We start from the raw sequence: 138,664 nt of genomic DNA on the forward strand, positions 1-138,664 counted from the left end.
CGAGATATTTCAATTAAAGCACGAAGCACTCGGTACCGATTTCCTGCGTTTTGGATGGAGTTGCAGCTTTTTGTGTGTCACTATGCTGGGCAGGTTTGAATGGATGTCGGGAACGAAACAGCGCGCATTCGTTATATGTTTGTCGCTGTTGGCGCGTCCCATTTACGTCATAATCCGTCGAACAGTTTACTGCTGCGTAGCAATAATCTTAGACGAAGCAATTAGGTTAGAGCGTTATATTTTCGTATCGGTAATCGGTAACTCCTCGGTAGTGTATTTTGGGGTAGACAGCATATGACAAAAAAGCTTCATTGCAGTAACCAACTTCTGAGTAAAGCAACACCAGACCATCAGTCTTTCCAATTCCTGTGCTAAATTAAAGCAATCGATTTGAATGTCACTCTACTGTCATTTGTTTTAGGAATTTTCATTGAGCCATAATTCCATTGAGTCACTTTGGAAGATTTTCTTTCATGGGCACATCGTCCACTACGCCTAGAGCTTCAAGGGATCCTATAATATCTGAAAAACAGACCCTGAGACCTCAACAAGGGAAGAATCGAGAAAGGTTATTTCAGCAGTAAATGCAGAAGACACCAACAATACACGAAATACAGCATTTATATGACGTATTCTGACACATCTGGCAGCCCTCTATACTCATCAGTCTTGGACGATACGAGTTTGGTGGAGCAGACATTCTGATGGTGGTCACGAATGGAAGGATAATTCGGGCACGTGATGAGGATGCCGGGCTCTTGCCGTATCAGCAAGGTGCTCATCAGCGACCCGACTTCTCCGCACTATCCTGACGACTATGGCTGAATCAAATGGAGCTTGATCTGTTGGAGATTTGATGCAGCCGGAGATGGAAAGGAGCAGCGATGGACTTAGTTTCCTGGAAACTTCGAGAAGTTTGCCACTGCTACTGCCTATCAAATTTGGCGTTTGTCCTATCAAATTTGTCTGTGTCGTCGCTGTATTTGCTGCTGTTGTCGCAGCGAGATACGATTCACGTTTCAGCACAGGTACTGCTGATGTCCAAGAATAATGAGTTTTAGAAAAACATGGGAGAAAGTGGGTACTACACCTTTATTTCTAGATTCTCATGAAGCAAGAAACAGAAATCAGAAATTTTTGCAAATATTTTAGTTTAGAAATCTTTGCTCATACTCGATTTTGTTTCACAATAGGAAGGAAAGCTTGCTGAAACTTGAAAAGAGAATAGAAATGGTTCCATGATATAGTTTGAAGGAGCAAAAAATAATTGTACTGATTTCTGACTTGGAGGAAGACGTATCAGGCGTTTTGTAATGAATTTCCATTACAAGTACAGTCGCATAATTTCAGAATTATGAATCAGCAAAGCTGGGAATTGATAATGTAACTATATATTTATATATATTTGTATTTGTATAGCTTTAATTTGAATAGTTTGAATGGCCAGCTAAACCGCGTTCGAGAGAAAGATGCCCAGAAATATTTTTGCTATTTTTATATGTGTGGAAGGACAAAAGAATTGTTGATGCGTCGCAAGATAGACCGAGATTTGCGATTGGAAGCGAATGTCAGTGAGCGGTCTAGAGGTCCCCTGCAGCATGCCAATAGCGCGAAGCAGTTGTAGCGGCTCATAAGTAAGTATATGAATAACTTGAAATATCAAATAATTGAATATGATTCACACAACTATTAAGGTTATAAGGGTTTAATGATCCCAGATGTCCCAGAAAAGAGTAATATCGGATAGTTACTATTTCAAAATGAAAAGGAATGAAATGCATGTTAGTAACAAAATGGTTGAGGTAATCATGCAGTGTTTAGAAATTTAATAAAAGCACAAAATTAGTATTCTGTTATCCAACTAGCTTTCTTTACTACAGTCGCAGAATGGACTGCGCGAAATCGTTAAACCCATGCGTATCTTTTACAAACGCCTTCATCCCCTTCATTTACTGTCGCCTTCAACCTCGGCTAGTGGTAGTGTTTTGCCTCTTATTTCCTTTCCGAGCTACTTGCTACCTTTACTTGTTACTCCTTCCTTTACCATCCTTTCCTGTTTCTCTATCTTATTAATGTTTATGCTTCCGAACTGTCCAAACAAACAAACGACCGACACATTCGTGCCATTCCCGGTGTGACGGTCGATACGTTGAACTGATTGCGTTTTGCTCCACAAGATAACCATCAGCACGGTGGTGATCGTGAAAGTTTGACCGGACCAAGCGATATTAATGGAAGATGGCCATATGTATGAGCGACATTCTAGTGACTGATTGTAATCCTTTTTATCTGACTGATTTTGATACGAATTCCTTCGTCGGGAAAGGAATAATAGTTGCTGTTTTGCTACGTTTTTTTTTACCTCTATGACCGAGCACAGTTAATTAGGCGGCCCTTGACGGCGAGCTTAAATGAAAGTGAAAAGTGAAATGTTTGCTAAATTTGTTTCATAATGTTTCATTATGTTTTTATTCACCAGCTATGTCGGACTCATTTTAACTTGTATTTTTAATAATTGTGAATAGCAACTAAACTTATTGAACGGACAGAATTAATAAATGGAAAATCAACATAATAAATGGATCAGTTACAGAATTGATAGAAAGAATCAAAGATATCTGAACATGAGCTTTTGCTATAGCATAAACATTTGCAGTCTTAATGCGTGTTTTCCCCAAAAAGGTTACTCAGTGTCGCCCCTTCTCCCACACGGAAATGGACACAAATTAACTCAACTAATTGCCTGTCGTAAATAAGGGTATCAATGTATACGCGAACCAAGTCGTAAAACGGAACTGTGCAAAGCTCCCAAAATAATAGCCATAAAGTTTGCTGCCAGTTTAAATTCGTGCCCCAACAAATATGAAATTTTGGTACAACGCGGACTCTTATGCATCGCCAAGTCAATCATACGATTTTAGGCGCGAGCTATGTTTTCGTTTTTTTTCTGTTCCTCGTCACTCGTCACTGAAAATAGAGCTCGTCTGTTAGTCAAGACAACGTGAAGCAAATCACTTGGAAAAATAATACTGTCCACCCACACTGACATTTGCCGGCCGGTTGGTGAGCCGTTCCTATGCCACAATCGTCATAAATTAACTCAAAAATCCATCAGTTCCTTATTGAAGAGCGGAAACGAAGGAACCTATCGGCGTAGCAAAAGGTTGCCAATCAACGGCGCAGAAAGAGGGGAAAACATCAACGACCGAAAGTTCGTGCCCTTTGAAATGTGCACAAAGTGTAGGCATTAGGACGGTGTCATATCCGACCGATTGATGGAAGGAAAGAAAGTTAATGCCGTACGGAATATGGTTGAGCTATGGTATGACCTTTGCACAACCGAACAAGAAACATTGCTTTGTTGTGATACTTCCCCAAAGATGTAAGTGTTGAAGCTTTAATGTACTTGTGATAATGAAATTATGAATTTCGTAACGATGTAAAGGAGGAGTTCCGTCATGTAACTTTTTGTCGCTATCAGGAACTTTGAACTTAACTAAAAGGGGCAGGGTTCATTAATTGAGCTTCGTAACTTAATTGCTAACCAGAAGCACAACTCTGGTCTTAAGGATAGCTATTATTCAATCGCAAACGACCAGTGGCGGATCAATCTTTTTAGTGTCGCTGGGCGTGATGATAGTTAGGGATCCTTATCGTAAGTGCCAACCCGTTGGAAAGGGAGTGGGGAGGTTTGGGAGGAAGAGGGGGGGGGGGGGGGGGGGGGTTTGCTGCTCTTATCGGACTGCTATCGCGCTGCTATTGGGCTGCTGTCAGGCGTTTCTTATCGAGATGCTATAGAGCTTATCTTATCGGGCTTCTATCGGGCTGTTATCGGGCTGTTATCGGACTATTAACTATCAATTATCAGAAAGAATTAGGGTTGTTTTTCGGCTCCTTCATAGGTCTGGCTCTTTTCCATTGTTAGCCCTAGGCGTAATGCTAAGTGACGTTCTTTAGTTTGAACATATTCTTAAGAGGTGGATGGATGCTCACGTGGATATGAAAGATAATACATGTTGATTCGACACGACCAGTTGGGATACGGGAATTGGAAGACGATAGCACTTAACCGTTAGTAGCTTATAGGGCTCCTGCAACAGACCAAGAAAACAACAAGTGATCGTTTCGCCCGGTAAATAAGTAAGAAAACAAGAGCAAATTAGTGTTGAAATACACAAATAATATTTAAGACCATAAATTAGTAGTATCAATAATACAAATTAGTATTGCAACACTATATTTCTTCCTATAAAAACACATTGATATTGAAGCTTTACAAATATCATATTTACATACATATTTAAAAAAATAAAACTTTGATACCGACCGATTAAAAAGAAATTGATTTGAATATGGAAATAGAACTAAAAAAAACATGAACAGAAAGAAAGAACTTAATTCAACAATTCAATTTGATGTATTAGCTCTTAGGCAGTTGAGCTTCAGTTGGTTGTTTGATCAACTATTTACTGTAGTTAATAATCACTTACAAATCATCAATTAGATTGTTAGACGCTAATTAAAAAAAACGGTGACGCGAGCTTTTAAATCGATTTTATTCTTGAATTATATACTACAATACTTTATGAAAAGCTGTATCAAAGCTATATTAATTAGCTGTTGATTTTGCCAGCATAAATCTTCATATATACACCCGGATCATTAAGCACAAGACAAAATGTAAATATTCAATTCAAACACATCAAAAATTCTCTTTAATTAGAACTTTAGAAGGTCATTTAGAAGTAGTACCATAAATTTTACAAACTTTTTTGTGTATTCATTAGACATATTTTTCTGCACACCACAATTGAGTGCAGCCACTAGACGCAAGTTAAGCCAAAAATAAAAATAAAACAATTTCACACCCTCATTAATTCCATTCGCTGTGCTATAGCACTCTGGAGGCGAAAAACAATTTACCAGTAACGAGCAAAAACATCAAAATTCAGACAAATAACAACTGTTCTGTTTTCAAGTCGGGTGCAATTCGTGACGGATCACTTACCCGCAGTACGGAGTGAGTTCCACTTCCTGTGCAATTGAGCTAGCGCTGAAGTGTGTCCGTAACGATCGAAATCGTGATTGATTTGAGTGTTACTCAGATCAGGAAACTAGTGAACTTGATTTTGGATGGGTCTACGAGGCTTGGAAACTGTGCAGTACGGCTCTAGGCATACGACCTCTTTAGTTTTTGGCGCAGCGGGCAGTATCCGATCGCAATGTGTCGTGTGGTGCAGTCACTTACGCGATTTTAATGCTTAGTGACGCCCGGAACGTGGCCCGAATGGTTGGCTGATGCTGGTGTTGTTGTTCGATCGGTGTTTAACATACATCGTGATCAAACGATACCGAGCGTGGCATGCTACCGGCACGGACTCATTCTTCGGAATTTCCATCTAATGTAGGCAATCAGCGATGGATCAGCTCGGGGGCTCGTGTGTTGCAACCGGGCTCACCACTTACGACCTTTTGGGTCGTCGAGTGGCCCCTGTTTGGCCCTTGGCCAATGTTTAGCATGGCTGCAAAAGTACTTCCATAAAAAGGGTCCTACACACGTCGCATAAGCAGCAGCGAAAAGATAAGTGTGAAACATGTTTGGACGAAGGCGTTTGTAAATGATTTAATTATCGCTGGTGGTGAAGCTAAATGAGACACACAGCACAAGCTTAGCTAATTTGCTTAATTCATTTGGTTTGACTTCTTTATCACGAGCACGAGAATAAGAAATTGCCACAAAAATGTATGCCTTTGAGTGTATTACAAACGCCACGTTGCAGTGCTACGCCCTTATTGCACCAACCCCACTGAACAACGCCTAATGAAGCCCGAAAATTGTCGAACATACAAATGCCGCCCGCCGTGTACAGCACGCATCGTGACCTAGTGCGACATTGGCGACGGACCGTGCGACACATCAGTACCGATTTGCAAATATGATTTATAGCGCAACAGAGTCATCGCCTTTCGTGGCCCAAAGAATGGGTGCAACATGGACGGTTTATGCGTGCGTTGCCAATGGTTCGCATTCGCATTCTGGCCATATTCGACGCGTAGGTGTATCGAATTTCTTTTGCGCGACCAAGCTGCCGCGATTGACTGCCGTCGACGTTGGCGACAGACAGACCTCGGGGCTGGGCTAAGAGTCGTAAATTTTGTGCGAAAATTGCTTTCAAAGTGTGATTTAAAATTCCACCAACGGTTCGGTCACGCGTGAGGGATGTTGGTTTTTCATTCACTGGAATGGCCTTGGGTGGTAATGGCGCTCCTATCGGAGACTTATCGTTGGTGTTAGTATGACTGATTCCTGCTAGGGAGGCTACTCAGAACTAAGAGAGCTTAATTTTAAACGGTCTATGATATACTTGCGCTGTACGTTTGCAGAATCCGATACGCATGAAAGGAATTCATATCTATATACAAACGCCGAACATTTTTAAACGTCTTCTATTATTTTCTCGGAAAAGGTATAGTTTTCTATTGGTTTACTTCTCCGGTATCAATCGGCAAAATTTTCTCGAAGCCCGTTTCGTTCAAAACCGTTTGATTTCTATCGTGAACTTCTACTCACTGAACATTTTTTAATAACTCACCAGCGATCGATCCACAACGAACTGATCGATCTACTAACGTTTTATTTCATCTGACGAACTGAATTTTCACTGTAAAAAGCACACTCGAAAACACCATTATTTCTTTTTGCAGAACTACTATGATGGTTCCTTCACTGTTCTTCATAATGGTTTCTTACTTGATTTATTTGGATTTTTATAAAATGCTTTCGGTCAATAATTGTTATCGAATCTATGGATTTCAGAACAGTTTTGGTCTAACAACGTTGAAGTTTTTTTAACAGTTTCTTCTGGATTTACTCTCACCAGAAGTTTGAAATTTATCCAGGCATTTTTTAATTAATAATTTACTTTTTCTATTGATGTTAGGGAATCGAATACATCTCATGCAATATTGGAATAGTCGATATTCTGCAATCGATCCTTAAATGTCGCATTATAGAAGATAGATGCCCGTAGAGTAAAAGATAGTCTTATTCTAATGCCTTTTCCAAATGGCTGTATTTCAAGCGTTTCGCTCGTAGACCAACTCAAAACGACTATGGATAATCGCTATCCAGATGCCCTACTTGACTAGAGGCAATAATCTTCTTCTATTACGGGCCATTACTGGGTTATCGTGACAACAAACCAAATCGTAAAGACTTATATTTACCACATTTACCACGGATGGAACACCGTTGATGGAACCTTACAACGATGGAACGATCCAAAGGGGATTTTGCACCAGTTCTGTCGGTCCTGAATTGGACCGATGCCGCTACTAATCACACCAATGATATACGTGGTGCATCTTATACGTGTATTTAAAGATACATGGTTTTTGGAAATTTGACAGCTGTGTTCATTTATAGCACAACATGTAAGCATAAAAGTGAAAAATCGGTCGAAAATGTCTTCCTTTTTAATATAACACATTTATTTTTTTAATTTCTGCTTATGTTAATAATCAAAAAAATCACTTGAATTACTGAATGAATAAATTGTAGAGAAGGAAGTTGACTATGTAACATTGAAGTATAAACGATCTTGTACCAGGATTCGACATACGCGGCTTATAGCGGTCTGCAACAAAAGCGTATCTCGGCGACTCTCTGTACATGCAGTATATGATCACCATCGTAAGGTCTAGCTTCTATTCTAGCATCTAGCGTTAGGATGATTTTTAGCAAGGTGAAAAATATGAAAATTTTGGGGTTAAAAATCCCCTTTCCTAGAAAATTCCCTTCTTTGTTTAAGCAGTTACACTTCATAGTTATTACTATTTATTATAATTTAATCTCAAGCCGAGGAGCCGCTTTGACGAGCTTTACAAGCCGCATGGCGAACTTACTGCTCGTTTGGGCTGGTCACGTCATGAAAATGACACCGGTTCAAATAGTAAGTTCAAATTGAGCTGGAGTCATGGCGTTGATGCGTCCACCAGAAAGGCCGGGATCAGAGCTGACGATGGCGTTCGACCGTGAGCAGCGTTTTAAATTTTTTTTTTTCTTCATCGCTTTTCTTTTTTTATAGCTGAGCAAGGTTCGTCGTCTTATGTCGCATACAGTCTAGTGCTAATACGAGACAATCCAATTCGCTGTCGCGTTTGTATTTTGCAGCTCTACAGCATTTTAAACGACGGAAGCACAGTTGTACTAGTCAACATTGACAAACGCGTTTAAACTGATGCGTGGGCTATATTAGTTAATGCGTCTTTTTTCCTAATGAAAATGCGTCGCACCACACATTGCGTGCTGCGTGCGGACGGATGTGACAGCAAATGAAACGAGGGCAAAGGCGAAAGAGTGAAGAAATTATTAAAAATACACGCGCGTGAACGATTGATGGCGAGCAGGAAAAACAAACTCACCGGTTAAAAACAGCACGCTCCCGACGTGCGTAGCTAAGGCGGCAGCCAAACGGGTCAGCTCACCGACCACGGTACCCGTGAGGGAATAAGACCGTGCAGTAATAATAAGCAACGGAACGATTTCTTTAGGAAATGAGTCAATTTAGACCCGCATTTAGGTCTCGTTGGTCCTCTTCTACCGTCCGTCCACTGGCATGGGTAGATTGTTGGTTGATGTAATCTCGGATCATACGCTGATCGATCGACGCCCATGCCCGTGGCACCGGGAAGAGAGTTTGCATCTCTGGTGTGGATCGGTGACGAAATCGGTAGCACGGTAGCCAGGGCTCAGTAACGGCCAGCCAGAAGGCAGGAAATAGTGTAGAATTAGTTCGTAATTTGCATTCAATTGATTGTGAAACTGGGTGGACCGCGAGGTTACATCAAAATCTCGCACCTTTTCCTGTGTTACATGCGGCAGATACGATTAAGGGCGTTAGAAAAGCACGCCGAGGCCAACCTCGACATGATGTAAATGAGTTGTTTGAAAAAATCCTCTTTTTATAGTGTAAGTGTAAAGAAATGGTTAATCGAGATGCCAAGTGAAAAAATAAGAAACCTCCGGTAATTCTTTTGTACTAAGGTTGTAATGAAGTATCAGAAAAACAAACTACACCAAACCTAGTCAAATCGAAAGAAAATCGATAATCCGCTCAACGTAACGATTGATCGTGTGGCGCCAGCTCCCGTACCTTTCCACGATTCATGTTGCTACCCTCTGTTCGCCACCTCACGACCGGATTAGATGCGACTCGCGCATAAATCATAATTACTGTCCATTTGGAAGAGTTTTCAACTCAACAAGCGGCACCGTGCGTCGTCTGCATCCTCGGTCGATCTCCCGTTTCTGCGATCGCGTTCTACGCATTGGCATTGGCTTTTGGCTATCCTCTCTTTTACCAAGGGCTGGTATGTTCGACTGTAAGTGAGTGGATATTTTTCGGTTCACTTTCCAACCGATACACACCAGCAATGCCACACGATGTTTGCCCGATAGATAAAGCAAGGGAGCGGTGAGTATTGGTATTTTTTTTTGGTGTCGCTCTAACGGGAAGGACAGGTCACCCTAGCGAGGTGAATGGGCGCCCGACTCCTCCACACGAAGATCTGTAACTTTTACGTGCCCGTTTAGATCGGACACCAATCGAATCGGTTTACTTTTTGCGACCCCATTCCGATCGTGGCGCTAATGCGTTCGGTGTTTTGGTGCCGCGCTGGAAGCAGAGTCGCTGACTAATTGCAAGCCTGTGTTTAATTGCAGCCGTTTGCTTACCTGTAAGATATCGGCGCTGCCCTTAGCTGGCACGTACCATGGTTCGGCGAAGGCGAAGGAATCGAAATCCTGATTTATTTTCACGAATCATTTGATTAAAATCAATCAGTGGCTATTAAAATACACCGTAATGGAATAATGTGCATTGGTTTTATCGAACGCACCCTGCATCAATTGACCTGGCCAAAGAGGTACTAATCTATGATTTTGCAGGTCACTAAGATCGCACACGGGCTGTTGATTTTCTCGTGTAACGGTGAACAGTTTTTCTTCCATCCTTGAAAGGGAAGATTGATACATGTGATAGAGCTAGTTAAGTATTTTCTACGATAATGTGGTGCCATTTATTTAATGGTCCCTCTGCGGCCGTTGCGATTCTAATTGGTGCTAAATATGATATTAGTTTGTTGTTGCATAATTAATACAATTTAAATCATGTCGCAACTAAAACAAACATATTAAAGGGACATTAGGCGTGATAAAGTAGGTTGTTGTTTTAGACCAAGGATTTTTTTTTGTTTTGTTTGTTTATTTGAGTATATTTAATTATAATGATAGGTTAATTTTGACTCATTACTTGCATAGATGAATTAAAATTACACAGGCATTAACAAGGGCATACGATGCAGATGTAATGGTTCTTCAATCAATCAATCAAAAATCAAACATCTCAGCTTAGCTTAGCTTAGCTTAGTTGACATTCGAATCAAGGAAAATCCCGTAGTTTGTTTGAGTGCGCTCGTTACGAATAAGGTCGTTTGTCCGCAGAGCTCGAAGTGTATTGAAAACGGTAGCTATAGACTAACTTGTCCAAGTCTAATTCCACATCAGGAATTGGGGCCGTTTAAAGTTTCCTGCAAACGTTGAAAGCTGACCGATAACAACAAAACTCGCTCATTACTTTATTCACTATTCTTTACTTGTCAGGCGATATGATGATCAGTGTGTATCTAGTAACTCAAACACAGAAATAGACAAATATTACATAAAAGTTGATTAATGGTGACATTTGATGGTAAAAAACTTATTATCACCGTCATATTTACATTATCCTTCTCAACGAGTACCTACGGTGAGAAACAACCAATTCCAACTGCTGATGTTGTAACCGCTTACAATTAATTGTGCAAAACACGGTACAAACTTCCCAACCTTCGCAAGCCAATCCGTTCTTCTTTCATCTTTACGTTCCAATCTCCTGAAAAGGGGATGATTCGAATTGGAATTTCGCACACTCGCCGTATATTGCAGTTCGGTGCACTGTCATGATCGAGAAGGGATCGATTTCCCACAGCAACGAAGCAAATTCAGAAGGCGTGAGAAGAGTTAAGGTTTGCTCTTATAAATTCTCTCATCGCGAAACACGATCATCAATCGGTGCTCGTTGAGGTGCAGCGGCCCATAACACCCCAAACATTGTGATTTGGTTTAGTGTAAATAGTGATTTTCCATGTCGAAGTTCCTTTTTTTCTTTCCTTGGCATATTTGTGTGTTTACACGAGACCCAAATGATAGGCCAGTCGGGAATCGGAGTAATCTCGCTGAAAGTAGGTCGCCCTGTAACCGAATGATCGGGCCAGGATAAACAACCGGGAATCGGCAATGGTGTGGGGGACGAAAATCATTAGAAGAAATAAAAAAAAACCCTTGATGGGTTTATTTTCTTGTTTTATCCCACCGAGAAAACAACACCACTTCGAATGCCGTTTTATGTTTCTACTCCAAATCTTCCTAACCGTTCCCGCCGGTGCTCACCGCCGGCCATTTGCACGCCCACAAAAGCATAAACCGCAGAGCCGCCTAACGACGATCCGATGATGATCATCTCCACCGTCACATCTGCATTTCTTCTCGCGGAACTTTTCTTCGCCCGGGCAAGTGACATAACCTTCGACGGCTTTAGGGAGGGCACTCGAGGGACAGGAATTTAATGTACGGCGCCGTGACGCAATCCTCATCGCAATCCTCGATCCTTCGTCGACAATCACACGGAAGATCGAATTCCAGATCGATCCGTTGGTCAATTGAGCTAAAGCACGAGTCGAAAATGTGACTAAAACGAAGAAGTGTAGACAAATCAATTGCAGTTGCTTGGTTCCAGCGAATGGCAGCTGGATAGACAGTTTGCCTGTGTCGTAAGAACGTGATTAAATTGTGATTTCTGGATATTACTAGCCGAGTCCAATTGATGTGGTGAATGATAAACATAAAAGTAAATATAAAACTTCATTCTACGGACAAACCGCTAAACTAACTTTGACTAACTTGTTAGCTACTAACTAACTCTAAACTTGTTAACCTACAAGTTACTCCTGAGCATATTAAATGATAGTAATTTGTTGATCTCGATGTTGGATCTAACCGATCATCTGTACGGCGTGCTTTTTGGAATTTTTAGCTGCTTGTGCTCATGTACGAAATATAACATTTTCTAACATATTGGTTGCCGTGCAATTGTAATAATGAATAATGCTCATAATTTTTGTCGATATTAACTTAACAATATTGATAAAATCGTGTGGTAGAAAGTACTTAAATTAGGATAGGAAAAATCCACATTTTGACATTATTCATACATCAGCTAAACCTTTTAGTTTCTTCTTTAAAAAATCTTCAACCTCAAATAGTTCATTTTTGGTCTTCAGGTCTGTCATTTTTGGGATTCTTGATCCGGATGGGATTTTGGATCGATCGTGTGGATCCCTTAATTATCTTTTAATGTCGAGCACACTCGGAATCCGGTGCCTTTTCACTGTTCGAAGAGGGAAATGTCTAGAAACCATTATGGATGGAACCATAGATAAGAATCCCAAAAGCAACAAACAGTACATAAACATAAATAACGCAGTAATGGCAGTTTTTTAAATAATAAAACCATAACGTAGTTTTAAAAAGATCATCATTTTTTAAAACACAGCGCTCAATCTGCGGAGACAACAGAAAGGCACGAGCTGCTACAGTGCATCGTTTAGATGATCGGTAACGCCTGTGATTACCACCAAACTCAGAAAAATTCTCTCTTTAACTTTTTTTTTTAAAACCTTTTTATTCATAAATTTGTACAATGGTGCTACAAGATACAACCAATTTGAGGAGCCAAATATCGGTCAAAATGCTAAATATTGCGTGCCTTCCTCTTCCTATTTCATGCTTGTTTAAAGCTTTACAAACAACGACGACGTCCATCATCTTCAATCGATTATCGCGTGCGTGACTACGATTAGCATGATCTTCATCTCCGTGCCAGACATTCAATCTCGATCGTTATGATATGGGAACGTGTAAGAAAATCAAAACGGGGAACAAAAACGAAACGAACTCCAAAACTATTTCTTCCAACAAAAGAAAAAAAATCGCCCAACACGTGTTGCATTAGTAGGGTAAAAAGAAACAATGAACCCGACAAGCAAACGATAGGATAGTCCGTAAGATGTATGCCAATCGATGGCACAAGCGTGCTATAATTTCGTGGGAAGAAAATGACGACGCTGACGGAGGGAAGACATGCGGCGATGAAGGGTTCGAAACATAGAAAGAGGATCATGAATCGTTCGCTCAGACACCGCAAAGAGGGAGGTTTGGTTTTTCCTTCATCAAACAATATGTAATATTTTGTTGTTGTCGTCGAGATTCGTTCCGGCGCCGCGTAAAGTTAGGCTTAGGGAAATTATTCCCACCTTTCGCTTCGGACCGGGATTCTTCTCTGCTTTGTTTTGGCTCGAACAGTGGTTGATTATTTTGATTGTTGTTTTGTTTTCCTGTTTCGGGTTTCAGCGTTTTAACGCATAAACACAACATTGAGGTTGAGGAATGCTAGTCCCTACCACAAAATGCACGATTTCGTGTACCGACAAAGCTGGAAGGAAAAATAAAAAAATGGCCAAAACAAAACAGAGCACAATTCGATCATCGAAACGCAAGCAAGCGCCATTCCACCCTCAACCATGCGAGCATAACTGGGTCGTGTGGTTGGGGGGTTTTTTCGTAGAGGTTCCGCATTAGGATGTCCTGCACTGTTTACACCGTAGCAATCTCGTACTACTCAAAGGAATGGTGCGTAACGCGCCGAACAACGCCGTCCACTAAACCCCTCGACAGATCGTTATTAATCGGCAGAGAAAAATGTGCCTAATGCACCGAGCACCAGCAAATGTGGTTTGGGTTGGTTACTTTAACTTGTTTGCTGGCCGGCAGGAGGCAAAACATCGAAACAGCCGGGAGCAGTGTGGGAAATTCCTGATGCACATTCTTTTGCACTTTTGTTTTTCCTGTCCACGTAAAATGTAATCGTTTCCGTCGTTTAACGTCGACCCATTGCCTTCCCGCTGTACCGGTGTCCCGTGATGAAAGCATAAACCCCTTTAGGTATTGGATGGCAGCGGGTCTGGTTCCCTTGCTTAATGGTTCCAGTGCTGCATAATATGTTATTAATTTATAATTGTAATATGAAATAGGTACTGTGGCATGTGGTGTAAATGTAACGCATTCGAACCAATCAGTGTGAAGTGAACTTAAAGGGCACTAGAAAGGGATGGATTTACTGAGCGTATTTGTGTTGTTAAGCTCAAAATATTGAACCAAAACTCCTTAATTGCCGTTGTAAAATAAACACCCATTTTGACCGTAATTAAATGTTATGAAAGAAGTGGTTCTTAATTGTTATTAAATTATATTATTCCTGCCCAAAAAAGGGGACGCGCAAACACTTAAAATAAATCGCATTCGACAAGTGATTAAGAAATTATCAAAGGGGCTAGTATCATATTGCCACGCAACAGTTTAGCGATGATCGGTGTAATAAATTGTGCATAAAGTTCCCAACTTGCAAGGTACCAACAGCGATGCACGAAAGGTTGACAAATTGTTCGCAAAATATGATTCGCAAAAAATGTTTCGAAGAAAAAGAAATGGAAGCATGACTTGCCTCACTTCTCATTTTGTATGCAAAACATCGAACGAAGGTGCCAGGGAGGTGCATAAAATCAGTTCGACCTTAATTGCGTTGATGGATGCGTCCGGTGATGGGTAAAAAAGATGACTTGAACCCTGATGCTAAGCGAAAGAAAAAAAAACCAAAGCTGATGCACCCGAAAGAATGCAAGTAAAATATAGCGCACTTCACAATTGCCCAACCGTGCAGCTGAAACAACCCACAACTCCACACGTTGGAGCACACTTTAACGCTTTGCTTGCTGTTTGGATCGACTATCTTACCGCTTCGTTAGCTACACCACCATCTACAAAGGTCAATAGTGCATGAGTGCGTTTAATTATAGTGGCCAAAGTGGTAAAAGTCGGTCCAAACTTGCCAGCATGCGAAATGGAAACAGCGCAATGTAGCGAACCGCATCCCAACGCATCTCAAAACCAAAAGGACACCCGGTCCGGATGATACACATCCCGCCGAAATAGGCGAAATAAAACTTGACCTCACTCAACGCGCTGATGGCATGAGTGGCTCTTGGCGATTCTTCCTTGGAGTGTGTTGTTCTCCCCCCACCCCCCAACGGAGGGCCAACCAACAGAAAAGAAAAACCCAACCAACCTTAAAATAAAACTTCGTACCAGCTCCTGGTTGGGGAGCATTGAGATGCGGCACGTAAATAGGGTATCGTAAAACGAAAAGTAAATCCACGTCCAGCGACCTTTACGCGCGGCGTATAATATTCACCCCGAATTGGATAATGATCGAACTGTAGCGAGCATTAAAACTCGCCGATCGGTGGGATAATTTACGAAAGTATGTCAAAATCGACTACCCCGTGCGCCGGGATGCGTCGAAATCCTTGAAGGATGGGGAATACGCAACGGCAGAAGGAAGCAAGGGTTTCGGTGGGTAATAATATTTTTATGTTTTATTCAAATTGAACATGTTTTGGAAACATGGGTACGGGTTAATCTTGAGATTGACGATGTTTTACGAACACAATAAGAAAATAAAATTCATGGTGCTTCAAATCGTTGGACTGGAAAGAAAAGCATGAAATTAATCAAAGTTTAGTAATAACAAAAGAAAAACGAAGACGCACGAACTTATCTCAAGTATTTTAACTTCTTAGAAAAAGTATTTATGAGCGAAAATATATAAATAAACGAAGATTACATATTCCTGTTAACACACGTTTGTTGCATCTCATTTATTAACACAAGTAAATTCTTGTAGTAACTTGATTTTTTAGTTCAGTTTTATTAATATATACTAATGAATGAAATTATAAATAGTTTATATTTTTAATGTTTTTAGGTTATTACATTATTTAAACTTTATAGTATGCCTTGATTAGTCACCTAAATGATTTTTATTTTAGTTCACCAGGAATCCTGATGTTGACGCTCTTAGCAGTTGGTTGGCATTATTCCGACCATCCTTTTCTAACTTTTTGATTAGACATCGATGTAGGTTTATCTTTGCGTTTGGTAAATGATACAAAACCATACACAGTTATAAGTAAGTTCAAATTCGTTTTCAAAACATTATTCCATAAAACTAGGCACATTTTCCCACGCACGACTTGCATGGGAATTTTGTCCGAGCATTGAGAATTACCAACCGAACTAGTCCGAAGTGTTGATTTTGTTTTGTTTAGCATGGACATCATACAGAACCAAACAAAAAGTCGATAGGATTCGAATCGGGAAAGTTGGAAGTCCTCAAAGTTCTGAAAACCGCTTTGGACCAAATAGCCTTATGTTCTGGTGCACCGTTCTGTCTTAATCAATAGTAGTTATCTCCGTAGAGGTTTCAAAGGATTTTTCTGTAGGCAAAAACTTACAATAAAAACTAAGTGTAAAAGTACGCTGTTTTGGAGACTGTTTCTCAAACCGTCATCGACGATGCATTTGGAATGCTTGGCATCGTATTGGATTCAGGTATGTTGTCTCATTTTAGGTCGCCGAGGTAATTTTACACATCATGTGGCTGCTGCATCACCAACAGTTTCTCATCCGCAAAAATGAATTCTTGCTTCTCCTACCAAAAGAGATAACTGTATACTCGACCCAACTTATCTGTGCTGATCACTCCGAAAGAACAACAGCTCACCAGACAGACAACACCATGCACATTTTAAAGTGAATGTGTGAAAACTAACATCAATACACTATAAATACAAGGCGCATACTTCGTGATGCATAGTAAACGATTATCATATGCATTCGAACACGGTGTATATCTGATATCTGTATATAACACGAGGTTATATCTGCTATGACCCTTAACATATACTCCGGAGAAGATCTCTGAATTACAGATTTATTTTTACAAACGAAGATTTTAGATCTAACAAACGTCGACAACCAATCTTAGTGTAGCTAAGTGTTCCTTTAGTTTTTTAATCTTAGATCTTTAAGCAAGCAATGAAAAAACATGAGGTATGGAATCGTATTATTGAAAAAATATAATAAATACCGTTATGCCATATACACCAGGCCAATAATTGTAACAAAAAGTTATAACAGTTAACTAACCTTTTTGTAAATACTGTGTCTTTTGAATGTTGCATTCTTGCTGAAATTCTCAAAACTGTATAAAATTGAAATCACAGGGAAAATTGGAGAATGGCTTGAAGTGGTCTCTTTTTTCTCGCACATAAACTCTTGAACCGCATCAAACACAACGTCAAGACATGCCACAATTCGTTCATCTGTTCCAGCACCAGTTTCGTTCTCATCGTAACCACTTCATCTCTATTACTTCACCCACGTCACTTTCTACACCGTCCAATCTACATTGCCGCCGGTGTCGATTTCCAAACGCGTGCATATGCTTTTCATTCAGGTTTGTCTTTACCCGAAACCTGTAAACACAAGCCAACCGTGCCGATGTACTTTGAGCTGTGGGAATCTACCGACCAGCCAAGGCCGACCGATCAGCAAAACCAGCGAGCCCTTCCGAGCCGGGCGATGAGGAGTCTGCAAAATGAATCCGTCACGACGGCCGGAGCGGTTTGGGCACGATTGATAATGGTGCTACAAATGAGCTACCCTCGCTGTTTGTTCATCGAAAACCGTTGAGTAAATGTGGCAGGCTCATTATTGCATATTAATACGGTAGTTCCATGATAGAATTATTGGACAGTTTTTTGGGTGCAACTGTAGTAGCTATTCTAATAAACCTTGCGCATTCAATAGGTATTTAATCAATTGTTTTAGATATGTCACAAGGTGTCGATGTTTTCAATTTCATTTTGGGAAACGAGTTGTTTAATAACTTCATTTTTGAGATCAAATGATTGTGAAGTAACTTTCAAAGTCAATCAGCATCTTCTGTTTGAAAGACCGAAAATAAAAACTGTTCAAAAGAAATAACAAAACTGATACATCGATCATTGAAAGCTATATTTAGTTCATCCTGTTGTGGCGGCATTAAAGTACCACTCGTATTCAAGTCGATCGAGCAATCGATCAACAATCATAGAAACCGAGCGTTAAAAAGTGACGAATTCTTCTCGCATACGGACACACTAAAAACATTCAGTTTTTCCCCGCCTGATGCGGGACGATGATTCACGTCGAGTGGCCTTGGAATGTGAGTGTACGCATCGCGTTTTCCTTCTGGCAGGCGATGCGAAAGCAGAACCGAACTGACAGCTGTCAAGGATGGGGAGCTCTTATAGGGGAAGAAGCTCGCAAACTCGAGCGGAGTTTTGCTTTTAATTAAACGGCTCGAAGCAGAGCGAACCATCGCCGGGTGAGTGACATTGATACTTGGCGCGGTAATTGGGTGTTTCGGTGTGTCATTTTTGAAGATGCTGTTCACTTGCAGGCCCTCCACGAACTGAAGGCAATCATTTCGGTCCTAATGAGGCATGATGTTCTATGGTGATTGCTGCGGAAGCAGTGAACACGCAGGCGAAGCAATGCAGAACACTCTCGGACACCTTCGATAGATCAATCATTACAGCAAAAAAAAAACTCTAGGTGACCAGATCGAAGGTAAAGAACATGCAGATGTGCTGGAATTTCCGAAGAAGCTTAAATACTTCACACACAACCACCTTCTGCTAGGGTCAAACGTCACTCTGACAACTTTTCATTATTCTAATAACGGTCCTTCCAAATGCATGTCACACCGGCCATCAATAGAACCTCCAGTGGAACGTGTATCATCTTCGCCGTTGCTTGTCACGATCGGTTGCCGAGGAGTGTCGAAGGTGAACTCGTTCCGTTGCAGTTGCACAATTCTTGCAACACAAGTGCCTGTCAATACATCGATCCATCAAGCTGGGTGGGACGATCCGGTCGACAAGCGGATCATAATCACTCCTGTGCGGACAGTTTAAAGCGAACGGGCCGGTAAATAAACAGCAACAGTTTATTTGTTGCCATTGACTCACATCCCATGCAAAACGTAGGAAGCGTTTCCAATAGCAAGAATGTTTTGGATGAATGCATGTTGTGTTCCTAGCCAACAAAATAAAAGCACGCAGGAATATTTTTGCTTGCTGAAAGTAGCTGGAATCCCTGAGAAATCTTTAGAAAAACCCAACAAAATTTACGGAAAACCCCTGTATAGACTGTGATCAATCCCAAGGAAAACTTCTAAATTCCTTGTAGAATGTTACTGGAATACCTTGAATATTTTAATTACAAACGAATGATTCCCCAGGATATAGATAGCAATGGCTGATTTTCCTAAGATGTGTCATGTACTCCGTAGAAGTCAGAACAGTTTGTTATTGTCGAAGCATTTCAAGAAAGTCTAAAGTAACAACAATTGCAGGTCAGTAGACATTAGGTTGTGGAGTTCTAGAGCTGTCGAACCAGTTTGATGGAATCCTGAGCAGTCTCGAGACACTGGTGCAGTTATCCAGAAATCACGCCGGAGAACTCCACGAAGTTTGTAGTCCAATGGAGTAATTCTGAAACCGAATTTGAAACGTTTCAGTATAATAGTCGACATGGATTTGTCAGTTAATTCTAGATATTTTTCGGGGAATTCCGGTGATGGAGCTACGAGTACCGGTAATAAATTCATTCCGGACTATTCCTGTGTATGACTGGATGAATAGAACAGCTTCAAAACAAACAATTCCTTACTTACTGACTTAAATAAAATACAGCAGTTAAAGTAAACCATACTAATGAAGAATAAAATATTGTTAATGTGATCAATTACGATGTAAATCAGTAGAAATTAAACGCCTTGTTCTAAGCTTCAACAAACCTTCAACTTTTGCATTTGTTTGTACAATAAACACGACAGAAGAAAACCTTTCCCATGTATCTGAGCCAGTGTCCATCGGGCAAAGGTGGCACAAAACAATTACAACGAACAACGAACACAGCAAAGTTGGTGGCGCCTATCATATCCACAGCTGATCATCGTTGTACCCCAGAATCTTCAACACCCGATCGTCGAAACGAAAGCAAAAGTGAGGGAAAACGAAAAACCGTGCCAAACGTGCTCGAGGGGGATATGTATCCCTCTCCCCAGCATGACCAGCAACTCGATCGATGCACGAACTAAAAAGCTCACCACCTGAAAGCTCCGATCGAGTTCGACGATCGCGGCTTCCTTCGTGAATACGTGCATTTCGCTTTCGTTGCTGAGCCAACAACCGAACAACCGTGGGGAATGTTGATGGGGCTGCAGGCTGATGTCTTTCTTCGGCACGGTACGGATCGGTTTCAGTCGTTCGTTGTCTTTCGCTCGTTGCGGTCACTGGCGGTGGGTTTCAAAATACCGGGCCATATCCCCTATATCGCGGGTGCGTGCGTTGGTTCGCGTGTTTCTTGCACCGCACTGGTTTGGCGGCTGCAAATGGTACGCACGGCAGAAGGGTGCGTTTGCTGAGTGTTTGTGGCTGGTTGGTGTTGCTCGCTTGATTACTTTTCTTCGCCACTTTTCACGTGCAATTGGTGCTTTGTTTGTTTGGCGGTTAATGTGAGTGATTTTGAGAAAAAATGACGACCGCGTGAAGGATACGTTCCGAGTGCCTTAGAAACGGTAGCACGACAAGCACGGATGGTATGTGCGTGAACGGTTTCATGGACAAAGAAAGAGGCAGTGCCGCGCAAGTGTTTGCTTGACCTCGGACAACATTGGCGCGAGGGTTTTTGTGCGTGAATATGTGAAATGTAAAACTCGTTCAAGTTTATTAAAACAAGTTCATGTATTGAAAAATCGCATCAGTGATAGTTTTGTGGTGAAACGTACCTTGGCGAGCAAAATTCTGTAAAAATTGGGCCTTTTTGTCTCTGACGTTTTTGACACAGTTGTACATTCGTTAAACAATGTTTAATAATCATTAAAAACGTTAATGATGTTGTTATTATTTCATGTTGATTTATATTTGACTTGAAAATACATTTTTTATATTTATCTTATCAATTTGGCTTAAAATTCCACCATTTTTGTTAAAATCTCAATAAACGAAATAATGATTAATATGTCATCTAAAAAAAATTAACAATCAGAATTACGTTATGAGTTCCATCCTGTTTTGTCTTCCCATGATTTGCGCATTTCATTTCCTTGTTAAGTTAATGATCGTTTGAAGTATTTTGATTTAATTGAGCTTCCCCATAAATCGAAGCAATACGCTCGTTAAACCCACATTGATTCATTTCGCTTCTTCCCAACCTTACGGCCACTGTTTTGTGCCCGTGAATGTTCATTTAAACAAACAAAGCCATCGTAAAATGTCACAATATTGATCGTTTTTCTGCAATTTGTTCGCTTTCCCATTTGTGTTTTTATTTGTGCGTTGCGTTTATTAAGGCGATAAAAAGTATTTAGTGAAGAAAGTGAAACACAGCAACGTGAAACCTTCGCGGTATCGAACGGTGTCGTTATTGAGGAAGGAACGCAAAGCGGTAGTGAGCAGCGACTAGCTAATAAATACTTCCGAAAATAAAACACTTGCGACTAGAAAAAAAAACAACAACAACATACAAGCTGAAACAATGGTGAACAAACAATACAACGTGCATAATCCGAAGCTGCACAAATCGAAGCCTGGGTCGGGTGGTGGGGCCGGAAGTGGCAGCAGTGGACACAGCTCCCCGTCCCCGCTGCGCAGTTGCTATCCGATCATTTCCACGCGCCCGACCGGAGCCACCGACGAGGACGGCTTTTCCGTGGAAAGTGACAGCAACAATCTGTCCGATCATCAGTCGGCAACGAGCGGGGTTGGCACGGCCGGGTATGGTGTTGGTCACCCACGGCAGCTGCCACCGCCACCTCCTCCACCGACGCATCGACACCGAGGCACGCAAAGTACGCAGCCTCATCAACAGCAGCAGCAACCACAACACCAACCGCAGAACAATTTAAATGTAAGCCGCCGTTCGGCTTCCGCGGAGCTGGTGCGCGGACCGGAGGAGGACGACGATGGGCTGTACGGACGCAACATTCAGTTCTACAGCGAGGGCCGGGGAGTCGGCGAGACCGATGTGGTGGGTGAAAGTGGACATACTGGACGGTTCGGTCATGGACACGGCGGCAAGGAGCTAACCATCAGCGACATTGGCCGATTTCAGTACATATTGCAGATGGATCGAGAAGTGGTGAGTATTATTTAAATATTTCTTATAGCAAATAGGATGAAAGAACTGCATTTATTTGTTTTGTTAAGAATGTGCGTTTGTACGATAATAATTTTAAATTGAAAAATAATATTTGAAGAAAATAGTCAACAATTATTTTGTTAATGTTTATGATAGAGAATCAAGAATCTTCAGTAAAATGTCAGTTTTGATCACTAAACACTTATCTTCAATTATTCAGTTACACATACTTTTCAAGGTATGCTTTAGGATGATCAAAGCTCACAAGACTAATTGATACTAGAAGCATTAGATTTACCAAAAAGGTAAATCCAGGTAAAAAATAAAAAAGGTACACGTATTTGCCATGCAATACATCGGGTAATTGTTATTGATTTGGTTGATTCGATATCATCATTCTTCACAAAAAAAAGATTGTAAATTTACCCTGTGGTCTAAAGTCAATTGAGCAAACAATGACAAATCGCATGGAAATCGTTTCAACGATCAAACATATTCCTGACGATTAAGATAGTTATTGTTCGTTACGCGAACTTTGTGCGTTGTTTTTTTTTCGATAATTATCTGAATTGATTCATTGAATGAATCTGAGTATGTTGAACGGCTAGCTATATTTAGCAATCATAGCTACAATTACAACGAAATAGCATTTTCTTGAAAGTATTCTTGATCCGATATTAGCTGTATATGATTTGATTCAATAAATCCGATTCTATGATCGATTGTCTGAATTGGATAGTTAAGGCAAAAGTTACATGTGAGCTTAACCAAGATGTAATTTAAGAAATAAAGATTTTCATAAGATATTTATATTTAAAAAAGTTAGAAACTCATAAAACATGTTATTTTTCTTTCTGTACTAAAGAAACATGAGGGAAGCATAAAAATTTAGAAAACTAGTTCACCAAGAATTGTCCTATTTTTGACAAGAAATATAAAATAGAAATAAAAGTTTGAGCGTAATGGAGCGAGGAGCCTTTGTCGCATATATAATTTAATAAATAAAAAAAGTGCTTTTAAAATTACTGAACTGAATTACTAAAATGATTCGCAAAAAGTTTTAACACAGTATGCCAGAAAATCAGCTTAACTTGCTGGTAAACGGGTGCCTCGTTATCGAACCAAAATTAACACTTAACGTTGTTTTGAATATTAACTGAAAACATTGCCATATTCGGTAAATTGTATTTCCGAATCAAGCGTCAATTCATGCCAACCGTCCTCGTACAGTTGTATGATCGCAATAAAATGACGAATTAAGGAAGCATTGCTTTATTTGATTGTAGTAAACTAAGAAATCGTGACCACTCAAGGATCTGAGAATCGATAGAAAATTAGATGGCAAAAGATTCCAATCTCCCCACAACTCATAGTGCCCCGAAACCGGCGAGCCCATCATCAGCTCGTTCCAATCAACGTAACAGAACAGGAGATTAGTTTTGTGACATTTACGAGAGCAAAACGGCAAACACGAAGCTCGGCTTTGATTTGCCATCCACCGATGCCAGCCATTTGTTCACTGCAATCGAAGGAAATATCAAATCAAACCGTTCGACTTTCCCACCAACGCAGGCTCGGACCGTTCGCACGCAATATCACACCGATCGGTGAGTACTTCCGTTCCCAAAAAAAAAAGATACATGCGGCGTATTAAGACATCGAATCTCCAGCCACACTCGGTTGGGTAGTACGCAGGGCCATCGCAATGATGATTTGCGTGTATGGCCTCGATCTGTCCAAAATCTCATCACCGAATAAATGGGTAAAGTTGGTTGGTCCATTTTGGGGGCATTATTTTTTAACACACATAAACAGCGCTCGCCCCTGATAGTGTGTGTGTATGCATACCTTTGTTCGGCACTTGCAGTGGCGTGCAGCATAATGCGGTTCGTTTTCACACCGGCCAAATTTTTCGGCAGTAGCTAAGTTAAGGTAGTCGAAAAACCCCAAAAAAAAAGATCAACAACAATCCAACATCCCAACCCTCGTATCTGATGGGCAATCAATCAATGTGTCATGCAAAATTAGCTCTTGCTCTTGTTTTCCTTTGGGTGATGGGAAGGTAGTGCACGGGGACGCGTAATTGAACCAGTGGGACATTACTGATGTAATGTCTAGTGCCGGAGCGTCTGGGGACCGGTTTGGGGATGGGTTTGGGTGTGTTTCATGAGTTATTTCTTTTTTCGCACGAAAATGTCACAGACGAACGCTCAAAAGTAGGTGAAGATGGTGAAGTTCATTCACGGCGTCAGCCGTCGGTTCGGACAATGCGTTTCGTTGCAGATATGTTGCATCATCGGTTGTAGCGGCATGTTGCTGCTGTTGCATTTACAATTCTGTTGTAAACAAACCCGTATAACAATATGTCTTTCGTGTTAAACAGTGCTTAAAAATGTGTTGCGGAATGGTTTTTGATCATAAAAGTATAACCAGTAAGTATATGAAAAGAAATCAAACGCTTAAAGAAGGCTTAGCTAATATTTTAGATAAGAGATAATGAAATCTTTTAATAAAACCCAATAAATGAGAGTGAAATTCAAGACCAAACTAGAAAATCTTTCCATAAAATGATAAAAAAATGGAAAGAAAACATCAAACTAGTAAAAATAACATGTTTTGAAACAAAGAACATTAAAATAATGTAAATTCAATGTTCAATTCAAAACAAACAAACAAAGCTGAACAAAAAAAAATACTTGGAATATTATTATTTTATTTCTCACCACATGAACTAATACAACATAAAGTGTAAAATGTAATTTCAATTACCCGTTCCAGTTGCATTTTTTATAATTTATTGTTCAGTAAAAAGTCTTCTAACTTATACAGCATTTAAGTCACTTAGGATTCAAAACCATAATATTCTTAAAAGTTTACATATTTTAATGGTTAATTAGCTGTTTGATCACACTTTTTTCGTGACGATTATGCAATCAGTCTGGAATGCACCTTCATACAAGATTTCAATCAAACTCGAACTACACAACAGTGGAACTCATGCTTCGTAATCGATTATATTTTTTTTTTTCTACCAACAATTCCTTGTTCGGTTCGCCCGAACAGGAAGTATTTTCCACACCTCGTTATGACGCCAGCCTTCTGTGCCAGCCGGGTCAATGCGGGTCGGTTTCGGTGCCAAATTCAACAACTTCTTCAATTCTCCTAACGGCCGTATCCAGTGTCCAAAATCGCAACACAATACGTTCGACAACCATGGCAAGCTAATGCTCGCCCGTGCTCGCACTCGAAGTCATAAATGCTTCGACAGCCGTGTTAGGCTCCCGTACCGCTCCGGACGGCCGGATGACGGATCTTAGCGCCCTCAAAATCTTTAATTGGGCACGGGTCTGAAGCGTACGTATGTATGTGCTTGTGTGCCCATGCACGTCTGCAAGTACGTCGCGGGAAAGCAAATGGCACGGGAACCGGGATGACATGGAAAGTGGAATGGTGCCATTTGTTTGGCGAGAATGGGAAACCGCAGTGAATGATTTACATTGTTCACGGTGAGAGTCGAATCGTGCGATTTGGATTGGTGATTTACAATAAAAGGAAATTGGGTAATAGATTATTTAGGAGAAAATGGAAAAAGATTAGCGAAAGAAATATTATCTGTTGCGGACTTGCTAAATATGGCGATTTTTGAAGGCGCAAGTTTTCAAAGTTAGAAATGTCTTACAACATAAACTCTAATAAGGAAAGGGTGATGTATGTTTTTTTTCATGAATCATGTGATTGCTTTTTTATAATAGCAACAAGACGATTGGACGGAGTAATAAAAATTAGTTTAACAATTTGAAAGATTAAAGCAAACCATTTGGATTAACAAACTTCACCTACATAAAATGATTTCCATCATACAAAAAGCAACAGCATTTATATTAATATGGTAATGATGTCTTAATTTTAACCACTTTAATCACCAACTAAATGGTGTGCTCCTTTGACTGAACATTTAATATACTAATGAAACCTATTCAACGTTCCGCTTGTGCTGGCTATACTACCAGCAAAGGTCGCTTCATATCGCCACTGATTTACATAGCATTTTCCATGTAATCCGAGCCCTATTCGTTACATTTCCTACCCAACAGCTTCACCATTGCCAATCCCCTATGATGCGCATATTTCACAGGGCACAAGCATGCCGGTCGACATTACTCAAAACTGTGCCCAATTTTGTAATGTCAGTGGAGCACACCATGCGGCATGGCGTCTTCGGTGTTTTTCGTTTTATTTTTTCATTACGAACCGTTTACGTATCTTCCCCATCAATCTGTTTATGTTGGCAATCACTCGGCAGCTTACGTTTACGTGAGGGTGGCCACGAAAGAGGTAGAAAAAACAACACACACACACACACACACTCAACGTCAACCAATCTCGTGATCTAGCCTATTCTAGCGGGCAAGATTTGTTTTTTTACCGCTTCCCACGCTGAAAACCGAAGAAAATCTAGATTCCCAGCCGAAAACGACAACAAAACACACGCACTCCCATCAACCGAAAAACGTTGCGGATGAAACAAAAGACCAAAATAAAAAAAAAAAAAAACAGAGGTAAGAGGAAGAAAAAAAGGCAACAAATCAACCTTCTCGGTGCCGATGGAAATGCATCTACCCTTTTGTGCAATGGGCTCCCACTGTTACCACGCCGCTTTAACTGTTAATGCACATTTCTTGTGCCATACCCATGCTTTAATTCTCCCATGGTTGTCTAGAGCGGGTGGCAAAGATATACATAAAGGTCCGGAGGTTTTTGCCCCGGCATTACCGCTGCTGAAATGGTTTTTAAGTGATGTTGCCGGGGTGGTGTAATGTTGCTGGCAGGTTTAACTGCAACCATAAAACGTTTTATTAGTTCAGATGCTATACATGAGGCTGTATTTTTTTTTTCAAAAATTTCTTATTTATAATGTGCAAAATGCCTAGTACAAAGACGAACACTTTTATTCTAAAAATGATCAAATGAGCCATGTTTAATCGATCCAAAGACTTAAATGCTAGTCAAGACACAAACCCCGTCAAAGCTCGCGGCTGTGAAAGAAACGAAAGAAACCAATTTCTCAACGTAACTAAAGGAAGGGTCCGTGATCAATTTCAGTGCAGCACTTGATTCAACCGGTCGGTCTGCATCATCAGGTGGTTTGGTAAGCAAATACCGATCGGATGCATCTTCCCATCGGCTTTACCGTGCGCTTCGTGCCCGTCCGTTGTAATCGCGCAAAGGTCAGCCACAGTCGGTCGTGACTAAGCTTAACCGCGAACAAAGCTACACGCTACAGTAAAACCGACTGAATCTAAGGGAAGAATCCGGTTGAATTTTGTGTATGGAGCTTCCCTCATCACGCCTGCAGAACCGAATTTACCGCTCGTTAAATGTCATCCACGGAAACAACTTGTTTCACACAGAACCAATACTTCACGCTGTTGCAAATTAAACCTCCTCTTTGCTTGCCCCAATGAAACATTTAGTTTTATTTGCTTCCAAAACTGCAAACATTTTTTTTTTCACATGCGTTTCCCGTCTCATCCGTTTAGGGAAAGAATGTGAAGAATTTTACGGTCGATGACGGTCATGCGCATATGGAATGTTTTGTATATGGAAGTTTTGTGATCGTGCTAATTTTATCATGACCAGTGACATGGCATTGATGTAAGAAGAGTAAAGGAAAAAAGAAGTAATTGAAATATTATAGCTCTCAGGTAGATGTGTGAAAAAAGAAAGTGAAAGTAAAGCATTGGCAAACGTATAACTTACAGCAATATTAGTTCTTTATTTTTTGATAATCTCATAGGTGTTTGATTGTTTAAAGAATTCAGATGCAATTTTGGTTAAGATATTTTTAAAATAAATCCACTCACTTTTGTTTTTAAGGCATCCAGGCTAATATCAACAGAATCGAAATACATTTATCATCTTCAGAAAGAAAAAGGCGTAGAGACCTGATTGCTAAATAAGTAACAACGCTTAAATCCGCATTCACAACATGAAGGATCACCTAGCCGAAACATGATAGGAAGCGCACAACTTCAGCTTACCTTCGAAAGTTCAACCGCACGGCAGTGACCTTCGATACATTCCACTTGGTTCGGCCCGGTTTTGCCAGTTCATTCCAACGAGCCAACCGAACGATAGCAAAAGTTCTGCCACTCGGCGGTCGACCGTTTTCTTCGAGCTCGAACGAAACTGAAAGCTTGAACTTGAGCGCTTCAATACAACAACAAAAATAAATGCGTTCAAGAACCAGCTCGCTAGTGGCTCTTTCCTTCAGCAACATTTCTTTTCTTCTTCTGCGTATGGTATCCACCGCCTACCCGATTCCGTACCTTATCACGGAGCGTCGGATCGAGTTATGCAAAGCAGGAAGACTCCACCCGCTGCCGGGTGCCAAAAATAAATTCTAAACCTGCCAACGCGTCCGGCACTGTTTCGCTGGGCGCTGGGTATTTCGATACGAGCGAAAGATAGAAAAAAAATAACGCACATTAGCAACATTCAGCATAACAATCGACCGTCGTTTGAAGGACGGTTGGTGGAGAGAAATGTGCAAATGAAACAAAAACATCCTTCATCTGCATGTGAATTTGTCTTCGCTTGGGATGTTTTCTTGTTGCTGTTAGTGATTCCTCCATCTGCTCACACTAGCTCGGGACGAACGACGTTCAGGGCCCACCTAATGCATCATAATCGGTTCGGAATGCTGACTAAGTGGTTCAAGAGCACCGTGCGCTCGTCAAATTGATCTTCTCGAAGGCTTTCGAAGCGTTCGAAATGCGATCATTTCGCACAAATTGCGAAACATTATCTGTCGTATGGAAGAAGCTGAGTGGTCAACGCAAAAATTAAATCCGAAGAACTTTAGATGTGTCTGAAGCAGAGTTTTCAGCTCGGTTCTTTCACCTTCTTCCTAAATAATTTCAAGTGCCCACAGATTTTTGCATGCCGTTAAAGTTTATTTAAATGTATAAAAATTATCATTAATATTCATAATTTCATTTAAAATTCCAAAAGAAATAAAAGACAATTTAACAAATCTACTCACGAGCATTATTGTGCCTAAATGTGGAGTGCTACCCAACCCTTTCTTAGCGATTTCAAAACCTTTGATGAAACGAAGTTGTTGATGGACGATGAGATGTAGCTGAAGTGATAATTTAATACAACGCTTTAACCTTAAGCCTCCCTTGTATTTATCAACCGGAATATTACAAAAGGCGCACTTGACATTGAGCATTGAAGATCTGTTCGATTTAGAGCCAATTCCAACACCAACGATCGCTCCAATCATCACAAACTTGAGTTGAGTAGTCGTTGAAACGATTTCCACACTTTGAGGAGCAGCCGTATGCAACAATAAAAAAATGCAACACTTTGAATAGAAGCCCACGGCAACTTAGCATATTGTCTTCCATCTCAACCATTTCTTCACACCAGCCTAGTTAAGTTCCTTTTCGGGCGATGGTATCTTGGAGTGCCGGATGCAAATCACTCCCCGTTCCTAAACTTAACCATCAGCACCGGGTGAATTAAGCACCATCAGAAGGTGGAGATGTTTTGCAACGTTTCAGCGCAGCGATCCAGTTCGATCGCGCCGGATCGAAGCGAACTGTCATCGGCCAACTCTCGTCCATTTCGATCAACAGCAGCGAGCATTCAGTTTAATGGGTTGCTTGCTCGAAGCTCTCAGCTATGGCATTGGCACGGGTTCCACAAATGAACCCCCGTATGTCCTTCAACCGTGCGCATGTGTGCCATGCTCTAAACATGCGCTCTGGTCATCCTACCTCTGAATGCGATGGGTTTGACCGACGTACCTCGGCTACCAGCAGCCGGACGATCACAACTCTTCACGAAGTCAGAGTTCAAATTGATCGTTCTATGGCAAAAGATGCACGGAATGACCCGAACGATAACTATGCGTTGACATTGAAAGCGGTGGCAGAGCAGCGTGTTTAGGCCACAAAAGTCAGACGTGCTAACGATGGTGAGCTAAAAATATAAATGTATATTTATGAGCAGCGAGTTCCTCCTTTTCTTGTGCGTGTGTGCGCGCGTGCTGCCTCCAAAAATCGAACCCATCGCTTATTCGAGGATCGTTTGGAAGAAAAGTATTGCGATATGCTTAGGGAGTATATTTAGAGTGTGCGAGTGTTACAAAAAGTTATTCAGCTTTGTCGTTCACTGCTGATCAGCGTCGTTAAAATGACACAATTTTGGAGGCAAAACAAATGATCGGATGTCTGTGCAATAGATTTATTATTTTATCAAGCATATGAAGATTTGTGGATTTTTGGACAAATACTTTTTGTAGTTTAAGGCTTGTTTTTTAGACAATTACTTAGTTCAGCCCCTCAGAAAGTCACGTGTACATCATCCATCTAACTCCGCGGAGGTCTAGTAAACTTTCTCAGTGTTTGTAGACGGAGTAATCCAACTTTACAATTTCGGTTATTATGACATTACCACTGCCAATGTGGTTAGCATTCTTACAGACTAGAGATTTTTCTATACAGACTAGAGATTTTTGTACAGAGGATAATAAATGAGCAACGTTGATTTAACCCATTCCATTCCTGGGCATGGCATTGGATAAGCAAAAAAAAAGGGCCCAGCTTGTTTTTAATGGTCTCAGCTAATACCTTCTAAGGTTTGTGTTTAATGGAAGATAACTACAGAATGTTTATAGTGGCAGGAACACTTTGTGGGTTAATATTGTAAATTTATGTTCTGTTTTATAGTGTGCAAAGTTCGGGAAAATTGAGTGGAAAAAGTGAGCAATAAAAAATAAAAAAATAATACTATTTTAAAGGATACGATATTCTTAAAATTGATGATGGATAACCGAATAAATATGGTTTCAAACATAGTACGAAAAATAAAATATAATAAATTCGAATAGAGTGAATTGCATTTTTGTTCATTAGATATATAGAATGCTGAAGATGGCTAAAGGAAAATAATGTCCTAACCCTTCGTTTCAATATCGAAAAAAGGTATCGAACCTCCAGGATGTACTGGGTTAGTTTGGGTACATGCTAAAGGTGCATTTTAGATATATAAACGAAGATCGTACATACAAGCTTGTATTGCTATATAATAATTCTCTCGTAATGTTCGCTACAAGACTTAACCAAGCATATATTCAAAAACGAATATCCGGGTGAGGAAAATAATTATATTGAAACTCAATTACAGAGGACTACAAGGAGTTGTTCAAAGCTCGTGCCCGGAAGGTAGGTATTCAGATGTTTTAGTCAAAAATGCCTAGCTCGAATGGGGAAAGGGTGGGTGGAAACGGACACGACGGCAGGATTTAAAGAGGATAGTAAGAATAGATCCTAGACATTTTTGAGCTGAATCTAAGCAATGGCAAAATAAATCTCATATCCATATACAGGGGGTCAGAAACATCCACTGACAAACGACTTATAAGACCCAACTATTTGCGCTATTACAGTCAGGCTGCAGTCAAAAATACTTCACCCACAAAACTATAAAAAGCTCCCGGATATGTTGATCAAATGTCAGAATTTACGAGTCGTCATCGCCACGGGCTAAAATCACTATAGTCAAAGACATCTTTTAGAACGTCAGGAAATCCGAACTATCGCAAAATATCCCATCTGCAATCAAAACCACACGTTCAAGGACTCACTTCACCCGGTCGGCGATTGTGATTCATTCATAGGAAATACCCATCAGCGCAAGTGCGATTGCAATCATCGCTCGGATGTGGATAAATATCTGTCCTCGGCGAACTCAGGACCTTCCGAAGGTGCGCGCACATTCGCTACTCTATAGCCAGCGCAATGTGGCGCACGTGGGTAAACTTCGATGAAGGATAATGTTTTGCCACAGCACAGTTTCCATCAGATGGCGAAAGGCGAGCGGGTACTATTTATTACATCATAAAGTAGAGCTGATTTTATAACCGATCGCCCCAAGCGGATTGTTCGTGAAGATGATGAAGATGATCTTTAGCGCAACGGTTCTGGGGAGCTTTGCTTAATTCAATCGATGAACGTTTCTCGTTCATCTCGACGAGGGTGTGTTTGCCATTCTCTTTTCCGTGCGAAACTGGCCCCGTTTCTTAATCGTTCTCAGTTTGGCCTACCGTTCGGCTGATGGGTTGCTTTTTTGTTTGTTCGGCAGATCGAAACGGAAATGTACGATCGATATTAATATATTTTTTTACAAGCGACATGAATATCGAAGCGCCAATTCACACGGGGTACGATCGAGTGAACATATTTATGGTGCTTTATGGCAGACCGCAGGGATCCTCACTCGATACGTTAAAGGAATGTTATTCTGACTCGTTAAGGCTATGAGTTATAGGCATGGTTATTATGGCAGAGAAGTGTTATAAACTGTGAGGATCTTTTTAATGAGGTACCCATGCGTTTGAAATAACAATGCTTAATTAAAAACTATGCCCAAACGCGATGCATGACCCTACAAGTGCTTTTTTCCCATCCGTATGTTATATTCGTTACAAGTAAAAACAAAATATTGATTCCTCATTTCACCTTGTGTGCAAATCTCGCCACACTTTACCTGCCGCGCACATCAGCGCCATTGATTTATGATGATTTAAGTTGATGCTACGCTCAATTTCGTATGATTTACTGCACGGGAGCTACTGTGCTGTTAGTTTCTAATAACCGTGCTGCTGCCACCGACTGCAAGGACACCGACGATGAATACTAGTGTCGAGTTCATCCTCTTTGTCCCTTTTATTACAGAGGCCCATCGGGCAACCTTACAGATTGACATTGACCAGCTTTTAAGACGAATATATCCTTCAGTTACCGGCAAAATAGAAGAAAATGATTCATCTGTGCAAAAAAGCAAACCTCCGAAAGCTTTCAATTCATTTAATACCTTAGCAACAGAACAACATTACGCTACAGACACAATGTTTTGCCACGTATTGCTTCCGAAACACATATACGTTGAAGTAAGAGCGTAACCGACCCAAACCGGCGCGATCGTAAAACAGAGCAACACAAAGCAAAATGATCCTTTTAACCGCAACAGACACCAAATAGTTTTACCAGCTTCAGTGCGGTAGATAAATTGAGCTTCGCTCAACACACCAGGGTCGATGCAGTTTCAATCTCCTTCTCTATTAGTGCAGCCGCAGTGTGCAGTATCGTTAAAACTGAACCGAACAGGCCCCGAAGCAGCTGCATCTGTCACCCGCCGTAGCGACGCATCTTAAAATTCCATCCCACCGGACGGAAGATACTGAGCGCGCGAACCAAACCACCAGCACACGAACTGGTTTTCCTTGGATCAATGCCAACCGTTCGGCGGGGAGATGCCGCTACGATGGTAATTTCATTAGCATAACTCATTCGAACTCTGCTGCGGGTGAACCACGCAAGACCGGGAAGGCACCGTCGGTCTGATTAGGCAGTGCCCCAGCTCACCCAATCTCACAAACCCCTATCCTATAGACCGGTGTGCGGACGGTTCTGCATTTGAATAACTGGAACAAAATAGATGATCTGATCGAGCGCTCGCTCGTTCCCGTACGGCCGGATCGCCTTCGAAAACGGGCCTCGGGTTGCACGGGAGGTCATCCGAACTAGCAACCGGTATTTTGTTGCGGTTGGCTGTGTTGTTTTACCGCGCGATATCCGGCCCCAAAACCCCATAATCACCGATGGGGGAGTTTGGTGCTTGCCGGAGATAAGATGTGACAAGCGGTTCGTCGGTTACGGAAGCATTGAAGTCGTTCGCTTTTCATGTCGTGCGCTTTCGTTTGCATCGTGTTCGTAAACGATTTCCGATGAATGCCTTGCGGTGCAACGACGATTGGAAAACTTGTGTTTATAAGGCATTTGTAGTACTGCGTTCGATGTTTGTAAAGATAATGAGGGACGATTTTGGTGGATTTCCAATAAAATATCAGGTCGTAAATATCAATGCGACGAGCCCAATTCAGAACATTTACGAGTTTAACCTTACAAAGGTCGGGAGATAAGGTTCCAAAAACCTGCCAGAAAGTTGAAGAAAAACTAGTAGAAGAATATAAAAAAGAAGAAAAACAAGAAGAAAACAAGAATAAAACTAGTCACAGAAAGCGCCTGGAGCACAGTGAAGACAAGGAGCGCTGTTAATAAAAACCAATTCTTTGACACTTATGGTTGTAGTGTGTTAGGTAAAGAAGTTATTAATAAATTCTGAAATTAGAAAAAAAACAAGAAAACCGCAGTTCTTCCCAAAACAATCAAAGTAACATCGACTACCATTCGACACAAAGACTGGCAATGACTCACAATTCCACCCCACCTTCCGTTGCATTCGGAAACGCAGCAAGACAAATGACACACCATCGTACCGACGCATATGGTCTACCCCGTATCGCAAACTGTATATCGCCTTTATTACGTGACTAATCACACCATAATTCCACACCACAATGGCTTATTTAGGAAGAGGGACACGGTAATGTCCGTACGAATTGCAAACGACAGTGGAAGCAGCAAAAAACCGTTTTGCTTAGAAAACAGACTACGCCATGAAGGCGCCATTTTCCATCCATATTTCGCTACGCAGCCTGCGCGACGGCAAAAAGAGCGCGGAAGTTGTTTAAGCTCAGCATAAACACTACACACGCGGGCTTCGTTGGCTATTGCCTGGCTGGCTATTGTTTTGCTTGTTTTAGGTGCGGGTGAAAAACCAAATACTTGCTAATAATTCGCGAACGCATGTTTTTCGCAACATTAAGCCGCACCAGTAACCTTCCTTCTCCTGCCTTTGAATAGGTGGGTGCAGGCAGCTGGTGTGTGTATGTTGGTCGGTTTTGAATTAGTCTGACTTTAATTGCTGTCTTGCGGGGTCTGTGAGCTGTACGATGCGATGTTGTACGAGAAGACTCGCACGTTAGAAGTTCAGCGTGAAACAATAGCCGCAGCACCGTCATGTTCGCCACTTTGGTACAGTGCATAGTTGCTTACTGGCGTGACAAACAAGATCCAGACACGCCTGTAACTGTTTCGTATGCATTTTCCGAGAAAATTACCTTTTATGTCACTACGCTTAGGAAGAGGCAATATGTGCATATGTGTCGCTAAACGAAGAGCTGTTAATTACATTTGATGGTAAATCAATGAACATGAACAATGTGCACGTACAATAAATACTTGAAACGTCCAATAGCCAATAAATGGTTGAAAGGAATAAATTGAATTCAATAGGTCCGTTGGATGAAATCAATAAATATACAATAATTTAGAAATATTCACCATGCACTGTAGTTCTATTTTGAATACTAATTGATATAGATAATTATGATTCAACGTGCAATTGATTAGTTACCAGCAATTAGTAACTAATTAGTACGGAATTAGTACAGTCAAAACCAATATGCGGATTATGCGTTACAAATAAATCCGTATACCTCGTATATCCACGTAACTCGAATTTCCTTTAAAAATTCGTTTATGTACTTTACGAAAAAAAATTAACCGTTTTTTAGAGAATTACATTTAAATTTTATTAAACGTTTTTTTAATAGTAATGAAATGTAACGTGTCTTTTGGAATATTTGAAAATTGGAAATAAAAAATTGAATTTTAGATTTAAAACTCCGCAAAGTGTCAATTTAAAAAAAAAAACGTGTATTTCTTAATCTGCGCACGTATTTAGATGTTGTACAAGGTTCAGATGTACTCAGAAAAATCAGTAGTTTTAAACAAACTTTTTCTTCAAGTCGATCTAAGGCCATATGCAAGATATCGGTTTTTATATTGAATCTTTGCAAAACAGGTTGAAAAAGGGAAGCTTCTTTACTTTACTACCCTACTTTATTTATTTAACTTTACACCATTTTGGAAACTCATTGTTGCTTAAATTGGTAAAGTGGCTGGAAGTTCCAGTGATGTAATAATTTTGGGTTTTAGAATGAATTTGTTTGTACTTTGATTTAGAGTTTTTGTAGAACAATAATTAATCGAGGAACAAGATACATGCCAAAAAAATTTGGTCTACTGATTTAGAACGACATTGGTCTTCGGATATAAGTCGACAAGATACGACTCGTTAGTCTCATGTGGTTCGATCCATTTTGATCGGCGCTACTAATTCATCGCAAACTAATCTTTCTGAAATTTTGCCACTAATTGAAGCTGCATTTCAACCTTACTACGGATCCATGGTAAATGTAGAATAAGTACTTAGCATTTTACTTGAGCATTAATGGAACTTTAGATTTGTTAAGAAAAATCAAACAGTCATACAATTTGTTTTATTTTGCAGGGTTTTCCGAATGTCTCTTCAATGCTATGCTTTGAATTACATTCAATATTGAATAATTTTCAGATATTGAGTTTGAAATTAAATAAATTAATAAATCCATATGAATTGAAATGAGTGAAGGATAACTTCATAATTGCACTGACATTGAAATTCTGTATAGCCAGCTGTTTTACGACACAACTCCAACAGTAAGAACAAATCAGGAAGCCACAGTCACTTGTGTCTGCATTCGGCTATTGCCGCAATAGTCAATCTGTTTCTCATGTTGCGAACGTTTCAATCACATGTCATCATCGCATGTGAAAGGCGAAATACGCACGAGAACGTTTCCTTTCAATTTGGAAACTTCACATGTCCAACCGGCTGCAGCCTGAACGCTCGACCTGTCCAGGAATCGGTGGGTTAAAACATCGTGACCAGTCAATTACTATCAACCGCACATGGGAAGCATCCGACCGCGGGGGAACAAAACCTAGCACCATTATTATTTTGGCGACATTCTAATCCCGCGTATTGATGGTCCAAATAGAATGGTTTCGTGTGCCTGGCGGTGATGGTGTGTTTTCGGCACACTTTGCAAATTCATACCCACCGGTTTGTGCTTAAACTAATGACCAGCCAACGATGCGCATCGGGCCACATACCCGCGCCATCGCACAAGCCGGGTGCCATTTTCCACGCCGTTTTGCGCAAACGCTCGCGATCATCATCGCGATGCGGGCCTGCTTCGGGTACCTGATCGACAGCAAACCACACGCTGGTAGGCTCCAGTGGTCATTCCGAACGGTCCAAGCACACGACCGTGGAATTACGAATCGGAGCGGCCATTGCGCTACCTATATGGACGATGTCGTTGTTCGTTGCGCCATACGGACACGCTTCTTTCGGATGCGCAGGGTGCATTTGCAGGACGGTTCAGGCGAGAGGTTGGAAATTGAAATGCACATCAGTGTCGTCGGTTTCGGTGGTGGCCGAATGACCGAAGATGATGAATTTAATCAGGTCGAACTTCAGTACAGTGAGTTGAAAGGTCTGTCGGTGTTGTGCGAATTGCCCAGCGCTTTACGAATTCGTCATGGCGATCCAAATTCTACGAGTGCAAAGCAAACACGAACCACTGCGTTGTTTGGCGAGCACGTACCGGGACGAGCACGAGCGGTTGATAATATTTATGGAGCAGAGATTCATACTGTAGTAAACATAATAAACTATGTCCTCAATTTGGTCTTTCATACACGAACAAAACATGACAGATAGATTACAATCAACACAATATTTATTGTAAACTTTGCCTGCAACTCCTTGTATATATAATTTTTCGAAACATTTTTATGTTTCATTGATCATTAAAATAACCAGCATCAATTAAAATTTATGAAAAATTGGGTCGGGAATAAAGCAGTTTTGGCTGGAGTGGAACACGTTATGATTCATAAATTTTCTAAAAATATACCAAATAGACAATTTCGAACAGTTTTCTAACAACAAGGAAAATGCAAACCAAACCGCCCTGTTTCTGTAGTAAAATGATAATGCCAAAAATGTTAAAGCTTCAAATCCTATTTTATTATTATTTGATTATTATTATTTGAGTTACTTGAGCTTTATCCATTTATTTTATTAAAAAGATGATGTTTAATCATTATCACAGAATTTAAGCTAAATTATCTAAAACCGTTGTTGTGTTTATTTAATGTCACAAGTAAACACTTTCTCTCTCCTGTGTGCGAAACTGATAGTTTGTTTACCAGCAGTGAGCCACAAGAGAACCTACTTCCACTCACTTTTCAACATAACCAGTGAAAATTACACTTGAACCTGCGCTTTAACCGCAACTAACGAGACGCGCTGATTTTCATCTTTATTAGGAAAAGCATTACCGAACGCTTGGCTACTAACACGCGAAACGATACCGTATGGTAGGTAATGGTACGAAAAAAAAAGGTTACAAACTCCTATTGACTGAGGCCGGTACGACCCTGCCATGATCGGGCACCAGACCAGCCGTCGACGGTTATGTAAAAGTTCACGCGTGCAATTTTCATCTGGCGCAACGGATGAGGGCATCATAACCCGGAACAGGGCAGACACTAGCTGCAGACACAGTTTTCCAACACACACGCACACTACACCACACACAGAAATGTCTGGCGGTGCGTCGCGGATGAATCTAGCAGCGTGCCGGTAAAGGTGGAAAAACCGAGTGCAAATGTAAGCCGTTTAACGGTGCGTTAGGGCCGTCTCCCCCTCTGAACGGCCCCATGGTTAGATGATGAAAAACATTTTCTACCCGATTGCAAATCAATTCGATTGTGGAGCAAATTTTCGACACCGTCCGCTGCCCACCACCACAACCTACATCCTAGCGTTGGGTAGCGTTCGCTTTGGCTTGCATTTAAATCTTTCGTTTGTTTTTTTTTTGTTGTGCCCCCCCATCAGGTGAGGAAATGATTTTCACCAACTATTTGCCTTGGTCAGTGCATAAGGCGAAAGTGACCGGACAAAAAGTGTCCGTTCTGGTTGTAAAAGGGGGGCACAAACCTTACTGCCATTGCTGCGTACAAATGGCTAAGAAACATGCAAAGTCAAATACACCCATACAATCAAGCTGACTATTCAATGCTAAGCTAATGAAACGGAACATGGCACAATATGGATGTACTGTGTTTTATGAGTTTCTTCGGTATGGGCTGATTCGCACGCAATTTGTGTCCTTGAATGTGCAAACGGACGCGAAAAGCGATGCCTTGTGATTGATCCGTCGGTCGGTGCAATTTGTGGGCAAGTTCATCAGCAAACAGGTTGATGAACTTTTCGGTAAGATACCGCGCGAAACTATTTATAACAGTTTGATTCAGTTCGATTCGAGGCAGCCTGATTTTAAGATAACAAACTGGATTAGAATCATACGCCAAACAAGGGAAAAGCTTAATCAGATTTAAAAATTACCAACGCAAACTAAATCATAAAGCCTTGGCAATAAAGATTTGCATTCATCTTCGATGTGTGATAGACAACCCTTATTCAATAAGATTTAATTTGAATTTGAACTTCAGTTTCATGCTTCAGATGTCATTGTGTATTTTATAAGATGACTTTGTTGTGCTATTGTGATTAGAAAAATTTAGATTTTGAACATTCAACCATTCATTTAGTAAATTATTAACTTCTTTTTTATTTTACGTATGAGAGTTTAAATTAAATATGTAAATTATCATTCTATTAATGCTTTGTGGAAAATATACTTTACTGTAATAAACTGTAATATACCATTTTAAATAAAGAGAAAAAAACGCTTCCACACTGCCGCACGGTGCCGTAAATGGAATTCCTCACAATAACTTTCGAACAACGCAAATTTATTTTTTTTTGTATTTTCGATTGTTTGTATATTATCTGATGGTTGATTTTCTCATTTTATCAGTTTATCTATCATTAGTGCGCTGAGATAAAACAATATTAATAGATTTTGCATAAGACAATCTCGTACTTCCAAATTATAAGATTGAAAATAGCGTAGTTTTCATAAAATTGCATTATTTTGCATAAAACAATTGCTGGTTTTTCCATGTTATGCCGAAAAATGAATAATTTTATGTCGAATATCACTAAAATATGTTCCATTTGATCATATTTTGTTTTTCTATAAAGATCCTATTAATAATTCATTTATATGTGACATTTGTGGTTGCATTATAGATGAAGTCAGATAAGATTATAATAAGAATTACACAATTCCAGAACATTACATCACTTAACGTTTTTGTAGTAAGTTTTTTTGTGTTCAACATAAAGGTAAAGCTATAAACTTTGGAATTAATATACGCATAATCATACGTGTTTTATGTGCCGCTATTATTATACCGTGACTAGGTTATAAATTGGAAGAATTTTGCATACACATAATTTCTTCAGCCTTGTTACACTTGCTCTGTCAACATTCCGCTACCGTTACATGCACTCACGGTGCAACCAGCTTCATAGAAAGCTATATTTGAGTGTGCTATTGCGACCATTGCTATCAAATAGTTTCAACCCTCGGATACATAACAGATACACGCGGTAGTATCATTAACCTCCTCGTCGGCATTCGACTATAAAACAAACATACCAGGTTCCCCTTAAATACGTTTAAAATATTCTGCTATTCTCATGCGGCCCACGTCCTGCCCTCGTTTCGAAGTGCATTACACCGCGTTTGGAATGTGTACCAAAAGCAAAAAAAAAAATGGAAGAAGACTCTCACACTATGCCGGTACTCGTCAAGCCGTAGCCCTTCCTGACTGACATACTTAACAACCAGCGGTGCTTGAACAATCCGATAACGATCGAAACTGAGACGCATCGAAAGCGAAACGCCGATTACATCAGCCATCAACGACTAGCTACCAGCAAACACCGACCTGGGGAAATAGAAACAGTCAAACTACCCCCGAAAACAGCATGCACTTTTGACAGCCAACTCGGGGGATGCACGTTATCAGTATCCCGTCCCGTCCCGATCCGGTGCATCGCTATTACGTGTAGCCGCTTGCTTTGTTGATGTAGTCTCGAAAAGAAAGCAAAGGGTAGTCATCGCAGGTCAGCGGGAATTTGCATAAGAAATCGATCGAAACAGAAACCCTAAACGATTGGACTCTGTCGGTGAATTAGGTTATTGAATGGGAAGTTTATTGCTGCTCGTTTGAATCCGCTCGCGGTGTCGGGTCGTATGTTTTCCGGGTTATGATCACCCGTAAGCTATCACTTTCTGTTTACAAACAAACGGTATGTTTGTTTTTGATTCATGTGAATGGAATGGTATTTTGTTTTACGTTTTTGTGAAGACAGACAGAAGTGACAGGGCAGTGAATGTTTACTTACTAAGTTAAGTAGTGTCTTTAGTAGGAATGTATTTTTCTTGAATATACGGGTCTATCTTGTATCCTTCTTCTGTTTATGGATTGTCAGAATGAGTGAATGTTCATAGAGAAAGATCAGCCAGGAGGCAGCACGCCCAGATAACTGCCCGATTAGTTGATGCTACAGACTAATAACTTTTCAATAATCCTAATAAACCTCAGAACCTATGCCAGATGATGCTAAAAGTTTTACTGGGAAATTTCTTATTTATCTCACTGAGATAAATCGCATAAGGTCTTATATCACGGTTATGTCTTTTTTTTTAGACTTTGTTGTCGTAGCATAATTTGTTTAGGCAAGTTTTGATTTGAATAGAATCGCGAATCTGAAAGTGATCAAGGATTCCAGATCTACCTCAACGCAGTCTAGTTTAAATTACGCAGAATTGAAAAATATACTACAAATTTATTACTTGGACTTCAAAACCCTGTAAAAACCCTTCAAATAAAATTATGTTATAGTGTTTGAATCAAAAATTTATAGTATAGTACAGTACCTTAAAAAGGTATAATAAAAAGATGTAATAAATATAATACATGGTATTTTACATTTATTGCAATATCCATAAAGCGAAGCGAATTTGTAAATTGTATTTCAATTACAAAATGTAAATGAACAATATAACTTTCAAATGAAGTGTTTGTGTTGACAAACGATAGGGGCCCAAAAAAAACAATAAATCATACTCGTGCATTACATACATCATCTACTGCATGTTGATGATGCCACGACATGCTCATCTGAAAGACAATCCCTTTCTGTCATCCTAACGCACGCTGGCGCCTGTGCGTAATTATTTAGCGCATCTTCACTTTTACTTTCACATGAGCTTTTTTCCTCTACAGTCAACTGGAGGTTGGGTGACGGGCGCACCAACGCCAATGGACGTCGCTGGCACCAAACACGGTGATATACCATTTGTCAAGCGGTGCTATGATCGATTCCTGGCCATGTTACGCACGATTTTCCTTTCATCTCCGCAATCTTTTACTATTACACGCATTGCTCGCTTTACCGCCGTGTTTCTTTTATTTTCCATCTTCATTGCCTACATGGAATGTGCATTGACATGCGCGACATTTTGCCATCTTCTATCGCAAACTTTAAGTGCTCATCACACGAGCAGCGATGGAATCGTTGTAAGTCGATGAGTTTCAGGGTAGAAAAAACAGCGATGTCACGACACAGCACGATCCAGCTAATAGACTAATGGTTTGCGGACGTGCCAGGCGTACCAATTCATGTACCGGCAGTACTGCACTGTCAGGAATATCTTTCACTTTGTCATACAAAGTCAGTTAAGAAATTATCACTTTTTGATATGTTTTGTTCACAACGGAATGTGGAGAAAGAACCAAACTTCGCTGTATTATATAAAACAGACAGTATTGTAGATTAATTCTCAAATAATAATTATAATTTAATTTAGTTTATCTTAGTTTAGAAGAATAAAGCAAAACGACTAGGTCGTACTGCATGGTATAAACAAAATCTTCCGAAGAGCAAAACGAACAATAATCCCTTATTTGCTTGAAAAGCGACAAAAACATCCCGACCAATGAATATTGCATAGATACCACATGGAATTGGAAATAAATTAAAAGGAAAGCATTCAGTTACATTGCATTCAACGACATACCGTCAAACAATTACACAACAGTCCTGGCTAGACGCTGCATCAAGTGATCACGGTCGAATTGCCAATCACTATCCATTGCCAAAGCCGGCAATGGAAAACGGTTTTCATCGGTGCAGTCGCGTGTGTACATTCATCTAAAGCTTTTTCACCTGTGCCGATGGCGCCATCAATATCAACCAACTGATACAGAAGCTTTTCCAGCTCGCTGTGTGTTTGGTTTACTTCGATGTGGTTGCTATCGCGCACGGCGAATGAACTTTACCTTCAGCCAAACATTGTTTGCGATACCAACCAACTTAACCGACCGTGGCCAATTACTTCCACTTCCCGAAACATCGGATGTCGAAGCATAAAGGTACCAGCTCCGTCCATCGAATGGAACCATTTTTCCGATTGGAAAAGCCGCACATACGCTACGAACACGAACCGGTGTCGGAGTGTTAACGCAAGCATCATAATTGGATCATCATCGGAACGGGGAGCCGAACAGGGAAATCAATCAAACAATGGATAGTTTTTTTTGTAGTAAATGCAGAACCGGCGTGAATAAAAAATAATGAAACGGTAGCGATTACGCGATTACCGTGGCCTATCCGTGTTATTGATTGCGTTGATGAACGTTTTGGGGGCAATCATAATAAAGCAAAATTAATTGAAAAAGCAAACATACTGCCACCCGCACCACGCTGGGAAAGTTTGATCTTTGTGTGATTGGTTGTATCACAGACTAAACCAAAAGTTAATATCTTTATTTTAGTTGAATTGGACTTCTTCGTTTATTTTTCGTTTTATTTTTTCTCCTAAAATATACTTAAAAGGTACATAGAATTTAGAATAATTATGGTAACAGATCAAAAGGTGAAGATAAATGGAGGCATATACAGTGCGTAACATAGTTATGCTAATACTTATTTTTAACAAAAAATATTTAGGCAAAATGGACTGACCGTGAATGAACCACAAAAAATGAACAAGAATACACGAAAAGACATGAAAAGATCCAGTTAGTTGTGTAAAACACGGTTACGTCAGTTCACGAGTTTCTCCTTGTAATGCAATTATAAATATACTTATTAAAATAATTTCTTTATTTATACAATAGTTATAACATTCTTTCTAAAATACCTCCAGTTTTAAGGAACCTCAAGCAATTTTAATTGTATGAAATTACTATTTAACATGATGCAAAGAATCTTGACGAAGTTTCGTATATTTTTATATTGATCATTTTGTGTTTTTTGGCCGTTATTCAGGATGAAGGGTCGCAATGTTTCAATGTATATACTTATTAGATTCAATAAAATTTGCAAATTATTCTAAATTTGTTTTGCCAATTAATATATTTTCCAAGCTTCCTAAGAAACTTCCTAAGAATAATAATTAATTACAATTTTTTTTTCTCCTTGTAGGTAAGTGACCTGTTGCAGTATGTGGGGAAAATTCAAAACAGTCTTTCACGCCAACATTTCTGAAGGCTACTCCCAGGCTGACTAATTTCCCAGCCACATGTCATGGCTCAGGGTCGCCGCTAGACGACACATAATGACATTTTCTTTCCCATTGAGCATAATCAACGCAAGAAAGGGTAAAGAAAAATGACAAACGCCGCCATAATGGTAAAGTATCTGGTCGGGGGTAACAGTTTTTATCGCTGTTCATAAAATCAACACCCAAAGCACACAAAAAGTGTCACCCTTGTGGCTTTATGGTATTGCAAAATCAATCAGTTTCCTTTTATTGGAGTACTGTTGCTGGCTCCAAGCATTCTTTTGTTCGCTGTAAACCTCTCATGGGAAAAACAATTAACAAGCGTGGATAATCACTTTTTATTCGATTTTGATTATTTGACAATAAAGGGAGCAGTTTTTTTAAGTTGCTTTGCTAGAAACTTTTTGCTAGAAATGACTTAAAACAGGATAGTTTATTGTGTGTTAATGCTTAAACGTTGAAGTCTAAGTAAACTCAAAGATGTTAACTGTCGAAGAATACATATGGCAACTAATTACACTTGAAGCATTTTACAAATAAATACCCAAAAACTGCAACCGACGTTAGATTTATGTTAACGTTGGCTATAATAAGAAACCCTTAACCCCATCGGCGACAGTTCCCTCCTGCTGCAGATCTTCCAACGCCCCGTAGCAGATTGACCACCCAAGAAGCTGTGTGAACTAAACGAAAAAAGCTTTTGTTTCGTGCGAAAACAACGAAACCTTTGCGTAATACTGTCAATCGCGCCGGTGGCTTATGGGTGAGAAAATAAAACAATATCCATACCACTTACAGCGTGGTAAGCAACGGTTCGCCTGATGAAAGAATTGAACTTCTGCCCAGCGTTGTCGCTGGCGAGGGCTGCTCAACAATATTGTCTCTTATGTTACACTAAGAGGAGGTACTTGAAGACCACTATGACAACAATTGTTGCAAAAAAAAACACACACACTCTTCAAAAGGCCACCAGGATGGTGTTGATGGAAGTGTGGTCTTTTTGACATTTGTGCTTTATGTTAAGCTTGAAATGTACACTGAACTGATTACACGATCTCTCTCGGTGTACCGTGTTGCAAAAGCGATCTATTTTAGTCAACTGAACTGATCCCGCACCGTTACACCTATTCATGCACCTAAAAATCATCTCACAGCGCTGCGTTCACAGTGCCTGCGGGTCTAATACTCATAAACCGATGACAAACCCCGAACCGATTTTAGTCACGATCCAGATAGGTCAACAAAACTGTACATCTTCGCTGCTGTCTCCGGCGGCAGAATTTATCCAAACGAGCTGCTCGACCAAACCTGCATAAAGATCAAATAAAATTATAAATCGATCCTCCGGCACAGTACGGTTCTCAAAAAATGCCACTCAATGTGCGCGGAAAGAGTGACCGGAATTTGCCACCATGATTGGTTGGGCCGGTGTGACGAAAGAGATTCTCTTCCCACCACCATCGTCTTTGCAAGGCGCTTAAGGCGATAGAATGTTTGATCGCACTGAAGCTTACCCGTGCCGCCTGCATTGTATTCGCGAATGCGATGACGCTCGTTCGGTTGCGATTAGATCGATCGATGCGGTTTTGTGAAATGTCAAATCGGTGCCGAAATCAACCGCCCACAGCAGAGTGATGATGGATGAAATTAAGTTCAAGAATTACGCTTTCGCAACGTTGTTAAATATGAACTCCCAATTTCAGGCGAGAGTTTGATGGAGTGAGTTGATGCTATGCAAAACAACCACTAGATCGATCGTTTCATTAGCATCTTTTCGAATTAGTTGAAGTTGAAATTAGCGTTCGTCAATGATTTAGGATTTAACACGATTTAGAAAATTGTTTTTGAGTAAAAGTCATAGGTTTAATTTTGTTAGTAGTAAAAGAACAAAAATAATGACCTTTATTTATTATCCATGACTTCTCACGCTTATTATAAAAGACACTAATTTCACTAAATTCCTGAGGAAACTATCATCTTCAAAGAACACAGAAAAACAAAGATTTTTCGAAAACTTCTCAAATATGTCATCAACGTTAGAAACTTAGTTGAAAATCAGTGTCGAACAGTGCTAGTTGTATAAGGTTGAGGAAAACTGATAACTACCTACTTCTGGCCTAGGCTAGTCTTCTGTAGAAGAGGCGTCATGAATTTACCTCTAAATAGCAACAACAAGTCGTACAACAAAACAGTGTTTACTTTACCTAAATCGGACGATAGCTGAAATGTTTAAAGTTATGTATTTCATGAAAACTGATGAATTTCCTTTTCCTTAGTCTAATATTACGAAAAAGGCATAAATAACTATGTCCTTCATCTCTTTGTATGATTATAGTCAGGAATAGCACTCACCATCATTCATAAACAACGCTGGGATTTCAATGTTGTTTTATTATTTTTATTAATAAAATAAGAAAAAAGGATTAATATTGGTCAGAAGTACGTGGGAGTGCGAGAGGGATTAACGGATTTATTAGCGTTGAGGTTTGGGAATTTATCACACTTGAGAGACCTGGAAGGTCACCACAATGTTCATCTATTTACATCTGCTATTTGCAAAATATTTATGGAAGTTATCATGTTCTGGAATATTTGCTTCCTATACGTGAACATTGACAATCATTGAAATTTGCAAGATCCGGATCTGAATCAGTAGTGGCCTGGAATGTAATGAACCATTATTAGGGTGTAGGCTCAATAAAAGCCGTGAATGGATGATACTGAACATGAAATTTTGGGACTGCGCTGTGGAGCATTTATTAGCCAGTTCCACATGAAAGGACCTGTAAAAGTCCCAACCGAACCAAACCTCCTGACCAGATTATATAATAATAAGAGAGAGGTATGGTTTATTTGTCTCATTTTTTATAATTATAGATGACGAATTATCGGTTACTTTTTCCTAACAGTTTTTATATGTTTCGTAAAACATTTTGACATCCCCTGTTCAAAATATATATTCCAATCACTTCCATTTGTCCAAACAGATATATTGCAATACAACACCACAAGTACAGCATGCATTATTCAACTTAGCATAGTTACGCTATGGTATAAGCCGTGTGTTGCAGACAATCCTTAAAGGCGACCCAGATCGTGAGAGAAAATTTTGTGTTTATTTTTTGAAGAAGATCCCATAAACCTGTCGCACCCAGTCGATGCACACCGGAGCTCATGTTCTTTCGTATCAATAATTTACCAGTGTCGTGACATGCTTTACCTTACCCTTTAGACACACAGGCAAGCCCCTACGGATGGGAAAACTCAACACATTTTAGCAGAAGTTTCAGCTTGACATTAAATCAACCGTTTGCACGGGGACCTGGTTAAGATTTCATTACCCGGTACCTTCAGTCTAACGCGGATGCTTTCGGAGGATGATTCGGAGATATTTCGTCGCCAGCGCCAGAATGGGCACAATTAAACCTGGCAGTGTGGGGAATTGCTGCAGAATGGTTAAACCGCACCACAACACTCTGTGACCAAATGTCATCGGTTTTGGTTTGACTGGAGCTAGTGATGCTTGCATAAGTGGCTTCTCTATTAACGACAAAAAACACGGACTAATAGACGGGACAGCAAGCAGAAGTGATGCTGCACAGGGCCAGGGTGTAATCAGATGTGAACATGAGCCGCACAATTCACGCTCATGACACATGCAAAACGAGTTCATTAAAATGGACATTCTGCTGCTGCGACATCACTGCTTTGCACTTCGTTAAACAGCCAATTGATAGAGGACGATCGGAGACCCTTTCCCTTTGAAACGACATAAAATCGCTCCAGTGCTTAGCGAGCGACATTGAGGAGCGAGCATGGCCAACAAGGCTGCAACAGAAACATCGTTACTCTTTCACTTTCATCTATTGATTGTCAATCGCTGTGGGGAGCGATCGGTAACCAATGTTTGGCGTGTAAAATGGATCGTAACACCGTCCAAAGTGACATCAGCCAGTGGTAAATGTTTCCTTGAAGTGTAGTACATTCAAAAATAATCACCGAGTTGAAGAAGATAAACTAATGAGGGATTAAAAAATGGAATTTGTTGTCCTTCACAGAAGGCCTTCTCTGATACAGGGTGGCGAACTGTCGTACTGTCGTAGTGACCATAATGCTATGCTAAAGTTATGAACTTTATTTTCAAAAAAAACCGGTAAACATGTTACAAAAAAAACAATAATAAACTTAAATTATTGTTTAAAAAACTCTGATTCGAAATCAGCTTTATTACACTAAACTATATAAAATGATTTACTTTAAATTTTTATTCAAATGACAAATCAACAAAAAACCATAAACACAATCAAAATGTACAAAATTTTCCATTTAAAAGGATTTACCTCATGTGATTTCTTTCTTCATCAGGTTCCATAGTTTGTTTTACAAATTATTTTTATGTTTTTTTTTAATTTAATTTTTAGAGCAGAATTATTTCAAAGGTAAAAAAACGGTTAGAAATAGTTACTGTGCTGTGAAGTTATTTAAAAATAATACACACCATACCCATAAATCGTGTTTCAATTACCAAACCAACCCACCGTTTACTGTTAATAACAATGGATCGGTCAGAGCACACGACGCACGGTACAAGTGTGAAGTGTGTGTCTGTGACTTCCAACAAAAGCATTCCACTTTGATATAAGATGCTGCACCCATATACCCTTCAGCGCGACGCACTGTGCGGATTTTTATTGCAAGGAATGTACCGATACAGATCCCACTACAATTCCTGCTGCTCGCGCAACATTCTGGCAACCGCCATCGGGTGGTGAGGTCAAGTAGGAAGCCAAAAGCCACGGACGACGCAGATGCAGCCAAGCCCATCGATTGGGGTTGGTAGTAAGACAAAGGCGTACAAAGTGTGCGTATTAAGCTTCTTTTGGCGTGGTTTACTGGTGGATTTGGTGGTGAAATGAACAGAGCAAAAAAAAAAAGAAGAGCGTGACGCCATCGGTTTTGAATGAACAGTGAAGCTGCAGATTACGAAGCTGTCAATAGTAGGCGGTTTTGTACGAGTTGTCAGTATGGTCGAACGCCAAAAGCTCTTGGCGTGTTAGTGCGTGGCGGAACAGTGGACATCATCGCGGTGTTAACGCAACCACTCGATTACGATGAACCCCATACTCATACGTATGAAGTATAGTTCAAAGCAAATGATCCGCTCAATGGTATGCAGGAGGGTGTGGAAGACAATCGCCTATACGGGCTAGGTATCCACTAGTAGCACTAGTGCCTAAGTGTATTGATTGCCGCCGATCTGACAGCAAGAAGTAAGAGCTACCTGTTAATGAACTGTCAGTGCTGGGGAGCTAATAATTTACAGGCAATTGTCAGTAATAGGCACGCCTTCGTTGACGGCAGCTAGAAGGCGTTGAATGTGCCTCCACACAACAGCGATCGATTACTACAAGCGTCTTCGTGGATTGAAGGCTTCCGCTTGCTCGAGAAACTACAGTAAAGTGCAATAAAGCTACATTTTCGCACTTCCGTACAGCTTTTAGCACCATTTGCGATAAAGATCCCCATCGAGCCTACCCCATGCGAATTCCTCCACACCATATTATTCGTACTTTAGCAAACCATTCGTCCTTGTCCTTCGCAACACGCACAGTCATTCTCCTTACCACACATTCAGAACTAATTTTGCAGTTCAAAGAAACACTCTTTGAAACTTTCGTTCTTTATTGGCGCTGGAGCAGCTGAAGGTACAAGACCTCCATGTCTGTTCTGAGGCAACTTGAGCAATTAGAGTCCTCATTTCCGACAGGAAGCATTGTCCAATCTCGACAGTTCACTAATTAGGGATTGGAACGGAGGAAAAACGGCTCCAATCATACGAGTACCGAAGCATCTCGCATCTTTCAAGGATCGGCACACAACCGACAGTCGCATGGTGTCGTTCGCATGTTTATGCTGTCATCTTGCCTCTGCCAACCCAGTGGTTGGCAAGCCACTCTGCCAAGCAACGCAGACACAATCGGGTCAGCTGGGAGCGTCAAGAGCATCTACCACCGCATCTTCCGCAGCAGGAGTAGATCGAGAGTAGATCGAGGGCGATCGGTTCCATTCGATTAGCGGAAGGAATTCAGGTCACATGTTTAGAAGAGCTTCTTAAATGGGTACCGTACATGAGAAAGGAAGCGTCCCGTCAGCACGCACCCATTGTAGGTGCGGTAACGGTGTGTAAGATGCTCTTCTTGTGCCACGACAAAAGCACGTCCATTTCTTACGTTAAAGCACCATTTCTCACATTCGGTCTCGGCTTTGTGTTCTACCGGCAGATAAAATCGACACGAAACAGTTTTTTTTTCTTCCAACAACGACATCCCCGAACAAATCTTAATAGAATGGCAAAGGCCATGGCAATTTGTTCGCACCGTGCTTCGGCCACTTTCGAAATCTAATTATCGATATACCACCGTGCAGGGGCGGTCATATTTGTAAGGCGCAAAGGAATTAAAATTGTTACCTATTGCTTCACGTTTCCACGAACGTGCCTGTGTACTCGATGTTCTCGTCAAACTGCGTATCTTCACCTTCGATCCATGACCTTCAGAATCCCATGGGTTTGCTCATACAAACTATAAGGCTTTGAAAAGCGGAGCTCCAACAGAAAGAGGAAAGAGGACATTTTCTCATGAAATAGTATGTGTCATCATCATACATTGCATCTACAGAATAAATAATTATCTCGCTTACGGCATTATTTATTTTATTTTATTATATTCCAATATGTCGGCTTTTGCGGTTTACGGTATTCTTAGTAAACAATTTTGCTTATACACATGGAAAACATCAGCACAACTTTGGCAAACGTGGGAGAAGCAAGCAACTACCAAAAGTTTGCAAATTATTGTAAATCTAGAAGTACTACACATACAAACTAGAATCATTTCAATTAGCAATAAATATTTAAATCTGTTGAAGTAGTTTGAATTACATTGTTCAGCTTCCCGAACGGTCTCTTATTATTTTAATTGCATGGTAACGCTTCGCTGTGGCAGTCGTCAAAATACCTTCTTCGAGGATTCTTCAACTGCCTTAATGCCACTCTCTGCAATCAGGGATGGTCTACTCCGGCTGCATCCAGAATTTTAAAAATTTCTTCAAAATCACCAAAACCAATTATTCTCGCAAATTAACAATGTGTAACCTTCCATAACGCGTGAGGATTACAAAGCACCTTACAACTAAGTCAAGGTGAGTCAAATCACTCGTTTCGTGACCGAATTTCACTACCGTGTTCTTAATATCATGTTGCGATGTTGGTTGGCGTAAAATGATCAATTATGAACCTTGCAGTTAATGAGCAATAATTCTTTCTTAGAATGAATGTCTAGCAATGACTTTGACATCAAAGTGAAAAATGATAATTGTATCCGCCTATCTGAAATTTATGTACCTACAAAATTCTTAAATCCCAAAATAATGTCTTTACACACACTGTTTCGAGGTATTATATGAAATTGTATTATGTCTAATTCCAGGCCAAGATAATCTTTATTGGTTTCATCACTTGTCTGCGTTCAATTAAAAGCATCCAACACAATTATTGCGATCCCTTCACACCATCTCCATAAAAGGATCGAAAGATCTGCATGCAACATTCCATTGCACATTCGATACACGATACATCTGGCACGGGTGATGCGAGATGCATCGAGAACTCCCTACAATCTGTTTTACTGTCAGGCCACCCACATCTCTCGATTCCCCCCTGCAGTTCAAGCCAAATCATCCGGTTTCGCAACTTTCGCTAGCATAATAAAACACCACACACAAACACACAAAACCCCCGTCGTGATTGATGAGAGCGATTTTACGCGCCATGAGGGTGCGCTCGGTAAACCTGTAAGCATTCTTCTGCACACACAGGCGCGCGATTGCTGGTCGAGGCAATAATTAAGCGTCCCTTAACGGATGCAAAAGGTGAGGAAGGAGTGTTCCTTGCCGATGGTTCCGCGTTGTTCACCTCGAACGTAGCAGGTGACACATTACTAGACGATCGCGATCGTATTTTGCGATCGATGCCATTCGATCTTAGGGCGCCAGTGGATGACAGCCGATACCGAAGGAAGGGATCGTGATGGGTACGGACTGTCATCGTGCGCTAACATTATGGTGCGTTTGGACCATCTCCAAGGCCACTATAAGCAAAGAAGGATTGGTATGGCTTATGAATGAAATGGATAGAAGACAGCATGCACGCGATCTAACTTCTCGCTTTAGTTTAGCATATCTTATTATGATCAGACAAAATAGTTTTAAACACAGAACAGATTTTTGTATTAAGAATTTCGACTCATGTACTACATGTATGCAATGTACTAATGTAAATGTAATTGTATTAAAAAAGGCATTATTGATGAAAATACAGAGAGTGAACGAATGAGTTTGAGTGAATACATGAGAGAATGAAAGTTTGAAAGTTTCAGCAGTTTTATGCCGATGCAAGCTTGAGACATATTCTTGAGGAATAATGAATGCGTGAGATGTCCAAACACAAATGGGGAAAATGATTAAATATTCCATTTCCATTAACTCCAAACTGCGTTTATTTTATATTATGCATTAATTGACCGAGATAATAAGATGAAGATACTGCACATTTTGAACAAAGCATCTACATAGTCTCAGCGGAGTTTGTCAGCTTATTTTTTGTTTTCAAAAATTTATTAGCTGAATACACTGTACTCAATCAATCTATTTGCAACTTCCAAACACATCTGAAGAAATTGAAAGGTAAACACACGTCTAGAAAGATCCATGATCCTAACACCCAAGCTGCGAATAAATTACAACAACTATGGAATTTGTAAATACCGCGTTTCTAATATGTTTTACTTTTAATAACTCCTTTTGCTGAAGCTGTTTTATTTGATACAGCATTAGTTGAGTTGTAGCTGAACACATCGATAACATTCAGTACGAAAATTGCGAAATAAGAACCTCGGAAATAAAGCAGGATAAAATAAATCATTTTCTGACATCTGTATTATACGTATCAGCGTAACCTATCTAAACCGTTTTGCTTTCCTTCCTAACCTCATCGAACTGCCTTTCAAATTCACTCACCAAAAGTCCTCTCACTGCTTGTACTTTCGTTAGCGATCCATGCGAAGTGTGTTGCATCGTTAGAAGCGATACGTTGGTGTAATTGCTACAATCAATCAGAACCATCCCATTGGATGGTTTCCATTTCCTCGTTACACGGACGGGAACTCAACTCTACTCGGCTAACAGAAATATCGAAAAGGATAGGAACGATAAGGAAGAAGGAATGATGGAGGATGTTTTCAACGCCTTCCTGGTGTTTGATTACGTTAGCTCCATTGCGACCGCATTCGAGGGTAAAAAGCGCCGGGAGTTGCCGTTTACTTAACGTCTCATACGGTTGAATTGCGATGACCATATGACCTAAAGGCACATTGAGTAAGGAATTGTGCAAATTATGTCTGAATTCGTTCAATTTATTTGGTGACTTAAAATTTAGGCATAGCTTGTTCACACACAGAACCACTTTTCTACCAGTGTTAGATGAGCAACTTTAACTTAGCAAGTGTAAAATGGCAAATTTTTACCTACTCAAACTCAGATTTAGCGCCCACAGTACGCTTTGCCGTTCATTTGACGGAATTAACACGCTCCACAAACCCAACTTCAAGTCTGATTCGACGGGCCGCTTCCAAGATTAATGCAAATACATTACCCGTAATGCGATGCGATTAGACTGATTAGATTAGAGCGCGTCCACTTTGCGCTCACGTCCAGAGCAGACGCTTCCCGGTTCGGTCCCAAACGGTCCGGTCGGCCAACATGGGGTGAGCCGGGTGGGTCGACGAAAATGGAGTCAATTTTGCATTTCCATTGCTCCGTGTCGCCGGGCGTTGGGCCAAACGACAGTCAATTAACAGTTCGACTCTTCTCGAGGGCAGGGATACCGATGAAATAGAATCATTAGTCCGTTGACATGGTCGGGGTTTTGAATCGAGGCAGGATAGCGATCCGGCCGCACGAGTTCGCCGACGGAAATGGAAGAAGACTAACCAGACGATTGAGGGGGCATCGTGTGTCCGGATATCGTGTTCGTGTCTCAATGCTCGACAAGTCAATTCATTACATAGGATTAATTTTTACTGCTTCATTGATCGATGATCCGCAGTGGAGTTTGGCTAAAGAGAAGCAATGTTTAACTTTTGTTAAGTAGCTGAAATAATGGAGTGTCTTTGAAGATTCAATCATACATTTATCATGCTAACAATTGTAAAGGAATGAAATTAGAAGGCACAGATAGTGAAACTTGGTATTTTTATTTTCGTTAACACTTATTTTCTGTATTTCAAACGAATCCAGAACCAAAGCAGAATAACTAAAATTAATAATTCACTTCTTACGTCAGCGGTTCAAACAATGCGGGAAAAACAATGTTTGTCTAACTTTTTTTTTGTAGAAGAAGCATTCCAACTACACAAACACGTGCAGAAAGGCATGACCAGTTTTGTTGCTGTTTTTACCCGCACACGGGTGATAAATAATTTAACTGATAGCATATCTTAAAACATAATCCAGTTGCTCGATAACGTTCGCATCCAGGGCTCGAGCAGAGTACATCAGTGTATCAGGCTTTCGTCGGATGTAAGGCTACAGTGCATACGTACAGCAACTTCGAACCACGTTCGAGTGGAGTTGATTGCACAACACGCTGTGTGTATGGGTATATGTTGCACACAAATGTTTGATGTTTGCTGATACGTTAAATGTTTGTTGTTTTTCTTTTATTTTCTGGTTGTTTCGATCGTCTGTTGATGGTTAGTTGAAGCTGGTTGTTTCGATAAATTTGATATAATTGTAGTGTACACGATTTTGAGAAAATTTTTATAATAAATAGGGAAATATTTTATGTTATGTTAGTCAAAATTTTATTAATTGCAATATTTTTGGTAATATTATTAAAATGATTTGTACAGTATGGTCCATAAAATACTGGGAAATTTTTTATAGTATATTTTTGACTACATAAAAGCGATATTTTCCATCATTTCAGATTTGTATAAGACCTCTACGTATCAAACTGTCATGAGATGTTAACAAAACAGTGTTATTTAGAAACGAAGTTGTGTACGATGTCCACGACGGAAGTCGTACTTAGTTTGCTTCCATCCGATCGTCGTGTTTTCTGTTCAGAAACTTTTTACCTACCGATGTTTGGCCTCCTAGCATTCCACACCTGAACCCCTTCGAATACACCGAATGGGCGAATGTACATGCAAAAGCTTGTGAAGAATTTCACTTCAGTGTCGATGCTTTGAAAGCTTCCATTACAAAAGTATGGAACTCGATGTATGCATTTTACATTTAGAAGGTATGCACCCGATTCCCTGGACGCGTGGAAAAGGTAATGGACAACAATGGTTGCCATATCAAATAATTTAAAGCAGAATGGTAGAATAAACGTGTCTATTACCTAATTTTATATTTTTCGTCATATAACCAGAAGAAAAATATCTCATGGTATGGTAAAACTAGTGTACCGATTTTCGCATTTTCTGTGGGCCACACTGTAATTAATTGTGAAATTTGTAGTATAACATTATGCTGCAGACATCAGCACAGTTGCTTCGGAAAAATTGGCACAAATGTTAATAAATGGTATAGCAGTTCTTTATAATTATCCTTCATAGAACTAAGCGTTAATAATCCCTTCATTTAACGAGCTGCTCAATTTATAGATCAGGCGACCCGGTAATGGGATTGATAGCGACACCGATCTTCACACCATAGGACCAGTCTAAAATCCCATCCGGACCGCAGGACTGGTCAACCCGCTACGGGTAAACAATTTCAAAGATATTGTAGGCCTAGGCAGAAATAAATAAAAAAGAGGTTTAAATAATTCAATAACCTAATCACAAAAACTTATTTTTGTCCTGTGCTAGCATGATTGGTAAACATAAATGAAATCGATTTATATCGTTTTATACGATCCACACACTGACGCACGACTCACCGTCCCAATAATCATGGTGGTTACCATGGGAAGGTTGACCTGTTTAATACCTCTTTGCGGTTTGTAACATATTCTATTATTTATGATATTATGAACACCATCACAAAAACGATTTCAACATGTTTGTATACTTCGATAACGCTGTCTAAAGCAATTCGAATTCTCTTCGAATGTTCGAATTCGAAATTGCGCTGTTTCCTTCATGCTGTAACTTATATGTTTCTCAAGTTTCTGCGTATCTACAAGTCTTAATTGAAATTAGCGAAATAAAAGTTTAATTTCACTAGTCTTTGTAAAATATCCAATTTAAGACAAAAATCTCGAATTGTAAATGGTAGTATAGAAGTATATAAAAATGGTTTCCTAAGGAGGAGGAGCTAGTGTCACAAAAGAATTGTCACAAGATCCTGTATTGAGTCATTCGTGTGAGGTATAAGCACAACTCCAGATGGCGTGAGTCTTTCGTATATCTATATTATCTATATATAAGTACATCTTGCCTAGATATATTTAGAATATTACAATTATCCTGCTATAGTTACATCTCAACATCTCTAAAACATATGACCCCGCGGCTGTTGCGCTCATGTCTCTTATGTTTTGAACGTTATTATTTTATTTAAATAATTCTGAATATTTTTCATTTCGTTCTCTCCAGGGCACACCTTATAGTGGTTACACGGCGGCTTCCACAGACTGTGCCAACACGTTGCCTTCATCACCATCACCCACCTCAATCGGTAGCATTCACAACCGGCAGAGTTTCAACTTCTGGAAGGCCGGTTCACAGACTCCCCTGTCCGCTTCATCCTCCAGCAGTTCCTTCTTCCGGCCAAACCAGCGCTGCCTGCTATATAAGATACTCAAAGTGATCTGGCGCTACATAAAGTGGCCGCTAGGGTTACTGATGATTTGCGGTTTACTAGGTCTAGTGGTGTACTTCCTGGTCGTGGGTAAGTAATTCGAAGTAATAATGTTGTATTTGACATATTATTTGGCATATTTTTTTTGGCCACTATCCTTACAGATCGTGATATCATGAGTAGCGGTTTGTTGGGCGAAGATGGTTACGAGGTGGATGAGAATTTGTCAATCGATTTTAATGATTTCACCAGCACGAATGACCTGCACTTTGACCATCGTTTCGCTCAAGGAGGCACCTCAAAGGAACCAAAGTCAAAGGATCCACAAGGACCAGGCCGAACAGTGGACACAAAGTTTTCGTTCGGTCTTGACAACGATCTGCTGGCCGTGTTTGGAACGCACGCCAAAAAACCTTCCTTTGAGTGGCCCACGACGGCTTCCACGACGACTTCGACCGACGCGGAACGTCAACGCACGGAGAGCACGAGCGAAGAGCTGCCGGCACTGGTGGTCAAGGTGACGGATGCGCCGATTCGCAAAACCAGCACCATCTCGCTGAAGGACTACACGAAGGCACGCGTTGTGTTCGATGATGAAGACTTCCTCGACGCAGATGACGGTCAAGGTCGTACACAGCAGGCACCGGTGCATCCGGAAGGCACGACCAAAGCTTATCAGCCGGGATACTCTACCGACCCAGCATCGGCAGCGATTCAGGTGGGATTCCGGGCCGATCCGGCACGTGGGATGGAGGTGCGGGGATTCACCTCCGGCCATCAGAACAATTTTGGCGTCCCGATCGAGGAGGACGAGCGCTTGTTGCGCAAGCTAAACGACCAGCTAATGCAACTGGAGCACAAGAGAGAAGTGAATTGACGTTTGATATTGTTTGTTTCCCGTGCTAGGTGTTGTTACCCAACTTACGGTTTATCTTTCTTTTTACTTTCTGTTTTGAGTAATATCTCAGCGTTGCTTTTGCATGTTATATTGAACATTCGAAGTCCGGAAGGTTAACAAGAAGGCTTCGGGGAACTGGCGTCTAAAGCTTTACGTTCACTTCTGCTGTTTTACAATTGTTACTTTTCACGAAAATTCCTCTGCACACGTTTGGACATTCATTCCAATGAAAAACTTTTTCCCACTTTTGGATCTACAAGACGAGAATTGTCTGCACACACTACCGGAAACCATGGGCAAGAGCCTGTGAAACACACTATAACACAATTTTGCATGGCTACTTAAGATACTAAAGGCACTAAGGCACGTTTTCCAAATTTGCATGCCAGTATTTGTTCAACATGGCGAGTAAAATAGCGTTTTTAATTCCGGTTTAGAGTAGTGCGTGGGTTACTTCGGGTGTTTTACTTGTTGTTCGGGCAGTTATTTGTTGTGCACTGAATGATGTTCGTTAATTGCTTCCATTTTGTTAACCACTTCACAATTATGCATAAAAATCACGTTGCTATCATAGAATCCTAACCTTTCTTTTGATTCACTCAAACACTAGAAAAATGTTACTACTCCTTCGGCGACTACCGACTCAAGCCTCTACAGGACGAAGGTGTCCCCGACGTTACCGATTCTGTCGCGCTTTGAGATCACTACCGAAGGATTGAAACGATTTAACATTTCCGAAGAAGGTAAGTCGTGGTAAAGCGTGAGCTTCTGCAGAAAAAAAAGTGCCCATGAAAGCAGTATTTCAGTGTTTACTCTTCTGTTCCCTCCTTTTAGGTATTTGCCAATCCACATCGCTTTCGCTTTGCAGAGGAATTCTACCGTATGATCTCACGGTATCCACAAATCGGCAACTGTCTCCACTCGAGCACGACCACTTCCAGTACTTGATCAACTCTAAGTGTTCGGTGCGTGTTGCAGAATTCGTGTGTCTCCTGCTGGAACCGGAATGTAGACCAACACGCATGGGGACACTAGCACCGTGCAAGCGAATTTGCAAATGTACGTATCCACATCACGTTGATATTATTTTATTGAATATTGTATTACAACTAAATAATTTGAAGTGTAATAATACACAAGTGTAGGTTTGTACTTATCATTACTAATAACATGCTCATCTTTCAGCTATTCTGGAGCCGTGTGCCCACATCATTGCAAGTTCGGAAGCGTTAACGGCGACCTTCGATTGCGATAGCTACCCGGACTCAGACGATCGGAACGTTTGCGAAGATCCAACCCGAATAGGCCAGTGCTATGCCAACGAGTTCCGGTGTGCCGACTCTAGCTGTATACCGCTGCAATGGAAGTATGTCGAAGAACTTGATCCTTTCCAGCAGAACTGTGTTTTCACATCGCTATCGGTTCTTATTTCAGATGCGACAACATCAAGGACTGTCACGGTGGTGAGGATGAGTCAGATTGCAAGCAGTGCGAACGGGACGAGTATCGATGCATGTCGAATGATAAGTGCATTCCGGACAAGTGGCGTTGCGACCAGTACGAAGATTGCCCGGATGCATCAGATGAGCTGGATTGTTACTACGACGAGCCAACGACATTCCCGACGGCTTACGGTAGCCAACGAGAGTATCCCTTCGTGCAAGTACAGGTTCCCAACAGTCCGAACGGGTAAGCGAAGGTGATGGTAGTGCGCTGGGTGCGCTTGCTGTTGTTGTGTAGCTGTAGACAGGCACCAGGACCTTGACACAACGGACATGCACCGTGTTGATGCACGTTTGGACGGAACTTCTTTTGCACCGTAGAGTACCTGCGCATATCACGAATCACAATATACAATGAATGGAGAGTGGGACGATGAAGAAAACCGAGATATGTTTGTTTATATATCTATTTCTCAAAGCTCTCGACATTTGGGACTCTACGTGACATAGGTGTTGCTACTAGTAAATGTGTAGGTGACGGTGACGCTTTTAGTGGCATGAATCTGGTAAGAAACTCGCATAGTACTTTTATGGACGATGATGCTCTACGACTGCGGAAACATTGTGCCTTGTTCGATAGCTTCCCGGAGTTGCGTGATTTCTGTTTCCCACTGTACTTACGGGGAAAAGTTTAGGTTAACCACTGATCTGTAAGTGTTCCACTGTACTTTGACGTCTAATTGCCATCTCCTTGCAGTCGTCCGTACATAACGATTACAAATGAAGATCGTTCCCATTCGGAAGGACATCGAAACTCGCAGGAAACCGCTCCATCTGGTGCACGGGAGTACGCTCACTATGGCACCTCAGAAGAAGATGAAGAAGGGGACAAGTACGAACCAACAGCGGCAGAAAACGCCCCATTCGTAAATCGACACCGGAATCGAACTAAGGACGACAACGACCATGCAACGCCTGATATTGCTGAAGGTAGGGATGTGGCCACCACCGTTCGGTCGAGCGGAAAACCAATCGAGGATCAAACAGAAGCCGAAACAAGCCGTACAATATCGGTACCAAAGTCATTAGGTATGACCAAAGTGGAAAACAAAGGCTAAATATTGAGAGAAGAATCAGCTTTTAAATTGCTTCTTCCGCGGTTGGTTTCTCAGTGAACTTTCAGGACAGCAAGGAAATCATGATGACGTCCGATTCGGAGAATGATTTCAAGATCAGCAGCACCAGCCGGGACTTTCTAACGACGGCTCATGTGTCCCCGTGTCCGGAGGGTGAGTTGCGCTGTGTTAGTGGTATTTGTATAACCGTCAGCCAACTGTGCGATCGGGTAAGGCAGTTCGAAATGTGGACATTTTCGTCTATGATTAATGATCCCGTATTTGCAGGTCGCTGACTGTGCTGATGGAGCTGATGAGGCTGGATGCACCTACAAGGAATAGATAAAAAAAACCAGTAGCGCGTTTGACTAATCATCGGCCAGCGATGCATATGATTGATTATTTTTGGGTTTCTGCCAGCGATATCGTTAACCAAACACTGTTGTTTGATTTTAATTTTGTTGATTCGTGTTAAAAACGCATATAGGAATATCATTCGGATCTTAATATTCGTTGTACCATCCGCAGCAGTGCAATTGCAACGCCGCACCTCACGATGATGCGAATGGTCTGCTTCCAACAATAACATTCATTTTAATCGTTGAAGAACACACGTTCAACCAACTTTTATTGTGTAGAAGAATGAATCCACACAGCGATCTACTCCCGTTACCATCAGTTTAAGACAGGGCTGTTTTTTTACCACTGTAATGTAAGATTGTTGCATGTATGTTCATTGCAATCGTCATTGTGCTAGAACTTAGGAAAAGTTTCATTAGAACACTCTTTGAGCTTTGTAAATAGAAGACACTATTTGACACTCATTTCATTATTATCACTCTCGAGAATCTATTGTAAATGTTTTATCTTTATCAGTTAATAAATACAGTGAAACTAATGCATGCTTGTTGTTCTTTCGGCCTCATAGCTCTCAAAGGAGCTCTGTAGAAGGGATTATTTAGGTACAGGTTCTAAGAGCAAAATTATTAATATCTATCATGATGTTGTTGGCCTACAAGTCCATCCTAGCGCCCCACAAGCAGTAAACCGTGCTGCTCTTTCTGAGTGATACAGTTCCATTGTTAGTACAGACTCCTCGTTGCGTTGAGATCATACCTTATGTTAAAAGCAGGAAGCTAAGATCACCCTTCATGATCATCGGCTGAGTGTCATACCGGCCGAAGAAGGCCGAAGCAGCCGAATTGTGGCAGCCATGTACCTTTTTTTTTTTAGCCCTGTAAACTCCAAGGGCTGCAAGAGCTGAGATTATTGTGTAGTTATAATTGTTGAGCATTGCAGCATTGTGGCTTTCATGTGCAACCGGTCAGACATTGACGAAATATCGAAACACATCGTCAGCTTCAGAGCAGGCTGACCTGCTAATGAACGCGTCGCTGAACGTTTGCAATGGGTTCCTTCCCATCCCGAAATTCCCGATAGTGAGAAAGCGGATTCAGTTGCCAAAACCAAACACAACGTGAAGAATCTCTTTATACGTGAAATTCGAAACCACTGAATGGTGAAATGGTTTTTGAAACGATCAGTTAGGCATCAGGTATTGACAGAGTCCCGGTTACCCCTACTCGAAATGTTTTGGATTGCAGGGATGTGGAGCTAATGAGACTTATTTTCCGCTTCGTCAGGAACAATGGTCTACTCCTTTGAATCACATCCCTAAAGTCCTGTGTACACATGCCTATGACTCCAACCATTGGTTTCGGTTGTGTTGTCGTTGTAAATAAAATATTTTTGTGCCATTTATGAGCCATTGAGGCCTTGGAGGAGCAGCAGTTGTCTTTGAGGATTTCACCGGGGATTACACTTGACAGGTTGCTCTGTTTTGCTCAGCATCGACCGATTATTCATTTCATTTCATATATTTCATTTGTTTTAATTTATTATTATTATTATTATTTATTTATCTGAAGGTTAACAAAGGGGGATGTGGGGGTTAACAAAAATGTTTGGTCCCTCTTTTAACGGTATAACATCACAAGGGTTAGACACGAATTGGTGATTTCGGTTGAAAAGATGTAGAAGGAAAAACGCGTTGAATAAACATAAATGGCGTAGTGGTTTATTGTTCTTATAGAGACTTTGAGCTGGGCAGCTTCCATCGCCTCATTGCGTAGTGGTCTAATTTGTTGTTTGAGCCTGTGCCGTGAAATATTTCAAAAACGAGAATGATAATACTTTCACCGACCACAAGGGTTATGTTCAGTATATTACTGTTTAATTTAATTTAAATTAATTGTTAAACGTTCAGTTAATTCGATTTTCGGCAGTTTGTTATCTCTTGGACTACAATATTCGTTTTTCATACTTTTCCAGTGCGTATTGCTGAATAATTCTTTCTCAATTATCAATTTCGAGTTATAGTTTTCTCACATATAAGAAAAAGAAATGTATTCAACAATCGATTGTCAGAATCTAACTACACTGTTAGGAAGACTGAACACCGCTCGTCATCCCCATGCGTTGACTTGATTTTTCCATAGACTGCAGTGTTGCCAAACTGATGACGATGATGATAAATGCTGATGCGATGAGAGCATTCCTCTACATTTGTCAGCGTGGTGTGTTGCTAACTAACGTTCTATTGCTCTCCGAAATACGAAGTTGATGTATTTACCTTAAGCCACCTTAAGCATTAACCCACAGCTTCTCCCATTCTCTTTTGATGGCTCCAAACTACAGAAAATGGGGTGGCACTCTTGCCCGGAACAGCGGTGGCTTTTTGGCCATGAAAGCTATTTTTTTAATTTATTTTTTTAGTGAAACAATGTATGTTTGCTCAGCTGATCCCAGAAATTAATTCCTCTTCTTCTGTGCTTTACAGTGCGATTACAGTTCATTTCTAATAAAGCTTCGAACGTATCACAATATATACGCCTGCATTTATGCGAGGTGTGCTGTAATCAATCTTCCAGCTAACTGATTCAACGAAGCAGGTAAACCTTCATTCTAGTTTTCAACACACACACAAGTGCTGTCTAAAACATCTGGGCAAACCATAAAAAATGGTGGAAAAAACTGCTTGTGCTACATCGTTGGAAAAGTACCATTTTCAAGAACATTGAACGTGTACTAATTGAATATAACTGAAGGAGCGCTTACTTTTTTTTTCGTTAGAACGGCCTGGCCGTATCGACTTGTTTTACCACGTAGCCGGATAGTCAGTCCTTGCAAGGGGGGTTGGCCCGGATAGGATTTTGGTCCGGTCCGTTCGTGTCCGGCGCCGCTACCATCATGCCACCGGGCCGCCCCTAAGGAGCGCTTACTGAATGATTTATCCAGAAATGTATTGAAATTTTTAACACGAAATACTTTGCATTGTAGAGCTAATGTTTAATTTCGCAAATACACCCATATAGATGAAGTAAAAATTGTCATATACAATAACTAATCCGTCACAATATTTTTACATTATTTTTAACAGTTGTTCAATACATTATGTATATGTACATATGATAATCAAGACATTAGTTTACCAATTTGGCATTTAACCATTTCTCTAAAAAAGAATAATTAAAGTCTTACAAAACCACAAATTTAAGTTTGGATCACGTACTCAGAAGCTAGTTTCAATATACCAGTCAAGTAGAAAATTCAATTACTACTTTGAAGGCGAATGAACATTTAAAGTTTACATATGCAAGTGTGTAAACGTAAAGTGTGTTAAGCGTTACCGTAACGCTACAAACTGTAAATGAGGTTAAACGACTGGCAATGTTGGATCTAATGTCTTCTTTTCCCATTGTACGGCTGGCAATCTGTTATTTGTTAGCAATAACCCCATCAGTTACTATCTGGGTACGTGGTGGAATGAGTCGAAACTCACTGGCAGTTCTAACGAAAAACAATAAGCAGCTACCCATTTTGAAGACATGTGGTAATGTGGAGAATTGCTCCCAGACCATACGTGTAGCAGGACTGGATCGTTGGCTCGGTTTGATTCTCCTTATGTACAATTGAAACACAACAGGGTGGATCATGGTTCACTGTAGCAAATGTCCTAAATTCCTTGCAACTTGTAACTTGTAACATTATAACAGTGCTTTATCGATTCTTTAAGATTGGAGTAGGACACCTTGAAGCATAGAGCATATGGAATTATTAAAAGTAAGTACAAAATACATGGAATGCGGTGTACGCTTTTATTTGATTGCTTCATATCATTTTAACTTCCAACCACACGTTTAACAAAACGGAGATCAGTATGTGAATTCGCACACGTAGGGTAATTTGCTGCCACAGTCCACATCTTTCCACACTCCAGCGGTGGTAATTGAGATACAGTTTTCGTTGGTAGTGGTACTGTAGAGTGGCCTTCCAGTTTCGAAGTTGGTATATCCGCCGATGGCTCCGACTGGCCTGTACCTCGACTGCCACAACCAAGCTCCCTCCATGCCAAAGTCCGTGCCCGACGTCCAGAATGTGCCAGTACCGCCAGACTTCTTAATTGCCGCAACCACCAACGTGTTCTGGGTTGGTGTCTCGATCGCTGCTAAATATCCTCCCTTTATTACACACGTATGCAAGGCTTCGTAGAAGTTTCCAGTATTAGTGAAAGCAGTGTACCGAAGCGCCTGTGTTGTGGGAAGACCCACGGCCACAAGCCCGACGATAACTAAAGCGACCAAACAAGCCTTCATCCTGTGGTGACACGGTTAATCTCTATCCGCAAAGTACGATGCACCATGAAGGGACCTCTCCGTTTTATAGCTAGGCGGCACCAGACGGAACACTTGAGTCAACATCTGAGTTAGGGTATAAAAGCCGACCTGATAGTTGAGTTCTGTAGCAGTTCGTTTTACAAGGCACTACTGAAGCTAGAGTGGATACAATGGCGTTCAAAAGTTTGTGTTTAGTTCTGTGTTTGGCGTTGTACGCGATGGAAGCACATGGTCAGGATACTACAAAGCCGTTTTGTTACGTGTATAACTAAGCACCGAAATTTCCTTACAATTTGTCCTTTAACAGGTTTCAGAAACTATGTAGCATATCGGCGAACCATAAACTTCTTCCAAGCCGATCAAGCTTGTCGTCAAATGGGAGGCCAGTTGGCTGTTATTGAGTCGGAAGCAGAACAAACACGAGCAGCTAATGCGGTAAAAGCCGTCATCGCATCAGGTATCACCTACTTTTTTATTGGTGCCATGGATTACGGCTATCAAGGACACTTCTTATGGTTCCCCATAAATAAGTATGCTGTTTATACAAACTTTGCTGCTGGAGAACCTAATAACACTAACGGTGCGGAAGATTGTGTAATGATGCATGCTGAAGCGAACTATAAGTGGTACGACGCAGGTTGTAATTTTGCAGTGCATGGTTACGTTTGCTCGTTTGATCGCTAACCACTTGCCTGCTGATGATTCGAAACCAGTGTCGTAATGAAGCTTCAATAGACAGTCTTTCTTCGAGCTGTTTTTACGCAAAACCGCAGCAGCTATGCGTGCATTGTAAAAATGAAATTGTTGTTTCAATTTTGTGAGCTTTTGTCGAAATAAAACATAATTGTGCAAATACAAAAACTGCATTTCAATTGCGTATCAAACTACACTGTACCTCTAAATGAATACCTTTACCCCGTTTTGTCCATCTGATAAAGGCCTAGATAGTTTTTCGTTTTCCTTTTCACGTTTCCAGGCTCATCCGGGTCAAGTTTTCCATACAATCTAGCAAACCAGACGATCTTGTGAGTGGAAGATTAGATTGTTTTCCTAAGAGTGTTTTCACATAGAAAAAAATCCATCAGCTACATGGGCAGCTGATTCCAATTTTGATTGCTTTATTCTTCGATTTAAGGAATCTGATCGACTTGTGATGTGTTATGTGTGAGAAATTTACGGCTATATGTACTGATTTTTTTAAATTGATTTTACTTGATTTTAAGCATCAGCAATACGGTTTTCCTTATTCCCAGAAACCGGCAAGCATCGTACCCAGAAGCTTTGAAATATGTTTGGAATAGCTTTAGAACTTTTATTAAGAATTCTAAATTAGAAAATCAAAGCTAATCATCATCTGCCAGTTGGCAGCTAATAATAATTAGTAATTTAACTACCATAACATTGTCTTGTATTTGTTGTGTTGCTAATACAACATTTATTTCTACAATTAAAAGTTACAGTTACAATCAATAAAAAAATATTGCACGCAGAGGAAGCCGACGGTTCTTCGCCGAGGCACGTAGAAGAGAGCGAGTGCGAGAGTGTGTGTGTGTGTTGCACACATCATCAGGTGGCCATCTCCTGTCACCTGTAAGTGGCTCAAGCGTAGTAGCCACACACTAGAACATCTCCAACAGTATTGTATTAATATTTAGAGAGATTTTGAAACGTTGGAGTTTCTTTCATCTCAACTACCATAACATGGCTTGTCGTTTGACATTTATTACCCGTATACGGGTAGTAAGCCCTACGGCTTTTTTGTCTTTGGAAAGATGAAACAAAACAGGTCTGGACTATTACTATATTAAGCATGTAATTGGAGCATGTATAAAACAAGAACAGAACAATTTGCAATGAGTGGATTGCCATCAACGCTGTAGCTCTATAAAAAATGGCATTATGAAACTAAATCTCATACGCGTGACTGACATACAGCTACGGATAAATATAGTCAGAAAAAACCAGAAATGGCGCGCCTAGACCTCTTGCGGATGTTGCATCGACAAAGAAGAAACTCAATCCTTCTTGTATATCGTTCAACATAAAACTGTTTTATTCGATTTCTTAACTTATTCTCAAACTGCTCAAAATGCCCGCCTAAATGTCGAATCTTATGGCAACTGTGTAAATACACAGATTTGTTATTTATTGCTTAGGGGCCATTCAATTATTACGTAACGCAAAAATTGAGAATTTTGGACCCTCTCCCCCCCCCCCCCATTGCAACAAAACGTAACGCTGGAATGAACCCCCCTCAATAAATTACGTAATATTTTGTTAACCCACACGGCTACACAGTACACGGCTTTAATCCCATCTGCAGTTTGATTAATGCGAATCGGAGCAGACATAAATTGTGTTGCCATTGCATCGAAATTGCTGCTTCTGAATTTCTGCTTCTGAAATTGCTGCGAAATTTGCGGTTTGAACATTTCACTATTTGCAGAAAGTACTGTGAAGTGCGTACATGTGCTGAACACCATTCTGCAGCACAGCTAAGTATGTAATCAAAAGATAACTCGAAGGAACTTGGGTCAATATAATCCGAAACTACGGGGAATCCATCGAATGTTACATCGTTCCATATTTCTGCAGCCGTTTCACCTGCATACTTAAAATTCTGTTTCCCTATTTCGAAATCAATAGTTCGAAGTCTTTCATCAAGATGGATATAGAATCATCAATAATTTAGCCATCTGAACAACTTATTCTATGTTACGTAACATAAAGTTGAAACCCCCCCCCCCCCCCCCCTTTCCATATGTAACAAACCGTAACGTTTGAAGGAACCCCATCCACCCCCTAACAGCGTTACGTAATAATTGAATGAACCCTTAGTACAATCCGCTACAAAGCTTCAACAATTATTTCCCGAGAAACGGGTTTTAATCCATCCAGTTCGCGAAAAGACTGTAGAATTTTTAGAATAGAAGTAGAAATGGAATTGTCTTAAAATTCTGCTTAATTTCTGTATATCACCATACATAATTTTCCACAGCTTGTTTATTCAACGCGGTATGTAGTGCCAACTCCGTCTGTTTGTTTGATTATTATAACAAGTGATTTTAAGAAAATTCGACTAAGCAATTCGCGATAACCCATTTCGTTTGTAACTGTGCGAAGTAATGTGATTTGAAGATGCCACAGCAATGGTCACAAATAAGTTAAAAAAAGGCGTTTGATAATAAGGACAAATGACCCATGTGACGTTGTTCGTTGTTCGTGACGGTTTGTTCGTTGTTCAGTTTTAATATTTCTTGAATAATGCTCCATTCTGTGTTTAATATTTACCGTACACTATACGTCATCGGTTTCGTGCAAGAACGAGTGTTCAAAACCGCGCACCTCCTCCTCGAACTGTGTGATTCATCAGACACTACTTATCCGTCCAGCGCTGTCTAGGTCATCGTCGACTAAGGTTAGGATACATATTTTCGTGATCGTAAAGTTATGATTATTGGAATCCCCAACCTCCCTGTGGTTGTCATGGACCCAACCAAAACGATAACCCCGTTTTTTGCAGTTTTAGTACTGTAGAAAGTTAAAAGAGTTTGTTCTTTCGCGAGTGTTTTTTCGAATAAATTTCTTTCTTTTTGCGCTCTATAACTACCCAGGCGTTGGTGGAGTTTTCGTTGGAATAGAGAGCAAAAAGCCCTTTCGTCCCGTATTCATTGACTATTTTAAGAACTACTCTAGAATCTCTAATTCGGAACTAATTCGCTACTCCGACAGTCACTTGCCGGAGGCGAAAAAATGTAAATAGTTGGAGCGTAATGTTATGTAATGTAGTGTAAACAGCGTTCCAACAGAGATTTTCCCACTCTTTCCTAACACTAATTTGCCTACCCTAAAAATTCGAATGCTTCGTAGCCCGGTCGGGATGCAAGCGGAAGGTCGTTGGTAGAATAAGAGCCGTGGGGTTTTCGGATTATACGTACGTCTGGCTGGTTCTGTGGTCAAGAAGTAAGCGAGTGAGACGTTTATTCCTAATCATTTTCACATAGGATCTACGATCAACAAAGAGTCTGATTCATGCTTGCGGATCGATCGTTCTATTTTCTTACTCGCATGCAATATGCATATGATAATCTTATATAAGATATCTCCGTGAGCCGCAACAGCTCCTTGACGGCGACGCCTACACGTCATCGTTCGGGTCTCGGACGATAATGTCCAAATCTACTGGGCGCCAGCGCAGCTCCTGTCCAATTTTTTCCGTTTCTACCAGGATTACGCCAATTCAAAGTGGCACTGGCATTGCAGACTGCTATAATCTGCGAAAGATCCGCGTATTTCGAATGTCCTTCTTTTCCCGTCATACACTTAGAAGTACTGGCGAATTTTTGAAAGGAAACATTAACAAAAAACAAATATTTTATAACAAAATAGAAGGCATTTTCTATTTCTTAGCAATTTTCTATTACGCCAAGAAGAATAAGAAGGTCATCAAGGTTTGAATAGACGTACAGTTACAATATTCGAAATCAACTAACAATTTTTTACGGGTGGACATTTGTAGTGGAATATGCATCTGTGGTGTAGGAGCCGTACGTTCGTACGATGGCGCATCTGGAGTCTGTCCAACGCAAATTCACGCGGTTTACACTACGTTCCTGGATCGTTCAAGTGGACTATGACGGACGCTGAGCGTTACTTGGCCTGGAGTCGTTAAAACAGTGAAACTGTAGTGCGCAGTGATCATTTGTCGCTGGGCTGCTTGACTATCGAATTGACTCGCCGACGCTGCTCTCCATACTAAATCTATACATCGCAGCTAGAAGGCTAGGTGCTAGAATGTTGCTTGACATAGATTGCGATGCATTCCTTTAGTCGCACCCTCGCATTTAGTTCCACCCTCAAATTGATATGTATCTCAGTAAAATGAAGTCCGATTCATTTCCGATAACTTTTCTACAAGTTTGTAATCTTTTTAAACTTATATTATAAAAAAATAATCCACAATAGTTTGCTTTACCAAGTTTGAATCAGAAAAACCTTAAAAAATCGTGTTGTCATAAGTCAAACTGACTTGGAACTATATTTTTTTGAATTTAGTAGCTCCTCTTTTGGTTTTAATTACTTCGTTTTAATAGTTTTACTTTAACATTGAAGTAGCATGGTTATTGACTGGTTGTGAACCGATCTGTCCTCAGCATTACCTCATGAACATTTGAGGTCCTTTAGGGTGTCCCAAAGGACTGAGATCCCTTTGTGTCTTTGTCATGTCTTTGTGAAGGAACATGCGTGGCGCCAACTTTCTCAAAATACTAAATATAAACTAAACTTAGCGTACTTGCTCTTAGAATTTAGCGAACAGCTCTGGTTTCTCCATTAAGAAGCGACGAGAGAGCAACAAGCCTGATATCCTAGCCTAATTATTTGCTACGGGTACAGGTCTTCTCACCTATGCTAGGGATATTATTCTCCAAAGATTCTCGATAGGGTCACAATTCAAACTGCATGCAGGCCATTCATGAACAGTGTTTTCTTTTGACTCCAACCATGCATTTGATTGGCGTGATGCATGAAGTAATGCAATATCCTGCTATAAAACAGCCAAATTATACGGGTAGTTCTCCAAATACAGAATCAAAACACCTTCCAGGAGGTCACAGTATGTGCTCAAAGTCATTCTCATGGATACTCAGCAGATAGGATGCTTCGCCGGATAGCTGGGTAACGTCAGTGCATTGCTGGAGAGCAACGAGAGCTGGCCAAGCAAATCATTTCAGTTTTCAGCTTGCCTGGCGGGAAGAGGAGGTGGCCCGAAATTGTCTTTTCAGCCAATTCTACCAAGGAGACAAGAAGGACTAATCACAAGAACCTGAAATAAGCCAGTAAAAACCCTCTTAGATCTATGAACAATTATGCTTACAATCCATTATAAAACAGTGGGGTACACACTGGAGTCTACTCCGGAGTAATCCGTAATCAAAGCCAGAGACGACTACGGATCTTTTTGGCGTTCAATCCGGTTTTTCACCTGCGGAGTCAAAGTGGTTTCATAAATCCACTCCGGACTCCGGAGTTCCCATCACTGGTACACTTATCGCGCGGTCTACAACCAGTAAATAAGCGATGTCTAATTTCTCGCTTGTCTTTACTTTGCCTTGCGTCAGTATCAAGGATAAGCAACACTACAAAATTAGCTCAAATTTCAGTTTAAAATGATTTTTCCCCCTAAGAAACGGTTTTCAGTATTTGCTGTTCGAAATCTGTTGCTGTTTAGTAAACAAAGCCGATCTTGTTTCTCGCTAACGGCACACGTTTTACGTGCAAGCAGTATGACGAAAAACTCTACAATTTTCCTTAAATTTCTTTTGAACACCGTAAACTGCCAGAATCCGGAATTTACACAGTATGTTTACTCACAACAGTTTGCAATTCAAAGCGCCCTTATTGTTACGATTGTTGTATCAAGTGGGTCTAGGCTTTTTGAATATGCGATGCTCGATGTATGACACCATCTAACGTTTAATCTAGTGTACTCTGTTTTATGTTTCTTTCTCGCCAATGGGAGGACACCGTACATGCAGCAAAAATGTTCGACACGTGACCCAATTACAACATGTACTGCAAAAACTGTATCCCCAATCTGATATCGACGCATTACATCTTTTGCACTCCCGTCACTCGAAATGTTCGTCGTAATCGCTTACCCGAACCGAAGTGTGCTGGCTGCGCGCGGTTACCTCTCACTGATTTCGGTGAATCGCACTTACACATCGACCGCTGACCATTGCTTGTCAACGGTGAGTTACCGTGTCGGATCGGATCTAGGCCTGCCATTTCTGGCTTTCTGTGACTTTATTTACCCGCAGCTGGATAGTCAGTCCTGCGTACGGGGATTTGGTCATGATGGGATTTTGGTCCGGTCCGTGAAGGCGACGCAGTTTCCAATACATCACAGAGCCGCCCCAAGAAATTTTAATAGAGTGTCGTTATTTGAAATTTGCTTTAATTCTGTCGAAAACTATGTTCATCCCATAGCTTTCTCATTTCTTTAATTTCAGTCTGTTCTGTGATCAATGGTTGCATTGTAACTCACCTGATGGTTTCAGCCGTTTATCAACCATTTATTGATTCTCTATTCTCTATTCTCTATTCTATTGAGTGACAGCAGTTTATACAGAGTCGTATCCCCGTAGCAAGGACTACCTATCCGGCTACTTATTTACTTACTTATCGGGCGCTACAATCACTTCGCGGTCTTGGTCTTTTGCAGGATTCCTCTAAACTGCTCACGGTCGAGCGCCTTCGTCTGCCAATCCATTCTCCCGGATTATCTGACGGACGCATCAACGCCATCACTCCATCTCCATCTCCATCTTACTTATCGGGCGCTACAATCACTTCGCGGTCTTGGTCTTTTGCAGGATTCCTCTAAACTGCTCACGGTCGAGCGCCTTCGTCTGCCAATCCATTCTCCCGGATTATCTGACGGACGCATCAACGCCATCACTCCATCTCATTTTAGGCCTGCCACGCCTGCTCTATCCATGTGGACGACCTAAAAGGACTTTACGGGCTGGGTCATCCGATGTCGTTCTAATGACGTGACTAGCCCACTGGAGCCTGGCGAGTCTAATCCGCTGTACGGCAGTAAGTTCGCCGTACAGCTCATCTTAGTAGCTTTTCCATTGTCCTTCCATACATACGAGGCCAAAAAGCCTTCTGAGCATCTTCCTCTCGAACGCGACTAAGAGGGATTCATCGGTTTTAGCCAATGTCCATGTCCCAAAGTCCATGTCTCAGAGGCGCATGTGAGTACTGGAACTATATAGGTTCTATATAGTCCCAGCTTCGTTCGTTGCGGCAGGTGTTTTGAGTGGAAAAGTTTCCTCAGACTGTAGTATGACCGGTTGGCAGCCAGCACCTTAGCGCGTATTTTAACACCAATGTTATCGTCGGTGCTTTTGACCAGACTTTTGACCCAAGATAGGGGAAATTATGAAGTACTTCGCGCTCACCTCACTGACCCTTGGTGGTAGCAATAGATCCTGAGATTTTTCCATCCACCATCACCTGGCATGTGACGTTGGTCATTGTCATTCGTACTAGCCTGGCTAGTTTTTGTCGGGATTATAAAAAAGCTCTTTGCGTCGTAAAGCTATGATGTCTTATGCGGCCTTAAAGTCCATGAAGAGATGGAAGGAGGGTCCATCATCTGCTCCAAGTTCTGCCGCCTGATGAAGATCTGATCAGTGGTTGGTTTTCCGTATCGAAATCAGCTATGAAAGTATCCAGCTACCTTTTGAACGAATGGGATAAGACGATTTAGAAGTATAAAGCAGAATATTTTGTAGGTAATATTTAAAACCGTAATACCCTTGTTATTGCTGCACTCTAGCTTTTCTCACTTCTTCTATATGGGATAGATGATACCAAGATCACAAGGCATCGATTCACTCTCCAATACCTCAGTAAAATGAATGCAATGCCGCACCTGCATTTTTTTACCAGTTCCGCTACTATTCCGTCGGTGCCTGGTGCCTTATTACCGTGCATCTACACCTAGCGGTCTTCCAAGGTACGCTGGCCAGCGTACATGTCATTTTGGTCTCCCACAAATCGTGGGAAGCTCTCATCGTACCTGGCAACATGCCTAGCCCCATAGTAAATGACAGTTCAACGTACCTGTGAAGACCGCTAGGTGTAGATGCACGGTTATTCTTAAACCGACCTAACCGCCTTTCGGGCTTCGTCAATGCTAGGTGGCAGTAGCATTATATTATCTGCTAGTGGCGCCTCTAGCTGCTCGGTGAACTGATCTTTTCATAATTTATCAAAATACTGAGCCCTTCGCGAGAGAGCCTCTGGCTGGTAAATGACCAGATCTCTATCCTTATTTCGACAACAGGTCACCTTGGGACTGACCTGCTCATAGGATATGATTATTGTTACGACCTCTGAAGATCTCGGAAGATATTGTAGACGAGTATAGGGGTAGTTCACGCTCTAAGCCAGTGTTTGTATGCGTTTTGACGTTTCTAGGCTTATCCGCTTACAGCTCGCCATACAAATGGTAAGCCAAGTAAAGCCTAGGAAAGAAGGATTAGATTGGTTTCTCAATGAAAGTACCCAAGTACCCAAAACCCAAACTCGACAAATGTCAAAACAAAGAATTTTGCTAGCTGGTCTGAGCCAGGTTAGGCCATGTTTCCCGAGTGCGAAAAAGGTAAACAAATTTTTTTTAGCGAAAACAACTAAAAAAAGATTATTTTAATAATCAGACTTGTATATTATTTCATTGCATTGAAATTAAAATTAAATTACTAAACTTAAATCGATTTTCCTCAAATTGAAGTTTACAAAAATGATCCCTTGTGTCATTTTTTATGTCAAAATGCTATGTCCTTTAGGAATCTGTACAGAATGATACAGCCCGGTACCTGAATTATTTGGCTGATACAGGCTTAAAGCTTAAGCTTTCTAACTTTTGGGATGATCTACCCCATAGTTAGGATAAGATCTCCGTTCAATGAAACCAAAACAAAATGAAATAGTATGCACACTATGTAGTATTTGTTAAATTTAAATTTCTCATGCCTTGTCAAACGATAAGTCTAACCAGATGCGTATACTGTGATACTGATGTAGATGTGACGCGATTTCGGTTCAGTTCTATCTGTTCTTCGTTTCATACCTATCCTAATCTTTTTTATTGGCACAACAAACTTAGGAGGTCCAGAGGTTCCAATTTTTGGCTTTCTTTGAATTTAAGACCATTTAATTTAATTAAATTTTTCACATTGTTTTCATCTTTGTTTGGTTTGGTATTGCTTTGATTTTTGTGTGTTTTTAATATTTTGTTGATTCTTTTATTGTTCCACATTTTGTTCATGTGTTCTATAATTTTATCTAAAGTTTCTTCATTTAAGCTTTTGCGTTTATACATACTGTATGTGATGACTAGTTCGTGAGACTGGTGCAGACGTTAGTTTTGATTTTTAAACTGCCCTTTATTCGACTTTACTTATTACCACGGTATCTTATCTTATCTTTTATTAAATTCGTGTTTGTAACAATCTTCAATTTATGCTTTTTGGGCTGGTTTACATTTAATTTTTAAAATTTCCTTTTTTTGTTTCATCGTTGTGTATTTGTTGTTTAAGATTGCTACCACTTTCCATGATTGTTTGGCATTTGTTTTAGTGTTTATTTCCTCTGGTGACTTATGCTATGCTTGTTGTTTGAGCTTTGTGGTTTATTATATTTATATTGGTTATTTTATGACAGTAAGTAAGTAAGGAGAGTAAGTGTAAGTGTTATTTGTGAGGACAATGAGATTTGTATTTCTAGTTCTTATAATATGGTTTCCGTTTTAGGACGAATTTATCATCTCTCCAATATGTGCCATACGCATATAGCTCTCTGGTTATGATGATATTTTTGTGTGCTCTTGTTGTAGTAATATTTATTTATGCATAAAATGTAATATTTTATTTTTATTTTTTATATTTTTAATATCTGTGCATTCGATCTTTTCGTACCATAGACCTACTAGAACCAACCGTTCTGATTAGTTCTGACCAACCTCGCGCAGAACCTAACAACGTTTATTTCGATCAAAAAAGTTCGAACAACGCTTAAAATTTCGACAAATTGTTTGCTGGCTGGGGAGGAATCGATAAATAACGCTTCGACCCTTCCACAATGGTAATGCCTGAATCTATGCAACCGGTTGCTCGACCACGTGGTGCGCACCGTCTAATTTTCTACTCCACAAATCAAGACAGCGTGTAAGATTTTTATTACGTCATTTTATATTTCACATTAGACGCTCGGAAGATATTACGAGCAGAAATGCTTAATTAATCTGATCCGCTCATCAACTATCGGATATACCTACGCAGCACGTTATCTAATCATCGATCGATTATCGATCAACTTTGTTGTACGGTTCTACATACACCACTAAAGTCTAAAGCATCTGGGTAAACCTCAGGCGAACGAACGAAAAATGTGTTTGTTTTTCAGTTTTACTACTGTGCTTATAACCATTTTATAGAACATTTTTCACTTATTAAAGCGAAGATTGTGGGAAATGGATTGGAATGTGGAACACGAAATATTTAGAAAGAGAACTATTAATGCGAAAACTTACAAATACATGCATAAAGGTGATAAGAAAGTTATCATACACAATCACTAAACCATCACATCTAATTTACAAGCTGTGTAAAAGGCCAACCAGCAAAATACATTATGTATTTGTACACATGATAATCAAGTCGTTAGTAGAGTTTGTAAGACAATAGTTTACCAATTAGGCATTTAACCATTTCTCTAAAAAGGAATATTTAAAGTCTTACAAAACCACAAATTTAAGTTTGGATCACGTACTCAGAAGCTAGTTTCAATATACCAGTCAAGTAGAAAATTCAATTACTACTTTGAAGGCGAATGAACATTTAAAGTTTACATATGCAAGTGTGTAAACGTAAAGTGTGTTAAGCGTTACCGTAACGCTACAAACTGTAAATGAGGTTAAACGACTGGCAATGTTGGATCTAATGTCTTCTTTTCCCATTGTACGGCTGGCAATCTGTTATTTGTTAGCAATAACCCCATCAGTTACTATCTGGGTACGTGGTGGAATGAGTCGAAACTCACTGGCAGTTCTAACGAAAAACAATAAGCAGCTACCCATTTTGAAGACATGTGGTAATGTGGAGAATTGCTCCCAGACCATACGTGTAGCAGGACTGGATCGTTGGCTCGGTTTGATTCTCCTTATGTACAATTGAAACACAACAGGGTGGATCATGGTTCACTGTAGCAAATGTCCTACATTCCTTGCAACTTGTAACTTGTAACATTATAACAGTGCTTTATCGATTCTTTAAGATTGGAGTAGGACACCTTGAAGCATAGAGCATATGGAATTATTAAAAGTAAGTACAAAATACATGGAATGCGGTGTACGCTTTTATTTGATTGCTTCATATCATTTTAACTTCCAACCACACGTTTAACAAAACGGAGATCAGTATGTGAATTCGCACACGTAGGGTAATTTGCTGCCACAGTCCACATCTTTCCACACTCCAGCGGTGGTAATTGAGATACAGTTTTCGTTGGTAGTGGTACTGTAGAGTGGCCTTCCAGTTTCGAAGTTGGTATATCCGCCGATGGCTCCGACTGGCCTGTACCTCGACTGCCACAACCAAGCTCCCTCCATGCCAAAGTCCGTGCCCGACGTCCAGAATGTGCCAGTACCGCCAGACTTCTTAATTGCCGCAACCACCAACGTGTTCTGGGTTGGTGTCTCGATCGCTGCTAAATATCCTCCCTTTATTACACACGTATGCAAGGCTTCGTAGAAGTTTCCAGTATTAGTGAAAGCAGTGTACCGAAGCGCCTGTGTTGTGGGAAGACCCACGGCCACAAGCCCGACGATAACTAAAGCGACCAAACAAGCCTTCATCCTGTGGTGACACGGTTAATCTCTATCCGCAAAGTACGATGCACCATGAAGGGACCTCTCCGTTTTATAGCTAGGCGGCACCGGAAGGAACACTTGAGTCAACATCTGAGTTAGGGTATAAAAGTCGACCTGATAGTTGGGTTCTTTAGCAGTTCGTTTTACAAGGCACTACTGAAGCTAGAGTGGATACAATGGCGTTCAAAAGCTTGTGTTTAGTTCTGTGTTTGGCGTTGTACGCGATGGAAGCACATGGTCAGGATACTACAAAGCCGTTTTGTTACGTGTATAACTAAGCACCGATATTTCCTTACAATTTGTCCTTTAACAGGTGTCAGAAACTATATAGCATATCGGCGAGCAATAAACTTCTTCCAATCGGACCAAGCTTGTCGTCAAATGGGAGGCAAGTTGGCTGTTATCGAGTCGGAAGCAGAACATAACCGAGCAGTTGATGCTGTAAAAGCCGTAGCCGGAACCACTACCAATTATTATTGGATCGGTGCCATGGATTTCGGCTATGAAGGACACTTCTTATGGTTCCCCATAAATAAATATGCTGTTTATAAAAATTTTGCTACTGGAGAACCTAGTAACAATGGCGGCGCGGAAAATTGTGTGATCATACAAGTTAGTAAGAGCTATATGTGGAACGATGTGACTTGCGATTTTGGAGTGGACGGTTACGTTTGCTCGTTTGATCGCTAACCACTTGCCTGCTGATGATTCGAAACCAGTGTCGTAATGAAGTTTCAATAGACAGTCTTGGAGCTGTTTTTATGCAAAACCGCAGCAGCTATGCGTGCATTGTAAAAATGAAAATGTTGTTTCAATTTTGTGAGCTTTTGCCAAAATAAAAAAAAAATACTGCGCAATTCGAAAAAGTCTTTACTCCAACCGTGTATCAAACAACACTGCGTCCCAGAATGATATTCCAACCGAGTTTTTTAAGTGATAAAGACAAAGCATCTCATGCTATTTCATAATTGAAGAGGTCATCCATTAATTACGGGGCTAGTAAACGCCTTTAGCTACTTTCTGATGTCCTTTAGAAGTGGAGTTTTGAATTCAGGAGAATCCAGTTTGTGCTTGAAGAGATCTAAACACTATCAGAATCCAAATGCGGCACACTTCTTCAAATCTACTGTTATATGCCCAAATGATTGTTCAAAATTGTAAAAACATTGCCTTTTGATACATCAGCTATCTCTGAAAACTTCAGATGTCATGATTCATCTGTTCATCATTCAATTTAATTTAGTGTTCGAACGCTCATTCCCGGAGCTATGATTGATTATCGACAACTAGAACGTGTGGTATTATCACGATCGCTGCTTGAATGATCGTGTTTGAATGGTTGACTTTAAAAGCTAAAATAGATGATTTTAATGGTGCCGAATTTCACGATAATGATCGAGTCTTTTATCGTGTTTTTTTTTAAACAAAAAACAATTGACACTCGAATTTTCTGATTTTCCATTGCGTGGTCAATGACAGAAATAAAATTACTAAAATTACATTGACACCAAATGGAATTAAAAAAACGTCATTTTGTATAACTTTTGAATCTGAGTATTATCCGATAAAGGGTTAGTGAAATAAGTGATGATTAATGTGTCTGATACAAAATATGAATACCAAGGGCAAATTGATCATTCAGCCTTCAGCCATCCTTCGAACTCGAGACATTTGAAAAACAAAAATTGTCTGACTGAAAACAAACAATGTGTACAAAGAGCAGTATCGAGACTTTATAGATTGAATGAGTTTCTAAAGCAATTTCAAATGCATTGATTAAACCAATCAGTTTGTTGATTAGTAAAATTAGCGCAAGTTTCGTTTTCCATTCGTCGAAATACGATGTAATTGAATAAATTTCTTCTTCTTCTTTTTCGGCAACAACAACCTCAAGAGGTCTATGCCTGCCATTTCTGGCCTTCTGTGACTTTAATTCCCCGTAGCTGAATAGTCAGCGCGGGCGTACGGGCGATTGGTCCGGATGGGATTTGGGTCCGGTCCGTTCGTGTGAAGACCGGTGCCGCTACCATCATGCCACCGGGCCTCTCCGGTTAGATTACTTAAGAAGAAAAAATCATGATTTTTTTTAAACAAGTGGGGGATCAACGAAATGTTACGTATTCAATAGAGGGGGTTGCTTACAGTGTTACGTTTTGATATAATAAGGGGAGTTACGGGGAGTGGGGGTCTCTTTCCTCTTCCAATAGGATATTACACTCTTCGTTCTTTTCGAGGTTAAGTTTAATCCTCTTTCTTCTTCTTCTTCATCCTTCTTCTACTTCTTACTCTTCTTTTCATCCAATCACTTCCAATTCAATCCTGAACCAATTTCAGGGTTCAGTTTCTTTCTTTTGTTTCTTTTCCTCCTTTTCTTCTGCATCTTCTTTTTCTCCTTTCTTTCATTTTCTTTTCGACCTACAGGCTCCTTCGCCTTCCACAATGCCCATAATGACCGGAAATACCGCGAAATCCTGACTATTATTGGCCGCGTTCCCGAAAGGATACTGACATTAAAGCGGAGGACCATCCAACGGCTATCTGTTTGTCCGAAGATGGCAGCCAGACAAGTGGTCCAGTTTACTAGGCGAATGACACGAGGTTCCTCGTCATTAATATAGTTTAACAGCCCCTCCAGTAGCGGATGCTACCACACCATCGAAAAGAATTTCGAAAGTTGGAACGACCCGGCAAGGCGGTCGACGCTGCAGCCGGTCATGGAGGAGTGTGCTGTCCGCTACATCGTCGGTCGGATGCAGCATAGAGACCTCCCCGGTGTAGTGTCCCGATGGCAGCAGCGCTGTGAATCCGTAGGAGCGGGCATGCTCAATGTTGACTGATTTCGTGCGGGACGGTCAGAAGACTAAGGGCTTCGCCGTCATCGGCTCGGCCATAGCTGTGCTGACAGGGATCGACGGATAATCAGACAAACACGAGTTGGGAAAACAAGACGCCACGACGCAGAAAGACTTTACCGAACCACTGCCAATTGCGGTAAAATGTGAGCCCTCGGACCTCGTTGGGGAATTGGTGAGGCGGGGCCGATGGGAAATGGTGGGGAGTGAGCCGAGTCTTCCTACATGGAAAAATTGTTGTCTCCTCCGCATCCCACGACGTCACTGTCTCCCTGAGCTACAGTGGTGGGACAGTGGAAGGCGACAACAGGCAGGTGGTGGAGCGGGTCAGGATGAACTTCCAAGGGAACCTTCTCTTTGAATTGTCCTGCAAAACGCACACCGAGACGCTGGATATGTGAAGAAAGGTGTAAACGGTTCTCCACGGCAAGGCGAATGCCCTGAGAGTCACGTTGTATGCAGACCAGGTCACGACCATCAAGTCAAACTACGGTACCTTGGTCGCATTCTTCAGATGCCCGGAGGCGGTTGTGACGCAACTGCAAAAAAGCACTCATCGATATCGGGCTCAGACGTTGCTGGACGCTCAATAATGAGAAGATGAAATGGTGAAATGATGTCAACGGTACCAATGCTACGTGTTTGGCTACATCGCTAGCCACTGCCATGGCAAGGATCGGTCCAGCAGATGCCTACGTTGTACAAAGCCCATTCACTCAGGTCCATGCAGTAAGGAGCGGAAATTCCACGTCGGCAAGGCCCCGGATGCCGCCAAGTAGTAGAAGGGGTAATCAGCCGACCTTGCGATGGTTAAAGTTCTGTAGCAGAATCCTAACCACAGCCTGTTGGCCCAGGACATGCTGCTGCAAACGGCCCGGTCGGAAGACTGCGACATAGTGTTGATCTCGGACCCGTACCGGAATCCCGAGAACTACGGCAACTGGGTCGCGGATCCGACGGGCAAAGTGGCAGCAGTATCGAGTGGAAAGTACCCTATCCAACGCATCATCGAGAACTGACGGGATTGTTTCGTCGTTTTCGAGATGCTAGGCATCGTTTACTGCTCCGTGTACATACCTCAAGGGGCACCCGATTCGTCCGTAAAGGATTTCCGGCGCAAATCAACAGAAATTGCGTCGGTGATTCCGCGGAACCGGGACACCGTGATCGGCGGTGAACGCCTCGTTAGGAGCATAAGGCATGGAACGCAGAAACAACGATGGAGAACGGGTGCACAGGGGAGCGGTCGTGATGGACGCTGCAGCATCGCTCGGGCTGGTCCTGTTGAATCGGGGTAACCAACCAACTTGGAATAGGAACAGCGGTCGCAGCTCCATCGACAATAACTGGCGAGTCTGTAACGAAAATCCGAAAGACCACAACACTTTCAAGTTCACGGTCGACCGGACGACGGCACAGCACAACCTGGTGCAGAGCGCAAGCAGCGGAACGTAGATGGGCGACCCGGTTTTTCAACAAGGACCTCTTCGTTGAAATCATAGCTGCGCTGGATATCCACAATCACACCACCTTGGCTGACGAACTGGCACAGACCATGATAACCGCCTGCGACGCGAAGATGCCGAGATTGCCTGCTGCCCGAGGGGGACGACGATCGGTTTGCTGAAGACGTGACGTTCACCCTTCTTGGGACAGACACACAGGACATCAGCGCCCTTGCTACGAGGAATTTGGAATCAATCGAGCGTTGGATAGGTGGAGTGGGTATGCTGCTGGCCTATCAAAAGACCGGCTACAGGATCTTCTGCACCCATCATAGCCCACAGATAGGCCAACAACGAGCGGGGGGGGGGGGGGGGGGGGGGACACGATTGATTCCTCGGAAACGCACAAGTACCTTGATGCCGGCGCTTTGCCGCAAACGACACAACGGCCGGCATCTGGAGCAAGATTGCAGCAAGGCATCTCGTGTCAAGAATGCCTTGACCGTCTTTATGCCGAACCAGAGTGGTCCAAAAACCAGCAGAAGGAGACCCCTGGTAAACGTCTGGAATAGCATTGTTCGCTACGCCGCACTAGCGTGGGGAGGAAAGCTTTTTCAGTGGAATATCCATTGCACCACGGTCCAGAGGACGCACCGCACAAGACTGCTTCGAGTAGCCAGCGCATTCCAAACGGTCTCTTTCGACGCCACCTGCGTGGTTGCAAGTACCATCCCACTCGTCCTCCTCCTAGAGAAAAACATCCGTAGCCACGACGAAAATATAGCGAGGGGAGGTCCAGCACCAGACATACGGAGGCGGAAACACGAGGAGACCATGGAGCGCTGGCAGCAACAGTGGGCAGCCGGTGCAGAGCAGCAGAGTTCGCCAGATATGAGGACGAGGAGGCTGATCCCGGACATCATATCATAGGTTGGCCGCAAACACGGAGAGATAGATCTCTATCTAACTCAGGTCCTTAATAGGCAAACTGCTCGGTGTGTTAATATGACGTGGAAAATGTCGACCACTTAATGTTCCATTGTCCACGGTGCGTCCGAGCACAACACGAGATGCAGCAGCAAAGCCACACCCGCTTGGACAACCTTGCAACGGAAATGTGTGCCAGCCGCAGCATGGGAAGCTGTCCGGACTGCCACACCGACGCCAAGACGACGACGACAACACCGTAGGCGAAATACGAATCAAGCGGGGCAGCAGTAGCGGCAACATAGGACGATAACCTAGAAGCAGCAGCAGCAAGAACGAGTAACCAGAGCTGCAGCAGTGTTAGTAAGGTAGTGATAATCGCTAACTGTGTAGGAGCTCGTTTAGATGTATCAAAAGGCAATGTTCTACAATCTTGAACAATCACTTGGGCATATATCAGTAGAATTTAAGAAGTGTTACGTCAGCGTTACGTCATAAGTGCATGTCCCACCAAGCAGCACCAACGAAGAGATTGCCGCGGATCTCAGCAACACCCATATTACTTTTGAAAATTCGATGATTGGGCAAATAAATTGAACCAATGGGCAGGATTTCTCTCATTTTCATTTTCAGTTCATAAGACTACACCTCAATAAAGCAACTGGTATTATTAACGACATTTATTGGGTAATTTAAAATTGCTTTGATAATATGGGTATCGAACTACTTGACATTATTAACGAATCGTTCAACACAGTTTCTAACACGGGTCTAATATGGAAGAAATCCATTGTTATTCCGATTCCTAGAATATCTAGGACTGATACGGAAGAGTATCGTCTCATAAGGTTACTAAATATTCTGGAAAAGATCCAGAAACTTGTACTAGTATAACGACTTGTAGAATACTTAACCAAAAAACTATTTTCTGATGCCAAAGTAATTTGGATATCGAGAAGGCCATTCTTGTGCTTTAGTAGGTACGTTTTATTTCCAGTACTCACGTAAGCTTCTGAGACATGGACTTTGTCCAAAACTGACGAAACCCTCTTAGCCGCGTTCGAGAGGAAGATGCTCAAAAGGCTTTTTGGCCTCGTATGAGTGGAAGGACAATGGAGGAGCCGCTACAACGATGAGCTGTATGAGCTGTACGGCGAACTTACTGTCGTACAGCGAATTAGACTCGCCAGGCTCCGGTGGACAGGTTACGTCATGAGAATGACATCGGACGACCCAGGCCGTCAAGTTCTTTTAGATCGATCACATAAGATAACCTGATGCACTGTCAAGCTCATCCGTTCTGCGTACAACAGCAAAAACATTGGACTCCACCCAACAGCGTTTCGATCGCAGTATTTGAAATAATTCCGTAAGAGACATATGGGAAATAAATTCACGGCCATAATCAGAGCAAACCCCCGAAGGTGTGCATTTACCCGCTCCATACGGTGCCTTTTCTATTTTCCCTCTGGGAATGACAAAAATACCAAATTCCTTTACAAGACAAAACAATATCTTCAATTGCATGGTATAAAGTTTTAAAATTTCGTCTTGTCTTGTCTTGTTTGTTTTGTCTCAATACAACAAAACCTAAAATTTGACGACTCATGACATCATGAACATGATATCATAATAGCAATTTGTGTTCCTTTTGGTTTCAAAAGCATTTATTCAGACAATTTTGTTTGTAATACGTAATAGGTCCTCTGAAGTCAAAATGGCAGAAGAAAGGTGACAAAACCCAAACGACGATCCAGCCTCTCGCAAGAAAAAGGACGGAATATTACGCAGCAACACGGCCGACTACACGCGGGATAAAGTGACCTTTCACTGTTTGGAGAAGGAAATGTCTTCAAACGATTGTGAATTATATCTTAGATTAAGCTACCTTTAGTTGTAAGCAATATGACCTGGCCGTACTTGTTGAATAAAATATATATATACATATAGGTAATAGATTCTACTATCACCTTTCAAGTGTGAATTGATATGAAGTCTGCAGTTCTATGAAGTTCTTTAAATCGTTTTCAGCACTAATTAATTTTAATTCTTCGTATAACATCCTTTTTTTAAATAATATTCATCATAAAAATGTTTTATTCAGTTTTCTTCCACTAAAACTCTTATTGCGCATACATAACAAAATTGTCCTACGTTTCTGCGGAATCTCGTGGTAAGCCAGATACAGTAAACAATTCTCCACAGTTTGTGAACTCGACATTGGCACACACATGCAGTGTAGAGACCCTTCTTTGTGTGATTGCTGTTAGGGCTCAGCCAAAGAATACGTAACAGTGATAGAAAGGGGAGAGGAGGTGGCTTTAACATTTTGTTACGACAACATACAATATGTAATAACATGAATCTTAGATTTCCGCGTCATTGTTTATGTATGAAAAATTAACTTATTTAAGGGAAACCCAAAACCCATGTTATCTATCTACTTGTTGTTGTTAAAAGTTTAAGATTCTCGTTATCTTCAGATACCCACCCGTTGATACTTTCTGATGTGCACTCAGATCATGGTTTTGGATTCAGGTGTGTAGTGGTGGATGCTGTTCACATCCATTGTCACATAACAAGCATAATTGATTCATAAAACAAATCTTGAGCTTGAAGAGCTCTAAGCAGTCTCAGAAACCTCTTGCGTTTCAGCAAAAGCTGCTTCAATTTTTGAATCAATTGGTATATATCCCAAATATTATTCAGAATTGTAAGTACATTACCTTGTGATACATCCAAGAATTGCGCTACCTCAAATAGCTTCAGTTTCTATCATACGTCAGTTCATTATTCAATATCATATAGTGCTCGGACTATCATTCTCTGAACAATTTTTTTCCCATCAAATTGCAATTTTTCATTGACACTTTAAATTTTTGATGTTTCTTTGAGTGTTAATTGACAGAAATGGAAATGGTCACTAAAATTACTTTATCATCCAATCGGCATTTTTTTAGATCCCTTAAATCTGTGTTTAATGTGATTTTGACGAAATTTTACGTAATTAATAGACGAGTTTGCGTGTTACGTTTTGTTAGAATAGGGAGGAAGGGGATCGAAAATTGACAATTTTGCGTTACATAATAATTGAATGATCCCTTATAAGTGAATATTCTATTCGATACGCGGTTAGCGATATCGCCTGTAATAGTGCAATCTAAATTGATTAACGGAAGATACAGCGAAGGTCACAAAAAAAAATAATAAAACGTTGTTAATAAGCACTATTGAACCATGTGCCGAATGGTTTGTTCGAATGGGTTTTCTGCAGAAGTCCTCTTAACCGCTCACGGTCGAGCACCGTCGTCAGCCAATTCATTCTCCCGGCCTTTCTGGCGGACGCATCAACGCCATCACTCCATCTCAATTTGGGCCTATGACGCCTCCTCTTTGCATGTGGATGATCTAAAAGAACTTTACGATCCGGGGTCGTTCGGTGTCATTCTCACGACGTGACCAGCCCACCGTAGCCTGGCGAGTCTAATCCGCTGTACGACAGTAAGTTCGCCGTACAGCTCATACAGCTCATCGTTGTAGCTTTTCCATTGTCCTTCCACACATACGAGGCCAAAAAGCCTTTTGAGCATTTTCCTCTCGAACGCGACTAAGAGGGATTCATCGGTTTTAGCCAAAGTCCATGTCTCAGAGGCGCATGTGAGTACTGGAACTATATGAGTTCTATACAGTCCCAGCTTCGTTCGTCGGGACAGGTGTTATGAGTAGATGTTTTCTCAGACTGTAAAAAGACCGATACAGGTAGGTAGGTGTAATTGTGGACGACTTCGAAAGATTGTTCACCTATCGGTTCGGTAAGTTAGGATTTTTTGCTGGGTCGCTGTTGGTGATGGATGGGATGTAAAAGAAAAGTTTACGTACACATAGGCGGAGGGGAGGGACATTCAAAGCTATAACTGATGGAAGGGAAAGAACAGCAAGAACATAGGACACCGATAAAGCATAAAAATATCGCGTTCTTATAGGGTGAAGCAACAGAAGACTTCGGCGGAGAGGATGAAACGGTAAGTTGATATTCGGCAAGGAAAAAACGAACAACTACTCGAATCGCTACTGAGCTTGGAGTTTGATCGACGCTCTTCATGCTCATGTCGCCAGTCTGCATCTACAAAACCATTCACAAAACTTTGAAAGAAATAACCTTACGCTAGTTACGCCACTGTTGATACGCCAATACAGAAGATATCATGTTGGACTAATTAGCACAGCGCGGATGATGCAACATATTTTATTCTATGATGACACGCTGTGTTATAGAAGACTGTTAAACGCGGGACTGAATTATTAATTATTTTGGAGTGAATTTTTATTTCTTATTAATTTTGGAGTGAATTATCATCGCGTTTGGAAGACAAACCTCACCAATGGTTTCTCACTACTCTTATGAGAATCCTTTTTTTTTTATAAATTCGCTGGTGTTTTTTCATTGGATTTTGAGACTCATAGAAATTTTAGAAGTTAAAATCAGAGTTACGGTTGCGAAACAAATTTGATTTATATAAACAATTAATAGATAAATCTGAAACTCAATTTATGCTGAATATCAGTTCCAATTAATTTGTTTCATTCAATTTCATGATACAGTTAACTGAAAATGCGCGTTTTCGAACCAAATCATTTCAAAGTATAACACATTTTCTCGTACAGCAAACGACCGTTCATACAGCACCTGAGTAATCAAGGTGGTGTGTTTTTCTCGCTAAGTGCTCATTTGACTAGCTTCAGTGTCATGCAAAGGCAAAACCAGCACAACAAAATTTGCCTAATGTTTTTAGGCTGAAGTTTATTCCGATGAAACCGTTTTCAGTGTTTCCAGTTGGTTTCCTTTTGCAGTTGAGTAAATGAAATCCTCATCTTTTTTCTCGTTAACTGTACAAGCTTTTCGCTAGAACAGCAAAAAAAACGAAAAATTCCAGAAATTTCCTTAAACTTTTGCTGCGTTCTGTATATTCCCAGAAACTGTAGTTTGCACAGCACGTTTACTCAGAACAGTTTGCAATATAATGCACACCTTTTGGAATGATTGTTGTTTCAAGTGGATCTATGCACTTCGCCCGCTCGATACGCGATGTAACGACTTCGTCCAATGTCTAAAGTAAGTTCATCGCATAGCTTTCCTATTTCTTTAACAGCGGTCTGTTTCACCTCACCTATTAAACTTCACCGTATGAAATTTCATGCGCAAATTATTTTTTTAACTGTAATTTTCGAAATCAATTGAGAATTTGCTCCGATTTTGATGTATGTGTTGTATTGTGCAAAGGTAAAATCAAGTAGATAAAGAGAGCAACAAAAATGTCAACACGGCAATTTAAATGATTCGATATTGCTTTATTTTACGATGCAATGTTACGTTTTGTAAGAGTATGTTTTGCATAACATTTGATGTAAATCACAAAAAGGTAAAATTGTGTATGAAATATCGAATTCTAAAGATGTTTCTAACGATGAAAATAGTTTCCCAGCTTCATATTTTGAGATATGTCAAGATGCACTGCAATGTTTTATGCCATTTGGATAATGATTTCCATCCTCTGGGATATAAAATGAAAGAGGTTTCCTTCACCGGGGCGGACCGGAGATGTATTTAATAGGAGCGCCGGTTTTACACGACAGGCGATGTAAAACATCCCATACAGACCTGGCTATCCAACTGACGATAGCTAACTGAATAACCTACTAAGTCAAAGTAATCTAGAAAGAGTGGAAAACACATAAACACATGCTGCTTTAATAGCATCGTAAGCATCAGTGAAGGTGGCTGAAGGTACACAACGATTGGTCTTGCATTCAGCTAGAGATTCCAAGTCGCTCTTTCCATCGCTTTCCATTTGTTGTAGATGCGTTTGGGCGTAGAATCATCACTGCCGGATTGTGATCAATTTTTGATCGAGAGTAGTCAGGTGACTGTACTGCTAAATCAACTGTGTCCCCCTGGGACGTTAATGATCCTATGGTTGTTACTATGCTGTAATGCTCGCTAGTGCGATCTGTTAAGTGCAACGAATTCAATGTAGTTTGTGATCGTTATGAGCCAATTCTGCTGTGTTCCGCGTTTTTAAATTGTATACGGTCTTTGCGGTATGTAAAATATCAAAAGAATTTGTTATGCGTGTGAACATGTATTGCGCGGTAACGCTTCAGGGTGCGCCCTACAGATTTTGGTCATATCGATCACAAATAACATTGAATTTCTTACACGTTGAATTTAAATCAATAAATGAGAAATAAGAAATATGAAACTACAAAACCTGCAACAACACCTGTATTGGCAGCTACCAGCACTTAGCGAAACAAAGCATTCCGTTACAGTGAGGCTACCGGGAGAAGTGAACGATATATTAAACTGGCTTGTTTCGTTAGGAGAATTCTTTGAAGCATTCTTACATAAAATATGAGTACAAATCATCGATTTTTTACTCATGAAGCCTTCAAAAATGTCGGAAGCTGAATGTTTATTTTTCTCATCTAATCTAAAGTTATACACATTGAACAGCATGTGACCGTCAAATTTATACTTCTCACGCCGTGTCAAACGGAAACTCTAAACAGGTCCATTACTTTGTGAGATGCTGATGCAGATGTGACTTGTTTGGCGGTTCAGTTCAAACTGATCTTTATTTCATGCAATCCTCTTAACCTTACCTACCTATACTAATATGCACGTATTCAACACATGTTAGTATACCACAATATAAAGGTGTGAAACGGAAGATTTCGGTTGTTAAGCATGATTAGGTGGAATATCTGTGCGAGTGCTCACTTCTTTACAGCTGCAAAATTCCGGTGTGTGATCATATATGGTGTGTGTTGTGAATCACGGTTCATTTTGCGCAGCTGGTTTCGACTCAGAGGAAAATGGTACAGAACTTTTCGGTGTGTGTGGGTGTGTTTGTATTAGCGAGTGGTGTGAATATGTAAATGTTTGCGTTAACATCTGTACGGTAGCGTTGGGTAGAGTTGAGCCCAGAATTCATGCATGTCATGCTGGAAGAGTGAGTGATTTGGAGATGGGTAAAATCGTCAAAAAACCCGAGCTGACTCCGGAGTGCTATTACAACCGTCCGAGTAAGTGCTATTAGAATCGTCGGAACGTCCGGAACCACCAGCGCTTGTAGTCGCCCAGAAACGTCCGGAACTATCGGATTCGTCCAGAATCTACGGAACCACCTGGAATCGTCCGGAACCGTTCGGATCCATGGAAATTCGTCTGGAATCGTTCAAAATCGTCGAAATCGTCCGAAACCGTCGGAATCGTCCGGAATAAGCTGGAACGATCGGATCCTTCTAGAACCACCGGAATCGACTTAAAGTGACAAAAAGACTTAAAGTTCATTTGCGTGTAGCACTCTTCGTACTTAACAAAATATATGGGAACAGTCACGGTTCATTAAGCTGTTTGAAATTGTTTACAGAAATGGCAGAACATTACCATCTATTTTGACCCAGTTGAGTCCTTTTTTTAAGAACCGTTAGCCCGTCGATAAATACAATCGTAACTATCATCATCAGCCCCAATAGCGTTGACTCCAAGCATTACTAGAACCCGAATCTAACTGCCTCTCTGTTTAAGAAGTATGTACATAAACCTCAAAAATGCTAGAGCGGAGTCGTAGTCTGTTGGTATCTATGGCTACGTGCTGACTATGATTCCGACACTCCCAGAAGATGCTGATGATTCTGATGGTTCCAATGATTCCCGTCTTCCGATGGTTCCCAACGATTCCGACGATTATGAATTATTCCAAATGATTCTTACGATTCCGGATGGTTCGTACGGTTCGGTCCGTAAAGTTCTTGTCGGAGCTGGTGGTTCTTTCTCTTCAGAATCGGAACCGGAGTCACGCTACCTGGAACCTGATTAGAGTCGTCCCACCAACGGTTCCAGAAAACCCATCACTAGTCCCAATTACGATTTTGGAGAGCATAAGCGTGCTTTTTTCTCTCTATTCACTTATTCCATGCCTGAAACCTCATTCTTATCCACTTATTTCCCACGTTTTACGCGGGCACTTTGTTCTTTAGATGTACATTTACATACCATTTAAAGCACTCGCACGAAATGCATGGGTACTTGCAGCAGCTGTACTCTTTTTACGGTCTTTGGAGCAATCTATAAATTTCACTAGTTTCTAAATGTATTGGTTTTCTGCATTTTACTCACGGTATACTTCATGGTTTCGCTAGTTCTCGGCTGCGTTTTTGTTACTTCTGCTGATGTTGCTACTACTGCCGCTTTCGCTGCTTAGGTTATTCGGCCGTTGGTACTGCCACTGTTGCTGCACAACTTTTGCTGCAAACATTGTTACTGCTGCTGTTGCTACTGGAACGGTTGTAGTTTAATTCACTGCTGGCGCTGGAACAGTTCCACTTTATTTAACTACTGCCGCCAGAACTTGCTCTTTCACCTCACTGCTTCTGCTGGAACGGCCGCACTTTATCGAGCCTTTTTCGAGGCATTGAATATTGTAATTTGTTTTATGTTCCTGATTATTATTCTTTTTTCTTCAACTTGTTTTTGTACTATTGGTTCCATTTTTTATTTGAGCCGTCTCTTTTGTTTTTCTTTCTTTTCGAATTTGTTTTGTGATTTTTTTTCCGAGCCGGTCGGTTCTATCCCTTTTTTAAGTTTTTTAGTGGGCTTAATTGAGTTTCTAACTCTTTTTTTTTGTTTTTTTTTGTTTTTGTTTTTTATGCCTCTTTTATGGTTGCACTCGTCCAAAAGGCTGGTGGTCTTTTCTTGTTCGTATCTTAAGTCGGGTTTGCTCTGCTCAGAACGGGTGGCTCTCTTTATTTTCAGCCGGGAATATCATCGTCTGGCCTTGCTCGACGCGAGTAGCCTTCTCTCGTCCTCCTCTAGCCGGTATGGCTCTGCTCAGGATGGATGCCCCAACTACTCGAACCCATAGAAGGGGTGTGAAAAAAAGGAGGAAGCAACGATGCAGGGGGCGATCGGGTTTCCGATGCTCGTTTCCTCCAATGTTCGCTCCCTCGCGTCAGCGGTGATGGTAGCGCTCTCGCACAACGGCTACGCTTCCATCACAACTGTTCAGATGTGAATAGAAACGTACCGTACAACAATTTTTATTTAATTTCATACACATTTGCTAGTACATCAAAAATAATGTGTGTTTTATTTATCAAAAGAACCGCATCATAGATACCTCATGCACACACACACACACACACTTTTCACTGCACTTCATAACTGCTCTTCCAAGCGGCTGTTAGGGTGCCATACGCGAATGACTCCTAAAACCAACCCAACCAAAACTTACCATTTTATATCAATATCCTAGGTTAATAATGGAATAATCCTCACGCGTACTTTCTTTCGACGCCGCCTTCGCACGCGTTTGTTATCAACAGAGAAGAAATCCCAAATCTCACATGAACGAGAAGACACATGAAGCAATGCAATGTAAAACCAGTATCGAAAAGGATAGGTATAATATCCTTGGTAAGATAGCCGTTCAGTTTGTGGAGTCAACCGGTGTGAAAGACAGTATGCTACTTGCGGGGGACTGGAACATCGGAAAGCGCGCCAACACATGATATTGGATGGAGGCCAAGAAAAACAGTGGAACGTACGACAGGGATAGGAATAAAACGCCAGAGAGAGCGACTCAGTTTGTAGGTTCTGCCAGTGTGAAACGCAGTGAAACTGGTAGTTGTAGGGTAAACATTGCTCCTTACGTTACACGGTACAAACGCATGACACAGGTGTGGACGAACAACAGAAATGGCGCTACGCACACACACGAAGAAAACGTTTTTATGGACCATTGTGCATTGTCTAAAGTCATTGAACTGTCATTGGCACATTGACCTTAAAACTAGTGCATAGAAAATGTCACCAGAGGGCAAAAAGGGGATAAAATGAAGAAGTTGTATAATGATCGTATGTAGTAAATTGGTGTATACGTAGAATTTATTGATAAGTGTTGTACGCGAAATTTGCTTTAAAAAAGGTGTTCACCGTTTGGCTTTCCGATTGCTACTGACTTTATTCATACGTATACATTGCCCTTTGCGGGTTGCTATAATTTTAACGTCTATGCCCTATGATTCATTCCTTAACATGCCGCCCCCCGTGGAAAGGTATCTTTCTACTCCTATTAACCTTCTTGAACTGGTAAAATACATATCTTTGATATCGCTCGGCGATATTCCCCTTCCTTTGTTCGCACCTCGACGACCCGTATATTGCCATCATCTCCTCTAAATATTTTTGTTATTCTTCCAATAGCCCATTTTAACGGTGGCAGATTATCCTCCTTCACTAACACCAACGTTCCAACATCAATGTTTTCTCTCTGTCGGGTCCACTTAGTTCGCGGATGGAGCCCGGATAAGTAATCCGTTTTCCACTGTTTCCAGATCCGACGTACATACTCTTGGATCTTCTGAAAACGGTCCAATCGATTGATGTTCATATTTTCATACGATGGTTCAGGTATGGATACCAAACTGCGATGAATTAAGAAATGACCCGGTGTAAGTACTTCTAAATCTTCAGGGTCTGTCGATAACTGCGTCAATGGTCGGGAATTCAAACATGCCTCGATTTGAATCAGCAATGTCTCTAGGTCTTCCTTCAAAAGGATGGTGTCCCCAATTGTACACTTCAGATGCTTCTTCATACTCTTGATGGCCGCCTCCCATATTCCTCCGAAGTTTGGTGAGCGTGGTGGAATGAATTTAAATTCAATTCCTTCGGTGAGACACTGAGTGGTTATGGCATCTTGAGCTTGTTGCGTTGTAAAGAGTTCATATAGTTCCTTTAAAACTCGAGCCGCTCCTCGAAAGTTTTTAGCATTGTCACATTCTATAAGTGCGGGTTTTCCTCGTCGTGCTACAAAGCGCTTCAGCGCTGCGATAAACGCCTGGGTAGATAAATCCGCTACTAGCTCAATATGAACTGCCTTGGTTACCAGACATATAAAGACTGCCACATAACATTTAACTGGTGCAGACTTTCGTGATGCGAAACGATACCACATTGGACCACATAAATCGATTCCGGAATTTAGAAACGGATAGGATGGGGTGACCCTTTCTGGCGGCAGGTCACCCATTAGCTGCTCCATACACGTGGGTTTGCTTCTATAGCATTTTACACAATTGTGCACTACTTTGCGAGCTAAGTTGCGCACTCTAAGTGGCCAGAACCGTTCACGTATTAAAGCGATAAGCAGCTGTGGACCTGCATGTAGAAATTGGCGATGATATGACTGCATTAGCAATAGGGTAAGTGGATGTTTTGGGTCCAAAATTATTGGATGTTTTCTGGTTTCTGAAACTGGGGCATTTCGAAGTCTACCTCCGATACACAGAATACCATCCACTAATATCGGTGCCAGCGATTTCAGTTTCGAAGTTCCTTTTACTTGGCCATCTTTCAAACTCGTTATTTCTTCTCCGAATGTTTCTGATTGAGCCAATCTAACTAATACCTTTATGGCTTGTTGTAGTTCAACGAGTGTAAGGAATCCTTTTCGACGATGGCTTCGGTTCACCCTCTGACTGTTGTAACGGAAACGGAGAATGTATGCTACTAATCGTGCTAAGGCCGAATACGACGATCGCAGACTGAATATAGGACTGCTGTTCTTTGCCTGAGCAGTCAATACTACCACTCGTTCTTCTAATTGTTCTGCTGTGAAACTTTCATTTGGGACAGTAGTACGTGATGTCCATTGGATGTGCTCACTCAGCCATTTTGGGCCATGCCACCAGACCTCGCTTTTCTTCAAATCACCAGGTAACATGCCTCTAGATATAATATCCGCTGGATTTTCTTCTCCTGACACATGTAACCACTGAATCTTGTCAGTGATATGTTGAATCTCAGAAACCCTGTTTGCAATGAAGGGTTTCCATCGGGAAGGATTACCAGCGATCCAGTACAGGACAATTGTCGAATCTACCCAGAATACACAATTCATTTCGCGTTTTATGCTTAACTTGACCTTTTGCCACAGATGACTTAACAGTAAGGCAGCAGACAGCTCTAGTCTTGGTAACGTTACTCTTCTTTGTTTCTTGCCATTTTCGATAGGTGCAACCTTTGATTTTGCACTTAGCAGCTCTACTGTGATTCTTCCGTCTGTCGAAATAGTGCGTATGTAAATACAAGCACCATATGCCTTTTCAGATGCGTCGCTGAAACCATGCACTTCTACGATATCTGCTTCGTTTGCAACTACTCGACGTGGAACCACAATTTCTTCTATATCTGCCATGCTTCGTTTAAACTGCATCCATTTATCTCGTAGCACCTCCTCCAATGGGTCATCCCAATTAACCCTTCTTTCCCAAAGAACTTGCAAGAAACATTTGGCTATAACGATGACTGGTCCGATCAATCCCAAAGGATCGTATAAGCGAGCTGCATCTGATACAACAGTCCGTTTACTGATATGCTCTTCATTATTCCATTTTGGGATACAAAATGTAAGTATATCTTGTGCAGGTGTCCACTTTAGTCCAAGCGTCTTAATAGATTTGTGGGGATCGATCACAAGCTCCGAACCCACTTCTTGAAGTTCGGGTGAAAGCGTTTTTAATATATGTGCTGAATTAGAAGCCCACTTTCTCAGATGAAATCCCGCAGAATGTAGCACTGTGGATAGTTCTCTGTATACACGCTCTCCTTGATCGACCGTATCTACCCCGCTTATCATATCATCCATATAAAAATCTGCCGCTAGTATCTTTGACGCTACTGGATGCGACAATTTGGTCTCGTTGGCAAGTGTTTGTAGGCATTTTGTGGCTAGGTATGGGGCTGACGCTGTTCCATATGTTACGGTCTTTAGTTGAAATTCCCTAATTCCACTTTCGTCATTTCCCCACAGAATGCGTTGGAGTGGGCGGTCTGCTTCTCTTATCCAAATCTGCCTATACATTTTCTCAATATCGGCTGTTAATGCGTATCTTGGGAAGCGAAAACGCATTATGATACTGATCAGATCGTCTTGGATGACTGGGCCCACTAATAAAGCTTCATTTAACGAAACTCCTGAATCCGTACTACAGGAGGCATCAAAAACAACCCTTAGTTTGGTCGTTAGGCTATCGGGCCTTATAACGCAATGGTGTGGCATATAATACATCTGTACATCGCGTATTTGTTGGTGACTAATTTCCTCCATGTGGCCTAGCTTTAGATATTCGTTTAGAAACTCCTCGTATTGGAGCTTTAGCTCAGGATTGGCTTGCAGACGACGATTCAGCGAGTGGAGTCGTCGTTTCGATATTTCGTATGATCTACCTATCTTTTTTATCTTATCCCCGTTTTTAGGCAACGCAACTATAAATCTTCCATCTGATCCGCGAGTGGTTGTGCTTTCGAAAATCGCTTCACATTCTGATTCTTCAGGGGATGACATATTCGAAGTCTGACACGTTTCTATCTCCCAAAACTTGCAAAGTTGTTCGTCTAACGAATCCGCAACGTATGTTACATTTACAAGGCTTTGTTGTACGCAACTACTTTCTATCGACGCCTTTCCGGATACTACCCAACCGAATAGCGTTTGCTGTAGCATCAAGCTACTATCCTCTGAATGCAGTCTCATTAACCCGTCCAACAGTATTTCGTTATATACCTCTCTGCCGAGAAGCATATCTATCGGGCCAACTTCTCCACATGTCGGGTCAGCCAGTTTAATGTTCTGTGGTAATTTCCAATGTTGCGTATCAACCTTAGCAGCTGGAAGGTTCCACATTATCTCCGACAGAACGTGCAACCTTAAAGGAAATTGAACATTAGTACAGTGTGACTGAATTATTACGTTTACCGAATGTGATGAAGGCTGGCAGCTCCTGCCCACTGCTCCAATCGACAAGTCCTCCCGTTGCCTTTGAGCTCGTACTCCTTGCACTACTCGCTCGGTAATCAGGTTGACTTGCGCACCGCCGTCCAATAATGCTCGTGCTATCATCTTATTGCCATTCGATGTGACGACGGTTACCAGGAGGGTTGGCAGTAAAATCGTTGTTGAAGGCGCCGGTAGGCTCTCAGTCGGTGTGAACATAACGGCGTTAGAAGGTTCGCCGACATGTACCATCGAAGATCTAGTTGAGTCACTTGCAATTGCGATTTCAGGAACAATGGCTTCAGGAGCACGTTGCTGGTCAGTCGGTGACCTGTGCAGCATAGTGTGATGTTTAAGTTTGCACACCCGACACACACTAGAAGTACAGTCTCTCACGCGATGATCTGACGCCAAGCAGTTTAAACAAAGCCCTTTCTCTTTCACCATGTCGAATCGTTGGTTCACTGTCAGGTTTCGAAACGTGTTGCACTTGAAGAAAGAGTGGCTTTCTTGTTTGCAGAACATGCATTTTTTATCTAGAACATTAACTGATGCACATGCTTGCTTCATTTTGTTTCGGCCATGGTTTGTGTGTGCGTGTGGTAGAGGTTGCTCTTTAGTTTGGGGCATGCCTTGTAACACTATTAAGTGCTCCTTCAAAAACTGCACAAGTTCTTTATATTCGGCAACTTCTGCACTTCGATGATGCGTTTCCCATTCCTTTCGGGTGTTCGCATCCAATTTTTCGCATAACATGTGTGCTAGAAGCACACTCCAGCCATTTGTAATAATCCCAATCTTTTCCACCATTTTGATGGTCCGTTCGAAACTGTCTATCAAAATGGTGAGTGCCTCGAAGCTTTCGCTTTTTGACGGTGCAATGGTGAACAGTTCGTTCAGATAGCGACGCACTAACACCTTTTTGTTTTCGTAACGATCTTTTAACAGCTCCCAAGCCACACTATAATTCGCCGCGGTAGTTTCTACTGCGTCGATCAGCTGCGCTGCTTCCTTAGTCACCACGCGCTTTAGATACATTAACTTGTCTACATCAGACAATTTCGGATGCCCGTCGATCATACTAACGAACGAATCCCGAAACGTTGGCCACGTTTCCCAGGCACCATTGAAACTGGGCATCGGAATCTCAGGTAAACGCACCTTGGATCGGGAGTTTGACACTCCTGGCTGCTGCGTTTCTGTGTTGGACGCACACAAATCTGCTCCACTTCTCTTTATAAGTATCGATACTTCGCAGCGACGCCGGTCAAACTCCTCATACCGCTTCTCTTCTGCTTCCCACTGCGCAGCATCCACAGTCTCGAGCAACGACGCGTGCTTTGTATCGAACGCGGACACTATCACACTTAATCGTTCCGTCCATTCCTCTACATATGAAGAATCCGTATCTCTAGCGGCTTGGATAGCGTTCTTTAGAGAATCTAATCTACGCATTAAATGTGCTTGACCCCGTTGGATCACATTCGATACCGAGTCGATTGGGCTCGATGTAGCTTGCACTCCAGAGAATTCCGACATTTCTGGGTTCGACATTTTTATTTTCAACAAAGAACGGTTAAAACTACCAGTTTACGTAACTATCCGGTTTTACGGATATCCGGTTCGAAGGACCAAATTTTTATGTACGCGAAATTTGCTTTAAAAAAGGTGTTCACCGTTTGGCTTTCCGATTGCTACTGACTTTATTCATACGTATACATTGCCCTTTGCGGGTTGCTATAATTTTAACGTCTATGCCCTATGATTCATTCCTTAACAAGTGTGTAACGATAGATCGATGCAGTCAGTAGACAGCTATGCAAGAAACGAACAAATAGACAATTGGAACATCCCAAACGGTGTGTCATTAGCAGATTCAATAATTAAAAAGAGTAGATTTTCTTATTGGCTTACAGATAAACATGTAGTCGAAATGGCGAAGATGACAATTGTTCAAAATCAGTTGACTATTGTGTTAATCATTTAGACAGAGTAACTTACGCCGTCTGTCGTGTGTACAGTGGTGTCTAGTGGTAGTGGTAATCATGTGGACAGTTGTTTTCTGGACTATTAAACCCTGTATTGTTTATAGCAACGCCAGACCAAGCTAATGCCACAGTTCAAAACAATACAAAGACAAGGCTAATGACAGATAAGAATTACGAAATGGACAATAATAAGGTCGTGAGCTGTTCAATAGTAGACGGCAGTTTAAATGCAGCGTTTGAACATTTGGTTATTAAGAATTTGGGGAATCTCGACAATCTGCTTAAAGAAGGTTCGGATATTATTTGTCACGTCATACGGTCTGGATGTTAGATAGTACAGCAAAGAAGTGCAGAGTAGTATTTGATGCATAAGATTCTTCCTTTTTTATGATCATTAATTTTTTTTAAAGATTTTTAACACACGGCACATGGCCTAACCTGGTTCAGACCTGCTAGCAAAATGGTTTGTTCTGACTTTTGCCGAAACTCTCGTTAGGAAAACAATCTGATCCTTTTTACTCAGATTTAACTTGGCTTGCCATTTGTATGGGAAGCTGTAAGCGGATAACCCTGGAAACGTCAAATCGTATTTTAAAAAACTGGCAGATAGGATTAAGAAGTTCATGTGATGTATTTGAATTTGTACTTGAATAATTTTAATTAACTTAATTCAACAAACTTTTTATTTATTGATTTTTTGTTTGATTGATTTATTGATTTATTGATCGCCCTTAATGACGGAATGGTGAAAAGATAAGAGACGAACAAATGTGTCGCCTTCATCAACACAAGGGAGCGTTAGTTAATAATAAACATACAAAATTTTACTGTCAAAATTTAAGACTATTTAATAATAATTCGGAGACGTGCGTAATCTTGAAAGAAGATTAACACTAAAAGTATAAGCTAAATATTAACGTGAAAGGAATTTTATTTGCAACTCCCATCCATGTATAACGCTTAAAGAGCCCCGCTTGCATGCGATTTATAAATAACCGGGCATCTCCTTTAACCGGGCAGCCAGCCAAGCCTGAATTCGCGTTTCCGGTTGCATAGATGTAGGCGTTCAAATTGCGCCCCGATCAATTAAAAACTGTGCCTACTGTGGCTCCACAAATTCCTACTAGGCACGAAATGCAGCATACTTCACACACTGGTACGTCCGGTAGTCTTCTATGGCCATAGCGTCTTGGACGATATGGGTGGGAGGCGCCACTGCTCTCGCCCTTTTCGATCGACGGGAGTTACGAAATACTTTTCATGAACAGAGCGTGTGGAGAAGGAGAATGAAACATGAACTAGCTGAGCTGTTTGGTGGAGCAGACATCCTAACAGTGGCCAAGACCGGAAGAATACGATGCCTTGGGCACGTAATGAAAATGCCGGACTCATGTCCTATCAGAAAGGTAGTCGTCAGCGACCCGTTCGGCTCCGTGAAATTACACCTCATCATAGAGTTATATGCCAAGGAAAGGGCATATCGATAGAGGACCATAGAAGAGGACTACGTGTTTTAAACGAACGGCACGACACATATAAGTGCATGTGCGCACGTGTGTGTCGGAGGAATAACGTTGTACGATCGGTAACCGCTATAATCGATCTCTTTTTGTGCGAACAACGAACGAATAAACACCTCATCGAGCCTCGACTCATCATTGGCGCAGCCGGTAGTTGTGAGTACAATTTGAAAATTTACAGGTAAAAACAGTGCGAAAAAGATTTTGCTTACTAGTGAAATTGAATCTTTAATAAGTGTACCCGAAGTCCGTTTGTGTTAATTTAAGCGTGATTTCATCTCCGTTCGATCGTTAAAGTTCGGGTGATTTGCGGTGCCGCCGTCCTGTAAACACGTGCTTACAACGGAGTCTTTTGTGTGTGACCGTTGACTCCAGAACAAAACAATAACGAGGTGTTTAACGTTGGAATTTGATTTGTGCGCACTATTAGATAGACGCAAAATTTGCAAGCTAAATCGCACTACGAGATAGACGATTTTTGCCTTTTGTTCCACATGAGCACACATTGAGTTAACCTCAAAAAAAAAAAAAAAAAAAAAAAAAAAAAAAAAAAAAAAAAAAAAAAAAAAAAAAAAAAAAAAAGCAAAGTACTCCGTGTACGAAACAGATTGAGCGCACTATTAGATAGACGCAAAATCTAGGCACAAAACCGCACTACTAGATAGACGGTCTGTGTGATTTTTTTTTCTATCGTTGCGTGTGCGTTTGTATGAGTGACCTGCATAAGATACTATCCGCCAGACGTGACCCCGTCAGTGATAGTGAATACAGTGACAGTGTCGACTCTATTGATTCCGGTAGTTTAGCGCATATTCCGATAGCAAATCTTGATATTAAGCTAGGAACGATGTCTCTCGACGAATCGCAATCGCAAACACAAGCGATGAATAATGTTTTGACACAATTAATGTCGCAAATAAGCATTTTAAATGAGAATATTCAACAGATATCCACAAAACAGGAATCGTATGAAAATGCACTGCACAGGTTGATGAACCCTGAAAACACGTGTTCTCAAAACTCTTTTACAATGCCTGTACCGTCTACTACTGTTACTGGTGATGTTTTTCGGATCCCTGATCCAATCAAATCGATCCCTTCGTATGATGGAAATCGTAAGCAGTTACAATCCTGGATAATAGTGGTAGAAAACACGCTTAGTATTTTCAAAAGTTTAGTGAGTAGCCAGGTGTATGATATTTACGTTCAGTCAATACTAAATAAAATTTCCGGTAATGCCAAAGACGCGTTATGTCTAGCAGGAAATCCTTGCGATTTCAATGAGGTAAAAAAAGTTTTGATAGAAGCGTTTGGTGATCGTCAAGAATTAGCCACATATAAAGCCCAGCTTTGGTCAAATAAACAAAATGATGATATGAGTATCCATTCGTATTACAAAAGAACAAAAGAAATAATGCTCAACATTAAAACGATCGCAAAGCAGAACAGAATTTATAGTGAGAGTTGGTCAGCTATCTGCAGATTCATTGAAGAAGATGTGTTAGCCGCATTCATGGCCGGACTAAAACATCCATACTTTGGTTACGTGCAAGCAGCTAAGCCTGAAAACATTGAAAGCGCCTATGCATTCCTTTGCAAATTTACCGCAAATGAAAAAATTTCTTCAATATTAACCGAAGTGAAACATCAGAAATCGGCTATACCAAACAGAACAATGAACAATTATGCACCTAATGCAAATGGTAAAAAGATTTTTACAAATACACAGGGGACAACTCTACCAAATGTTCAAACTAACTTTCCTAGGAAAACTCAATACAAAGCTCCAACAGAAAAAATGGAAGTTGATACATCAACTAAAAGTCGGCTCACAACCAATAAGAATTTTTTGAATAATAATGAAATACCATTGCTTGAAGCTGAAGATTCAAGTAACGAAGAAGATGATATCTTGGCAAATTTTTGGGAGGTGACAACAAGAACCAAAATTCCGTAGACTTTCTTCCATATTTAAATTGTGTGAATACGAAAACCAAAAGAAATTTAAAACTGTTAATAGACACTGGATCCAACCAAAATATTTTGAGAAATGGTATTATTCCAGAACATTTAACCGTGCCGATAAATAACACATGTATAAAAAACATTACGGGTGAACATCTCATAGATAGAAAGGGAACAATTAATCTTCTTGGTTTTGGATTACCAAAACAAAAGTTCTATTTACTGGACTTCCACAACTTCTTTGATGGAATAATAGGTTCAAAATACCTAGCCAAAAACAACTCTGTAATCAACTATGCAAAAGAAGTGATTATTATTAACGAAGTTACTATTCCTTTTTTCAAGTATTTTCCATCAAGAAAACTGTTCAATAATTTGATTACAATTAATACTTTAAAAAATGGAGATTGGTTAGTACCATCCTTTCAAATTCTTTACAAAGGTTGTTTAATTAAGCCAGGTTTATATAAAGCTGAAAAAGGCAAATCAACTGTTAACGTTCTAAGTTATCATCAAAATCAACCAACAAATTTAAGAACTTTTGATTTAAATGTGAACAACTTTGAAACCATTACTCCTATTCCCATACGGAATTGTGAAGAGGTAAATAAAAGAATCATAGAATCATTGATACGAACAGAACATCTTTCGCCGTTAGAAAAAGAACGTTTGCTTAAAACAATTATTCAAAACTCTTCAGTACTGTTAAAAGAAGGAGAGAAACTCTCATCTACAAGTGTTATAAAACACAAAATAATCACGAAAGATAACGAACCAACTTATACGAAATCTTACCGTTTCCCACACCATTTCAAATCAGAAGTAGACAAACAAATTCAAGAAATGCTCGATAATGAAATAATTGTGCACTCTAGCAGTCCTTATTCATCACCCATTTGGGTGGTGCCAAAAAAGAACGATGCCTCAGGGAAAAAAAAAATAAGGGTCGTTATAGATTACCGTAAACTAAACGAGAAAACAATAAGCGATCGGTACCCTATACCGCAAATTGACGAGATTCTCGATAACTTGGGAAAGTCATCTTATTTCACAACATTAGATTTGAAGTCCGGGTTCCATCAAATTCAAATGGATCCTGCTTATCAGGAAAAAACTGCATTTTCTACCGGACATGGCCACTTTGAGTTTACTAGGATGCCATTTGGCTTGAAAAATTCACCTGCAACTTTCCAAAGAATGATGAATCATATACTAACTGGACTTATAGGTTCTATTTGTTTTGTCTATTTAGACGACATTATTGTTATTGGCAGTAATTTAACTTCTCATTTACAAAATTTAGATACCGTTCTCAAAAGACTAGCAAATTTCAATTTAAAGATACAATTAGATAAGTGTGAGTTTCTGAAGAAAGAATCATATTTTCTAGGTCACATAATAACCTCAGAAGGTGTCAAACCCAACCCCGAAATCATAGACAAAATTTCAAACTGGAAGTTACCCACAACTCAAACAGAGCTTAAACAGTTTTTAGGGTTAACAGGTTACTATCGAAAATTTATTCGCGACTATGCAAAAATTTCTAAACCTTCGTCCAACTGCCTTAAAAAAGATGCAATCATAAACTATGAACACGAAAACTTTCTGAAAGCTTTTAATGAACTCAAAAATATCATTACCTCAGATCAAGTATTAGCTTATCCTAATTTCGATTTACCTTTCATATTAACAACGGATGCTAGTAATTTTGCACTCGGTGCAGTTTTGTCGCAAGTGCAAGATAACAAAGAAAGGCCAATAGCATTCGCTAGCAGAACGTTAAACAAAACGGAATGTAATTATTCAACCACCGAGAAGGAGGCCCTTGCTATAATTTGGGCAATTAGAAAATACAAAGCATATCTTTATGGAAGCAAGTTTACTCTCGTAACTGATCACAAACCACTAGTTTTTATAATTCAAATCGTTCAAAAATTCAAAAATACTCAACTGGCGTTTAGAGTTAGAAGATTATAACTACGAAGTAAAGTACAAACAAGGCAAAACTAATGTTGTGGCCGATGCCCTTAGTAGAATACCCCAAGAAACAAATATGAATGAAACATTGGCTCAAAATCATTGTAACGTTAAAAAGCACTCCTTGGAAATTATCAATTCTGAAACAACTGATTCATGTGAGACCATTCATTCAGCTCAAGATTCTAGTGATCATTTCATGCATATGACGAAGAGGCCTATTAATTATTACCGAAATCAGTTGATTTTCAAAAAATCAGATACGGAACCATCGATTGTAAAAGAAACTCCATTTCCGAACTTCCGTAGGGCAATTGTAACTAAACACAGTTTCGAAATGGAAGATATTAGGCGTCATTTGCAAAGTATCCATAATGGTAAACAAACTGCAATCCATGCCCCAGAAAGCATGATTCAGCTAGTACAAGATACGTTCAAAAATAATTTTTCCATCAAAGGTCATTTCATCATAACACAAACAATAGTTGAAGATGTACCTGATACACAAAAACAAGATTTTCTCATTAGTACGGAACATAACAGAGCGCATCGCGGCATTTCAGAAGTTGAATGTAAGCTTAGACGGGCTTATTTCTTTCCAAATATGCAAAGACAGATAAAATTCTTCACCAATAACTGCGAAATATGCAACATTCATAAGTTCGATCGCAAACCGTACAACATAAAGATATCTCCACGACCAATAACCAACAAGCCTTTAGAAAGGATACACATGGATATTTATATCATTAACAATACCAGTTTTTTGTCATTAATAGACTCCTTTTCTAAACATCTTCAAATGTTACATATCAAGAATAAGAATATCATTCAAGTACAAAGAAAGCTTACTCAGTATTTTGCGCAATACGGCTTACCAAAAGAGATTATAACAGATCACGAAACAACCTTTAGATCGACTCAACTGAAAAACTACTTAGGTTCTTTAGGAGTGGCATTGAAATATGCGTCATGCTCGGAATCAAATGGACAGATCGAAAGAACACATAGCACAATCACTGAAATTTACAATACAAACAAAAGCAAGTATGAAGGCTATGATGTAAAATCCATGATAAGAATAGCAGTAGCGTTATACAATGATACAATTCATTCTGCCACTAAGTTCACTCCAAATGAACTTACATTCAACCAAACAAATCAAGACAACCCAGCAATGATTTTAGAAACATCAAATCGTCTTTTTTCTGATGCCAAACATAATTTAGAGAACGCGGTTAAACGACAATTGAACAAAAATATCAAGAAAACATCTCCACCCTCTATTACGGAGTCCGCAGACGTATTCGTAGTTCCAAACATCAGGACAAAAACTCAACCAAGAGCGATTAAAACTAAAGCTAAAAATGTTAAAGAAAAAACGTTTGAAAATATTAGAGGAGTAAAAAGGCATAAGAGTAAGATAAAACGACTCAAAACCTTAAGAATTGAATGAACTTTCTAAAATTACTTTATCGTTATATTTATAGTCTAATATGTTATGAAATGTTATGTATTCCGATTGTTAACTACAGAAACAAGAATTAACCATATTTTCAGACTTTATTTTTGTAAAATCTTGAAAGTATACCAGCGAATTTATCTTCCTTCGTCCTTAAGCGGTAAAATAATGATTAGGGATTAGGTAGAGCTAGAATTAAGATTACCTATTATAACGTTTATGAAAAAATGATATGAAAAATTTATGTAATGATGAGCCTTATGAACAACTGCACTCGTCAGACGAGGACGTCTCGACTCTTACCCCCGGAGGAGTTATATGCCAAGGAAAGGGCATATCGATAGAGGACCATAGAAGAGGACTACGTGTTTTAAACGAACGGCACGACACATATAAGTGCATGTGCGCACGTGTGTGTCGGAGGAATAACGTTGTACGATCGGTAACCGCTATAATCGATCTCTTTTTGTGCGAACAACGAACGAATAAACACCTCATCGAGCCTCGACTCATCATTATAGATTTACTCTACAGACGTACATAATTAATGTCATTTTGCTTGTTTCTGTCGAAATTAAAATTGTGTAAAACTAAACCAACATGAAGAAAATCTAATTAACTACTCATCTAATGGACAGTACAATTTATTATTAATAATAAATACTGATCGTCGCGTTTACGTCGAGCGACATTTTTACTGAAATATTTCACGCTTGGACAAACAACGTTTCGACCCTCCCACAATAATAACGCCTGCCTTTATACAACCGGATACACGACTACATGGTGTGCCTTGTATATTGTTCTACTCGTATAAATCAAAAGATTTCATGTTTCCTATTGCTTATTTTTACATTTTACATTTCACGTTACACAATCGGGAGATGTAACGGTCAAAAGTGCTAAATTAATCTGATCTCCTATCAATTATTATTGGATATAACTACGCAGCAAGTTATCTAATCATCGATCGATTATCGATCAATTTTGTTGTATATTTCTACTTACACCACGAAAGATTAAAACATCTGGGTAAACCTCAAGCGAACAAACGAAAAATTCGCTAATGTAACAGTTCTACTACTGTACTATAAACCATATTATTCAACATTTCCTAATGATGAAAGCGAATTTTGTGGTATATGAATCGATATTTGGAGCACTAATACCATATTAATAATGTTGAATCTCATAAATACATATAGATAGTAGAAATGAAAATTATCTTACACAATAACTGAACATTCACTTTACTAAACTTTACTAAATCACTTTACTATGGGACTTTACGGGCGGATCACCCGATGTTTTTCCCACTACATGAACAGACCAACGGCAAAATACGTCAGTACGCCAGTTGCGCTTTTCTAAACGGCTAACGAGTAAGACGTGTACAGTTTTTCAGGAAATAAAATCTAAATACGTCACAGCTATTATAATGTTATTCACGCATTTGAAATTGCATGTCGCTTATACCTGTAATAAAATATCTATAAAAAAAACCACAACAGTGAACTGGTGAAACACCTTTTAGCGCAGAGTATTCGAATTTCGATGCACGTCATTTATTTATTAGCTGTAGGTCAATATAATTTCTAAACCCACGTTTTACATGACGATATTCAGTATGTGAATTCGCACACGTAGGGTAATTTGCTACCACAGTCCACATCTTTCCACACTCCAGTGGTACTTATCGACAAACAGTCTTCTTTGGCGGCGGTATCGTAGAGTGGCCTTGTAGGTTGGAAATTGTTGTATCCTTGGAAGGCACCGAGGCCTCTGTTCCTTGACACCCACATCCATGCTCCCTCCATGCCAAAGTCCGTGCCCGACGTCCAGAATGTGCCAGTACCGCCAGATTTCTTAATTGCCGCAACCACCAACGCGTTTTGGGTTGGTGTCTCGATCGCTACTAAATAACCTCCTTTCAGTATGCACGTGTGATAGGCTTCGTAGAAGTTTCCAATATTAGTGTAGGCAGTGTACCGAAGCGCCTGTGTAGTGGGAAGACCCACGGCCACAAGCCCGACGATAACTAAAGCGATCAAGCAAGCCTTCATCCTGTGGTGACACGGTTAATCTCTATCCGCAAAGTACGATGGACCATGAAGGGACCTCTCCGTTTTATAGCTAGGCGGCACCGGACGGAACACTTGAGTCAACAGCTGAGTTAGGGTATAAAAGTCGACCTGATAGTTGAGTTCTGTAGCAGTTCGTTTTGCAAGACACCACTGAAACCAGACTGGAAGCAATGGCGTTCAAAAGCTTGTGTTTAGTTCTGTGTTTGGCGTTGTACGCGATGGAAGCACATGGTCAGGATACTTCAAGGCCATTTTGTTACGTGTATTACTAAGCACCGATATTTTCTTGTTTTCTCTCCTTTACAGGTTACAAAACTTTCCTACCAATTCGACGAAACATAAACTTCTTCCAAGCCGTTCAAGCTTGTCGTGTAATAGGAGGCCACTTGGCTTCTATTGAGTCAGCCGACGAAAATACTCGACTACATAATGCCATAAAAGCCGCAGTAGGATCCCTGACCAGCCAATGGTGGATCGGAGGCATGGACTACGGTAATGAAGGATCGTTCGTGTGGTACTCCTTAAACAAGCCTATCGGATACAAAAATTACTTGCCAAATGAACCAAATAATTTTAAGGGTGTGGAAAATTGTTTAATTATTGACGGCATATCCGGTAAGTGGAACGACATACCTTGCGATAGTCCAGTGGAAGGTTTCCTTTGTGCGTTTAGCGGCTAACCACAATCCTGTATATAAATCGACGCGTTTGGCCTAATCAAGCTTAAATAGACAAGGAGTGTATCTTTCGCATCAACCGTGCAAATAATAATGAAAAGAAAGTGTCCGTTGTTTTTTGTGATTACATTACAAACAAGCTACTCAAAATCCAATCCGGTCCATCCGGCCCGTAGGACTGACTATCCGGCCACGTGGTAAAAATAAGTCGGTACGGCTAGGTAACGGAAAATAAATACACAAGCTTCTGTTATTGGAATAAATCATAACTGCGCAAATATGAAAACTCGTATTCAGGCTTTTCACGTCATTTTGTTTATAGTCTTATGGAGCTTCTATATTGGAGACGGGCAAAAACAAAGCGAAAGAATTGTCAGATTATACTCGTGGCAGGTGTACTCTCGTGTACTATCGATGTTCTCGACATACTTTAATGTATAAAAATACATGTAAACCGACCGAACAGTTATTACACTTTGAACTAATCACACATCGTATGTATCAAACGACCTCGTCTCCGCAATGTCCAGCGTATTCAACAATATGTTTGAGCACTTTGAGTAAGTTTACGTGCTGAAATAATGTAAGAGAATGTATTGTAAAGCTATAAGCTCACCTGGTTACTTTACCCACTTTGCAAAAAACCTTGGGAAACTGACAAAAATTGCGGGATACCCTGTATAATTTATATGATATAATATAATCTATGATGTAACTGAAACTTCCATTCTAAATTTTTTTCCTGAAGTTTATGGCGATATTACATATTTTGCCTGTTTGCATTTAATGGCATCTTGACCATTGGAACATGACTCTACAAAATTCTACGTCTCCCGGTAACTCGAGAATGATACATTTTTATAGTGTTATTTGTATAGTGTTTATTCAATATAAACTCAGATGAAAACGACCTGTGGTAACTCGTAAAACTCCGTACCAAAAAACTCATTCAAATAGGGCAGAATATATTATTCGTAGTTGTTACTGAATTTGGCATCGTTTCCACTATACCGAGTGAAAGGAAATTCATTTTAAAAATCGCTTAAAATACCGGTTGAAAACTGTTGAGGACCGCGTGGCAACTGATACCCAAGAAAAACTGTAAAAAAAACTCTCAATTCGCCCGTGGTAAAAAGTTTGAAGACATAAAAAATAACTTTCAATGATAAAACCACAGTACTCATCGAAAACTGCATTCTTAGCGATAGGATCAGGCAGTAGGTATTAAACGGGGAAGGTTTCAAGATCCAAATGATCCAAGAGTGTGCGGAAAATCGATGTTACCATGGAAACGTTACGACGTTACGTTACTACCAACTACAATTTGCATAGTGCGACTAGCAAATCAGCCCGGTTACAGGGCTACGCTACTGGTTTCAAGGCCACCAAATCTAAATTTCTTGGGAAATTATTAATATTCCATGATCCACTCTATGGTGTCGTCTTCTTGAAGTTTTTTGTTCTCAATATGATTTCAATTCTTGTCAATTCTAATCGCTGTGCTGTTAATAGTTTTCCTGTTCACCTATTGAAACTAAAGTAAAGTTTTGATATGTTTTAATTTCTGTTACAATAACAACTTAACATAACACCATTAAAATTATGTTTCTCTCGCCTTTTCGCTTTATGTTATCAGTGTTCATGTTCATTTGTTTTTTTTTCCTATCAGAGTAATGAAAGTGGCTAATTATTCTTATATTAACTGAATAGACTTACCACATCATCCGACATTTAATCCCTAGTAACCTCTTGGTACACAACCTTCTTCACCCCAATACCGTCCTGATTTTCCCGTTCAGGATTCGCGATGAGTACCGCCACGTTTGATCGTGAGGTTTACACTCTTAATTACACTTAAGCTGTTCTTAACAATCTTGCGTCAGATTATGCCCCCTGCTGGAACCAATCCAGGAACAAATGTCCAGGTTACGGGTAAATACAGTTAAATTTAAAGATAGGTAAGATAGGTAAAATTAAAAAGCCAGCATTAGTAGGCATTTTAGGCGGATTGTACGGCACCACTAAACGGTTGTCCAACGATACTTAGTAGGCCTATATCTCTTGAGGTTTTGCTTAGCTGATGTAATGGGTTACCGAAACACAGACAACTGGCTGAAAAAACATTATTATTGCTGACGCACGTAGCTGACATACTTTCAGCTGCAGCACACAGTACAGCAGCTGAATAAGTAATCCGATACCTTTTTCTCGTTTAGTACTCTCCGATTTTGGCTAAATTTTTGCACTTTTCAAGGCGTTTCATGACGTATTCTTTGTTTACATCCCGTATAATTCCTTCAGCAGATGAGTAAACAAAGTCCATAACTTATATACCGCCAACTACACGCGTGCCTCGCTAACTAATACGAATCTTCAGATATTTCCATAGAAAGCATTATTCCACAAAAGTTACAACATTTTGAATGTTTTTTCATGGATTGTTGCAAACAAGTCTATTTCTGATGATGAAATATCGAACCAAGAATGAGTTAGAACACGAACGTCAACCAGCTGCGCTAAGTTCCTGTCTCGACAAACTATCAAACAGCTGCGTTAAGCATCTATTTCGATAGTGTGATCAGTTTTTGGGGAGCTACTCGTAACTTCTCCGTCAGCAGACTGTTTCGGATAACTCCTTGTGCCAAAGCGAGTTAAACATCAAATGTGTGAGTTCTATCACCCAATTCTTTCAGACCCTATCTACTATTACCGATACATACACAAGTTTAATTAGCATTAAGCTAGGTTAGGAAATAAAAAATAAGAATGCAGTTGCAATTTGGAACTCATCGTGTGAACATCTCATTTCATTCCGAAGTATATTAACTCGCGCGTAAACACATGCTGCTTTAATAGCATCGTAAGCATCAGTGAAGGTGGCTGAAGGTACACAACGATTGGTCTTGTATTCAGCTAGAGATTCCAAGTCGCTCTTTCCATCGCTTTCCATTTGTTGTGGATGCGTTTGGGCGTAGAATCATCACTGCCGGATTGTGATCAATTTTTGATCGTGAGTAGTCAGGTGACTGGACTGCTACATCGACTGTGTCCCCCTCGGGATGTTAATGATCCTATGGTTGTTACTATGCTGTAATGCTCGCTAGTGCGATCTGTTAAGTGCAACGAATTCAATGTAGTTTGTGATCGTTATGAGCCAATTCTGCTGTGTTCCGCGTTTTTAAATTGTATACGGTCTTTGCGGTATTTGTATGTATTTGTTATGCGTGTGAACATGTATTGCGCGGTAACGCTTCAGGGTGCGCCCTACAGATTTTGGTCATATCGATCACAAATAACATTGAATTTCTTACACGTTGAATTTAAATCAATAAATGAGAAATAAGAAATATGAAACTACAAAACCTGCATCAACACCTGTATTGGCAGCTACCAGCACTTAGCGAAACAAAGCATTCCGTTACAGTGAGGCTACCGGGAGAAGTGAACGATATATTAAACTGGCTTGTTTCGTTAGGAGAATTCTTTGAAGCATTCTTACATAAAATATGAGTACAAATCTGTGGTAAGAACCACCCTGTAGCTAAGTAATTTTATGGCATCCGTTAATATGTATGTATAGGTAAGGAATAGAATTAGCTAGGTATAGAGAATTAGAATCTAGTATTAGTGTTAGGATACATTATAAATAAGTTGCGTACGCCACACAGAGCTCTCTTATCTCGTCACACCTAAACCGGGCAACATCACCATAACGCCAGCCCGGCAGCGCACGTCTCTAAATAAAGAAAGGTCTACAAACACACCACATGGCGATCCTGCCAGGAGGTCAACAGCCGAAGCTTCCAGAACGTTATCTCCGTATGGCACACCACTAAAGAAAGTATGACCTCAGAACAGTGACACGCGCAGTGAATTTAGTGTCGAGAATACAGTAGTGTAGCATCGAGTGAACACCGTCAAAGATTTGCCATCCCAGCCAGTTTTGATGAAACAACGACGGTACGAAATCAAGCCACCGATCCAGCGCGGTGAACTTCGAACAGACGCCAAAGAAGACATCACGAGAACGCCGTCACCGATCCGCTATCGCAGATCCGACATCGCAGCCACATGTGCACGAGGCAAAACGTACGAATTAAGAGCAGTAACCCAGCGCAGCCTGATGACCCGATGAAGAAATCCTCGTAAGGACAACCGTATTGCGTCGAGAGAACGACGCCGAAAATCCGCCATCACAGCTGCATCCGACCAGACACTAAAGGGCAACTGAATGCTGCAATCCCGGTGAGTGAGCATGTGTGTGCGTAACAAAAAAAAAATTTATGTTGTTATATCAGAATAATTGTGAAAGCAGGGTATAGTTATATTAGGTACAGTGTATTCCATGTGAAAAAAAATCTTTCTAAAAGTTATTTATTTGCCAAAGGCCAGTGATTTACACAGTGTGCAAATACGTCCCACGTGAAGAAAAAAAAAATAGTGCAAAGTCTCCTACTAAATTTTGCTCCTCATCCACTGAATTTTACTCATTCTTTACTGAGATACTTTACTTTAATTTATTAATTTATTTATTTATTCTTTTTTTTAAATGATTTATTAAAAATGTGTATTGCGTGATTAAATGTGCGTAAGTTATCAGTGCAAGTGTTGAAGCGCCATTTTAAGAAAATTTTTTTTTCTACCTATGAGAAGAGCGAGCAGAACATCTAGCAGAGGAAATACAAAACCTCTTCGCATACCCGCCATCATTGAAGAAGAAATTAAAATGGCTCCAAAGCTAGATATTAATTTAGCATTAAAAATCGTGAAACCTTACAATGGGTCCGCATTTGAATTGAATTCCTATATTGAAAGTGTGGAATTATTACAAGATTATTCAGAAGGAGTAAGCGAAACAGATACTCTTAAATTTCTTAAAACTACTTTAATTGGCAGTGCTCATGGAACGATTGACCGTGCTACTACCATTGCAGAGGCATTTAGGCTATTACGCGATAGATTCCGAATACAATTAACACCGCTTGCTGTCGAAAAGGAAATTGATTCTCAAAAGCAAACAAAACAATCTATTTCTGAATTTGGCTCCGAAATGGAAAAACTTGCTTCGAAACTTGCAGCAGCACACGTTTCGTCCGGTACTTTTTCCAGCGAAGCAGCCGCAACAAACATTGTAGAACCAATAGCGGTTCGAGCTTTTGTAAATGGACTGAAAAATCCTAATACTCGATTTTTTCTACAAGCGAGAAATCCTACTACGCTAAACAAAGCAGTTTCTGATGCTTTAGAGTGCGAGCCGAGTGAAAAAATATCGAATAATGATTCGTCTTTCTGGTGCCAAACTTATTACCGAAGAGATCATGATTTATATTACAATAGACCAAACCATCGATCTTATGGGAATTATCCACGACACAGACATACTATACAAACACCAGGAAATGCGTACCAATCGCGTCCAAGGACATACACCAATAGAGCTCGACGTCCTTATACAACACGATCGTATAACAACAATTATCACACAAACTCAAGAGATTATCGGCAAGGAAATCAACCAGCTAATAACACTCATAATATAAATTTCAAAATATGTGTAAAATTTCATATTTCAAAAATATGTGTAAAATATAATGACATATTTTGCCTAAAAAACGATAAACTAAGCACAACACACATTTATGAAGCAACATGGAAGGTTCGCGATAACACTTTACCCATCTATTCCAAGCAATATAAACTGCCTTATGCACAAAGAACTCTAGAAGAAGCAGCACAAAGAAATATCTAAACTAGTGGAGGATGAAATAATTGAAGAAGCATGTTCCGAATGGAACAGCCCAGTCTTATTAGTACCCAAGAAATCATCAACCGATATTAAAAAATGGAGGCTTGTGATCGATTATAGAAAAGTTAATACTGTTCAAAAGGATGATAAATTCCCATTACCCAATATAGATGAGGTAATCGATTCTCTTTCAGGATCGAAATATTTCTCCCATTTGGATCTCTCCCAGGGATATTATCAATGTCAACTAAAAAAAGAAAACAGACCAATAACTGCCTTCACTACGCCTACCGGCCAATACCAAATGAAAAAATTACCAATGGGTCTTAAGATAAGTCCATCTACTTTCTCACGTATGATGACTGTTGCGTTATCTGGTTTAAACCTTGAAAAATGCCTTGTATATCTAGACGACATTATCGTTTTTGGGAGATCAATCGAAGAACATCATAAAAATTTGATAAGTATTTTTGAGAGATTACGAAACGTTAACTTAAAACTAAATCCAGCCAAATGCCATTTTCTAAAACAAGAATTGATCTATCTAGGTCATTGCATTTCAGCTGAAGGCGTCAAACCAGATCCTCAGAAGATACAATGTATCCAAAATTGGCAAACACCTGCAAATGCAGAAGAAGTCAAACGTTTTGTAGCTTTTGCAAACTACTATCGCAAACATATCAAAAACTTTGCTGAAATCTGTATGCCATTGAATTATTTAACCAGAAAAGACATCCCATTTAGATGGAGTCTAGCTTGCCAGAAATCGTTCGATATTTTGAAAAATCTTTTTATTAATCCACCTATCCTAGATTTTCCCGATTTTGGAGAAAGTAATACTTTCATATTGCATACCGATGCATCAGGATTAGCCATCGGTGCGGTCCTCAGTAATAAAAACAATAAACCAATTCTTTCGCAAGCAGGGCTCTGAACAAAGCTGAACTAAACTACGGAACAATCGAGAAAGAGCTACTAGCAATTGTTTGGGCTATTAGACATTATCGACCATATCTTTATGGAAGAGAATTTGAAATATATACCGATCATAGACCACTCGTTTATCTGTTTTCTATGAAAAACCCATCTAGCAGACTTACAAAATTTCGCTTAGCTTTGGAAGAATATTCATTTTCAATTTTTTATAAAAAAGGGAAGGAGAACGTTGTAGCTGACACATTGTCACGTTTAACAGTGAAGGAGTTGAAAGATATGAGCGCAGATGCATTAATAACTACGCGAGCAAAAACACACCATGAAGATCAAGAAGATCAAAAGATTACGGATCAGCCTGAAGCTAGTAAAGTTAAATACATTGAATTACTACTGAGTCCCAATACACAAAACCTTACAATAACCGAAGATAAAATAACTGTACCTCACATCAATAGCTTGATTCGCTTACGAGGAATCTTGACGCAGATGAAAGGTCATGTTAAAGAGTTGAAGAAGAAAGTATATTTAATTGTAAGGAAAAAAGATCAACATACTACAGAGTTTATGAAACAAATGAAAACACTCAATATAAAAGGAATGCCCAAAATTCTAGTGCTGAATGAGGATGTAAAAGTTATACCAGAGAATGAGTCACAGAAGAAGCTACTAATAATGAATGATTACCATATTTTGCCTACTGCGGGTCACGCCGGGATCCAACGCACATTGAAAACAATTAAACTACGTTACACATGGAAAGGGATCGATCAGGATGTTAAGAAGATGATAAAGAATTGCGCCGAATGTCAAAGATATAGGCATGTGAATGAACCGAAAAAACCACTAAAAATAACCACAACAGCCACCAAAGCAATGCAGAAGATATTCTTGGATCTTGTAGGGCCATTCGTTAATTCAGAAGGATTTCAGTACATCTTAACTACCCAATGCGACCTAACAAAATTCATCACCGCAACTACTATAAAAAACAAACAAACTGATACAGTTGCACAAGCATTCGTAGAAAACGTTATACTTAAATATGGAGTGCCAGAGTGTATTTGTACAGACCGTGGTACTGAGTTTATGTCATCGTTATTTAAAGATATTTGTACGATACTCAGGATAGATAAATTAAACTCAACCGCCTATCACCACGAAACCATTGGAGCATTGGAAAATTCACACAAAATGTTAGGGAACTTCCTGCGGATATTTAGTAACAATAACTCCCTAGACTGGAGTAAATGGGTGAAATTTTACGAGTTCGCATACAACAACACCGTACACTCTACGACTAACCATACACCATTCTACCTTGTCTACGGTAGACAAGCCAATGTACCGTCCCACGTAATAAATAGTACCAAACACTCTAGAATTGATTACAATTTAGAAAACTACGCTAATCTCCTAAAAGCGAAACTGCATATTGTACACAAAGACGTTCGTCAGAAAATAATGCAAAGAAAAATGAAAAGCAAAACGACGTATGATAGGAAATGTAAAGTTAAAGTTTTGAACAAAGGAGATACTGTTCTGATACGAAACGAAGTTGCAGGTAAACTAGATGCGAAATATCATGGGCCATACAAACTAATAGAAATCCAAGATGAAAATGTAATAGTAAAAATTAACAATAAAAACGAAATGGTGCACAAGAATAGGATCAAACTATATAAAAGAAAAAAAAAAAAAAAAAGGTTAGGCGTGTGGTAAGAACCACCCTGTAGCTAAGTAATTTTATGGCATCCGTTAATATGTATGTATAGGTAAGGAATAGAATTAGCTAGGTATAGAGAATTAGAATCTAGTATTAGTGTTAGGATACATTATAAATAAGTTGCGTACGCCACACAGAGCTCTCTTATCTCGTCACACCTAAACCGGGCAACATCACCATAACGCCAGCCCGGCAGCGCACGTCTCTAAATAAAGAAAGGTCTACAAACACACCACAAATCATCGATTTTTTACTCATGAAGCCTTCAAAAATGTCGGAAGCTGAATGTTTATTTTTCTCATCTAATCTAAAGTTATACACATTGAGCAGCATGTGACCGTCAAATTTATACTTCTCACGCCGTGTCAAACGGAAACTCTAAACAGGTGTATTACTTTGTGAGATGCTGATGTAGATGTAATTTGTTTGGCGGTTCAGTTCAAACTGATCTTTATTTCATGCAATCCTCTTAACCTTACCTACCTATACTAATATACACGTATTCAACTCATATTAGTGTACCACAATATAAAGGTGTGAAACGGAAAATTTCGGTTGTTAAGCATGATTAGGTGGAATATCTGTGCGAGTGCTCACTTCTTTACAGCTGCAAAATTCCGGTGTGTGATCATATATGGTGTGTGTTGTGAATCACGGTTCATTTTGCGCAGCTGGTTTCGACTCAGAGGAAAATGTTGCAGAACTTTTCGGTGTGTGTGGGTGTGTTTGTATTAGCGAGTGGTGTGGATATTTAAATGTTTGCGTTAACATCTGTACGGTAGCGCTGGGTAGAGTTGAGCCCAGAATTTATGCATGTCATTTTATTTTTATTTATTTATTTATTAAAAACATAAGTCTGCCTTAGAGGCTAAACAATGTGACTTAATAACTAACATTAAGGGAAGGATAAGGGAGAGAGATCACGAAGACGGGTACGCAAAATTGATAACGGGACAGATGATAATCAAACAGATGCTGAGAGTTGTTAAATGCAACTTGCGCTAGTTAATGTTTCGGGTATTGGAATAAAGACGACCAGCCATGTCTGCTGTTAAACCAAGAGTGATTTTTATTCACTATTGTAACAATTTGGTTATCGGAAGGGAATTGGATGGGGAAAGGTTTTTTGTTGATTCGGCGTCTTCGATAACTAGGTCAATCGGGATCGGTGCGATTGTCGAAATCGTCAACGATTGTATTCTAGGTGCTGGTTGTCGACTGCTTTAGTAACAGCAACAGGTGGTGGCTGGTACACATATACTGCTGACGATGAAACGCACATAAAGTGCTTACTGTATACTCGCTCTAAGGAAAGGATCATTCCTCTCTAAGGAAAGGATTCATGGTTGGAAGATAGAGAGGAGGTCTAAGACGCAGGGAACGGGAAGGAGCATATAGAGAAATGCGTGAAAGAAGGGGAGGAGCATCAATAGTGTTGGACAAAAGTCCAGCGATGAAAATCGCGTGGAAATTGGAATGCCGGGATTGTAGGGATTCAAGGCCTAATAAGCGACAGCGATGAGGATAGGAGGGAATTGCCGCAGACTGGTAACCCGAAAGGAACCGACGAGTGGCAAGACGCGTGAATTTGCGCTGAACCCGCTCAATCTTTGCAATCGCAGTAACTCCAGACGGTGACCAAACAACGCAAGCATATTCGAGGATCGAACGCACCCAGCAACAATACAAAGCCTTCAAGCATAAAGGATCACAGACATTTGACGAAAAACGAGTAATGAACCTCAACATATAATCATGTGGTATAAGATATGTACTGGTATAACATGTACAGTATAGGAGCGTTATAGTGACAGCTAAGGCTAATAACGGAAGCGGCAGGACACACTCGTTCTTCTCGATTGATTCGTCGGCTAGATAGAAAGTTTGATACAAACTGTAGTAAAATTAGGTTAATTAGGTTAGTTAGGTAAATAACATAATTATATGGTTAGCTTTACGAAGAACAAACTCCAGGCGACAATCAGAAGACAGGGTTACAGGGAGAAATATTTGAGGTCATCAGCATACATAAGGACACCACCAGAGGGAAGCACATTAACACAGTCATTGACATACAACAGGAAGAGCAGGGGGCTCAGTACACTGCCCTGAGGAACACCAGACGATCCGACGAATAAGTCAGAAAAGGAATCCTGAATTCTAACTTTGTAAGTTCTACCATGGAGATAGGAACTTAACCATCACAGAACAGGACTCCCGAGGCTGAATTTATTCAGTTTGGCAAGTAAAAGATCAATTGGAATACTGTCAAATGCTGCTTTAAAGTCGGTGTAGACAGTGTCTCGTTGATGGCCAATGGAGATGTTCTCGAACACTGAGGCGACAAGGGACATGAGGTTGGACGAGGAGGAACGTTTCGGCATAAAGCCATGCTGATGAGGAGAAATGTAGTTAGACACACAAGGAAGGACTGAGGAAAGCACAACATATTCGAAAATCTTGAGTGGAGCACAAAGCAGGGAGACACCACGATAGTTACGAGCATCGCCCCTATCTCCCTTTTTATGCACCGGAACCAACCATGCAGATTTCCACAAAGCAGGAAAGGAACCTAACAGGAAAGAGCGTTTAAAAATACGATTCAAAAGCAGTGCAAACACATGCTTACACTTCTTAACCACAGACTCATCAGAGGAGGGGATACTATCGGGACCGAGAGAGAACGAGGGTTTCAACTTATAAATAGCCGAAAGAACTACTTCCTCATTGATAACCACATCACAGGACGGAATGACACCAGCAGGGGTATAGGAGAGGCATTCAGAGACATACAAAGAATTGTTACCAGGGGTGACAAAAACACTCGAAAAATGCTTGGCCAGCAGATTACTTTGCTCAGCAGGAGTACACGCCGACACATCATCCAAGGAAATGAGGGTAGGAAAAAAGGGAAGGGTTAACTTGGGACTTGCAGTAACGCCAGAATGTCCTCGGGAGAGAAGAAAAACGATCTTGAATTCGTGTTACATAAGCATTGTGAAGCCAACGATTATGAACACGGTAAGCGCTTGCGGCATATTTATAAAGGCGCAAATAATAAGGATTACGGTTGCGATGGTATAGACGAAGTTTACGTTTTTTGTCCGATTTTAAAACTCTCAACGATCTATTTGACCTCGGGGGTTAAAGAACGGGACCTTAGGAGAGGGCAACATAAAGGGAATGCCGCAACGGTAACATCACAAAACATGCAAACAACTTCATCAATATCGCGAGCTTCTTCAAATAAACGACCAGTTGGAGGATTCGATGATTTCCGAAAATCTCCGAAAATCCATCCGTTAAAGTTGAACCGGAGATGACGATGAAGGACTACGTGTTCCCTCGGTGGTCGGGCAGCCGTAGGAATAGTGAGGGACACCTCAAGCGCAGGGTGATGATGATCCAGCGGGAGCAAAGGCGGCGTTGAACAACAAACGTAGGGACGAGTCTCAATCACAGCCTCATTTGCAAAAATTAGATACAGTTGACGATCACGATAATTTTTCACGTCCGAAATCTGCGTAAGACGGTTAGCATTCATACCATCCACAAGCATAGAGTTTGCAGTTTGCACGCCGCTAGGGATGTAGAATTTCTGCGGCGATAGAGCAGGTATCCACGAGAGCGATGGAGTGTTGAAATCGCCAAATAAGAGTAAGAGATCATATGGATTCATTCTCTCAGTGATAGCCGCTACACTCTCGTGTAATAATCCCAATACAGTTGCAGATGAACTACGATCCGGGGGTAGGTAGATGACACCAATGTACACCGCTAAGCGTTGAAACTTGAGGCACACCCATACATGCTCAAGTGATGAGTAATTGTGATGAACGATTGAACAGGAGAGGTTAGACGCGCAGGCGATGAGCACTCCACCACCACGACGACAGGAGCTGTTTGCAGGATTGCGATCGCAACGGTACACAAAGAAATTTCCATCGGCAAACAATGATGAAGGTATATCGTCGTCCAACCACGTTTCAGTCAGAACCAATACTTCGAAATCAGTTTCCGTCAAAGCCAGTCGAAGTTCATCTAGTTTAGTGCATAGGCCTCTTACGTTCTGGAAGAATATTACTATTTCTTTATGGAGTAACGGTGAAGAGGTGTAATTGGTGATTAAACCACGAGTAAAGGTGCAGCTGGTTCTGGTGTAGTAGGTAGCGGATTGTTGTTGTCGATCGTGATTGGGGTCTGGGTGGTAGGTACGTGATTCAACACGTGCGGGATCGTTGATGCTGGAGAGTCGTGGTGAACGGGACGCCAAAAATTTTGAGGTGAGTTAGCACGGTGATCAGTGAATTCACGGTAAACGATGCCTCGGTGCCAAGTGGAAGCAGAAAATGGAAGCCTTCTCCCTAAGTGCAAGCGACATCCCGACTTTAAATGAAATAAAAGTCATCGCGATCACGTGGCAGCAGCTTAACGATGATGACGTCATCGGTACCCAGTTGTTGTCTAACCATCTCGCGAATATCCTGCTCCGATACCGAAGGAGCGATACGCGTCAAATACAACCAAAATTTGGCTTCCCTGGAATCGACAAGCGGGACAGTCAACACGGTCCGAGACGAAGGTGATATCGGTGCAGTGCCAAGCTGAAGAGAGGCGGTAGGTTCAGTTGCAGGCGGGGTGAAATCAACTAGCCTACGTTTAGGCGCATTACGTTGTGGAGCATTTTGAGAAGCACGATCCATTTCACATAGGCGCGAACTTAGTGGTGTAACGGCGGCCAAGTTAGTGGATGGTGCCAACGTTAGTGTTGGACCATGATGCCCTAAGTGTATGTGAACGCTTCATGTGAATGTCATGTCATGCGTGAATGTCATGCTGGAAGAGTGAGTGATTTAGATAAGGGTAAAATCGTCAAAAACCCCGAGCTGACTCCAGAGTGCTATTAGAACCGTCCGAGTAAGTGTCCAAGTAAGTGAATCGTCGGAAAGTTCGGAACCACCAGCGCTTGTAGTCGCCCAGAAACGTCCGTAACTATCGGATTCGTCCAGAATCTACGGAACCACCTGGAATCGTCCGGAACCGTTCGGATCCATGGAAATTCGTCTGGAATCGTTCAAAATCGTCGAAATTGTCCGAAATCGTCGGAATCGTCCGGAATAAGCCGGAACCATCGGATCTTTCTAGAACCACCAGAATCGACTTAAAGTGACTAAAAGACTTAAAGTTCATTTGCGTGAAGCTCTCTTCGTAGTTAATAAAATATATGGAAACAGTCACGGTTCATTAAGCTGTTTGAAATTGTTTACAGAAATGGCAGAACATTACCATCTATTTTGACCCAGTTGAGTCCTTTTTTAAAGAACCGTTAGCCCGTCGATAAATACAATCGTAACTATCATCATCAGCCCCAATAGCGTTGACTCCAAGCATTACTAGAACCCGAATCTAACTGCCTCTCTGTTTAAGAAGTATGTACATAAACCTCAAAAATGCTAGAGCGGAGTCGTAGTCTGTTGGTATCTATGGCTACGTGCTGACTATGATTCCGACACTTCCGGAAGATGCTGATGATTCTGATGGTTCCAATGATTCCCGTCTTCCGATGGTTCCCAACGATTCCGACGATTATGAATTATTCCAAATGATTCTTACGATTCCGGATGGTTCGTACGGTTCGGTCCGTAAAGTTCTTGTCGGAGCTGGTGGTTCTTTCTCTTCAGAATCGGAACCGGAGTCACGCTACCTGGAACCTGATTAGAGTCGTCCCACCAACGGTTCCAGAAAACCCATCACTAGTCCTAATTACGATTTTGGAGAGCATAAGCGTGCTTTTTTCTCTCTATTCACTTATTCCATGCCTGAAACCTCATTCTTATCCACTTATTTCCCACGTTTTACGCGGGCACTTTGTTCTTTAGATGTACATTTACATACCATTTAAAGCACTCGCACGAAATGCATGGGTACTTGCAGCAGCTGTACTCTTTTTACGGTCTTTGGAGCAATCTATAAATTTCACTAGTTTCTAAATGTATTGGTTTTCTGCATTTTACTCACGGTATACTTCATGGTTTCGCTAGTTCTCGGCTGCGTTTTTGTTACTTCTGCTGATGTTGCTACTACTGCCGCTTTCGCTGCTTAGGTTATTCGGCCGTTGGTACTGCCACTGTTGCTGCACAACTTTTGCTGCAAACATTGTTACTGCTGCTGTTGCTACTGGAACGGTTGTAGTTTAATTCACTGCTGGCGCTGGAACAGTTCCACTTTATTTAACTACTGCCGCCAGAACTTGCTCTTTCACCTCACTGCTTCTGCTGGAACGGCCGCACTTTATCGAGCCTTTTTCGAGGCATTGAATATTGTAATTTGTTTTATGTTCCTGATTATTATTCTTTTTTCTTCAACTTGTTTTTGTACTATTGGTTCCATTTTTTATTTGAGCCGTCTCTTTTGTTTTTCTTTCTTTTCGAATTTGTTTTGTGATTTTTTTTCCGAGCCGGTCGGTTCTATCCCTTTTTTAAGTTTTTTAGTGGGCTTAATTGAGTTTCTAACTCTTTTTTTTTGTTTTTTTTTGTTTTTGTTTTTTATGCCTCTTTTATGGTTGCACTCGTCCAAAAGGCTGGTGGTCTTTTCTTGTTCGTATCTTAAGTCGGGTTTGCTCTGCTCAGAACGGGTGGCTCTCTTTATTTTCAGCCGGGAATATCATCGTCTGGCCTTGCTCGACGCGAGTAGCCTTCTCTCGTCCTCCTCTAGCCGGTATGGCTCTGCTCAGGATGGATGCCCCAACTACTCGAACCCATAGAAGGGGTGTGAAAAAAAGGAGGAAGCAACGATGCAGGGGGCGATCGGGTTTCCGATGCTCGTTTCCTCCAATGTTCGCTCCCTCGCGTCAGCGGTGATGGTAGCGCTCTCGCACAACGGCTACGCTTCCATCACAACTGTTCAGATGTGAATAGAAACGTACCGTACAACAATTTTTATTTAATTTCATACACATTTGCTAGTACATCAAAAATAATGTGTGTTTTATTTATCAAAAGAACCGCATCATAGATACCTCATGCACACACACACACACACTTTTCACTGCACTTCATAACTGCTCTTCCAAGCGGCTGTTAGGGTGCCATACGCGAATGACTCCTAAAACCAACCCAACCAAAACTTACCATTTTATATCAATATCCTAGGTTAATAATGGAATAATCCTCACGCGTACTTTCTTTCGACGCCGCCTTCGCACGCGTTTGTTATCAACAGAGAAGAAATCCCAAATCTCACATGAACGAGAAGACACATGAAGCAATGCAATGTAAAACCAGTATCGAAAAGGATAGGTATAATATCCTTGGTAAGATAGCCGTTCAGTTTGTGGAGTCAACCGGTGTGAAAGACAGTATGCTACTTGCGGGGGACTGGAACATCGGAAAGCGCGCCAACACATGATATTGGATGGAGGCCAAGAAAAACAGTGGAACGTACGACAGGGATAGGAATAAAACGCCAGAGAGAGCGACTCAGTTTGTAGGTTCTGCCAGTGTGAAACGCAGTGAAACTGGTAGTTGTAGGGTAAACATTGCTCCTTACGTTACACGGTACAAACGCATGACACAGGTGTGGACGAACAACAGAAATGGCGCTACGCACACACACGAAGAAAACGTTTTTATGGACCATTGTGCATTGTCTAAAGTCATTGAACTGTCATTGGCACATTGACCTTAAAACTAGTGCATAGAAAATGTCACCAGAGGGCAAAAAGGGGATAAAATGAAGAAGTTGTATAATGATCGTATGTAGTAAATTGGTGTATACGTAGAATTTATTGATAAGTGTGTAACGATAGATCGATGCAGTCAGTAGACAGCTATGCAAGAAACGAACAAATAGACAATTGGAACATCCCAAACGGTGTGTCATTAGCAGATTCAATAATTAAAAAGAGTAGATTTTCTTATTGGCTTACAGATAAACATGTAGTCGAAATGGCGAAGATGACAATTGTTCAAAATCAGTTGACTATTGTGTTAATCATTTAGACAGAGTAACTTACGCCGTCTGTCGTGTGTACAGTGGTGTCTAGTGGTAGTGGTAATCATGTGGACAGTTGTTTTCTGGACTATTAAACCCTGTATTGTTTATAGCAACGCCAGACCAAGCTAATGCCACAGTTCAAAACAATACAAAGACAAGGCTAATGACAGATAAGAATTACGAAATGGACAATAATAAGGTCGTGAGCTGTTCAATAGTAGACGGCAGTTTAAATGCAGCGTTTGAACATTTGGTTATTAAGAATTTGGGGAATCTCGACAATCTGCTTAAAGAAGGTTCGGATATTATTTGTCACGTCATACGGTCTGGATGTTAGATAGTACAGCAAAGAAGTGCAGAGTAGTATTTGATGCATAAGATTCTTCCTTTTTTATGATCATTAATTTTTTTTAAAGATTTTTAACACACGGCACATGGCCTAACCTGGTTCAGACCTGCTAGCAAAATGGTTTGTTCTGACTTTTGCCGAAACTCTCGTTAGGAAAACAATCTGATCCTTTTTACTCAGATTTAACTTGGCTTGCCATTTGTATGGGAAGCTGTAAGCGGATAACCCTGGAAACGTCAAATCGTATTTTAAAAAACTGGCAGATAGGATTAAGAAGTTCATGTGATGTATTTGAATTTGTACTTGAATAATTTTAATTAACTTAATTCAACAAACTTTTTATTTATTGATTTTTTGTTTGATTGATTTATTGATTTATTGATCGCCCTTAATGACGGAATGGTGAAAAGATAAGAGACGAACAAATGTGTCGCCTTCATCAACACAAGGGAGCGTTAGTTAATAATAAACATACAAAATTTTACTGTCAAAATTTAAGACTATTTAATAATAATTCGGAGACGTGCGTAATCTTGAAAGAAGATTAACACTAAAAGTATAAGCTAAATATTAACGTGAAAGGAATTTTATTTGCAACTCCCATCCATGTATAACGCTTAAAGAGCCCCGCTTGCATGCGATTTATAAATAACCGGGCATCTCCTTTAACCGGGCAGCCAGCCAAGCCTGAATTCGCGTTTCCGGTTGCATAGATGTAGGCGTTCAAATTGCGCCCCGATCAATTAAAAACTGTGCCTACTGTGGCTCCACAAATTCCTACTAGGCACGAAATGCAGCATACTTCACACACTGGTACGTCCGGTAGTCTTCTATGGCCATAGCGTCTTGGACGATATGGGTGGGAGGCGCCACTGCTCTCGCCCTTTTCGATCGACGGGAGTTACGAAATACTTTTCATGAACAGAGCGTGTGGAGAAGGAGAATGAAACATGAACTAGCTGAGCTGTTTGGTGGAGCAGACATCCTAACAGTGGCCAAGACCGGAAGAATACGATGCCTTGGGCACGTAATGAAAATGCCGGACTCATGTCCTATCAGAAAGGTAGTCGTCAGCGACCCGTTCGGCTCCGTGAAATTACACCTCATCATAGAGTTATATGCCAAGGAAAGGGCATATCGATAGAGGACCATAGAAGAGGACTACGTGTTTTAAACGAACGGCACGACACATATAAGTGCATGTGCGCACGTGTGTGTCGGAGGAATAACGTTGTACGATCGGTAACCGCTATAATCGATCTCTTTTTGTGCGAACAACGAACGAATAAACACCTCATCGAGCCTCGACTCATCATTGGCGCAGCCGGTAGTTGTGAGTACAATTTGAAAATTTACAGGTAAAAACAGTGCGAAAAAGATTTTGCTTACTAGTGAAATTGAATCTTTAATAAGAGTACCCGAAGTCCGTTTGTGTTAATTTAAGCGTGATTTCATCTCCGTTCGATCGTTAAAGTTCGGGTGATTTGCGGTGCCGCCGTCCTGTAAACACGTGCTTACAACGGAGTCTTTTGTGTGTGACCGTTGACTCCAGAACAAAACAATAACGAGGTGTTTAACGTTGGAATTTGATTTGTGCGCACTATTAGATAGACGCAAAATTTGCAAGCTAAATCGCACTACGAGATAGACGATTTTTGCCTTTTGTTCCACATGAGCACACATTGAGTTAACCTCAAAAAAAAAAAAAAAAAAAAAAAAAAAAAAAAAAAAAAAAAAAAAAAAAAAAAAAAAAAGCAAAGTACTCCGTGTACGAAACAGATTGAGCGCACTATTAGATAGACGCAAAATCTAGGCACAAAACCGCACTACTAGATAGACGGTCTGTGTGATTTTTTTTTCTATCGTTGCGTGTGCGTTTGTATGAGTGACCTGCATAAGATACTATCCGCCAGACGTGACCCCGTCAGTGATAGTGAATACAGTGACAGTGTCGACTCTATTGATTCCGGTAGTTTAGCGCATATTCCGATAGCAAATCTTGATATTAAGCTAGGAACGATGTCTCTCGACGAATCGCAATCGCAAACACAAGCGATGAATAATGTTTTGACACAATTAATGTCGCAAATAAGCATTTTAAATGAGAATATTCAACAGATATCCACAAAACAGGAATCGTATGAAAATGCACTGCACAGGTTGATGAACCCTGAAAACACGTGTTCTCAAAACTCTTTTACAATGCCTGTACCGTCTACTACTGTTACTGGTGATGTTTTTCGGATCCCTGATCCAATCAAATCGATCCCTTCGTATGATGGAAATCGTAAGCAGTTACAATCCTGGATAATAGTGGTAGAAAACACGCTTAGTATTTTCAAAAGTTTAGTGAGTAGCCAGGTGTATGATATTTACGTTCAGTCAATACTAAATAAAATTTCCGGTAATGCCAAAGACGCGTTATGTCTAGCAGGAAATCCTTGCGATTTCAATGAGGTAAAAAAAGTTTTGATAGAAGCGTTTGGTGATCGTCAAGAATTAGCCACATATAAAGCCCAGCTTTGGTCAAATAAACAAAATGATGATATGAGTATCCATTCGTATTACAAAAGAACAAAAGAAATAATGCTCAACATTAAAACGATCGCAAAGCAGAACAGAATTTATAGTGAGAGTTGGTCAGCTATCTGCAGATTCATTGAAGAAGATGTGTTAGCCGCATTCATGGCCGGACTAAAACATCCATACTTTGGTTACGTGCAAGCAGCTAAGCCTGAAAACATTGAAAGCGCCTATGCATTCCTTTGCAAATTTACCGCAAATGAAAAAATTTCTTCAATATTAACCGAAGTGAAACATCAGAAATCGGCTATACCAAACAGAACAATGAACAATTATGCACCTAATGCAAATGGTAAAAAGATTTTTACAAATACACAGGGGACAACTCTACCAAATGTTCAAACTAACTTTCCTAGGAAAACTCAATACAAAGCTCCAACAGAAAAAATGGAAGTTGATACATCAACTAAAAGTCGGCTCACAACCAATAAGAATTTTTTGAATAATAATGAAATACCATTGCTTGAAGCTGAAGATTCAAGTAACGAAGAAGATGATATCTTGGCAAATTTTTGGGAGGTGACAACAAGAACCAAAATTCCGTAGACTTTCTTCCATATTTAAATTGTGTGAATACGAAAACCAAAAGAAATTTAAAACTGTTAATAGACACTGGATCCAACCAAAATATTTTGAGAAATGGTATTATTCCAGAACATTTAACCGTGCCGATAAATAACACATGTATAAAAAACATTACGGGTGAACATCTCATAGATAGAAAGGGAACAATTAATCTTCTTGGTTTTGGATTACCAAAACAAAAGTTCTATTTACTGGACTTCCACAACTTCTTTGATGGAATAATAGGTTCAAAATACCTAGCCAAAAACAACTCTGTAATCAACTATGCAAAAGAAGTGATTATTATTAACGAAGTTACTATTCCTTTTTTCAAGTATTTTCCATCAAGAAAACTGTTCAATCATTTGATTACAATTAATACTTTAAAAAATGGAGATTGGTTAGTACCATCCTTTCAAATTCTTTACAAAGGTTGTTTAATTAAGCCAGGTTTATATAAAGCTGAAAAAGGCAAATCAACTGTTAACGTTCTAAGTTATCATCAAAATCAACCAACAAATTTAAGAACTTTTGATTTAAATGTGAACAACTTTGAAACCATTACTCCTATTCCCATACGGAATTGTGAAGAGGTAAATAAAAGAATCATAGAATCATTGATACGAACAGAACATCTTTCGCCGTTAGAAAAAGAACGTTTGCTTAAAACAATTATTCAAAACTCTTCAGTACTGTTAAAAGAAGGAGAGAAACTCTCATCTACAAGTGTTATAAAACACAAAATAATCACGAAAGATAACGAACCAACTTATACGAAATCTTACCGTTTCCCACACCATTTCAAATCAGAAGTAGACAAACAAATTCAAGAAATGCTCGATAATGAAATAATTGTGCACTCTAGCAGTCCTTATTCATCACCCATTTGGTTGGTGCCAAAAAAGAACGATGCCTCAGGGAAAAAAAAAATAAGGGTCGTTATAGATTACCGTAAACTAAACGAGAAAACAATAAGCGATCGGTACCCTATACCGCAAATTGACGAGATTCTCGATAACTTGGGAAAGTCATCTTATTTCACAACATTAGATTTGAAGTCCGGGTTCCATCAAATTCAAATGGATCCTGCTTATCAGGAAAAAACTGCATTTTCTACCGGACATGGCCACTTTGAGTTTACTAGGATGCCATTTGGCTTGAAAAATTCACCTGCAACTTTCCAAAGAATGATGAATCATATACTAACTGGACTTATAGGTTCTATTTGTTTTGTCTATTTAGACGACATTATTGTTATTGGCAGTAATTTAACTCCTCATTTACAAAATTTAGATACCGTTCTCAAAAGACTAGCAAATTTCAATTTAAAGATACAATTAGATAAGTGTGAGTTTCTGAAGAAAGAATCATATTTTCTAGGTCACATAATAACCTCAGAAGGTGTCAAACCCAACCCCGAAATCATAGACAAAATTTCAAACTGGAAGTTACCCACAACTCAAACAGAGCTTAAACAGTTTTTAGGGTTAACAGGTTACTATCGAAAATTTATTCGCGACTATGCAAAAATTTCTAAACCTTTGTCCAACTGCCTTAAAAAAGATGCAATCATAAACTATGAACACGAAAACTTTCTGAAAGCTTTTAATGAACTCAAAAATATCATTACCTCAGATCAAGTATTAGCTTATCCTAATTTCGATTTACCTTTCATATTAACAACGGATGCTAGTAATTTTGCACTCGGTGCAGTTTTGTCGCAAGTGCAAGATAACAAAGAAAGGCCAATAGCATTCGCTAGCAGAACGTTAAACAAAACGGAATGTAATTATTCAACCACCGAGAAGGAGGCCCTTGCTATAATTTGGGCAATTAGAAAATACAAAGCATATCTTTATGGAAGCAAGTTTACTCTCGTAACTGATCACAAACCACTAGTTTTTATAATTCAAATCGTTCAAAAATTCAAAAATACTCAACTGGCGTTTAGAGTTAGAAGATTATAACTACGAAGTAAAGTACAAACAAGGCAAAACTAATGTTGTGGCCGATGCCCTTAGTAGAATACCCCAAGAAACAAATATGAATGAAACATTGGCTCAAAATCATTGTAACGTTAAAAAGCACTCCTTGGAAATTATCAATTCTGAAACAACTGATTCATGTGAGACCATTCATTCAGCTCAAGATTCTAGTGATCATTTCATGCATATGACGAAGAGGCCTATTAATTATTACCGAAATCAGTTGATTTTCAAAAAATCAGATACGGAACCATCGATTGTAAAAGAAACTCCATTTCCGAACTTCCGTAGGGCAATTGTAACTAAACACAGTTTCGAAATGGAAGATATTAGGCGTCATTTGCAAAGTATCCATAATGGTAAACAAACTGCAATCCATGCCCCAGAAAGCATGATTCAGCTAGTACAAGATACGTTCAAAAATAATTTTTCCATCAAAGGTCATTTCATCATAACACAAACAATAGTTGAAGATGTACCTGATACACAAAAACAAGATTTTCTCATTAATACGGAACATAACAGAGCGCATCGCGGCATTTCAGAAGTTGAATGTAAGCTTAGACGGGCTTATTTCTTTCCAAATATGCAAAGACAGATAAAATTCTTAACCAATAACTGCGAAATATGCAACATTCATAAGTTCGATCGCAAACCGTACAACATAAAGATATCTCCACGACCAATAACCAACAAGCCTTTAGAAAGGATACACATGGATATTTATATCATTAACAATACCAGTTTTTTGTCATTAATAGACTCCTTTTCTAAACATCTTCAAATGTTACATATCAAGAATAAGAATATCATTCAAGTACAAAGAAAGCTTACTCAGTATTTTGCGCAATACGGCTTACCAAAAGAGATTATAACAGATCACGAAACAACCTTTAGATCGACTCAACTGAAAAACTACTTAGGTTCTTTAGGAGTGGCATTGAAATATGCGTCATGCTCGGAATCAAATGGACAGATCGAAAGAACACATAGCACAATCACTGAAATTTACAATACAAACAAAAGCAAGTATGAAGGCTATGATGTAAAATCCATGATAAGAATAGCAGTAGCGTTATACAATGATACAATTCATTCTGCCACTAAGTTCACTCCAAATGAACTTACATTCAACCAAACAAATCAAGACAACCCAGCAATGATTTTAGAAACATCAAATCGTCTTTTTTCTGATGCCAAACATAATTTAGAGAACGCGGTTAAACGACAATTGAACAAAAATATCAAGAAAACATCTCCACCCTCTATTACGGAGTCCGCAGACGTATTCGTAGTTCCAAACATCAGGACAAAAACTCAACCAAGAGCGATTAAAACTAAAGCTAAAAATGTTAAAGAAAAAACGTTTGAAAATATTAGAGGAGTAAAAAGGCATAAGAGTAAGATAAAACGACTCAAAACCTTAAGAATTGAATGAACTTTCTAAAATTACTTTATCGTTATATTTATAGTCTAATATGTTATGAAATGTTATGTATTCCGATTGTTAACTACAGAAACAAGAATTAACCATATTTTCAGACTTTATTTTTGTAAAATCTTGAAAGTATACCAGCGAATTTATCTTCCTTCGTCCTTAAGCGGTAAAATAATGATTAGGGATTAGGTAGAGCTAGAATTAAGATTACCTATTATAACGTTTATGAAAAAATGATATGAAAAATTTATGTAATGATGAGCCTTATGAACAACTGCACTCGTCAGACGAGGACGTCTCGACTCTTACCCCCGGAGGAGTTATATGCCAAGGAAAGGGCATATCGATAGAGGACCATAGAAGAGGACTACGTGTTTTAAACGAACGGCACGACACATATAAGTGCATGTGCGCACGTGTGTGTCGGAGGAATAACGTTGTACGATCGGTAACCGCTATAATCGATCTCTTTTTGTGCGAACAACGAACGAATAAACACCTCATCGAGCCTCGACTCATCATTATAGATTTACTCTACAGACGTACATAATTAATGTCATTTTGCTTGTTTCTGTCGAAATTAAAATTGTGTAAAACTAAACCAACATGAAGAAAATCTAATTAACTACTCATCTAATGGACAGTACAATTTATTATTAATAATAAATACTGATCGTCGCGTTTACGTCGAGCGACATTTTTACTGAAATATTTCACGCTTGGACAAACAACGTTTCGACCCTCCCACAATAATAACGCCTGCCTTTATACAACCGGATACACGACTACATGGTGTGCCTTGTATATTGTTCTACTCGTATAAATCAAAAGATTTCATGTTTCCTATTGCTTATTTTTACATTTTACATTTCACGTTACACAATCGGGAGATGTAACGGTCAAAAGTGCTAAATTAATCTGATCTCCTATCAATTATTATTGGATATAACTACGCAGCAAGTTATCTAATCATCGATCGATTATCGATCAATTTTGTTGTATATTTCTACTTACACCACGAAAGATTAAAACATCTGGGTAAACCTCAAGCGAACAAACGAAAAATTCGCTAATGTAACAGTTCTACTACTGTACTATAAACCATATTATTCAACATTTCCTAATGATGAAAGCGAATTTTGTGGTATATGAATCGATATTTGGAGCACTAATACCATATTAATAATGTTGAATCTCATAAATACATATAGATAGTAGAAATGAAAATTATCTTACACAATAACTGAACATTCACTTTACTAAACTTTACTAAATCACTTTACTATGGGACTTTACGGGCGGATCACCCGATGTTTTTCCCACTACATGAACAGACCAACGGCAAAATACGTCAGTACGCCAGTTGCGCTTTTCTAAACGGCTAACGAGTAAGACGTGTACAGTTTTTCAGGAAATAAAATCTAAATACGTCACAGCTATTATAATGTTATTCACGTATTTGAAATTGCATGTCGCTTATACCTGTAATAAAATATCTATAAAAAAAACCACAACAGTGAACTGGTGAAACACCTTTTAGCGCAGAGTATTCGAATTTCGATGCACGTCATTTATTTATTAGCTGTAGGTCAATATAATTTCTAAACCCACGTTTTACATGACGATATTCAGTATGTGAATTCGCACACGTAGGGTAATTTGCTACCACAGTCCACATCTTTCCACACTCCAGTGGTACTTATCGACAAACAGTCTTCTTTGGCGGCGGTATCGTAGAGTGGCCTTGTAGGTTGGAAATTGTTGTATCCTTGGAAGGCACCGAGGCCTCTGTTCCTTGACACCCACATCCATGCTCCCTCCATGCCAAAGTCCGTGCCCGACGTCCAGAATGTGCCAGTACCGAAAGATTTCTTAATTGCCGCAACCACCAACGCGTTTTGGGTTGGTGTCTCGATCGCTACTAAATAACCTCCTTTCAGTATGCACGTGTGATAGGCTTCGTAGAAGTTTCCAATATTAGTGTAGGCAGTGTACCGAAGCGCCTGTGTAGTGGGAAGACCCACGGCCACAAGCCCGACGATAACTAAAGCGATCAAGCAAGCCTTCATCCTGTGGTGACACGGTTAATCTCTATCCGCAAAGTACGATGGACCATGAAGGGACCTCTCCGTTTTATAGCTAGGCGGCACCGGACGGAACACTTGAGTCAACAGCTGAGTTAGGGTATAAAAGTCGACCTGATAGTTGAGTTCTGTAGCAGTTCGTTTTGCAAGACACCACTGAAACCAGACTGGAAGCAATGGCGTTCAAAAGCTTGTGTTTAGTTCTGTGTTTGGCGTTGTACGCGATGGAAGCACATGGTCAGGATACTTCAAGGCCATTTTGTTACGTGTATTACTAAGCACCGATATTTTCTTGTTTTCTCTCCTTTACAGGTTACAAAACTTTCCTACCAATTCGACGAAACATAAACTTCTTCCAAGCCGTTCAAGCTTGTCGTGTAATAGGAGGCCACTTGGCTTCTATTGAGTCAGCCGACGAAAATACTCGACTACATAATGCCATAAAAGCCGCAGTAGGATCCCTGACCAGCCAATGGTGGATCGGAGGCATGGACTACGGTAATGAAGGATCGTTCGTGTGGTACTCCTTAAACAAGCCTATCGGATACAAAAATTACTTGCCAAATGAACCAAATAATTTTAAGGGTGTGGAAAATTGTTTAATTATTGACGGCATATCCGGTAAGTGGAACGACATACCTTGCGATAGTCCAGTGGAAGGTTTCCTTTGTGCGTTTAGCGGCTAACCACAATCCTGTATATAAATCGACGCGTTTGGCCTAATCAAGCTTAAATAGACAAGGAGTGTATCTTTCGCATCAACCGTGCAAATAATAATGAAAAGAAAGTGTCCGTTGTTTTTTGTGATTACATTACAAACAAGCTACTCAAAATCCAATCCGGTCCATCCGGCCCGTAGGACTGACTATCCGGCCACGTGGTAAAAATAAGTCGGTACGGCTAGGTAACGGAAAATAAATACACAAGCTTCTGTTATTGGAATAAATCATAACTGCGCAAATATGAAAACTCGTATTCAGGCTTTTCACGTCATTTTGTTTATAGTCTTATGGAGCTTCTATATTGGAGACGGGCAAAAACAAAGCGAAAGAATTGTCAGATTATACTCGTGGCAGGTGTACTCTCGTGTACTATCGATGTTCTCGACATACTTTAATGTATAAAAATACATGTAAACCGACCGAACAGTTATTACACTTTGAACTAATCACACATCGTATGTATCAAACGACCTCGTCTCCGCAATGTCCAGCGTATTCAACAATATGTTTGAGCACTTTGAGTAAGTTTACGTGCTGAAATAATGTAAGAGAATGTATTGTAAAGCTATAAGCTCACCTGGTTACTTTACCCACTTTGCAAAAAACCTTGGGAAACTGACAAAAATTGCGGGATACCCTGTATAATTTATATGATATAATATAATCTATGATGTAACTGAAACTTCCATTCTAAATTTTTTTCCTGAAGTTTATGGCGATATTACATATTTTGCCTGTTTGCATTTAATGGCATCTTGACCATTGGAACATGACTCTACAAAATTCTACGTCTCCCGGTAACTCGAGAATGATACATTTTTATAGTGTTATTTGTATAGTGTTTATTCAATATAAACTCAGATGAAAACGACCTGTGGTAACTCGTAAAACTCCGTACCAAAAAACTCATTCAAATAGGGCAGAATATATTATTCGTAGTTGTTACTGAATTTGGCATCGTTTCCACTATACCGAGTGAAAGGAAATTCATTTTAAAAATCGCTTAAAATACCGGTTGAAAACTGTTGAGGACCGCGTGGCAACTGATACCCAAGAAAAACTGTAAAAAAAACTCTCAATTCGCCCGTGGTAAAAAGTTTGAAGACATAAAAAATAACTTTCAATGATAAAACCACAGTACTCATCGAAAACTGCATTCTTAGCGATAGGATCAGGCAGTAGGTATTAAACGGGGAAGGTTTCAAGATCCAAATGATCCAAGAGTGTGCGGAAAATCGATGTTACCATGGAAACGTTACGACGTTACGTTACTACCAACTACAATTTGCATAGTGCGACTAGCAAATCAGCCCGGTTACAGGGCTACGCTACTGGTTTCAAGGCCACCAAATCTAAATTTCTTGGGAAATTATTAATATTCCATGATCCACTCTATGGTGTCGTCTTCTTGAAGTTTTTTGTTCTCAATATGATTTCAATTCTTGTCAATTCTAATCGCTGTGCTGTTAATAGTTTTCCTGTTCACCTATTGAAACTAAAGTAAAGTTTTGATATGTTTTAATTTCTGTTACAATAACAACTTAACATAACACCATTAAAATTATGTTTCTCTCGCCTTTTCGCTTTATGTTATCAGTGTTCATGTTCATTTGTTTTTTTTTCCTATCAGAGTAATGAAAGTGGCTAATTATTCTTATATTAACTGAATAGACTTACCACATCATCCGACATTTAATCCCTAGTAACCTCTTGGTACACAACCTTCTTCACCCCAATACCGTCCTGATTTTCCCGTTCAGGATTCGCGATGAGTACCGCCACGTTTGATCGTGAGGTTTACACTCTTAATTACACTTAAGCTGTTCTTAACAATCTTGCGTCAGATTATGCCCCCTGCTGGAACCAATCCAGGAACAAATGTCCAGGTTACGGGTAAATACAGTTAAATTTAAAGATAGGTAAGATAGGTAAAATTAAAAAGCCAGCATTAGTAGGCATTTTAGGCGGATTGTACGGCACCACTAAACGGTTGTCCAACGATACTTAGTAGGCCTATATCTCTTGAGGTTTTGCTTAGCTGATGTAATGGGTTACCGAAACACAGACAACTGGCTGAAAAAACATTATTATTGCTGACGCACGTAGCTGACATACTTTCAGCTGCAGCACACAGTACAGCAGCTGAATAAGTAATCCGATACCTTTTTCTCGTTTAGTACTCTCCGATTTTGGCTAAATTTTTGCACTTTTCAAGGCGTTTCATGACGTATTCTTTGTTTACATCCCGTATAATTCCTTCAGCAGATGAGTAAACAAAGTCCATAACTTATATACCGCCAACTACACGCGTGCCTCGCTAACTAATACGAATCTTCAGATATTTCCATAGAAAGCATTATTCCACAAAAGTTACAACATTTTGAATGTTTTTTCATGGATTGTTGCAAACAAGTCTATTTCTGATGATGAAATATCGAACCAAGAATGAGTTAGAACACGAACGTCAACCAGCTGCGCTAAGTTCCTGTCTCGACAAACTATCAAACAGCTGCGTTAAGCATCTATTTCGATAGTGTGATCAGTTTTTGGGGAGCTACTCGTAACTTCTCCGTCAGCAGACTGTTTCGGATAACTCCTTGTGCCAAAGCGAGTTAAACATCAAATGTGTGAGTTCTATCACCCAATTCTTTCAGACCCTATCTACTATTACCGATACATACACAAGTTTAATTAGCATTAAGCTAGGTTAGGAAATAAAAAATAAGAATGCAGTTGCAATTTGGAACTCATCGTGTGAACATCTCATTTCATTCGGAAGTATATTAACTCGCGCGTAAACACATGCTGCTTTAATAGCATCGTAAGCATCAGTGAAGGTGGCTGAAGGTACACAACGATTGGTCTTGTATTCAGCTAGAGCTTCCAAGTCGCTCTTTTCATCGCTTTCCATTTGTTGTAGATGCGTTTGGGCGTAGAATCATCACTGCCGGATTGTGATCAATTTTTGATCGTGAGTAGTCAGGTGACTGGACTGCTAAATCGACTGTGTCCCCCTGGGACGTTAATGATCCTATGGTTGTTGCTATGCTGTAATGCTCGCTAGTGCGATCTATTAAGTGCAACGAATTCAATGTAGTTTGTGATTGTTATGAGCCAATTCCGCTGTGTTCCGCGTTTTAAAATTGTATACGGTCTTTGCGGTATGTAAAATGTCAAAAGAATTTGTTATGCGTGTGAACATGTATTGCGCGGTAACGTTTCAGGGTGCGCCCTACAGATTTTGGTCATAACGATCACAATGGCATTGAATTTCTTACACGTTGAATTTAAATCAATAAATGAGAAATAAGAAATATGAAACTACAAAACCTGCATCAACACCTGTATTGGCAGCTACCAGCACTTAGCAAAACAAAGCATTCCGTTACGGTGAGGCTACCGGGAGAAGTGAACGATATATTAAACTGGCTTGTTTCATTAGGAGAGTTCTTTGAAGCATTCTTACATAAAATATGAGTACAAATCATCGATTTTTTACTCATGAAGCCTTCAAAAATGTCGGAAGCTGAATGTTTATTTTTCTCATCTAATCTAAAGTTATACACATTGAACAGCATGTGTCCGTCAAATTTATACTTCTCACGCCATGTCAAACGGAAACTCTAAACAGGTCCATTACTTTGCGAGATGCTGATGTAGATGTGACTTGTTTGGCGGTTCAGTTCAAACTGATCTTTATTTCATGCAATCCTCTTAACCTTACCTACCTATACTAATATACACGTATTCAACTCATGTTAGTGTACCACAATATAAAGGTGTGAAACGGAAAATTTCGGTTGTTAAGC

General features: G+C 40.3%; 3 protein-coding genes and 1 pseudogene across 3 annotated transcripts; 3 read left to right on the top strand and 1 right to left on the bottom strand.

Moving 5' to 3' along the window:
* Window positions 1-21,643: 21,643 nt before the first annotated feature.
* Window positions 21,644-61,213, top strand: LOC128707039 (uncharacterized). Its single transcript, XM_053801985.1, has 10 exons — window positions 21,644-22,246; window positions 57,212-57,506; window positions 57,581-58,284; window positions 58,925-59,057; window positions 59,149-59,373; window positions 59,500-59,680; window positions 59,749-60,003; window positions 60,514-60,845; window positions 60,929-61,101; window positions 61,160-61,213. The coding sequence occupies exons 1-10, from the start codon at window positions 21,644-21,646 to the stop codon at window positions 61,211-61,213; spliced, it is 2,955 nt and encodes a 984-aa protein (XP_053657960.1).
* A 16,955-nt stretch (window positions 61,214-78,168) lies between these two features.
* Window positions 78,169-78,682, top strand: LOC128718418 (pulmonary surfactant-associated protein D-like). Its single transcript, XM_053812044.1, has 2 exons — window positions 78,169-78,229; window positions 78,306-78,682. The coding sequence occupies exons 1-2, from the start codon at window positions 78,169-78,171 to the stop codon at window positions 78,680-78,682; spliced, it is 438 nt and encodes a 145-aa protein (XP_053668019.1).
* Window positions 78,683-81,701: 3,019 nt separating this feature from the next.
* Window positions 81,702-82,471, top strand: LOC128718419 (uncharacterized; annotated as a pseudogene).
* Window positions 82,472-107,591: 25,120 nt separating this feature from the next.
* LOC128718420 (tetranectin-like) lies at window positions 107,592-108,032 on the bottom strand. Its single transcript, XM_053812046.1, has one exon. It carries the CDS (start codon window positions 108,030-108,032, stop codon window positions 107,592-107,594), a length of 441 nt encoding a protein of 146 aa, XP_053668021.1.
* Window positions 108,033-138,664: the final 30,632 nt, after the last annotated feature.

The sequence above is a fragment of the Anopheles marshallii genome, chromosome 2 (assembly GCF_943734725.1).
Source record: "Anopheles marshallii chromosome 2, idAnoMarsDA_429_01, whole genome shotgun sequence".
NCBI classification, from domain to species: domain Eukaryota; kingdom Metazoa; phylum Arthropoda; class Insecta; order Diptera; family Culicidae; genus Anopheles; species Anopheles marshallii.

Excerpts from the sequence above, each read along its gene's own strand:
- LOC128707039 (XM_053801985.1), top strand. The coding sequence starts at position 21,644 with ATGGTGAACAAACAATACAACGTGCATAATCCGAAGCTGCACAAATCG. Across the intron at positions 60,846-60,928 it reads ATCGGTACCAAAGTCATTAG|TGAACTTTCAGGACAGCAAG; the intron begins GTATGACCAAAG and ends TTGGTTTCTCAG. Across the intron at positions 61,102-61,159 it reads TCAGCCAACTGTGCGATCGG|GTCGCTGACTGTGCTGATGG; the intron begins GTAAGGCAGTTC and ends CCGTATTTGCAG.
- LOC128718420 (XM_053812046.1), bottom strand. The coding sequence starts at position 108,032 with ATGAAGGCTTGCTTGATCGCTTTAGTTATCGTCGGGCTTGTGGCCGTG.
- LOC128718418 (XM_053812044.1), top strand. The coding sequence starts at position 78,169 with ATGGCGTTCAAAAGCTTGTGTTTAGTTCTGTGTTTGGCGTTGTACGCG. Across the intron at positions 78,230-78,305 it reads GTACGCGATGGAAGCACATG|GTGTCAGAAACTATATAGCA; the intron begins GTCAGGATACTA and ends GTCCTTTAACAG.